This window comes from Zootoca vivipara, chromosome 14 (genome assembly GCF_965207765.1).
Source record: "Zootoca vivipara chromosome 14, rZooViv2.hap1.1, whole genome shotgun sequence".
Taxonomy (NCBI): domain Eukaryota; kingdom Metazoa; phylum Chordata; class Lepidosauria; order Squamata; family Lacertidae; genus Zootoca; species Zootoca vivipara.
In genome coordinates this window covers 45283545-45404722 of record NC_142597.1, presented here as the reverse complement: position 1 = coordinate 45404722, position 121178 = coordinate 45283545, and the positions used below count along the sequence as shown (strand labels likewise).

The following is a 121178-nucleotide window of genomic DNA, read 5'->3' as shown; positions in this document are numbered from 1 at the left end:
GGCCCTCCAGATGTTTTGGCCTATAACTCCCATGATCCCTAGCTAACAGGACCAGTGGTTGGGGAAGATGGGAATTGTAGTCCAAAACATCTGGAGGGCCGAAGTTTGGGGGTGCCTGTGCTAATCAATGCCTCCCCCCCCCCAGCATCTCTAGAAGGAGACACATGTTCCAAGGATCCTACGGAGCTCAAGCTAGGCCAGGCACCCCCAAACTTCGGCCCTCCAGATGTTTTGGACTACAATCCTGACCACTGGGGATCATGGGAGTTGTAGGCCAAAACATCTGAAGGGCTGCAGTTTGGGGACGCCTGAGCTAGGCTTTGCACCAACTCTGCTAAATCTCAAGTACTTGCAGACTCACCTGCAGACTCAGGCCCCCTTGCCAATAGAAAAGCCTGATCTCAAGTTGAAGAGTATTTGCTCTGCTTGCAGAAGGTCCCAGCTTCCATATCCAGACAAGGCTGGCAAAGGGAATTCCCCCCCCCATCTGAAACCCTGCCAGTCAGTGTAGACAGTACTGAGTTTGATAGAGCAATGGTTTAACATGGTATAAGGCAGTGTTCCTATTTAAGTCAGCCCTTTGTTTCAAGCCTAGAAATCTTAATCTAATTTTTAGGGAAACAGCCCTAGGAACCTCAGTGTTGGGACACCTGCTTTGCATGCGGAAGGTGTCAGATTTGAAACCCTGGAATCGCAAGGATGCAAAGACACCCAGCTCCTTAAAAATGGGAAACCCTGGAAGGCTGTCAGAGGCGGATTTAGGGAAGTACAACCAGTTTGGCCACACTGGACGCTGAGCTGAGAGGACACCATGGGGGAGCCACAACAATGACAAACAACAGAAGGCAAGGGAGGGGGAGGGAGCAGCAAATTTTGGTGTTGCACATAGAATTTTTAAAGCGCAAAGTCCGCCACTGAGGCTACTGCCAGTCAGTATAGACCAGGGTTCCCCAAGCTTGGGTCTCCAGCTGTTTTTTGGACTACAACTTCCATCAGGAATGCTTTGATGGTGTTTCCTGCTTGGCAGGGGATTGGACTGGGTGGCCCTTGTGGTCTCTTCCAACTCTATGATTCCTAACCAGCAGGACCAGTGGTCAGGGTTGATAGCAATTGTAGCTGGAAACCTAAGTCTGGGAAACCCTGTTGTTGACAGTGGTGAGCTAGATAAGACCGAGGATCTGACTTTGCTGCAGCAGCAGTAGTAACAACAACATCATCATCAGCAGTAGTAACAACAACAACATGCAAGGCACCAGGAAGCTCCTTAGGCCAGCCACTGCCAAGAATTCATAGGAAACCAAACACCAGGGGTATTCCGTAGGAACTCAGGTGGAAGCCTTGCATTAAACCAGGTGTGGAGAAGTTGGCCCTTCAGATGCTGCTGAGCTACATAGCTTGTCAGCCCAACATTGCAAGCATGGCCAACGGCCAGAGGTGATGGGAGTTGTAGTTCAGCACCATCTGAAGGGCCAAAGGTTCCCTGCACCTGGTTTAAGCGAAGGCCCTGGGACCCTGACGTTGCACCGGATGGCTTCCCAACTCCCATCATGCCTGGCTCTTGGGCATCCCTGACTCTAAGGCTCATGGGAGTTGGAGGCACCAGTCCCTGAAATCATTCTCCAGGGTCAAACAGAAATTGAAGTTGTTCTGAAATCCTCGTTATTCTGCCCTCCTCCTCTCCCCTCCTTTGTTTCTTGTTGCCAACATTTAGATCAAGTTCTTGAGGACAGAAACATTTTTTTCGCAAAAGAAAACTTGTTTGCAAAGTACACCATGCATATGTTGAGAAATTTTAAGTTAACTTGCTTTTCCCACCTTAGATTTTATCAGTATTTTTTAAAAGAAACATTGTGCGATCCAACTTGATTAGAAGTTATGAACGATCAAAGCAGTATTATAAATGCAGTTAAATATACAGTAATAGTGATTGAGGCTGGCTGCGGCAATCTAGACACCCCTTAGATAAGCAGAGGATCTCAATTCGACAGGGAATGCTGGAATGAAGATGTTATCGGTGAGGGTGGAGGGAGGAAAGTTATTTAACTGATTTCCGCTGAAGAATGAACAGGCGTCTGGCCAACAGGGGAAGTTCAGCTGGCCAACAAATGCAGGAACCTTCTGTAGAATTTGACCTCTTGTTCTCATCTGGTGGGCTTAAGAGGCAGCGATTTTCCGGGGCAGGGTGCAGACTGTGGTCTCCCCATGTTGCTGGATTAGACAAATTCATGGAGGAGGAGAGGGCTATCGATGGCTACTATCCGTAATGACGATGTTCTTCCTCCATGGCTGGCAGGCAGCGCTGCTTCTGAAGCCAGTTGCTGGAAAACGTAGGGAGAGGGCTCTTGTGCTCAGGGCCAGATTCCGGGCCCTCAATGGTAACTCAATGGGAAACTCAATGGTAGAGCCGATTCGTTCCATTTCTCCTGAGTTCTACAAGGGGCAAGATCAAGACTTAGGAGGGGGAAGAACCACCCACCCCACTGGCTGGTTCAAAGGAAGGTGGCAGGCAGGTGGGGCAGGCTGAGGGAGGGGGGCCAGTGCCCCACAAGTCCTAATGCATTGCTGGGGGTTGGGTGATCCTCTGGATCACTTCCAACTTTTCTTGTTCTAGTGGGAGGAGGGAGACTGGCTTCCCAGGGAAGGAGCCCAGCTCCATCTAGAAAGGGAACGTGGGCGATGATGACAAGAAGGAGAGCAAAAGAATTCTTTAAAAAGAATTGGCACGGCTTGGCACAGCCCCATGATTTTTAAATAGTAGTATGTGAGTTTATTAATACAGACTTAATGCCATTGGAACAGTCATGAAATCTTTCAGTTTTATACAAAAAAAAAAGGTTAAGAATTTTTCCAGATCCAAAACCCCCCCAAGCATTAAAAACATTTTAAAGAACTCAGCAGATCTCACCTCCAGGATGGAGTTGAGTCGAGGCCAACCGGCGGGAATAATCTTCTCCCCCCCATGCCCCCCCAATATAGCCTCTGGGTGCCAGAGGTGCTGTTCTTGTTCCACAATGCCCTACAAGTATATACCCTGTTGTGGGGGGCGGGGGGAGGAGGGAAGGGGCACCCTAGATTGGCACCCTGTGCACAACCAGTCCTCAGATCCCACTTTTGGCTGAATCTTCACACAGTGAAGGAGAAGCGGCTGGCTTCCGTCTGACAGCGCAGGTGCAAAAGGAGGCCCCACCTTGTGACCTGGGGGTGGGGTGGGGGAAGGAAGGAAACCCCCACAGGGGCATTTGCCTACAGGAACCCCCAAAAAGCCGACAGAACTTTTCTTGCTGATGGCAGGGAATTTCCAGAGACAGCCAGACATCGACGAGTGCCATAGTTTTTGTTTTATATACAGAATACAGGAGAGAGGGAAAAAAAGTTTCCGTAAAGCCTAAAACATAGCAATTTACTTCTGTACATCAGAACTTAGCTGCGGGGTGGGGGTGGGGGGGAAGTTTCTGGAACAAAAGGGAGGAAAAAGGAGGCTTACGACAAAGAAACGCTTTGCTACAATTAAGACAACTGGAGGAAAAACGTCATAACCCACACATACACAGCTTAAAAAACACAGTGGGGTGGGGGGTGGGGGGGTAAGAGAAAAACGCTGTCAGTGGATGTATTTACACAGAACCCCAAATACTTCTCCATCATCTAAAAGGGGGGCGGGAACGGAACAGGGTGGGCAGCAGGAAATTGGAACTCGCTTCCTGCCACACACACAATACGCAGAATTGCAACTGCAGCAGGAAGGGGGAGAGAAGGGGGGGGCACAGGAGGTAGGAAAGGGGGGGGGGAGAAAATAAATCTGGCAGGATAGCGCATCTTTACATTAAATAAAACAATGATAATTGAATAGATTTTTGCTGTATGAAAACTGTATTTCTCTTTTTCTCTTTAATATAAAAACTATTGTCACTGGCACAAAATAGAACAGGTTTTTTTTGGGATTATTTTACAACTGCAAAGGGGAGCAGGCTTGCCTGGGTGGCCATGTCAACGACCCCCCCTCCCCTCCCGGCCCCCTCTTGCCGGCTCTGCCCCAGCACGGCTTCCCAACACGCTGCAGTTTTCCTTTACTTCTCTTTTTAAATGAAATGTATAGTACAAATATATGTGCAAATGCCCCTAAAAACTTGAGCAAACAATAATAATAATAATAATAATTAATAATAAAAATTAAAAGTTCTTCATCTCATGCAAAGGGCGTCAACAGTCTGTGGCCCACGTTGAAGGTTGGGAATCCGGACAAGACATGGTTCGTGGACATCCAAGGGGTGTTGTGTGTCTGTGCGAGAGTCTCTTGATCTTGGGAGGGAGGGTTAATTTTTCCTTGTCCAACCCCCCCCCCCCCAGTCGTTGCCTCGCCCTAGGGCACTGAATTTGAGCGCAGCACAGGGACCTGCTGGGCCTTTGGGGACAGCTTCTCCTCCAAGTCCCTCTCTTGTGCTAAGGCCGCGGCGGCATCTCCACCCCTGGGCTGTTTGGTCGCAAACTCCGTGATGCTGAAGACGAACTGCAGGCAGCCCAGCTTGATGTAACTGCCGTGGTGCAGGAGGGCCGTCCCCTCCCAGCCAGCCCCGCTGCCCCCAATGAGGCTGGAGCTGCTGGCTTTGCAGTTGCAGGGCTTGGGGGAGGGGCCCTGGGCCTGGGACCGCATGGCCGCCGCCTCTTCGCTTGGCGGCTGCTCCTCTTCGGGAGGTGGTGGCTGTTGCTGCTGCTTCCGGCTCTTGTGTCGCTCTGGAATACAGGGAGAGAGAGAGAGGCACAGTGGGCAAAGGTGGAAAGGGGTGTGCGAGAGATTGAAAATAAAGCTGCCGGCACCATAAAGCCATTGCGCAAATACGTGGCGTGATCGCCTTGGGAATCCTGTGCACAATCCTCGCTTCAAAAAGGGGCTGAACCTCCCACCCACCCCCTCTCACTCCTCGATATCTTATTTAACCATCCCTCTGGCTTCTGATTTTTAAGCAGAGCAATGTCCACACATTCACACCTGTGCAGCTGTCTTAAGGACTAGAACAGGCTTCCTCAACCTCGGCCTTCCAGATGTTTTTGGAGTACAACTCCCATGATCCCTGGCTAGTAGGACCAGTGGTCAGTGATGATGAGAATTGTAGTCTTGAAACATCTGGAGGGCCGAGGATGAGGAAGCCTGGACTAGAAGGAATGCTTGTGCAAAACAGACAGAGAAACGCTTGCAGAGTGGGGATTTCCTGCCTATCCAAGTTGCCCTTGGGTAGGATTCTGGCGTTGCTTTGTCTCCGGTGCTCAGGGGAGGCTGCAAACTTACTGATCACACTCTGTACTTTGGCAACCATGCTGCTGGCCGGGACGAGCGCCGTCTTCTCGGAGAAGTCGCATGAATACAGGACATTGTCCACCGTTGTGCCGTGCTCGCTGTAGTTGAGCAGCTCGTAGTGCTTGGTGTTCTGGGGCAGAGGGAAAGGGAGACAGAGTCACACCCTGGACGGGAGGTGTTGGTGGCAAGGATGCCCAGAAGGCTGCTTCCTCTCTTTCTCTCTCTGCTCTCTCAGAAGCAGATCTTCCTGCCTCCAAATCAAGCCACTCTCCCGGGTTGCAGCACTGCACGACTCACCTCGTCGTAGAAGATGCAGGCGTGCTTGCCTGAGACGTAGTTGCAGTGACCGTAGTTTGTAAGGCACACATCCATGTCAGCTCCTGCGCAAAGGAAGGAGGGAGACAGAAACTCTGTTGAGCATAGGCGGCTCGGATGCAGCCAGACCTCCACCAAAAGCCACAGGAAGCAGGAAAGGACCACGGCAGAAGTTGAGATGAAAGCACACCCATTCCCAGAAGGCTCAGGGTTCCCCCCCCACCCCAGTTACTAGCTTCCGGCGAGAGCAGCTGCAGCAACTTGCAAGCGGACCCCGCTTCCCCAGCCAATTGGGCAGCCAGGAGGCTGCTGAGCACACACACACACGTAGCTTCTCCCCCTCCCTTGGTGGGAGGCCAGCTAGTCCCCCAGTGAGTTAGCCCTTGCCTGTCCCAATGTAGAGGGTCCTGTAGCACATGTTCACCGCACTGCCCATCCCCAGCAGAGGGTAGAAGACGGCTCGGGCCTGCACCTCCTTCCTCTGCCCTGGAAGACAGAAAGACGGAATTCATCGAATTGTAGAGTTGGAAGGGATCCCCCAAGGTTGCCGTCTAGCCCAGCCCCTCCTCAGTGCAGGATTCACAGCTAAAGAATCCCTGGCATGTGGTCTCAAGAACCAAGCGCTGCCAAGAGGAGAGAAGCCCCCTGGATTTGAACACACCCATGCACCCTCCCCCCCCCAAAAAAAACCACCAGCCGTGTTCTTGCCATTTTTCATTTTGCCTTGAGGAGGAGGAGGAGGAGGAGGAGAGGAGGCAGGGTGAAGGGTGTCATTTGCCTTCTCACTCCCCATCCCACCAAGGCACATCTTTTGGCCAACACTTCTTGAACAAAGCATCGCAGGGCCTGGGTCAGCACCTGAGCAGGTGTGTCACCGAAAGCGAGGCAGCGAGAAGGCATCTGTACTCCCGGTGCCAGTGGGAAGGAGGTCCCAGGTTCAAACCCTGGGCAAAGGGCAGCAGGGGGCACCCCAGAGACCTTGGAGAGCTGCTGCCAGGCAGAGTGGGCAACACAGGGCTAGACTACCTCCCCTTGGCTGAGAGGCAGGGTGGGCAAAGGGCTTTTCATCATACCGATCTGCCCCATTGTTCCAGATGTTTTCTATTTGGGGTGAGGGCTGCAGCTCAGTGGTTGGGCACCTGCTCAGGGTTCAACCCCTGACAACATCTCCAGGAAGGACCGGCAACGTCCGGTCAGAAACTCTGGAGAGCCACTGCTGTCAGTGCGGACAATACTGAACTAGATGGGCCAGCGACCTGATTTGGTACAAGGCAGCTTCCTGCGTTCCTATTTCAAACCTTTATTCAGAATCACGGGGACTAGAATCTTACTTTATTTTTAGGCTGTAGAAGGTCCCAGGGTTGTTCTGGGGCAGTTCATTGCCGAAACCCTGAGAACTGCTGCCAGTGAATGCAAACGATACTGAGCGAGATGGACCAGCCATCTAACTTGCCAATGATGCTTTTGTGCTCTGCCTATGCCTAGAGAAAACTTTCTTCTCTGGTGCAGGCCCTTCCCAAGGAGCCTGCCTCTCCTACTGCTGGCGCCGTCACTTGTTTGCCCCCCTCTCTTTTTCTGCATTTCAACTCTTGGGGAGTGTGTAGCAGAAAGGCGACTTACAATTTTAAGATGCTTGTACTACCCCCAAGAGCAGCGGAGGAGGAGAAGAGGAAGAGGAGGAGAGTGTGCCCGAGTGAACATGGGCATGGGCCTACCTTCCGCAGGATTGCCCCCAGGACTGGGCTGGTGGGGACCAGCGTTGCCTGCAAAGGGCTGGACCCTGGAAGCAAACAGCTGATGTATCCTTTGCAAGGCCAGGAACTTGATCAGTTTCTCATCCAGCATGTTTATCTCAATCTCTGCTGACATAAAAGAAGAAGAGATGGTGCTGTTAAGGTGAGGTGCCTGGGGGGAATCAATGAATTAAACCTTGTGGAATTGTCAGGAGCAAGGCACCCTTTTCTAACGGTGCCTTCCTGATAGGCCTAGGGCCACGGAGACACAATACGAGCAGACCTAGCATTTGCCATGGGTCCAGCTGGGTCACGATCCTGCCTTCCAAGCCTGGGGGTGGAGGCAAGAGGCAATCTAAATGCACCTCTGGCATCACCAGCGGGTGCAGATGTTGCCTTCATCAAGAGGGTGGCAAGCAGCAGGCTGGCCCACCCACAGCCTGCGCAAAGGGTGTGTGTGTGACGACACAGCAGCTTGGTCAGAGAGAATCGAAAGGGAACACTGCTGAATTAGGAGGCCCCCTGGGGATGTCTGAACCCCTGGGGATGTCGTCACCCTAAGACCAACAAGAGGAGCTCCCTGCCCCCTTCCTGGCAGAGCAAGATACCTTTGTGCAACCACTCACCTCCGCTGCTGTCCATTAATGCTTTCAGGGAACTTGCGAGGTCCAGCGTGGCTGAAGAGTTGGGAGGGAGCAACGAGGGGGTGGCTAAGATACTTCCTATGGATAAGGTGCTCGGGCTGACCTTACCGTCTAGAGGGAGGAGCAAAAAGAACTGTTGGGTCAGGATTCACAGGTGGCACCCCCCCCAATATCTAATCTATTTATCTATATCGCGCAGTCAAAACACATTGGCTTCAATGGTGGGTCGGATTTGTCAGAAAGCTGGTGGAAGTTTTGCTTTTAGTCTATTATTTTAGCTTTTTGGAAGTTTTAAATTATTGCTGTTAAATTTTCTTATAATTCCAGCTTTTTATATTTCTGCAAACCGCAGTGAAGATTTTTAACCATCAGGCGGTGTATTAATTTTACGAATAAAAATAAATGAAAGTGGCAGCGTCCCCCAGGACTCAAGTCATTCCCGCTGCCCCTTTTAAGGCAGGGCTCCCAGAGACCCCCGGTTGCCCTGAAGCCCCCCCACTCTCACCTGGAGGCGGTGCTGGTGAGCAAAAGCCATGCGCAGCTCCGATGGCAGAGACCCCGCCACCCACCGCTGCCGCTTGGGGAGGGGTGAGCGCCCGGGTGGCAGTGAGGGGAGAGTCCATCGCCCCCAGGTCCGAGGCCAGCAGAGGCCCAACCTGCGTCTGCGCGTTTTTCCTCTGCAGAGTGCTGGCAGCTTCCAGGCTGGCGCAAGAGCTGGGGATGGAGGCCGGCATGCCTGCTGTTGGCACGGAGCCCCTGTGCGTGCACGAGATTGGCCCCACCGCATTCTCCGTCTTCACGACAGCCCCCGCCACCATGTGATTGAGGAGCCCGCAGGCTACCGGTGGGGTGGCAGGCCGGGGCCATGGCTGCTGCCGCTGGGACAACCCTGGTAGGGCGCCGCTGCCCTGGCCACCAAGCCTTGGGGAGTCAGTCAAGTTGGCGGAAGCAGCGTCGCCGTATAAATGCGGCCCGTTGATCTTCACCTCCGCGGGGGCGTTGGGGCCGTTGGACGTCCCGCTGCAGGGAGATGCTTTCTTGGGCCTGTCCGTACACGAGGGGTAGTGGGTGTCCTCCTGCAGGGAAGACCCCAAGGAGTTCTGGGGGGCAATGCCAGGCGGGCAGGGCGCCGAATAGAGGGGAGGGAGGCTGGCTTTGTCCGCCACTTGGTAAGGGCCGGCCAGGGAGCCGTCGGCCACGATCACCGGCTTGACGTCCGCCTTTTCCACCTGCTCAGAGTCCCAGAGCGAGGGCATCTGCGTGGCAGATAAGTGTCTCAATATACTGCATTGCAGGGCGACGACGCTGCACAGCCACTGGAAGGAGAAAGGAATACAGAGTGAGGCACTTAGGAGAGGAAGTCTGCAAGGAGCGCAACACGAGATCCTGAAAAAGGACACCCGAATGGCCCTGCTGATATGGCTAGTGTCCCAGCCTAGTCCAACCTGATGCCCCAAGGGAAACCCACAAGCAGGACCCAAGCACGAGAGCAGCCCTGTCCCTTCCTGCAACTTCCAGCACCCGCTGTTCAGAAGCATTGTTGCCTCCGACTCTCTCTGGCTGGGAGCAATGGATAGCCTTCTCCTCCAGAAGAACATCAGGATGGCCCTGCCAGGTCAGACCAATGGCCCCTCTGAGTCAAGACCCTGTTCTCACAGCGGCTGGCAAGATGCCTGTAGCAAACGCACAAGCCCAAGGTCTAAGGCAGGCAAGGAAGATGAGCCAACAAAAGCTTACAGCAGGGAACAGCAACCCCATGGGGAATCCTGGAACTGTCCTGCGTATTCCAAGCAGGCTGCTCGCATCCAGCAAAGTCCCTCCAGGCTCCTCTGTCTACTGGAAGGATGGCCAACCCACAGCTCCAGAGGGAAACAAAAGAGCTTTGCCATGGGAAAAAGACTGAATCCGCAACAGAACTTTTAGCTGCAGAGCATGGATGCAAGGCTAGTTTCCCAAAGAGGTTATCTGCTCCGCTTCCAGCCCAGACGCCAGCTTGGAGACATCTAAACATGCAAGGGAGGAGGAAGAAGGCCTAACAGACCACCACAAGGGGCCTGATGGAGAGGTGCTCAGGGCTGCTCGCCCTGCGGCTTGAGGGGCTGCTCTCAGCAGGGCCAGGGCCAAGCGCAGCTGTGCTGAGAGTCTGCTGGTGTCGAAAGGCAGCATCCCTCTAATTTGAAGCTGGGGACAGGATGGGACCCTCCTTTGGCAGAGAGGCACCTGCTCCAGCCCTTTACCTCTTGCTGTTCTGACTGGGTGGCTAAGTGCTCCGGGCTGCAAAGGTGCTTCGGCGAGGGCTCCTCAGGGACCCCGTTGCAGATGAGCTCCCCGTCTCTGATCGCCGCAGGGGCCAGCAGCGAGGGTGGGATCCGATACTGGGACTTGATGGCATCAGGAACCTGAGGGGGGCATCGGAGAGAGAGAGAGGGGGGGGCAGTTCAATCTTCCCAGCCTTGCCTCTCGGCCAAGCCTGGTTAAAGAGCAAGGCAAGGCCTGCAAGCTTCAAGAGGAAAAGCTGTCCTCTCCGCAGGCAAGGCTGCCACCTCCTGGTGGACTCATGCAAGGCAGCTTCACCAAGGAAAGAGTCTGGCGCCTGGAAGTCCGGAGGAAGCTCAGAGGCCAGCCCACCCTCCCTTCAAGCCCTCTCCCAGCACAACCCCTTCCCCACTGACCTTCAGCCCCTTCCTCTTCATGGACTGCACCACGCGGCGGTTGGGGGGGTGCTTCTTGTGGACCCGGTTGAGGAAGTCCACCTTGACCACGTGCTGGGAGATGGTGTCCTGGAAGCGGTCAAACACTCGGCACCGGTTGCTCAGGGTCATGTTCTTCTGGTTCAGCTGGAAGAGAGGGGGGGGCACTCATTACAACGCCCCCAGGTCACAGCAGCAGCAACATGGGAGCAAGGCGGGAGGGGAGAGACTCTGCAGGCCCCGGAGGAGAAGGCCAACTTACCACCACGTGCTCAATGTGGTTTGGACACATCCACCTGCCCAGCGGCATGGCTGTGAGAGGAGGCTCCAGGCAGTCCATGTGGAAGAGCAGCGGGCAGTAGTCGCACTGGATGAGCGGGGCCACGCGGCAACTCCTGGAAGGGGGAGGGGAAAGCGCCATCATTACACAGAGCAGGGAAGAGAAAGGGAACTTGCGGGCTACAACTTCCACCTGCCCCAGCATCGTGTGGCTGTGCTGGCTGGGGGCTGATGGGGGTTGTAGTCTAAAACGCCATGGCGGCTCGAGGTGAGGGAAGGCTGATTTACTCTGACTGGGGTCAGCAGGTCGCCAAGGTCTTGGGTAGGAAGAGGTTATCTCCCGTTGCCCTTTAAACTGAAGATGAAAGGGGGGGCTGAGCCTGGGGCCTTCTGCATGCAAAGCAGGTGCCTGGCCCCCTGAGAAGCACTTCCCCTGAAAAGGATGTGCCCATGATCCAAAACCATGACCTCCAAACGCCTTAAGTGGGAATCCTGCTGCACTCTGCCCGCAGCTGGGGAAACAGTCGGTACTCCATGTGAGGCCTTGGGCATAGCTGGGCCAAGAGGGAGTGCCAGGAAGTCCCACAGGCCTCCCACGGTGCTGCCTAAGCCCAGGCCCTGTGGGAACATGGCCAGCTCTGACTCCCACCCTTGGCCAAGAAAGCTGGCACAGAATGCCATTACAGCCCCCTGCCCAGCCCTGCTCGCCACACCCATACCTGCTGCAGGTGAAGCAGACTTTGACCGGCAGGGGGACCAACCCGTTGTGGTCCAGCTCATGCTGTGCTTTCTTGACGTTCTTCCCAGTCGTCTCCTCCTTCCTCCTCCTCTTACTAGTACCTGGGTGGGCAGGTGGGCGGGAAGACAGATGGAAACGGCCTTGTTATTCCTCAAACGGCTACGCCAGTGGTTTCCAAACATTTGTTGCATCCCTGCCCCCTTGGTTCCATAAACTGATTCCCATTGCCCCACGCTACCCTACTAAAAATAATTACTCAGAACAGCCACCCAACTAAGGAAGATTAACAACTGACTGCACTTTTAATCAAAGTCCAATCAAAACTATTTAGGTTTTTTTTTTAAAAAAAACCTGATGAACTTGATCCAGTGATACTAGCTTTTCAACATCTCAAGAGTCATTTACACCTCCATCAACCCCCTATGGCTCCCTTTCCTAGTAAAGTCCCCCTGCGCAATCCCACCGCCTCTGGGAAAGACCTGCCCACTTTGGGAACCACTGAGCCAAACTCCCAGCCATGGAGGGACATGAGAGTCTTGATAGGGGAGATGGGCCCCAACCTGTGCTGGGCTACCCATGCAACCAGGCATGGAGTCGCAAGGCCACCCCCTTTGCAATGGCAATGCCCACAAGCTAAGCTAAGCCAAACAGCTTGCCCAGCCTCTTCTGGAGCCCCCGGCTCCAGCTTCTCCCTCTACTGGTGTTTGTGAATGGGGGGGGGGGGTCTGCCGCTCACCTGGAAGTGCGGTGGTGCAGGTCAGCTCATTGGGCAGCTGGAACTGGGTGGGGTTCCTCTCCATGGCGGCGGCGATGAGCAGCTCAAAGGGCCGCTTCAGATGGGGCTGCCCGCCGTCTGCCTCTGCTGTGGTGGCAGAGTCATCGTCCACGTCGATGATGTCCTCGTCCATGTCGTTCTGCTCCGAGTTGGGGGTCTCGGTGCTGGCGCTGGAGGTGGGCGTGCTGGGCCGGCTGGCCCTTCGCTCTAGGAGCCGGGTGTGGGAGAGGGTCCGGAGAACACCGCCGCTCGCCCGGTCCAAGAAGTCCGCTGTGTCGCTGGTGGGGGACGTGGTCCTCTTCCCGGACTTCTCCACCAAGCCATTGACGTGGCCCAGCTCCTTCTTCTGCTCCCGCTTCTGCAAGGCACAAAGCAGGCAGGCAGCCTTAACACAGCAGCTCCAGAGCAGCCAGAGGGAGGGGAAGCATCACCTTCACTGGACAGTCCAAATCAGGGGTCAGTGGCCACACAACGCCCCCCCCCCCCGCCGGGGGACTCTCTTATCTGGTCCCTGCAACTTGTTTGGGGCCACACCCCAAGCGCCTGCCTGGAGATGTGTCACTGAACTCTGATCATGCCTCTTGCTTGCTTGGATGGGGGACAGAGAGGGGGACTGGACAAAGGTAGAATTTATATTTGACCTTCCGCTTGCTTTTGCCCTTGGTCTTGCCCAGGACTGGAATCTGGTGCCGAGAAGGTTGTCTGGAAGGGAATGGGACCCCTCAGGCTGAAGAATGACATGTCTTTTATCGGCTTACAGTGGGGCAGTATCCAAAGTTAGGCCTACTCAGACTCGGGTCCATTGAAATTAACAGATGTGACTAACTTGGACCTATTCTTCTCAGTGGGTCTCTCAGGAGCAGAACTTAGCTGAATGCAACCCATTATTTCTGCTTGTGTCCAACTGAATGGAGTGCAGAGTGGGGAGAAGCCTTGCAGGAATAAAACTGCTTTGACTGCTTGAGATTTATTTTATTGGCTGCATTTATATGCCACTTTCCCTCCCTCCAAGGAGCTCAAGGCAACGCACACAGTTCTCCTCCTCCTCATTTAACCCTGTGAGATAGGTTAGGCTGAGAGTCAGTGACTGACTTCCAAGGCCGCCTTGCTGCCTTGTCCTGACCAAAGGATTCAAGTCATTTAAAGGGGAAAAGGGTCCGTGCGATTCTTGCCTCAACTGAATTGGCCCTGCCGTTTGGTGAGTTGCAAGCTTGGCCATTCTTAGCTGCCTGCTGAGCTCAGCAGCCGACCAAGTGGGCCGAGGAATGAAAGGACGGCCGGCAGGGGAGGCAGGTCAAAAGGACCCTCCTAAGGGTACTAAATACAGGAAAGCAATGGGTGCCCTGAGGAACGCACAGCAAAAGATCAAGCCTAAGAACCATCCATCCTCTCAGGTCAGGCTCTTTGCCCATCTAGCCTGGCGTGGTTTCCTTTGACTGGCAGCAGCTCTCCTGGGCCTCAGGCAGAGGTCAGCGACTCCTACTTTGGGGGTGGCGATTATGGGGCTGCCCACACATTGCAGCCCCCAGCTCCCTCCACCGCCAGCCACTGTGGCCAATGGACAGGGAAGATGGGAGTTGGGAGTCCCACCTTTGAAGGGCCACGCCGATCCCTGCGTTGCCTGATCCTTTTCATGGGAGAGGCCAGCGCTTCTGCCATAGGCCCTTCTGCCATGCATAAGAACAGAAGAAGAGCTCCTTGCTGGATCAGGCCCATGGCCAACCTAGTCCAGCACCGTGTTCTCGCAGTGGCCCTCTAGATGCCTGTGGGGAAACCGCAGGCGGGACTCGAGTGCAAGAGACTCTCCTTTCCCGTGGTTTCCAGCAAGTGGGATTCAGAAGCATTGCTGTCTCCAACTGTGAAGGCAGAGCACAGCCATCATGGCTAGTAGCCATCGGTAGCCCTCTCCTTCAAAAATCTGTGCAGTCCTCTTTTAAAGTCAACTAGGTTGGTACATCCCAGTAGTGATGTATGGAAGTGAGAGCTGGACCATAAAGAAGGCTGATCGCCGAAGAATGGATGCTTTTGAATTATGGTGCTGGAGGAGACTCTTGAGAGTCCCAGGGACTGCAAGAAGATCAAACCTATCCATTCTGAAGGAAATCAGCCCTGAGTGCTCCCTGGAAGGACAGATCCTGAAGCTGAGGCTCCAATACTTTGGCCACCTCATGAGAAGAGAAGAATCCTTGGAAAAGACCCTGATGTTGGGAAAGATGGGGGGCACAAGGAGAAGGGGACGACAGAGGACGAGATGGCTGGACAGTGTTCTCGAAGCTACCAACATGAGTCTGACCAAACTGCGGGAGGCAGTGCAAGACAGGAGTGCCTGGCGTGTTATGGTCCATGGGGTCACGAAGAGTCGGACACAACTAAACAACAACAAGGTTGGTGGCCATTTCTGCTTCCTTTTACCACACTGGTTATTTTTTTCTTTTTTTCTTTTTAAGAACAGAAAAGGGCAGAAGCTGGAAATCCTACACTTGGGCAGGGGGGGGGGAATTGCTGGACACCCGAGAAGCCAGAAAATCCCTGGACTCTGAAATCTCTCTCTCTCTCTCGCCCTGCCATCAGCCCTTTCCCTCTCCAAGCACACTCTGAAGGCTGGCAGCCCCAGGAGTCAATATTTGCATTCAGCTGGGCCGCCCTGCTAGCTGCAGGAAAGGGCAGGCATCTCTGATGACAAGTTGGAGCCTGGCCCAATAATCGCCTCCCTAGCTTTGGCGGTGTGTGTGTGTGTGGGGGGGGGCAGTGTAACTCATCACTGCCCCCCCCGCTGCTATGGAAACAACAGGAGGTCATTCCATTCTCTCCTCTCCCAAGCTAGCCGGAAGGAACTGGGGAGGCTTGGCAATGGGAGCAGCTGGCCTGAAAGAGGGAGAGGCCTGTGCCGTCACAGCCAGCTTCCCCCCTCCACTACCCCCTGCAAGCAAGCAAGCAAGCAAGCACACACACACGCACACAACCTGCAATTGGCTTAGCAAGGCAGGGAATGTGGCTCCACCAAATTAGCCTGTCATAGCTATGCTGATCAAGCCAGCGACTTGCACATTTGGCCACATTCTGGAGAAGCAGGTAAAGAAAGGAACAGCTTTCTCATCACCTTCCCTACCAGGCTCAAAGCATGAATTAATTCATCTACGGCAGCTTTTCCTGAAGATTTGTGAAGCATTCCCCCCAGCCCCTCTTGAGAAAGACAGGTGTTCATAATGTGTTGGGAATTATAAAAGCTATTTTTTTTTTGGTCTGTGGTGGCAGCTGTATGTCCTCACACCCGCCCCTCCTGAAGAAATCTTTCCCCACAGCTGTTTGCAACCCTTTTGTTCTTTCCAGAGAAGGAAGTGGAGGAGAAGAGATTACATCCGAATGCCCAGAAGGTCCGTTCATTCATGGGCGGAGGCGTCTTTACCTTCCGGCGCACGGTACAGCGATGGCACATCCACTCCCCAGGAGGCAACATCTCCTCGCTCAGCGGAGGATTACTGGGAGGAGAGAGGGAAGAAAAGGAGGCCGTTACATTTCCAAATGGCAAGGACATGCAAGCCACACCTTCCTTCTATTTAGGCCTAGGGCCCTACAGATGTTGCTGGACTGCAGTGACCAGGAGCCAGCCATGGCTAAGGGCCAAGCAGGAGGAGGGGAGTTGGGAGTCCAGCAGCACCAGCATGTTCCTCAGCCACCAGTTCCTTTCACTTATTAATTAGTAAAAATTATATACTGCTTGTTTGTTAAGGAAAACAACACACCTCTAAGTGGTTTACAAAAATATGAAATTAAACATTAAGATGCTTGATTAAAAACAGGTATTTTAAAGCATTCGAAAGATGATTTGAAATCAACAGGAGTTAAAAAGAGATTACATGCAGTTTTGACGTATCTGGGTAGGCTTTGCTAAGCAAAAATGTTTTGAACAGGTACCAAAGAGTACAGTGAATGTCAATAGGCAGGGAGTTCCAAAGGACTGGCACTGCCACACAAAAATATTGGTGGGTTTTTCTTTTCTGTTTTTTAAAAAACACAATAGTGCCAATTGTGCAGATGAAAGCAGCCGAGTGGGTATTTTGAGGTTTGGCAATCCCACAAGCAAAGTAACCCCAGCTTGAACTTGGTTTGGTAGCAAATGAGCAGCTAGTGCAGATCTCTTCTACATAGCTGCCAAGTTATCCCTTTTTTTAAGGGAAATTCCATTATGCTGAATAGGCTTCCTCGCGAGAAAAGGGAAAACTTGGCAGCTATGCTCTTCTATATGCTGACTGGGTCTCACTCCTGTCAGCAACTGTGCTGCAGCATTCTGCACCAGCTGACCCACCACACTGGCCCCTTTCCCCAGTTACTGCTAGAGCAAAGGGCGTTTTGTTGTCCGTGACAGCCTTAAAACACTGTGCCACATAGCTGACCAATGCAAAAGTGCACCCCAGGATGAGGAAGGCAGCCAGACATTGACAAGTTGCACCAAGGATGCATTTTCAGCATCGTGCTTGGAAAGGAAGGTCAGCCTTTGCAAATGCACCCAGGTGCTGCCTATTAGCAATGTGGCACCTCCTTCTTTGTTTGAGGTCTATTTGCACGTGCAGCATGGACACACAGCAATGACAGGTTGTGATCAGGCCGCACATGGGTGGTCCCAGTGGTGCTGGCCCGCATTTGGGGGTGGTGGGGAGTCATGCATGAAGGGGGGGTAGGGAGAGAGAGAAATGAAGAAGTTCAGTGCAGGAGGAGATACAACAGTAAAAAGGCAGAAGTGGAGGGGGGGGACAAAGATAATAAGGAAAGACTTTCAAGTGGGCCTCATGGGGAGGCATAAAGGTGGTTCCTCTCTGCTTCAGGGCTGAAGTGCTGCTCCATGAAGAGCTGGCTGGCAGCCACCCACCATCCTGACATACATCTAGGTTTCAAACTCACCAAAAGAAGTGAATTTCAAATACCACGTTCTGAAATTCTCTGCCACCATCAGTGACTTTAGTTAGGGCCTTTGCAAAGCTGTGCTTGCCTTTCACCACCCAAAACAGGCAGCCTCGCAAACACTGCCACCACCTTAAAAGAAGAGCAGAGCACACACCACAAACTCACACACACCGCAATGCATTCTATAGGTCGCAACAGAATGCTCCTTCCAAGCCTAATTTTGGCAGGGTGAGACAACGCTGTGGGCACCAGAGAAGGCCTCTGTGGGCACGACTGTGCTCAAGGGCACCACGCTGGTGACTCCTGCTGTAATCACACATTGTTTCTGTTCTCAATCGTTGCGATTTGATCACAATAATGTTTGAGCACCCTACAAGTGCACAGCGCCCTTTGACAACAGCTCTTGGCTCCCGATAAAAGGTTGCCAAACTGCCTCAACACAGGCAAAGGAAGATGCTAGGCAGGGACCTTGGCTTACCCCAAGACAAAGAAAGAAAGAAAGAAAGAAAGAAAGAAAGAAAGAAAGAAAGAAAGAAAGAAAGAAGCCACCAGGGTTGTTGCAACAGCAAAAGGCGAAGGAGCAGCTGAGCTTCCTGAGTCCCCAACTTCAAAGATCACCACAGCCACAGATCGTAATGCTGGCCTCCTTTACAGGGCTGCTGTTCTAAAACGACAGAACACAAGTGAAGCTCTCTGAAATGCAATGAAGTGCTCTGCAAATGCTGAGAATTAGGGCTGCTCCATTTGTTATTGGCCGGAAATATCATCTAAGGGTCTCCAAGGAGGCACATGCAGCCGGCTCTCATTTCACTATCTTCCTTTTGAACCCTTTCCTACCAGGGAAACCTGTCCAACAAACTACAGTTCCAGGCTGGGGCCTCATTTGAGCCACATGCCCAAGTCCTTTCTCCACCAGCGGCCGTCTCTTTCCCCTCTGCAATGGATCCAAGCGGGGGTGGTGGTTCACTCCTGGTAGGCACACCACTTAGGCTGGGCTGGTATTTGTGGTTCTGCTGCCAGTTGCAAAGGAAGATGAGAGACGGGACTGAGAGGACACTGAGCAGGAAGAAGTAAAGCCGGTCTGTGGAGCGTTTGCCTTCTGTACCAAGGCTGTACCGGAAAGCTTTATAGTCTTAAAAACTCACAGATATGCTTCTCTGGAAACTGGTCTATGGATATAGAGACACCTACGACAGGAACCTGGACCCTGCGTACCTCCTGCCTGCACCAGATCTCCCAGAAACCTCCTGCTCAGAAATCAAGACACATGAATGAGGCAGGCAGCCATTTTGAGAGCACAGCTCAGGAATCAGGGAGGCGGCAAGTGGACTCTGGGTGTGTGATTGAGGCAGTCGCAAGAGCACAGTGGAAAATCCACACATCAAACAATTTCTTGAAAGAAAGAAAAACCCCAAACCCACACACCACAGCCTGAAGGCTGGAAGCCGTCACAGGTGTCCATGCCTGGCTACCTAACCTCCCATGTTCGAGTTTCAAGAAAAGATGCAACAAAACCCCTCACCCCAAACCACAATAAGCCTGGTAGGGAGGGCGCTGGGAACATAATAGTAGAGAGTGTGAACTGCTTTTAAAAAATAAGTTTCAAAGGGCAGCTGTAGTAGTACCAGTGAGCAGCCCCCCCCCCGGAGGCTTGAAGGGCTTGCCAGTTTATCTGTGGGCCTCAGGCAGATTTGGGTGGTGGGGGGAGGGGGCAGCGAGCCATGATCAGAGAATGAAGGTTGCCAACTGCGCTGAAGTTGTTGCATCCACCCGCTTGGAGGTATGACATTGACATTCCAGAGCACGGGGGAATAAAATGCAGCCAGGTAAGAACAGGATCCAGCTTGCAGAAATTAGGGAAAACATCATGCGCCAACACACCTGACCTCAGCGGCTGCAGACACGCACCCCCCCCCCAATGCACAGAATAAAAAGAGGCCTGCTGGGAGAGAACAGCCAACGCAGTCCCACAAACTCAGCACCTCCGGTATTCAGTCCACGAAGGCAGTCCAGCTGCAGGGCTACCAGCAGAAAATAATCCCATACTCCCAAGGGCCAACGGTCAGGCACCACCACCCCACAAAGACCCATACGGAGATTTTCAAGTTGTCTGCATAGGTGAACTTTATTATAGCAAGCACCTGAGCTACCCCAACATCTCTGCTGTTCGGGGACGGGAGAATGGGAAACGGCTCAACGGTTCTGTTTCAAGATTTAGGAAGCTGTGGTGCATTTTGCAGGTCTGCCACCAATAACATCAGGGGAGAAGTGGAAAGGCTCGTTCAGACCTCTCATATCTAAGCCAGGCTACAGCACAAGAGGCCTCAGGGGCATTCCTGGCTGTGAGCGAGTAGCAAACTCAGCGTCTTGCAACTGAGACCCGCCGAGAAACACGCAGATATTGGCAAAGTTTCCGTTCTGCAAAACAGCTGTGTGGCACCCGAACCTCTCTTTGCAGCTGCTCCTCGGAGCCTTCTGGGGGTGAAAACACCTGCAGGCAAACCATTAATGGAGGTAGCAAATGAGATTTTAGGGGGGGGCAAAGCACCAGAGACTTGGAAAGAAGCTTTTATCTCTCTGATACCAAAACCGGATGTGGATAAGACTCAGGTTAAAAATTACAGACCAATCTCCTTACTAAATGTGGATTATAAGATATTTGCTAGTATTTTGGCATCAAGATTGAAAAGGGTGTTGAAAGACTTAATTCATAAAGACCAGGCAGGATTCCTGCCTGGTAGACATATGAAAGACAATGTGAGAATTATAATAGATATTCTTGAGAGATTGGAAGTGAAAATAAACACCAAAGCAATGTTAATTTTTGTAGATGCCGAAAAAGCTTTTGATAATATCTCTTGGAATTTTATGAAAAGAAATTTTGTAAAAATGGAGGTTGGCCAAAACTTTGTTAATGGGATTAATGGTATTTACTCTGAGCAAAGAGCTAAGATTATTGTAAATAATGTGGTCTCAGAAGAGATAAGAATTGAGAAAGGAACAAGACAAGGGTGCCCACTCTCCCCCCTGCTATTCATTTCCGTTCTGGAGGTTTTGTTGAACATGATAAGGAACGATGATGGTGTTAAAGGAATTACAGTGGGTACAAAACAATATAAGTTAAAAGCCTTTGCAGACGATTTAGTACTGACCTTGCAGAACCCTGAACAGAGTGCAGTGAGAGTACTGCAGATAATTCAAGAGTTTGGCAGTGTGGCAGGCTTTAAGTTAAATAAAGGGAAAACTAAAGTACTAGAAAAGAACTTGACATTGCAAGAGAGACAGAATATAGAGGATTGCACAGGACTGAAGTGTGTAAAAAAGGTGAAATACCTAGGAGTTAATATGACGTCAAAAAATTTGAACTTGTATAAAGACAATTATGAGAAACTTTGGAAAGAAATCCAAAGAGATTTGGAAGTATGGTCAAGGTTGAAATTGTCCTTAATGGGAAGAATTGCAACTGTTAAAATGAATGTATTGCCGAGAATGTTGTTTTTATTTCAGGCCCTACCGATAGTTGACAAAATGAAATGTTTTCAAGAGTGGCAGAAGACACTGTCTAAATTTGTCTGGCAGGGGAAGAAACCCAGGATTAAATACAAACTTTTGACTGATGTAAAAGAAAGAGGAGGATTCTCCTTGCCAGACTTAAAGATTTATTTTGAAGCCGCAGCTTTTTGTTGGTTGAAGGAATGGTTTTTGTTAGACAATGATGACTTGTTGGATTTAGAGGGCCATGATAATGCGTTTGGTTGGCATGCATATTTATGGTATGATAAAGTAAAATTACACAAAGGTTTTAAAAGCCATATAATTAGGAAATCATTGTTTAATGTTTGGATTAGATACAAAGATCTATTGGAAAGAAAAACTCCTAGGTGGATCTCACCACTTGAGGCAAAGAAACCTAAAAGGACAAATATGGATGAGAATAGGTTGAAATACAAAGATATCCTGATGGAGGTGGGAAACCACTTTAAGTTAAGGCCATATGAACAACTGAAAGATAGGTTGAGTGACTGGTTTCAGTATGTGCAGATAAATGAAGCATTCAAGCTAGATAAAAAAATAGGATTCCAGACAGAAAAGTCGAAATTAGAAACGGAGTTATTAGAGACAGACTACAAGAATTTGTCTAGAATGTATAATTTGTTGCTAGAATGGCATTTGAAAGATGAGCAAACAAAATCAGTGATGATTGAATGGGCCAAGGACTTGGGTCATAATGTGATGATGTCGGAGTGGGAAAAATTGTGGAAGAAGGGTATGAAATTTACGGCTTGTACTGTGTTGAAGGAAAATTTGATGAAAATGATGTATAGATGGTATTTGACGCCGGTCAAGCTGGCTAAAATGTATCACAAAAGCGACAATAAATGTTGGAAATGTAAGCAGGATGTTGGCTCATTCTACCATATGTGGTGGACATGCCCTAAGATAAAAGGCTTCTGGGAAATGATTTATAATGAGTTGAAAAAGATGTTTAAAAACACATTTTTGAAAAAACCGGAAGCCTTTTTGCTTGGAATAATTGGGGAAGAAATCCCCAAGGACGATGTTAATTTGTTTATGTATGCCACCACAGCCGCTAGGATCTTAATAGCACAATATTGGAAAAAAGAGGAACTGCCTTCGAGGCAGGAATGGCAAATGAAAATGATGGATTATATGGAATTGGCAGAATTGACAGGAAGACTCCGGGACCAAACAAATGACAAAGTTTTAAAAGATTGGAAGAAATTTAAAATATACATAGGGTATGAATTTGAAAACTAGATTTTGAACATCCAGGAAAATAAAGAAGTTAAGGCAATAGGGAAATAATAGAAGATTGAAAGGGAGAAAATATGATAAATGATATAAAGATGAAATTTTTGAAGTGTTAAAGAGACTATATGATGGGTAAGAAGGATGATTTAGAAACTGCTACAGAAGTTTATAAAAAAGAAAATCAGATAGTAGGGAATTGGGGAAGCCAGAGGACAATGAATATTAAAATGGATTAGAGATGATATATTTTTTTTGTTGTATTTTTGTATTTTTGTATTTCTGTATTTTGATGTTTACTTTTTGTATTTGTGTTCTGTATGTGTGTTGATAAAATGTTTAATAAAAAATATAATTAAAAAAAAAAAAAAAGAAAACACCTGCAGGCAAGCTAAACTGTCCACAATCGATCCCTACCGCGAAGCAGCCACCATCAAAACACAGCCACTCCGCCAGTTCCGCTGGCAGACATTTTTCCAAGCTGCAGTTCCCTGCTGCTGCTGGCTGTGACCAGAGAAATGGAGAAGGCACATCTTTTTCCGAGAAGCAGATTAATGATCAGGAAACGGCTCCCTTCCCTCCACACAGTGGTGCTCTTTGTCAGGATCCTGCCGGCACAGGGGGGTGGGGAGCCAAGGGAGGAGGAAGCAGCAGTTGTGAGACCTACTGCCTCTCCTCTTTGGTCCCTGAAAAATCCACCTGCCCTTTTAAGAACAATGCCACAATTATGGTGTGCTGGAGTCAGGGCTTGCAAAAGCTTCAAAGTGGTCCCTGGAGCAAAAGAAAGAAGAAAGAAAGAAAGAAAGAAAGAAAGAAAGAAAGAAAGAAAGAAAGAAAGAAAGAAAGAAAGGGGGACACCACTGGAAATCAAATGCAGCTGACAAGACGTTCTTGCAAGGAGGCCAAGCAGTTCGGTCTTCTCAAAGTTCAGCTCTTCAAGAAGGCCTCCATGCAGAAAACAACCTTATCCCTCTGCCTCATCTCAGGGGAATCCCAGTGCTGGTAATTAGCAGCAGCTTGACTTAACCTGGCCTGCCCGCACACCTTTGCCCCTCTGGCCTAACTGGCCGAGGCATTCCTGAAAGCTAGCAAGGGTGGCTGTGTTTCACCTCCTCTGATAATATGGCCACCCTCCAAAGACTAAATATAGGCTGCAAACCGATACTCTGGAAGGGGGGGGGGGAAGGAAAGGCAATATTTAAATGAAATGCAATATGCCATTGCTGCCTGTGCGGACTAAAAAACCACAAACCTTTCAGAAGCACACTGAAAACAAGAAGGCCGGTACATCAGATACCTTCCCACAACAAACCACTACCTAACAACCAAGCATGCTACCAGCTACCCTGGGTTTCATGCTGCCAGTACCCTGGCATTTACTAACGATGTGCCCCCCCCCCTCTCTCTTGCCTCCGGCCTGCTTTCAAGTAAGGCACAGAATCCCCCAGGGCGATCCAACCAAGCTGGGTGGTTCTTCGTACTGCTAGGCCGCCTTTTTCACTTCCCAGGAAGCAAGCCTTTCCTCTTCCTGGCTGGACACAAAAGAGTTCCTGAAAGAGCTGCCCAATACTACCGGTAAGCGCCTGCTTTGCAACCAGAGCACAGCAGGATGTCACCTGCCAGGCAATCCAGGAAGTACTGTTGTGCTTTTGTAGGGAGGGAGGGGGCTGCAGGCTTCACACACATACCCCTACCCCAGCAATTTCCAGTTCACTCTCAACAGGTGGGAAAGGGGCAGTGCAGGATACCTGACTTCCAATCTGCAGCTGGAAGATTTGCATTCTTTTTTAAAAATGGCATGATTAATGTGTGCTGGATGCTTCCTGGGAAGTCCAATGTTTCCTCTCCTGGCACCTCCTTTGGCAAACCTTTTACCAACAAGAACTATTTGCACAGCACAGCAAGCAAACACACACACACAGAGTATCATACACCCCGCCCCAAACATCCATCCATAGTTGCTCCAGCCCAAGCCCTACAAGCCATAGGTTCCAAGCAGGCCGTCCCATTCTGCCCTCGGATCTGCGACAGGCCTGTTTGCCACAGAGGAATCGGCCCATGGGCAGCACAGAGGATCTTCGGCAGGAAGCAAAAGTGGCTGTGCTGTGCTGGCCGTGCCAAGTTACCAAGTCAAGAGCAGAGATTCCAGAGCCTCCACTCCAGAGAAATCCACACAGCCAAGCCAAGAGCTCAACGTGGCAAAACTCTGCTGCTGCTCAAGGGAGGCTTCCACCCTGGGACCCAGCATCCTCAGGCCCAGAACAAAAAAGTGTTGTTATATGCTCTGAATTAATTGAACCTTTTGCCAAGCCCAGTTTGGTCTTTGTGGTCGGGGAGCCTGCCAACCTCAGTTTGTGTCCTCCTTTTTTTTGCCATCGTTAAATTCTCACAAAAATCTTCTTGGGGGCTATTGCTGTCTCTTCCCTGAAGGCTTCCGTTATTCTACACTGGGCGGGTTATAACAGAGGACCACGGCGTAAATGGAGCAGTCTGCATTCTGAATGGTGTCCATCACAGCCATGATGCTCACCAGCCCAGCTCCTATGGGCTAAGGGACTATATTAAACTTGGAGAAGTGCCATAGCTCAGCAGCGCAGTATTTGCTTTGTGTGCAGAAGCAGTGTTCGAAACTCTCATTGTTCTAGGCGCATTTTGTGACAGGGAATTTCATTAGTGCAAGCAGTTTCTGAGCTCTGGGTGCAGTACTGCGCCTAGGATTTCAGATTAAAACTGCAGAGTGGAATATTAGGGGTGGGCGGACAGGGGAAGGACTAGACCACGTGAAAAATGAACATAGTATTTTAGCTGCAGTTCATTCATTTTCAGCTTTGTAGTCTTGTTATAAAAAGTGCTCCTAGACATTCCTGCGCCCATAGGTTTAAGGTGCCATTTAGCTCCTAGCTTTCGTATCTCTGTTTCAATCCCCGACAGCTCTCCAGGTAGTGCTGGTGAAAGTTCCCGTGCTTGAAACCCTGGAGAGATGCTCCCAGACTGAAGACAATTCTGAGCTAGATGGGCCATGGGTCTGATTCAGCGTAAGGCAGCTTCCTAGGTTCCCAACACCAAATGAGACAGACAACTCACCTAACACAATATGGGGTGCCCTGCACAGAAGCAGCTCTTTGGGGGCTTCCACGCTGAGATCTTTGTCAGCTGAGATCCTTTAACTGCGGGTATAGGGAGCTCAGCCTATTACCGGTAGCAATATTGGAGAACCTGTGGCTCTTCCAGGGGCTACTAGCCTCCATCTCCCCGTAGCCAGCACGGCCAATGGCCAGGAATGATTGTGGAGTTGTAGTCCAGTAACATGTGCAGGGAGGGGCCCACACACCCTCCACCTCTGCTCAATAGGCAGATCATGTGCTTTACCGCTGGACGCCAGCCGCGCCTCAGAGACTGTTCCCTGACATGTGCCTGTACATGCTTTGGACTAATTTTGGGGGGAGCTTGTGAGGAAAAGGGGGCTCTTGAGAGCTGCAAGAGGACGTCCAACAAAGCACCAGGCACGGTGGACTCCTCTGCCCCCGCCCCCCAAAGAAGGCGGCCGAGGGCAAAGAAAACCCGGTTCAAGTTACAATGAGCCTGGATTCTTAATTGCAACCACTCGCTTCCAGAGGCCCAAGATGCAATGCCGGCGCCAACAGACCGACCTGGTTGCTTATCCAATTGCCCAGCCTCAGACAGGGCCCTTTTGTGCTAAGTTCCGCTTCTATACAAGGCTTCTGAAGTTACACGTTTTGCTTTTAGCTGCAGCTAAATGATGCAGCTCTCAGTCTGTTTGATTCCTTTCCCCCACAGCCCATAAACAAGGGTCAAAACTCACCCTTACTTATTCTTTTTTAAACCAGAGTTTATGACTTCTGGAAGCTCCAGAATTCTTGGTCTTTCACCTGCCTTGGACTGATTTAATCAGTTAGACCTCCAAGGACTTCAAGTATGATAGGATCCACTCCAACTATGGGAACAGAACCCACAAAATGAAGTAAACAAAGGCAGTTTTCAAACATGGCTCTTCTCCTTTCCCACAGCAAACTTCAGAGAAGGGAGCTTGCTTCTGTAACATTCACGTAGAATAACTTCGCTCAGTTTGCCCACGAAAGCACTTCACTTTTGCACACACTGTCTGCAATCAATAAATGGCCCACACATCTCTTGATCAATGACCAGCTGAATATGTCAACTTGCTTCACTGAAAACCATCACGGGAAGGAGAAACGGAAGGCGTCACTCAATAGTCATGGCGATGACCATCACCAGCCGAGTCTGTTCATGGCCAAGTAAATTTCCAGGCTTCATTACTGTAGCACACTCTTTACCTGGGCTGCCCTTGAAGAGTCTGCAAACATTCAGCTGGTGCAAAATGCAGGCACCAGATACTGGCTGCGATTGGATGTTCAGGAGCACATGACTCTAGAAATGATGTGAGCTGCACTGGTTGTTGCTTTGTTACCAGACTCAATTCCAAGTGCTGCTCCTTGCTTATAAAGACCTAAACGGCTTGGGGCCTAGCTGCTGGGAAAAACACTCTGCCCTGCAACACAGTCCTGACATTTAACAAAGAGGGGCTGCTCTAGGTGCCCTCGTCTGCTGATTTCTGGCATGAATTTACCAGGAGCAGGGTCTTTTCAGAGGTGACACTAGCTCTGTGGAATGCCCCCCCCAAAGGGAGACTTGCCTAGCTCCAATACTATATTGCCTTCAGGTGTGAATCCTGGCATTTTCCAATACGTTTTGAAATTGGCAAAGCTTGAGATTGTTATTACAGTAATTTCTTTCTGTGTTGCCCGTACTGCTTCTTCTTTTCTGATTATCTATTTTGTTTTATATTGCTTCTGGCTGTGTTGTTAATTGATGTGCAGAGCTCATTTATGAAGAAAGGGTGGAGTATTCTTTTTATAACTTACATTGATGATATAACAGAGTATGTGAAAGGGAAAAAGCTGCATTTGAAAAAGATACTTGATGAAACTCTCTCTAAGGTGATATAACAGCAGACGTTACTGTGAACCCAGAAGGTTATCCTTGTTCAAAACTGTTCCCTTTAATGCTGTGTGTGTACAGTATAACTAATAGCTGGCTCTTTGCAGTAATGATTCTGAATGAAGGCTTGATCACCGTAGGAGAAAATGCAACATCACTGATAGGAATGATATAGAGACTGTGAAACCAGAGACTTGGTTCATTACATGAAATCAATGTGCATTTCCTGCCACCCATAACTCCTATGCACAACGTCTCCTTTCCAAAGGCTCCCCTATTACCATCACCAGAAGCCAATCACAGAAGCCTTCCCAGATCTTTCTACTTCCTTCAGCCTCCCCTCTGCCCCCTTTGTTTCTCTATGGGCCCTCCAGCCAGGCTTGCCCTTTTCCTGGGATTCTAACAGCTCACTCACTCAGCGCCTGCCAAGGAATCTGACTGGCTTGGCCAGGGACCCTCCTGCCTGCCACAACAAGCTGTGACATTAGGCAGCCCAGCCAACCGCTTCCAGCTTCAAAGACACAACCCCCCCCTCCCAGTGCACTTGCCATATATATTACTGGTGTTAACAAAGAGGGAAATTGAAGATGCAAAGCTTCTACCTACCACAGGTCCATTCAGTCCAGAACTGTCTATTCTGACGGGCTCCTGCTCTCCAGGGTCTCTGGCAGAGAACCTTCCCAACACCTGCTGTCACAATCCAGGAGCCGAATATTTGCTCCACAACCAAGTATACAGCCCCTCCTAGCAAGCTGAAAACCATAAGGAGCCATTAGCTGACAGCCGCTGATTTTAAAGGAATCTGCACGCTGAAGAGCCTCAAGCAGGCACCAGAAAACCATTTGGGAAATGCTTTTCCCTATACACACCTGGAGCAATGCCCTGTGTGTCACACTACACATTTGAAACACTGAGAGGAGAAGGAGGAGGAGGAGGAGGAGGGTGGCAATAATATTCAGGCAAGTCCGCTGGATCAGGCCAATGCATCCTATGCTCACAAACAGTTGCCAGCCAGATGCCCCAATGGGAAGCCCACAAGCACAACTGGAGCACAACAACACTCGCCTCTCCTGCTGTTTCCAGCAACTGGTATTCAGAACCATTGCTGCCTCCAACCAAGGCGGCAGAGCAGAGCCATCGTGCCTGTTAGGCATCATAGCCCTCTCCTCCATGCATTTCTCTAATCTTCTTTGGTATTAGGTAGGGCTGGGAAATCAGAAGACAGGCACTGCCGGTCAGTGCACACTAGGGGTGGGAAACCTTTCTGGCCTGATAGGCCAGATCCTTATCTTCCCCTGCAGGGCAACCCACCTATCAATCACCTGACATCGTAATGGCATCAGGTGACTGACACTTGTCAAAGTCCCCTGGGCAGCACTTCCCAGATGCCTGATAACCAGACGATATGATGTCAGGTGTAAGGCAAGCAACTGTGGCTTGCTTGAAATGGCTTGATGGGCCAAGTGCAGAGGCCTGGCGAGCAGGATTAGGCCTGTGGGATGGAGGCTCCCCGCCCCTGGTGTAGACAATGATGAGCTAGATAGATGGACCAATGGCTCAGCATAAGGCAGCTTTCTATGTTCCTAGGGCCAAATGACAGGTTAAAAAACAAAAACAAATCAGAATCATAAAGTATTAATAAACCTGTCAAGACTGCTTCTATGTGACGACAGGAGGAAGCGAATTCCTTCTTCCATGTTTCTATAAAGAATGGAATGGAGACAGGCAGAGTGAACAGTAAAGAGAGAGGCAATGAACTCACATGAAGGCAATGAACACCCAAAGGCTACCCTAGGGAGGCAAGGAGTCCGTGTGAGGCAAGGAAATAAGTTATGCTATTTCAAACCACTGCAGATGGCACAAAAATAAATAAATAAGAGCAGGCTGGACTCTGCAGTTGCTTTGCCAGGTCTTCATTTTAAGAGAAGCTCACTCTAGCTCTTTAAAAACGACAGCCCTATATTGAGGCGCTGAGTCAAAAAACCAGGCTGAGGAGGCTGATCCAGTGCCCTCAAAGCAGTAACCTGAGAAGATAGCAAGCAGTCCCCAGAAAGGAGACAGAATCACAGAAATAATCTGGAATGGAGGCACATTTAAGTTGGTGGGGGAGGAACCTGGGCACGACCATTTAAATTATCTTACACAATATTCACTTTCACCATACGCCTTGCATTGCTATAGCGATCCTTACTTGAGAGCCAAACAGGAAGCTATAAATGGGATTTGACCCAGATGGATAGCATGGCTCACTAAGTTCGGAGGAGGCTTTTACATCCTGGAGAAAAGCCAGCTCACCTGCCCCGCATTCTGCAACTGCCACTGATTTATTTGTTTGCTAGTTACCTGTTTTACACAGAAAACCACCTTCACTTCACCGACATTCTTGTAATTCCTCAGCGGTGGTCATGAGGGGGAGGTGGCCTTTGGTGAGCTGAGCTCCACCGCAGGATTATAAATTCACTTGGGAGCACAGGGAGGGAAAGGAGGTGTGTGTGTGTGAGTGTGTGTGTGTGTGTGTGTGTGTGTGTGAGAGAGAGAGAGAGAGAGAGAGAGAGAGATGATTTAAGTGGGAAAAAGGAGACTAGATGTGTATAAGCAAAGGTTTGAGTGGGGGGAACAAAATAAAGTTCCAGATAAACAGCTCCTACTAGGTATTTTTTATATATGCTACTTGTACCTCCAGATGCAGTTCACCTGAGAAGGCCACAAAAGCATGCATGTACTGCACCGTTTACTAGGCCCCACTAGCTACGTATTTGCAAGCAGGCTGGCCCAGGCATGCACAAAAAGCTTAAGATTAAACAACAGCAGCAGCAGCAGCAGAATGCTCTCAATATATAAGAGAGTATTTTAACCTGCTTGAGCTAAGAGTGGAGTGAATGCAAAGCAGATGGGATGGAGATGTGGGAAAGTCTTTGCTTCAGATTTCCAAGAACCACAAAACAAACTGGGTTCCCTCTCTTTTTCATCCTGGTCTACCTCACAGGGTTATTGTGAAGATAAAAAAGGCAAAACATTCAGTGCACTAAGCAGCTCACTGCAGTCTCCTGACATTTTTGCATAGAAAGTTTTGAGTACCTAACACAAGCAGAACAGTCTGAGCCGAAGGGAAAACTATCGGCGTCAGAGCTCATTCCCAACTGTAACCCTTCTGGTACAAATTACACCACAGAGGACAAGCCAGACCCCACAGCCCATCTGAGTGAAATCACAATGGGAGAGCAGCTCAACTCCAGCTGGAAAGAGCAAAGAATGACAGACAGCCCCCATCTCTCTCCCACGGGCACTCCTAATGCTTAGAGCTGCCTTTGACAACCTGGTGCCCTCCAGATGTTTTGGACTACAGCTCCCATCAGCCACAGTCATCCTGGCGATGCCAGAAGGCACCAGCTTGGCAAAGGTTGTGTTCAAATGCCATATATTTTGCGTAAGGGGCAAGACAGACTCTGAGACAAAGCAAAACACTTATGCCCTCATTTTCCAGATGGTACGGCTATCCCCTCCCTTCCACCAAGAGTCCACAAGTTTGCTCATCCTGGTCTCTTTCTTCTTTTTCTGGAAATCAGCCACAGACATCATCCTGAGCTTGGAACTGGAGAGGGGAATTACCCCGTCCTCCCAGGCTACAGAAACACTCAAAGCCCCTCCCAGTCTCACCATGATGTCTAGTTCCCCCTTAAAATTATTTATTTTTGAAGGAGTGGGTGAGGGTAGAATTAAAATGACCTCAAATTTTGGCTAGTTAGAGAGAACATACTTTCCCCAAACCCATTACTGCACTTCTCTCTCTCTCCTGCCCCTTCCAAATTTGGGTAAGGTTCTGAAGTCCAGCTGCCCACTGCTCTTTGCTACAAGAGGATACCCAAAATGAACTGTGGGATTCAATGGCAATGGCTCAGTTATTTCCAGTGCTTTAAATGCACAAATGTTCGCTTGAACTTGAAAGCCAGGAAATGCAACAAATCCATTTGCATCTGAGCACGGAGGGAAACAGGCTCAATACCCATGAATGCAGGGAGTTTAACGCCACAGAAAGGAGTATCAAAGTAAAACATATACCAGACAAACTGCATAAAATCCAGCGCATATGGAAGTGTATAAAATCGGGGGGGGGAGGGGAATAAACAAAAGCAAATGATAAAGATGGCCGTACCCACCCCCAATTCAGTGTAAGAGCCACACACTTTCAGCAGGGGAAGCTCACAGCAGTCTTTAACCATCCCTAGTGAAGTGACCATGATGGAGACAGACATAGATGCAAAGCCTCAAGCATCTTGCTTGCCAGGAGGCAAAATGGCTGATGCACACGCAAAAGCACAGGGCAAACCAGTCTCAGTTCACCAACAGGAAGGCCGCCTCTGCTCTGTTGACGGGGTGTGTGTGTGTGTGTGTGTGTGTGAGAGAGAGAGAGAGAGAGAGAATATTCCAATGAAGAACCACATCGCTGCTATTACCGTAATTGTAGAACTGTCTTCCTCAATCAAAGTAGCCTATCAGCAGAATAAACAGGAGAATTTGTCCCAAGATGCCTTTCTCCCTTCCCTCCCAGTTGAAGGGTGGGGATACCAGGGCAACAAACTCAGACGCTCCCCCAGAAACCTCCAGTCTGGATAAGGGCATGGCTTCCCCCTATTTTAGGAGCTCAGTAACTTTTGCCACATTCGCTTATGAACCTCACAGCTTTCTCCCCCTCCTTGATCACCAAGTCAAGATTGTGTATATAGACAGGAGCCCCCCACAATACAGAACCAGGCAACTAATTCAGTTCTAGCAACGAACCATTAAAACAAACGAAAAAAGCAAAACGCAGCAAGAGTTAAGGATTCCCCTTTGCCAGCCTCTGTGTTTCCCCAAGCGCCTTCAAGGTTTTGCCAACAACTGAGATCCTGAAGCACGCAGAAGAGTGTGGCCAATAAGACCAGCTTCCTTTTATGGACACCCACTTCCCTTTCCTTATACAAGAGGGGGAGAGAGAATAAAAATAAAGGAGAGCTTGTCTGTGGCAAGCTCCTCAGGGCCTGAACATGCTAGCCCAGAAGTTAACAGCTAACCAATCAGACCACAAACACACCGTATTTCCCTGGGCCTGAATTACCAAGGGCTCAGGCCTAGTTGCGACTGAGAACACGGAGAGGCTCCCCAGGGCTGGAACAATGGGCTCCGGAAACCTGCAAACGAGCTCTCTCCACAAGCATCCCAACAATTTGGCAAATCAACAAAAGATGCGGAGGGAGGGAGGAGCCCGATCCTGAGTGCCCCCCGTGCCAGTTTCCTCGGGAGGAAGCTTGCACGGACCTGCAGCAGGCACGGAGTCCTGCCCTCTCCAGGGTGGCCTTGGTAGCCTGCCCCCCCTCCTCTCTCTGCTGCAAGGCAGCGATCGCCCAAAAGGCCGGGTTGGAGCCAGGCGGAGGGAGCGAGCGAGCGATCGGCCGGGGGAAGGGGGCTCGAGCACCGATCGCGGCATGCAAAGGGGGCGGGGCGGGGGAGGGACGGCGGCGGCACCAGAGGAGACCAGATGGGCAAAATGGCGCTGGGAATAAAATGCAACAATTTCAGGCAGGTCGCCATGTTGTCAGGAGCAAAGCGGGGCCCGGCTGGGAGAAAAAAAGAAAGCCGCCAGCGAGCGAGTCAGCGAGGGCGGAGCGCCGGAGCGCGTCGCCTGTGGCCGGCGGGGAGGGAAAAAAACACTACCACCCAGCAGCAACAACAACAGTAGCCGGTCGGGCCCGACGAGTTTCCGCCCGCGCAAAACACAGAGAGAAACAGCCAGCAGCAGCGCCGCGCGAGAGATTATAACGGGACCTTTCCGCGGGGGCGGGGAGAAAGCGGAGCGCGGAGGACGCGGCAAGCCGGAGCGACCCCGAATTGGCGCAGAGGAGGAGAAAAGGAGGAGACTCCGAAATCGGCAAGAAACAGCAGGGCATGGATACTACGGGAGGTGGAGGGAAGGGAGATTTGGAATGACTCCGGATCGGCAAAAAAAGGAAAGAAAAGTAAGCGGGGTTTGCAGGGAAGATCGCATGCAAACGGATGGCAGGAAGGGCAAGGGATGCGAAGGCGGGGATGGGTGGAAGGAGGACCCGGAGTGACTCCAATTCGGAGGCGCGCGTTTTTCTCCCCTCCTCTCTGTCTCTCACCAGCATTGGAGGTGAAAGGCGGCCGGGCAGTGGTCGCAGCAGAGCAGGTCGCCGCCTTCCTTGCAGCTGTCGCAGCTGTCGTGGTTGGTGGCGCGGCCGCTCCGGCGCTGTTGCTGGCCCGAGTGGTGGTGCTGGTGCGGCGGGTGGTGCTGCTGCTGCTGCTGCCGGTCTCCGCCGTGCGAGGGGTGGTGCTGGTGCTGCTGGTGGTGCGCCGGGTGGTGGTGGCGGTGCGGCGACGCGTGGTGCTGCTGGTGGTGATGGTGCTGCGGGTGGTGATGGTGCTGGTGGTGGTCCCCGCTGCGGTCCGGCCGGCGGCTCCGCTTCTCGCTGCCTCCCGCGCCGGCGCCGTCGTCGCTCCGGGGAGGCGCCAGTAGCGCCTGGATTTGCTGCCATGTCAAGGAAAGAGGAAGAAAGGGGTGAGCGGGATGGAGACCGGAGGAGGGGGAGCAAGAGGGGGCCGAGGAGGAGGAGGAGGGGGCCCTCCCGCCGCCGCCGCCCGCGCGCCCTCCCCCTCCGCTCACCTCCATCAGCCCCCCGGACGTGTCCAGGTCGTAGACCACCGTCTTGGCCTCCATCCTCTCCCACATCCAACAGCGGCGCCGCGCAGGGCCGGCGGCGGCCCCGGCGGAGGGCGGGCGGGAACCGGGGCGGGGGAAGGGAGCGCCGCCGCCGCCCCTGGCGCTGCTCCTCCGGCGCCTCCCGGTCGCTGACAGGCCGCCCTTCGTCCCCTCCGTTGCTGCCGCCTCCTGCTCCTGGCGCCGGGTCTCCGGTATCGCTGCTGCCCTGCTGGGCCTCGTCCCGCGGCCTCCTACCCGACGGGCCTGGCCGCCGCCGCCGCTGCCTCCGCCGCCAGCGCTGCTGCTGCCCGGAGCGGCCCCGGGAAGGCTGAGGGGACGGCTGCCATGACAGGGGGCGGGGCCGGCGCTGCTCCCGCCGCCGCCGTTGCCTCCTCGGGCTCCTCCTCTTGCTCCTCGCCGCCGGCTCCTGAGGGAAAAGGCGAGCAGGATCTGACGGGCGCCGCCGCCGCCTCCTCACTCGCAGGGCCCCGCCGCCGTAGTCGCCGCTGCCGCCGTAGCCACAGCGCTCGTCGCGCAGGCGCACAGCGCCCTCCCCGACGCCCCAGGAGCATGCGCGCGGAGGAGGGTGCTATCTGCGCAGACGCAGGGAATGGTGGTTGGGGGGGTGAACGACACTTTGGATGCCCTTATTTATTTATTTATCTCCCTCTCTTTTCAGGCGTTCGACAGCCCGTCCTTTGCGCACGCGCAGTTTCCCCCTTCTTTTCCTGCACATGCGTAGTTCTCGCTCCCCCTTTTTTTTACCGATAGGCAATCGGTTCTCCATTTCTAAACACGCACTGTCCCCGCTCCCTTTCGTACGCATGCGTAGTCCTCGCTCCATATCCCTCCGGTTTTTTTCTGCGCGTGTGCAACCTTGCTCCGTGTTTCCTTTTTGTACGCATGCCTAGTGCTAAATACGTTTCCTTTCAACGCATGCGCAATCTAGCTCTTGTTTTACCCTTTCTACGCATGCGTACTCAGTCCTGGGTGGTTTTTTTGCACTCTGCTTTCTGCGCACGCTCAATAACCGCTTTCTTCCCTCTGTTTACAGTGTTGAACTTCACGAAATCAAATGAAGCAACCTTTTTCTAACAATTATGAAACAGATCGTACGCAGCGGTTTCTAGAAAAGGAATACAGTACACTAGTTGCTCTTTCAACGCAGCCGCAGTTCCGCCTCTTCCCCCCCCCCCTTGTTTCGACGCAGCGGCGGTCAAGCTCAGACGACCGCTCTCGCGCATACGCACAACATGGACTACCTGACGGGCGCGATCGCCGCCACTTCTAACGCGTGCGCACAAAGGGCCGAAAGCGGCGGGCTGAGATTGCGCGTGCGCGTTGGAAGGAGCGCTCTGCAAGTGGGCGGGGTCCTGCCTCCTTTGCCGAGAGGTGGGTACAGCGAGGCTCAGTTCTTTTGTCCGCAGCCCGGATTTCGCGGTTCTTTTTGAAGCTTTGTTTTTAAGTCCTCTCGCGGGAGTTGCAAAAGATCCTCATTAAGAGATAATAGAAAGTTATGGCTTGATTGACCCGGGAATCCTAGTATATCTGGTAGGCATGTAGGAGGCCGTCCCAGGTGGCGTGCACGTGGTTCTCTACCTCTCCTCATTTAATCCCCACAACAACCCTGCGAGGTAGTTTCGCCTAAGAGGCTCAAGGTCACTCAGTGCGTTTCATGGCCGAGTAGGGATTTGAACCCAGGCCCTAGTCCTCCAGCACGCGAATTCCCCCAACCCCTGCTCCCCTGCCCCTCTCTCGCCTGGCCACCTGCCAAGCACCCAAGGGCGAACGGACAGGAACATGGGAATCTGCCTTATGCTGCCCCTTATGAGGACCTTTCCTACACCTGGAGATGCCCCTGGGGATTGAACTTGAGACCTGCCTGCAAAGGAGATGCTCTTCCCCTGCCCTGAGCTACGGCCCTTCCTCTAAAAATAAAGTTAAGATTCTAGTCCTCATGTTTTTGAATCGAGGGCCAGTCACTGCCCCAGTTTAACCCACCTCACAGAGTTGTTGTGGGGGCTGATTGGAGAGGGAGAGAACTATGTATGCCAGCTTGAGCTCCTCGGAGAAGAAAAGGGGGATATAAATGCCATAGATAAATATCTTACACCACAGTGCTCAGAACTGCAAAGGGTCGCTTCCAGATAGTTACACACACGTTCTCTCACAAACACACCCCTTTCTATGAGTATGCAACCTTCCTAGATTATAGATTATCTCATAGTTGTACAATGTTCTCATAATTAGACAATGTGGTTGTTCAGTCGTTTAGTCTTGTCCGACTCTTCGTGACCCCATGGACCAGAGCAATGCAGCCCTAAGTATTACAATTACCGTATACAATAGTAATAGTAATAATTAGGGCTGCATTGCACCAATCAGTGCAGATCTGATCTTTATCTTGACAGTTGAATAGATTCGAGGCAATCAATTGTGATTATTGTTTTATTCCTTAATTTGTTCGCATAAGCAAAATGGCTTTTATACAAGCCTTTTTTACACCAGGGTAAGTAAACACGCTGTGGGCAATGGTGCTTATTGTAATGAGGCTGTTTGAAAGATGATGGATTGTTCTCGTTTTGATTTTTATGATGTATTTAGTGTTTTTATATTGTGATTTTATGCTGCAAACAGCCGGGAGACCTGTGGGTATAGGGCAGTATACAAATTGAATAAATAATAATAATAATAATAATAATCTGTTGTGTTGCCTTTCAGCTAGATCTGTCATTCTCTGTGCACCTCAGTTGGTTTCCTTGAAGTTCCAGTTCTCTTGAAACCAAAGCACCTTGTGTTTTCCGTGTTCCTAAATGCTTAGGTTTGGTGCATGTGAGAGCCCGCGTGGGGTAGTGGCTTGGGTGTCAGACCAGGGCCTGGGGAAAAGGCCAGGGTTCAAATCATCTGGGAGCACTCAGGGCTGATTTCCTTCAGAATGGATAGGTTTGATCTTCTGGCAGTCCATGGGACTCTCAAGAGTCTCCTCCAGCACCATAATTCAAAAGCATCCATTCTTCGGCGATCAGCCTTCTTTATGGTCCAGCTCTCACTTCCATACATCACTACTGGGAAAACCATAGCTTTAACTATGATCTTGTACCATTTATCTATTTTAGCATTTCGAAACTGAAAACTACTTTGGGTGCCTTGGCAGAAAGGCTGTGTCCAGGCACGCTGAAGCGAGGAGGATGAATAGCAGGACATGGGCTTCCTCCTGGGGCAGGGGCTTCTGCAGGGGTCCATTCTCCAGATTGCTCCTGCCAGTCAGTGTAGGTCTCCTTACAGCTCTCAGCACTCTGAACAGACTACAGCTCCCAGAATTCATTGGGGGAAGTGCTATCATAGTGCTTTAATTGTATTGGGTAGACATGGCTATAGATTCCATGGGGAAGGATCCCGTAGAAAAGCTTTGTTTTTATGGGAAGTACACTGCCTTGGCTCATATGCACCCACTTGGCTGCTTCGATCTGTGGAAACCGTTCCTCATTTTGTACAAGCTCAATTTTGTGAGTGGAACTTTGGAACTCCCTGCCTATTGACACCGAGCAGGTTCCTTCCTTGCACTCTCTTCAGCTCCTGCTAAAAACATTTTTCCTTAGGCAGGCCTACCCAGAGGTTTGGAAAGCGGATGGTTTTTTTTAGTCTTTTCAAAAGTCTCAAATTATTGCGTTTAATATTTCTTACCCCTTCATGGATCAATGCCTTGTCGTGGCGAAGGGGCTTGAATAACTCAGAGAAGCTATGAGCTATCAACAACCTCAGATATGCAGATGACACAACCTTGATGGCAGAAAGCGAGGAGGAATTAAAGAGGAGAGCGCAAAATATGGCCTGAAGCTCAACATCAAAAAAACCCAGATCATGGCCACTGGTCCCATCACCTCCTGGCAAATAGAAGGGGAAGAAATGGAGGCAGTGGGAGATTTTACTTTCTTGGGCTCCTTGATCACTGCAGATGATGACAGCAGTCATGAAATTAAAAGACGCCTGCTTCTTGGGAGAAAAGCAACGACAAACCTAGACAGCATCTTAAAAAGCAGAGACATCACCTTGCCTACAAAGGTCCGTATAGTTAAAGCTATGGTTTTCCCAGTAGTGATGTATGGAAGTGAGAGCTGGACCATAAAGAAGGCTGATTGCCGAAGAATTGATGCTTTTGAATTATGGTGCTGGAGGAGACTCTTGAGAGTCCCATGGACTGCAAGAAGATCAAACCTCTCCATTCTGAAGGATATCAACCCTGAGTGCTCCCTGGAAGGACAGATCCTGAAGCTGAGGCTCCAATACTTTGGCCACCTCATGAGAAGAGAAGAATCTTTGGAAAAGACCTTGATGTTGGGAAAGATGGAGGGCACAAGGAGAAGGGGACGTCAGAGGACGAGATGGTTGGACAGTGTTCTCGAAGCTACGAACATGAGTCTGACCAAACTGCGGGAGGCAGTGCAAGACAGGAGTGCCTGGCGTGCTCTAGTCCATGGGTCACGAAGAGTCGGACACGACTAAACGACTAAACAGCAACAACAATATTTCTTAGTGATAGTTTTGTTTTCTGTAAACCGATTTTGTTTTGTTTTTTGCAATTCAGCGGTGTATAGATTTTATGAAATAAAAAGTAAACCAACTGGGAATTAGAAGATGAAGGTATTTTATCTGGAACCCTCTGCTTAATATGGAACTAGCACTGACACCCCTCACCCCCAAGAAAGGCTCTTCCAAGAACACCAGGGCTGCCCACCCTCAACAACTGCAGATAGCACAACTATTTTTTCAGCTGCCATGGGTGGGGTACGTTTTAGCAGGGGTGTGTGTGTGTGTGAACAGCAACACCTCTGTCCTCTCGTAATCTTCATTTACCCCAACTGCAACGCTAGAGATGGCCGGCTGCTGGCGCCAGGCCTGTAGGACGCAATTCAATCACAGCACATCGGATTCTTCCAAAACACCAGTTTTATTCATTAAACAATCCAAAAGGTCGGTTCTTTCCCCTCAACCCCCCCACCCCTGTTTCCCCTCCCCACCCCCAAAAACAGGCTGAACAACTGAGAATTTTACTCTATTTTACACTCTACAGGTAAAAATCTTCCCGCATGGCTAGGGCGAGGGGAGCGAGACAAGACCCCTCCTCCCCAAACAGATACCTAGTCCACCCTCTCGCCCCCAAGAGCCCACCTGGAGAGGCCGCTTCTCATAGAGAAGGGGTCCAGACCTACCTGGTTGGCTAAGCAGACGAGGGAAGGCGAGGAGGGGCTCTGGGAGGGGGCCTCCCCCCCCAAACCCACCACCTAGGCTCGCCTTGGAGGGTAGTCGCTACAGACAGAAGCCAAGGGGCTGCCCCATATCCCAGAGTACTAATGCTGGCCCAGAACCCAAGGTTGACATAATGTCCCCCCCCTCCCCACCAGTTTCCAGAAGAATTGAGCCAGCTTGGCAGAAAATGCATCAGGGATGTGGGGTGGAGACTGGCAACTCCCTGCTATTACCCCCCCCCCGCTCCCCGCAAGTAAGAGGGTAGGAAGGGAAGGGTGAGCTGGCTGTGCAAACGGAAGGTGCGTTAGCCACATTCAAAACGCTTGTGCCCAGGTAGTTTTCCTTTCCTCATCCTTCCCCGTCCCTCTTTCCTTTTATGCTGCATCTATATATATGTTGCACGTAGACTCATAGAGTTGGGGGGGGGGTCCCAAGGATCATCTAGTTCAACCCCCTGCAATGTAGGTATCACGGCTATAATAAATTAAAATAAATGAAATTCTAATTAAATACATAAAAGCGCCATGCCAGCAGCAGAACTCGACGAGGACTGGTGCCTTGTGCTGTGAAATAAGTGTGCGTGGGCGTGTGCAATATCCAGGTTTCCCATGCAGAAGGGGGAAATAATTGGACTCTGGGCTTATGCGATGCTGTGTTTGGTGGGGAAGCGGAATGAGCACAAACACTCCTGCAGGAAGGAATACCGTGGCAGCCGAGGGATACTTTGTGCTGACTTGCTGGACTTGGCAAGGGGCTAGTAGCCTTCAATAGCCCTCTCCTCCTCCATGAATTTGTCCAATCCTCTCTGAAAGCCATCCAGGTTGGTGGCCATCACTACTTCCAGTGGGAGGGAGTTCCACAGTTTAACCTTGTCCTGAATGTTCCAGCGTATATAATGTGTAATGAAGCTGCGTGTGTGAGCTGTGTGTGGTGGTTCGCTCTGGATGCTTGATAACCCTCCCAGTTTGGCAAGTCTGCAAAAACAAGCCCCCCCCCTTCTCTTCCGTTTGTTGTGATCACATGTGATGCAGGTGTAAGGAAGAGTAGGAGTCGGGGCCTGCGAGACCCTGGGAGCGCTGTAATAGGGGCTTTTGATAGGTGGGTGGGGCAAACCACCTGTCAATCACCTGCACCATAGGACTGACAGGTGGGCTCCTTGCCTGTCAATATTCACCCATTGGGACAGGTAAGGATCTTCCCCCTTGGGCCAAAAAAAAGAGAGGGTATCTTCCTTCCGGATTTATGCAACACAGGAGGAGAACCGTTTCCCAGCCGGAGGGCAACCCTTCTTTCAAAACATCTGCACTGGTTGGCAGTTCATTTCTGGGCCCAATTCACAGTTCTCACGTTGGTCTTTAAAGCCCTAAATGACTCCTGCCCCCGAGTCGCTGAAAGTCTGCCTCCTTAGCCCACAGACCCCCTTGGGTGCTGAGATCTGGGTGGCTCCTTCACCCTCAGAGGCTTGTGGGTGGCGGTGGTGGCTTGGGGCAAGAGGGCCTTCTCTGTGGTGGCCCCTCAGCTGTGCAAGGGACTCCCTCCCCGCAGAAGTGCACCTGGCACCTTCCTTAGGCAGCTGTCGGCGACTGCTAAAGACTCACCTCTTTACCCTAACCCAGTTCTCCACATTTCCACGGCAGCTTGTGGATCCCCCCCTTTAAAGTCCCCGTGAAAATTCATCAGCGTTTCAGCACAGCAGCCTCCGGTAGCCGCATTTGGATATGCCATTTTGCCTCCCGCAAATAGCTCAACAAAGCACCCCTCCCTCAACTCGATACAATGCCCATTTGCACGTTATCTTTCCTCCTATATATGCCCTGGCAGCTAGCATGTGGACTATGCCCATGTGTGTATATCTATATTTCTTGCACCCATTACTCATCTGGCGGAACAGCCTTGCAAAATTCCGAGACGTTTGAATTTTCGAAGGGCTGCTGTTGTGTTTTCGGTTCAAAACGCGTGAGTTGTGTAGGGGCACCCAGAGTCCAATTTCACCTCCATCTAGAATAAACTGACTTTCTCCTTGTGCAGCCAGACCCCTTTGCCACCTACCTAGGCTCTGTTCCAGCCTTCCAGCCCACCCTCCTCCCCAGTGACCCATAACCAGGCTTCTGGGAAACCTTTGCTTCTCCTCCCCAAAGCGCTGCCAAACTATAACTCCCACCTGCAAGCATGGCTAATGGCCAGGGATTAAGGGAATTGTAGTTCAGCAACATATGGGAAGCAAAGCTCCCCACACTTCCTGTAGGGCCTCCTTAGAGGGCAACGTGGGAGGCAGAGTCTATGCCAGGCACCCCCAAACTTCGACCCTCCAGATGTTTTGGACTACAATTCCCATCTTCCCCGACCACTGGCCCTGTTAGCTAGGGATCATGGGAGCTGTAGGCCAAAACATCCGGAGGGCCGCAGTTTGGGGATGCCTGGTCTTTGCCTCACTTGCTCAGTCTCCCCGTCTGCCCCCCAAAAGGGAAGACTCACAAGAAGGGGTTGGTGGGTGTTAAACATCTCCCTCCCTTATTCATGTTACGTTCTTTTTTTTTTTTTAAAAAAAAAGTCCTTGTAAAATTCCTGTGTGATGTTTTGAACCTTGAGTTGCTGGTCCTACTGTTTGGGGGCTTTTCATTTTTCACTTTTGGTAACCTCAGGGCCTGGGGCCAAAAGGGTAGGCTAGGACCAGAGGCAAGAGGTTGGCTCCGCAGTTCCTGCAAGAAAGGGGCAGGAAAATGCCCGCTGAATGGTGCAAACACCAGTCTGTGGAGGTGGAAGGGAAGAGGAGGCGAGAGACGCACCTGAAGCCCAGGCTTGGAATTTTTGGCATCCGAACGAAGTGAGGGCTTCAATGGCCACGTAGCCACCTCCAGTAAACCAAGGATGTGATAGCATCTCCAGTAAACCATGGCTTTTTGGAACCCCCTCCAGTAAACCATGGCTGCGGAGCCGCCTCCAGTAGATTATGGTAGTGAAGCCACCTCCAGTAAACTATGGTAGTGGAGTCACTGCCAGTAAACCGTGGCTGTGGAGCCGCCTCCAGTAAACCAAGGATGTGATAGCATCTCCAGTAAACCATGGCTTTGGAACCCCCTCCAGTAAACCATGGCTGTGGAGCCGCCTCCAGTAGATTATGGTAGTGGAGCCACCTCCAGTAAACTATGGTAGTGGAGTCACTGCCAGTAAACCGTGGCTGTGGAGCCGCCTCCAGTAAACCATGGTTGTAGCTAAGAATGAGGCAGGGAGGTTCGAGAAAGTGGTGTTGAGGAGGGGGTGGCATCCAATGCAGGCTAGTTGGTGGCAGGATGTTTGGGGGTGCAGCACTCTGCAGGGAGCATAGATTTTGCCCCTCTTCCAGCGCTAGGCTCTGAGGGTAGGGAAGCCTGGGAATCAGGGAAGGGGGAAGGACACAGAGAGAAAGTACGCCGTCTGCCAGCTCACACAGGACCCTGATGTTCCTCTCTCTCTCTCTGTAGGTCTGTCTGGAGGGCAGGGCAGGAGGTATTTACAAGTCCTTCTGGGTGTGGGTCAGCCAGCCACGGAGTCGGTCAGTCGTCGAAGGGAGCGCAGCAGATCATCGTAGGGCGGCCACGGTGGTGGTTCCGGGAGCAGGGCCTGCCCCTCCAGCTCCCCCCTCGAGAGTGGCGCCTGCCCTAGATGGAGACTTCATACTCCCGGACCTCCTGGAGAGAAAAAAGCCTGCAAAGGGTTGGGCACTTGGATTGATGGCACCAAGGCAGGCCACCCACCCACCCTGCCCCACACCGTCCCCTCGGCTGAAGCTTAAGGAAGTGGGACCCCTGGTCTGTGGGGAAGGGCTGTGGGGGGCAGAAAATCACAAAAGAGTCCTGCAGGATCAGGCCAACACACTGTTCTCATAGCGGCCACCCAGGTGCCCCAATGGGAAGGCCAGCACAGGATTTGAGCCCCAGAGCCCTTCCTATATCTCCCCTTGCGGCTTGTAGCCCTCCCCTCCTCCTCCATCAATTGGCCTGACCAAGTCGGTGGCCACCCCTGCCTCCTGTGGGAGGGAGTTCCGCAGGTTAACCCTGCCCTGCATGAACGAGGGATTCTGCATTTCTCATTTCTCATAAAAGGGAGGGAGTTGGCACTTACTCCGGTCTCGTAGGTGGGGTTGTCGAAGGCCGAGTCCACTGTGATGTGATCGTAGGGGTGGGAGCCCGAGAGGGGCAGCTGCAGCGACGGCTTCCCTTGGTGTCTGGGGAGGCAGGGAAAGAGAGGCGTTCAGAACCAGGAAGGCGGGTGTCCCGTCCCCCCCGGTGACACAGTGTGTCCACACAGCCACGAGAGCTCACCTGGAGATGTACAGGTAGACCGCGCCGAGGAGGAGTCCCACGGCGGCCACCGGCAGGAAGATGGCAAAAGCCACGTTGCTGCCCTGCAGGGGGTCTCCAGCGGGGGCCACTTTGGCCACGGCTGGGGAGGGAAAGAGAGGCAGGCGGTCAGCGGGAGGGAATGGGGGGCCAGCCGAGACTCTGTTCCCAGAGGGGGAAAGGAGCGTTGGTAGGTAGGGCCCTGTTGGGACAGGTAAGGCAGAGAGCCCAGGGGTAGGCGGAGCCAGAGCCCGTGATGGGTGGAGCTAGTTTTGTCCCCACCCACCTCCTGTTCCTTGCTTAGTTCTACAAGAGGCAACACTGAGACCTGCAGAGGAGGAGGACCAGGAAGCTGTCAGCCCCAGAGACTGGCAGGCAGCAAGAAGCTAGTTAGGTGGGAGCTGCCTAGGGGCGGATATCGGATTGATTAATTCATTCATTTCTTCCTTTGCATTTGCATTGATTAATTCATTCATTTCTTCCTTTGCAAAGGAGCTGCGTAGGACCTGGGTGTAGGGAAGGGGCGCAGGGGGTCAGCAAAGAGGTCTGTGGGTCGCTAAGAATATTGCCCTCGCTCTGGGGTGCAACGGTCTCCCTCCTTTCCCTCTGCCAAAAGAAGGCGACTCACCATCCAAGTTGCGATTGGTATAAAACTCATCGTAGGAGGCTGCAGAAGGAAGGCGGAGAGAGGGAGAGGATGAAGGGCAGAATTAGGGTGCCATGTGCCACCCCCTTTTCAACATCCGTGACTGATTGCTAGACTACTGCAGGGAAGGGCGGCCCCAGCGACCCCCCCCCCAGCTCAGCTGCGCCACCCAGAGGGACTCACCCGCTTTGCAGAGTGGGGGAGAGCCGCTCCATTGGGAAGGGTGGCCGGGCACGCAGCGGAGGCTGGCGTCGCCCAGGAGCACGTAACCCTTGGCACAGGAGAAGCGCAGGCTCGCCCCGGCCTGGTAGAGCCTTTTCTCGGGGTTCTGTGCCCCATGGTCGGGGCTGCCTGGGTTGTGGCAAGGCTCGTAGACCTCCGCTGAAAAGTGCAAAACTCCCGTTTATTGCTTACAATTTATATCTCACCTCCTGTCAGAAGAGCTCAAGCATCTCTTCCCCTCCCCTCATCCTCCCCTCCCCCCGGCCTTCCTGATTTTATCTTCCCAACAACCCTGCAAGGTAGGCCAAGCTGAGAGACTGCGATTGGCCCAAAGCCCACCCAGTGAGCTTTTGTGTGGCTGAGCAGGGATTCGAACCCCGGTCTCCCAGGTCCTAGTGTGACACTGAAACTATTACACCACATAATTGTAGTGTTGGAAGGGAGCCAAAGGGTCATCTAGTCCAACCCCCTACAATGCAGGAATTGCAGCTGAAGAACTGAAACGCCACTGGCTTTCGGTGTGGGGACTTAGGACTTTGTACTGGGCTCCCGATTTTTGAATTAAAACAAAACAAAAACACGAAACTCCAAAACTGGTTACAAGGCGCCTATCCCCCTAGAAGCCAGATTAAAATGACAGAAATTTGCCTATTATTATTTGCATAAATCAGCACGCCCAGTCTATTCTCTTCCTTCCTTTCATTACGCAGGAGAGAAAGAGAAAAGGAAAGCGGAAATGGCACAGTGGAGGGAGATAACACAGGTGCAGCACCAACGCAAAATTATTCACAAAATTATATCCGGCGCTAGATACTCGAGGCTGCATTGTGGGTGAGCCTGTTTTCGCAACCAGATTAAAATGCACCCAGGGATATCTTCTGCGCAGCAGCAGAAAGTTCAGTTAGCAACAGCTGGTCGCAAATCTTAACAAGCCCCTGGGCCACATCCTCACCATGTCTTTAGAGCACTGTAATGCCTCTTTAAACAACCATGGCTTCCCCCAAAGCATCCTGGGAATGGTAGTTTCTTGAGGGTGCTGAGAGTTGTTAGGAGACCCCCATTTCTCTCGCAGAACTACGGTTCCCGGAGTTCCCTGTGAACAGGGATTGGTTGTTTAGCCACTCGGGGAGCTGGAGCTCGGGGAGGAGAATAGGGGTCTCTTAAGAACTCTCAGCACCTTTTGTTACCAGGATTCCCATATCTCATTTTGCCTAAACCATTGAAATTAATGGAGATGATATGCTACTAGCCCGGCAAACCAAGTTGATGGACTGCGCCGAAAGGGCAAAATTAACTGGGAATTAACTCAGAAATCAAGAGGACAACAAGGACTTTAAAAAAGAATGGGGGAAAGTTTATGATCCCTTTACGAGAACCTTGTAAGTAGCTTAGAACATGAGCAGGGTTTGAACCACGCTTGTAAACTAACGGAAAGTACAGTATGGACAATTTGGAAGTATAAAACTTGGACAGTATTGATATGCAGGTGTAAAGGTGACCATTAGGACCCACAGAAGGGATGGGGGGAAGTCGGAAGATTCAGAGTAATCTTGATATTTGGATTTTGTATTTGTTGTTGTTGTAGGTTTACAATTTTTTTAAATCGAATAAAAATTTATATATAGAGAGAGAAATTAATGGAGATGGCTGTTGCCAGCTGTCTTTTCCAAGAGACAATTGAGTGTACCTCCAGGGTCTTTTAAGAGCCTATGAACATCAGTAGATCCTATTGGATCAGGCAAAAGAGGGTCCATTTAGTCCAGCATCCTGTTCTCAAAGGGGCCAACCAGATGATGCATTTTCTGGTAAACCCGCAAGCAGGATCCGAGCGCAAGAGCCCTCTCCCCTCCTGCCGTTTCCAGCAACTGGGATTCAGAATTCACTGCTTCCCCCAACCATGGAGGCAGAGCAGAGATATCCTGACCATTAGCCATCAATAGCCCTCTCCCCCTCCACGAATTTGTCCAGTCCTCACTTAAAGCCATCTCATTGGTGGCTACTGCTGCCTCCTGTGGCAGGGAGTTCCACAGTTTGCACTGCATGAAGGACTTAGAATCATAGAATTGTAGAGTTGGAAGAGGCTGTGAGGGTCCTCTAATGTAGTCCAACCTCCTGCAGGGCAGGAATCTCCCCCCCCCCGTGGTGAAATTAATGGACCTTAAGTGAGTGATGTCTGCGAATTTCAGTGGCTCTAATATTTTGCGGGGAGGGGAACCATGCTGGGCTTACGAATGCACTTGGGGAGACGGTCGCTCCACTTCGGACCCCCGGCCTGCTGGTCGTGGCAGGTGATCTCGCCGCTGCCCGCCAGGGCGTATCCCTTGTCACAGATGAACTGGACGGTGGAGCCCACGGGGAACTTGTTCTCAGAAACCATGCGCCGGCTGTGGTCCACATCTCCTGGGTCCCGGCAGGTGGTCACTGGAGAGGGAGAGAATGGGGCACCGTGGTGGGTGGCGATGGGGCAGGGTAGCGCAGTGGAGAGCTGCTGCTGGTCAGTGTCAGCAATGCTGAGCTCGAAGGACCCTTCTGATATAAGAGAATTCCCAGTGCTTCTGTTTAAATCAGCCTTTGAACCACGAGGACTGGAATCTTGGCAGCATTTTGGGAGGGAGGACCGTAGTTCAGGGCCAGAAGTTCCCAGGTTCGATCTCCAACAGCAGCATCTCAAGGTAGGGCTTGGGGGAAAGGCTCCCGGCCCGAAACCCTCTTGGAGAGCTGTTGCTGCCAGTCAGTGCAGACAGGACTGGGCTTGATGGAGCCACGATCTGACTCTGTATGAGAAAGCTTCCTATGTCAAACATAAGTCAAAGCAAACTGAACCGAAACTATTTTGTTGCAAGGAGTCTTGTCAGCGTCAAGAAATGTCACTGGAAATTCACGAAATTCAGCACCCCTGAAATTCTCTTGCACTTGGAAAGAGTTCCCAGGAGGGAAAGAAGGAATGGGATCTGCCAGGAAGCAGCAGCATCATAAACGCCAGCAGGGGGAGCTCTTGCCTCAGCCAATTGCAAATTCCAATTTGGACACTTAAGAAGTCTTGTGTGCTTGTCCGGAGAATAATTATGAAGAGCTACTTGAGAAATTAAAGCCGTCATGTTGGACACTAGGTGGGAAGGGGCATTCCTTCCAAGGAGAGTGGAAGGATGTAACTGGGATGCTCAGGTAAAGCTACAACTGACCTGATCTTGCATATACGTCTTTCCACTCCCTGACAGGATGAGGCCAATAGGGATACATATTTTCATTTCATTTCATTTCATCTATACCCCACTTGATTGCAGAAAAAAAACCCCAAAACCTCAAAGTGCTTTACAAAACAATAAAACTACCGGTAAGAAAAATTAACAACAGCAATTGTAGTGTTTCAAAAAGTTAGAATATCAATAAAAACACGTTAAAACTTGCATCCGTTTTCTTCACATCTGAAAAATGTGATTTTCCACATTTTTAAATCAGTTGCCGAAAAGAGGACAGCGAAGCATAGCTGCCAAGTTATCCCTTTTTTAAAGGGGTTTTCCCTTATGCTGATTAGGCTTCCTCACGAGAAAAGGGAAAACTTGGCAGCTATGCAGCGAAGGTGCTTGCCTGATATCGAAAGGCAGGAAGTTCCAAAGTTGTAGGTGTCGCCATACTAAAACATTGAGTTCTTGCAAATTTGGAACAGCGGTTATGTGGCACCTAGAACAGAGCCAGTTCCACCGATTGAGGCATGTCGAGTGAGGAAGGCTGGTCCCAAGTTGCTACAGGGTTTATATCCTCATAGCAAGACCTTGAACCTGGCAAATCGGCAGATAGTGTAGATCTCTGAGCAGAGTTGTGGTGTGCTGGCAAGGCCTTCCTCCTGTCAGCAATCATGCTGCAGCATCCTGCACCGACTGCAGCTTCCGCATCAAGCGGAGGGGAAGCCCCACATTGAGCGCATTGCGGTAATCCAGTCTTCCAGGAGCGGCTCCCTCTCCCCCTCACAACATCCCTGTGAGGTAGGGTTAGGCCAGGCATCCCCAAACTGCGGCCCTCCAGATGTTTTGGCCTACAACTCCCATGATCCCTAGCTAACAGGACCAGTGGTCAGGGATTATGGGAATTGTAGTCCAAAACATCTGGAGGGCCGAAGTTTGGGGATGCCTGGGTTAGGCTGAGAGAGACAGCGCCTGGCCGACACCACCCAGCAGTGAGAATGTTCAGGGTGGCAGGAGAGGATATGTTGTTTATTAATATCCTTCCTAACTTGCGCTAGCAAGTTCCTTTACTTAGCAGAGTTTACCTTCCCCTTTACACACCACAGCAGATAGCCGGTTACAGGCTCGTGTGAGCTTCTCACTATTATACAATTCAGCCTGTCTCAGTCTGTTCCTGGTAAGTTCCCCTAAATCCCTCTTAAAAAGAATAAAGACGCCACAATCTTATTTAAAGTCAATAAAAAGATTACTCACATCAGTCCACAGTTGGATCCCTGAAGGCAGACTTAGTTACAAATATGTACATGTGGATCTACCCTAAAGGTAAAGGGACCCCTGACCATTAGGTCCAGTCGTGACCGACTCTGGGGTTGCAGCGCTCATCTCGCATTATTGGCCGAGGGAGCCGGCGTACAGCTTCCAGGTCATGTGGCCAGCATGACAAAGCCGCTTCTGGCAAACCAGAGCAGCACACGGAAACGCCGTTTACCTTCCCGCCAGAGCGGTACCTATTTATCTACTTGCACTTTAACATGCTTTCGAACTGCTAGGTTGGCAGGAGCTGGGACTGAGCAATGGGAGCTCACCCTGTTGCAGGGATTCGAACCGCCGACCTTCTGATCGGCAAGCCCTAGGCTCTGTGGTTTAACCCACAGCGCCACCTGCATCCCTAGGCACCCCCAAACTCAGCCCTCCAGATGATTTGGGACTACAATTCCCATCATCCCTGGCCACTAGCTAGGGATGGTGGGAGTTGTAGTGCCCAAAACATCTGGAGGGCCGAGTTTGGGGATGCCTGATCTAGCCCATATGGGGGAATAATCCCAGTGCCTCCGCTAGCAGAAAGATGCTCCGCTAACAAAGCATTTCTAGCTAAAAAGCTGGTCCGACGAAGAAGGAAGTGAAAAGAGAGAGAGAAAGTGTTGCGTGACTTGTCCTTTTGTTACCTGGACAGGTCAGTTCACGCCCACCTTCTATCGCATGCAAAAGGAAGGATGCTCCAGCCGGGAGGACTAGGAAGTTTTGACTGGCTGGACCAAACATTCCCTTGCATGTCTTCTCTAGGAAAACGAGGAATGTTGTACTTGACTGCTCTCATGCATCACTTTCCCACACCAGCAAGCTTTGTGGCTGAGCAGGGATCTGAACCCTGGCGTCGGGAGTCTCAGGCCAGCCCTCTAAATCTTGCGGGCGCAGGATCTGGCCGCCCGCCTCCTCTGCATCTCACCTTGCTGGCAGGAAGGCAGGTCCCCGCTCCACATCAGGTCCCAGTGGCACATCAGGAGCTCGGTGCCCACCAGCTCGTAGCCGGGGTAGCAGTGGTAAGTGACCACGGTGCCGTGGACCAGCTCCGGGTGGGACATGGTCTTCCAGCCGTTGGGGATCTCGGGGAGCTCAGGGCAGGTGTCGTTCCGGGGAACCTCTGCGGGGGAAAGAGGCCGGGAGCAGTGGTCAGGGGAGGGAAGACCCCGGAGAGGTGGGCACTCTCCAGCCCTCTCAGACCAGCGACAAGTGCAATGGCATCTTCAGAGGGAGATGCAGGTATACATTTGCAGCCATTGTTTGTGTCCCTGTTGACCATAAAACATTTCCTTAACAAAAATGGAAATTTAGGTAGGCTACTTACAGATTTTAATTCTTTTTTTATTTAGTTTTTGATCTGAGGTGCGTAATTTTGGTTTTGAGATTATTGAAGAAAAAACACCTGCCATTTATTTCTAGATACTTCCTGCACCAGCTAATTTAATTGCATTTGATACTCTTTTAGCCAGAGATGTCTTAGTTACAGAAGATTGTATGCTATACTCTCTGACGTTTAGAAGACATCTGAAGGCAGCCCTGTTTAGGGAAGTTTTTAAGGACTGATATTTTAATGTATTTTTCATCTTTTGTTGGAAGCCGCCCAGAGTGGCTGGGCAGGCTCAGCCAGATGGGAGGGGTATAAATAATAATAATAATAATAATAATAATAATAATAATAATTGTTATTATGTGAACTACATGCACCTCAACACATTCAAATTTAATATTATTAATATTATTTTATATTTATTTATATCATTAAGAAACAATTAAATAGAATAACATCAAACTATCATCTATGTATCTATCTATTAAAAACATATTAGGAAGAACTTTCTGACAGTAGGAGCTATTTGACAGCGGGCCAAACTCCCTTGGGAGGTTGTGGAGGTTTTTAAGCAGAGGTTGGACGGCCATCTGCCGGGGATGTTTTAGCTGTGATTCCTGCGTTGCAGGGGGGTTGGGCTAGATGACCCTTGAAGGTCCCTTCCAACTCTACAAATCTACGATTCTGTGAGACCAAAGGCCTATCTCATGGGGGTGGCAGGGAGGAAGAACTTTGTCCGCCTTGCCTCGTGTTCCACCTTCCGGGGAAAGGTGGGCGGGGCGAACACATGGTGGGCGGGGCCCAGATGTAAAAGTGGGTGGAGCAACTGACAGGACTCCTCCCTTTAGAATCACAGAATTGGGAGTTGGAGGGGACACCGGGGGTCATCTAGTCCAACCCCCTGCAATGCAGGAACCACAACTAAGGTCCATTTGATATAGCTAAATTTCCTGGGAAGACTCTTCAACTTAGACAAGGTCTTGCAGCCTCCCTCATGACTTAAGCTTTTGTTATTTAATGTGCACCTTGGTATATGCCAAGTTTTTATCCTTCTGTATGATTCTGGTGCACATTTCATGCTGATATGATTCTGCATTTGGTTGCCTTGTTAGAATCATAGAGTTGGAAGAGACCCCAAGGGCCATCCAGTCCAACCCCCTGCCGAGCAGGAAACACCATCAAAGCATTCTTGACATATGCCTGTCAAGCCTCTGCTTAAAGCCCTCCAAAGAAGGAGACTCCACCACACTCCTTGGTAGCAAATTCCACTGCCGAACAGCTCTTACTGTCAGGAAGTTCTTCCTAATGTTTAGGTGGAATCTTCTTTCTTGAAGTTTTAATCCATTGCTCCGGGTCCGCTTCTCTGGAGCAACAGAAAACAATCTTACTCCCTCCTCCATATGACATCCTTTCATATATTTGAACATGGCTATCATATCACCCCTTAACCTTCTCTTCTCCAGGCTAAACATACCCAGCTCCCTAAGCCGTTCCTCATAAGGCATCGTTTCCAGGCCTTTGACCATTTTGGTTGCCCTCTTCTGGACACGTTCCAGCTTGTCAGTATCCTTCTTGAACTGTGGTGACCAGAACTGGACACAGTACTCCAGGTGAGGTCTGACCAGAGCAGAATACAGTGGTCCTATTACTTCCCTAGATCTAGATACTATACTCCTATTGATGCAGCCCAGAATTGCATTGGCTTTTTTAGCTGCTGCATCACACTGCTGACTCATGTCAAGTCTGTGGTCTACTAGGTAGACCACAGACTTGACATGAGTCAGCAGTGTGATGATAAATTTGAATTTTTTAAATTGAGCGGCACACACAAGCCGAAGCAAATTGTATTTCCTCAATTTCTGAGGGTTATATCCAGAACAGACCAACTGGAATGAAGGAACCTGGGAAACTCAGGTCCATTAATTTCAGTGGGTCTACTCCGAGTACCCCAAAATTTCAGGGGCTTCCGCACTTACCTGCAAAATGGATGATGAAGCCATTCTGATAGCCCAAGGCGCTGCTCCCTGGGTCCGACTGAAACTGGATGGTGACGTCAGCCATAGAGGTGTACAGCTTGAACCGCCGGTGGGGGCCGGAATATTGGCCCAGGATCCGGGCCGTCAAGTCATCCCCGTCGTAGAAAGTCAGCGCGTCTCCTTTGCCAAGGCGCAATCTGAAAAGAATCGTACAGTCGTAGGTTTGGAAGGGACCCTACGGGTCATCTAGTCCAACCCCCTACGATGCAGGATTTGCAAGATGGCGGGGGCAGCGGAGGGAGGTGCCGATTAAGAAAAGCATGGTGACTGCTCATGGACGGCGCAATCAGAATGCCTGATCTGATGGAATGGGATCCAGTGGGCCTTATTTATTTATTTATTTACATAAAAATTATATACTGCTTGATTGTGGGAAACCTCAACAATGATCAAAACACACATGCGTGTTACGTAGCGGGGTATCGCTGCCCCCCGCGACTCCAAAGCGCCTCCAGCTCCAGGTAGAAAGCCCGCTTGGCGTGGCGCCCCCACTCCTGTGACTCCCAAGCCGACTTTTTACCAGGAGGCTGGAGGCTCGGCTTGGGAGTCGCAGGGGTGGGGGCGCCAAGTGGCACCCCCCCCAGAGTGGAACCCGGGGCGGACCGCCCCCATCGCCCCCCATTGCTACGCCCCTGCATGCACCACTTTGGCAAGACAGTTTGCGGGCAGGTAGGGTCTCAGCCTACATACCAGGTGGAGCTGATAAACAGCTGCCCTGGACACAGAATTGACCTGCACCTCCATGGACAAGTCCAAAATGACTTTGAAAGTCCAAAATGACTCCCAGGCTGCGCACCTGGTCCTTCAGGGGCACAGTTGCCTCATTCGGGACCAGGGTAATTTAACCATTAAAGGTAAAGGGACCCCTGACCATTAGGTCCAGTCGTGACCGACTCTGGGGTTGTGGCACTCATCTCGCTTTACTGGCTGAGGGAGCCGGCGTACAGCTTCCAGGTCATGTGGCCAGCATGACAAAGCCACTTCTGGCAAACCAGAGCAGCACACGGAAACGCCATTTACCTTCCCGCTGTAGCGGTTCCTATTTATCTACTTGCACTTTGACGTGCTTTCGAACTCCTAGGTTGGCAGGAGCTGGGACCGAGCAACGGGAGCTCACCCCGTCACAGGGATTCGAACCGCTGACCTTCTGATTAGCAAGCCCTAGGCTCAGTGGTTTAACCCACAGCGCCACCTGGGTCCCCTAATTTAACCATTAGGCAGGGGCAAAACTAGGCTTTATTTTACCCGGGTCAAAGACCAAGCTTGACAAACAGTGAGCCTCAAGGATGCCCTTCTGGAGGCTTCACCCTGAGCAAAAAACTCAGCTAGCCCCCACCTCCCCGTAGCTACAGCTCTGCATTAGGGTAAGTAGCTAGGGCAAGCCTCCTCTTCCTCCTTGAATCTGTCCCATCCTTTAAAGCCATCCAAGTTGGTGGGCATCCCTGTGTCCTGTGGCAGGGAGTTCCGCAGCTGAACAATGCTATCTCAATTTGAAGCCAATTCCCGCGGCTGAAACTTGTACAGTTAAACAGATTCTTTCATGGGGCTGTAGCTGTGTAGCTTACTACAAAAGCATGCAAGCCGTTTTGAGTTTCTGCTGCAGTAGGAGAGCCTGGTGCGAATCCTGAATTTCAGGGGGGTTTGGACTTTGGCTCCTCTGGGCTCCCTTGCAGCTCGACGGTTCTAGGATTCTGTGAAATAACAATCCTTACAGAGGCACAACTCACACTTGGATGTCCAGCATGATCCGCTTGTCCTCTTCCACGTGGAGACCCCAGATGCAGTCCTGGCCCTTCCCATAGGGCTCCGGCCAGTTGGGGGACAAAACCACCCCAGCGGCGTCCGTGATCTCCCCGCTGCACACGGCTGCAGGAGAGGTATGGAAAGAGATCAGGGGGCTGCGCCGTGGATGGCAAAACACGGGGGACGTCACAACTGCGGCCTTTGCAGGCTGGGGAGCTTCCTCTTGCCACGGATCAGAACAGGGCTTGCTATCGATGCTGGACAGCAAGCCCTGCTTGCAAACGAACCACTAGAGTTTCACTTTAAGCTAGGGTTGCCATAATTCAAAAAGCAAAATTTTTGCTTTTCCCCCCTGTGCAAAATTTCAAAGAAAACTGAAGTTTTTGAGCTACTTTTAAGGAAATTCAACAAAATATAGACATGAGTTGAAAAATCGCAAAGAAGAGAGAGGTTTGTGAGCTATTTTTAAGGAAAGTTGGCAAAACAACACTGTGTGGCAACTCTACTTTAAGCTCTTGGTTGTTCCTAAGCCTTTGTAGGTTTCCAGTATGCCAGAGTAGGACAGAACGACCTCCCGGAAATTTGGGGGCATTGGTTGTATTTTACTGTTCTTTTGATTGATAAACTACTTAATTGCAACTGGCTGCTAAGCGGTGTGACCTTAACCTCAGCAATACAATAAAGGTCAAATATCAGTTTAGAATGATAAAGATCAGAAACGACATCAATATTTGTGAACGCATTTTGTTCCATTGCGTGTTTTGGAGCAAGGGTAGGAAAGCTTTCTAAGCTGGGGGCCGCATTCTCTTCCTAGCAACTTCCCCAGGGCCGTGTGTCTGTGGTGGGAGGGGCCTGAGGCAAAAGTGGGTGGAGCAAGAGAGGAAATACAGTCGTGCCTTGGATCCCGAATGCCTTGGTACTCGGACGTTCTGGCTCTCATATGCAACAAACCCGGAAGTGGTTGTTCCTGTTTGCAAACGTTCTCTGGAACTCGAATGTCCAACGGGGCTTCCACGGCTTCCGATTGGCTGCAGGGACTTCCTGCAGCCAATCGGAAGCCACGCTTTGGTTTCCGAACATTTTGGAAGTTGAACGGACTTCCGGAACAGATTCTGTCCAACTTCCAAGGTACGCCTGTATTTACTTTTGTATGGTAGGCTAGTTTCCATGCTATTTATCCTCCATCCTCTGGGTCCACCCACGAATGGCCTGTGGCCCCCAGAAGCCGGCCAATGCGGCCCTCGGAAGCCAGCCAAAGCTTTCCAACGAGGCACCCACCTCGGCAGGCCGGCTCTGTCTCGTTCCACTGGGGGTTGGTGGGATCCACGCACTCGATGATGACGGAGCCTTGCTCCAGGGTGTATCCTGCCTCGCAGGCAAACTCCACAGTGGTGCCCACGGCGTACGTCACGTCGCTGGTGGTGAAGTTCCCGTACTTGACGAATGGCTCATAGCAGTGACCGGGTTCAAAGGCTGGCAAGGGGCAGAGCGGGAGGGAGAGCATCAGTCGGAGAGCTGGTGGCACGGTCAAGAGAAGGCATGGCCAAACTCGGCCCTCCAGATGTTTTGGGACTACAATTCCCATCATCCCCGACCACTGGTCCTGTTAGCTAGGGATGATGGGAGTTGTAGTCCCAAAACATCTGGAGGGCTAAGTTTGGCCATGCCTGGTCAAGAGTGTTCCGGGGTCTCTTAAGGCAGGGCTCACTAGCTTGATGACCGCAGCCAAATGGGCACCCTTGAGGTCTTCTGCAGGGTCCCACAAATCCTCCGAGCGTCCCCTCCCACTCGCTGCCCCTTTCGCCACGAGGCGCTGAGAGGGGTTGCCTTTCCCCTCCCCTGAAAAGCATATAGAGCTGAAGGAGGAAGTGGGAAAGAGCGGCTCTTTTTGGCCACTTCCCCTTTTAGCCCTTCTAGGCTACGATTAATTCTACCACAACTGATTTCTACCCAAATCCCTTGGGGAAGCGAAGGGGCTGCGTGCCCTCTCTTGCTTTCTGCCTCTTGTGGGCAGGGAGAAAAGGGGACCGGCTGGAAATGTCGGTGCCCATGGCATTCACCCCCCAAAAGTATGGCAACCGAAAGCGGTGTTCCCAAAGTGGGTGGTAGCGCCCCCTGGGGGCAGTAGGATTCCCTTACAGGGGCACTAAGAGGCAAGGGGGCAGTAAGGGGGGGCACTGGAGGTGCAAAGAACCACCACCTGATATCATGGGCTCAAGTTAATTAAACTAAATAGCTTTAACTGGATTTGAAATAATGGTGCAATTAATTGCTACTGTTTTGAATAGTTACAGGTAGGTAGCCGTGTTGGTCTGACGTAGTCGAAACAAAATAAAAAAATTCATTCCAGCAGCACCTTAAAGACCAACTAAGTTTTTATTTTGGTATGAGCTTTCGTGTGCATGCACACTTCTTCAATTTTTTTAATACTGTTTTGAATTTACTCTATTATCTTCCTTAGCGAGATGCAAATCACTATTCTGAATAATGCATTTTTTTAATAGGGTGGGGGCACTGGGGTGAGTTTATGGAACCCAGGGGCTCCCTAAAAGTTTGGGAGTAGCTGTCCTAAAGGAACAAGCCCAGCGCATTGCCCCGGGTGCCCTCTGCCCACTCACCCTCGTAGCGCAGGGCCATGCCGGCTGCCACCCCGCTGCTGTCGGTGGTCAGCTCAATGAAGAAGCCCCTCGCGCTGCTGACCAGACCCTCGATGGGCAGGTATTCCACTTCGTACGAGTCGTACACGGGCGGAGCCTCAATGTCGTTCCCGTTCCGGATTATTAGCCTGGGAGGGGGGACGGAAGTGGCTTAATCCCAGCACACTTTTTTTTTTTTAAAAAAAAAGGTAAGAATGGCAAAGTTTAATGAGCAAAGACTGACTAAACCAGGCATCCCCAAACTCGGCCCTCCAGCTGTTTTGGGACTACAACTCCCATCATCCCTAGCTAACAGGACCAGTGGTTAGGGATGATGGGAATTGTAGTCCCAAAACATCTGGAGGGCCAAGTTTGGGGGTGCCTGGACTAAACCTTTGGAAGAACCGTCTGATGGGAAGAACCGTCTGAGGGGACTAGATGACCCTTGAGGCAAGGGCAGACTTCGGACTTTCAAAATTCAGGCCAAAATTCAATTTGTCCCGTTCCCCCCCCTCTCACATTTCGTTCTGCTCAACTGCGGCTGTCCTGCTGCCCAAAATCCACTTATTTGTGGCACCCTTGTCCATTCTACAGTTCTATTTTTCATTTGAGGTTTTTAAACAGAGATAAGATGGTCCCCTACCAGCGATTCTTTAGGTGTGATTCCTGAATTCGCAGGAGGTTGGGCTAGATCAGTGGTTCCCAACCTTTTTTTTTTTGGCCATGCCCCACCTAAGCATCTCTAAAATCCTGATCCCCCCCCGACATATACTTCTTATTATTCAAAAAGTGAACTCCTATTCATGTGGAGGAAGCCTACAAAGCCATTCACTGTTAATAACTCGTTCTCAAATTGCCCCCCTTAAAAATCAAATTGCCCCCCCCCTGTGGGGCGTGTGCCCCATGTTGGGAACCACGGGGCTATATGATCCTTGGGGGCCTTTTTCTATTCTACAATTTATGATTCTATAATCCCACCCAGGGGCAGGAACGGGGAGTCAGCATGAGATCAACCTGGAAGTCTTAGGAACATAGAATCATAGAGTTGGAAGAGACCACAAGGGCCATCCAGTCCAACCCCCTGCCAAGCAGGAAACACCATCAAAGCATTCCTGACATATGCCTGTCAAGCCTCTGCTTAAAGACGTCCAAAGAAGGAGACGCCACCACACTTCTTGGCAGCAAATTCCACTGCCGAACAGCTCTTACTGTCAGGAAGTTCTTCCTAATGTTTAGGTGGAATCTTCTTTCTTGTGGTTTGGATCCATTGCTCCCTGTCCGCTTCTCTGGAGCAGCAGAAAACAACCTTTCTCCCTCCTCTATATGACATCCTTTTATATATTTGAACATGGCTATCATATCACCCCTTAACCTTCTCTTCTCCAGGCTAAACATACCCAGCTCCCTAAGCCGTTCCTCATAAGGCATTGTATCCAGGCCTTTGACCATTTTGGTTGCCCTCTTCTGGACACGTTCCAGCTTGTCAGTATCCTTCTTGAACTGTGGTGCCCAGAACTGGACACAGTATTCCAGGTGAGGTCTGACCATAGCAGAATACAGTGGTACTACCGTATTACTTCCCTTGATCTAGATGCTATAATCCTATTGATGCAGCCCAGAATTGCATTGGCTTTTTTAGCTGCTACATCACACTGTTGACTCATGTCAAGTTTGTGGTCTACCAAGACTCCTAGATCCTTTTCACATGTACTGCTCTCAAGCCAGGTGTCTCCCATCCTGTATTTGTGCCTTTCATTTTTATTTGCCCAAGTGTAGTACTTTACATTTCTCCTTGTTAAAATTCATCTTGTTTGCTTTGGCCCAGTTGTCTAATCTGTTAAGGTCATTCTGAAGTGTGATCCTGTCCTCTGGGGTATTAGCCACCCCTCCCCATTTGGTGTCATCGGCAAACTTGTTCAGGATGCCCTCAAGCCCATCATCCAAGTCATTGATCCAACTGCCCCATGACCCCGTCGCCCCGAAAACTCAAGGTCTCTCTCTTGCCAACCTGTCGTCATCCTCGGCCAAGGAGACCTTCTCAAAATGGAGGTGCAGCCGCTGTCCTTGGGGAGCCTCCAGCAGCCAATGGCAGGTCAGGTTGTTGCTGTAGTTGGCAGGGTAGCCCGGCGAGACGATGCGCCCGGTCGTGGCGTTCCGGATCACCCCGCCGCAAGATGCTGCGGCGAGAAGCGACGTGTCAGTGGGGTGACAAGAAGGGCTCCCCCCCCCCCGCCCTCTTCAACAACATCAATTTATTTATTCACCGCCATCAACATTCCTTACCCGTCCTACACTGCAGGGTCGCAGGACAAGTATGTCAAAACTGCAATATTGAAATTAACCAGCGGAGGCAGCCCTGAGCTAGAGGGACTTGAAGGGTTCTGAGTCGCCTGCGGCGGCTGCCTCCATTTACCCAATGGTAGGGAGAGGTCGGCCGGAGAAGCCTGCTGGGGTCAAATGCCCTGCACGTTCCCAAACCCTCAAACTGCTCCCCCCCTTCCTTGCTCACCGACGCAGGTGGGCTCCCGGGCGCTCCAGAAGGGGTGGGTGGCGTTGAGGCAGGTGAGGCATTGCTGGCCCTGGAGCTGGTAGCCGGTGGCGCAGGAGAAGCAGGCGTGGCCACCCGGGTGGACGCTGGTGACAGAGACCTCCCCGTAGGGTGGGCGTGTGGGGAACGCACAGCTGAGCAGGTAGGCTGGGGAAGGAAAAAGAGACGGGGAGAGTTGGGCCCTGTACATTTAAAACCCATTTAACACACACACACACATTCCCCAAAGGATCCTGGGAACTAGAGTTTGCTAAGGGAGCTAGGAAATGTAGCGCTGCGAGAAGGGAAACTACAGTTCCCAGGATTCCTGGGCTCTGATTTAAATGTATGGCGGGTACGGCGTCACAGGGAGCAGATTGCGGTGAATTTGCTACAAATTCCCCACTGAAAGAGAATCAGATTTGACAAGGGGTGGGTCCGCACGCAGGGGGGGAAACACGCTATAAATAAGTCAGAAATTAGATTATAACAAACCGGGGGGGGGGAGGCACTATGTAAAATTGTGGTTAAATATTTCCTGCTCTCTGGCGCCCTCTGGTGTTGCATGTTTGTAGCACATTCAAATTGTTCCTTGCTGAGTTCAAGGTGTGATGTCGTTTATTTATTAACTCACCTTGTATTTGTTATTATTAATAATAATTTATTACATTTATATACCACCTTCCCCAAGGAACCTGAGGTGGTTCTCCCCTCCCCAGTTCATCCCCTTAACAACCCTGCAAGGAAGGTTCAGATGCGAGTTCAATGGCTGGGCCCCAGAGTCACACCCAGGGAGCTTCCTGGCTGAGTGGGGATTTGAACCCTGGCCTCCTCCAGGTCCCCAGTTCTAACCACTATGCAACGCTATTCATATAAATATTGTGTGCCTAAAATAGCTCTCACGCACACCACCTCGGGAGGTGGCAGACTCTCCTTTCTTGGAGGTTTTTAAGCAGAGGTGGGACAGCTACCTGGCAGGAATCCTTTAGTTGGATTTCCTGCATTGCAGGGGGTTGGACTGGATGGCCTTTGGGGGTACCTCCCAACTCTGTGATTCTATGATTGGGGTGAACAAATGCAAAATCAATACGTCATGACAATAACTCTCAAAATACTAGACCGTTTCAAAACATAAAATGAAATTATGTTGTGTGCGCGGGGAAATCCTTAAAGTGAAATTGAAATTAAGAGGTAGAAGTCAGGGGAAAAGAGATCAATTGTAAAAAGACCCAGTTTTTCACTGCTAGCCAAATGGAGCCAAAGTTTAATCTGGAATTAGTCTGACACCTTTTTTATGCCCAGAGAATAAACAATAAATATATATATATAATACTGGGTGGTCTCTCAACTAAGTCCTCCTCACAACAGGCCCATTGAGATTCATAGATCCAAACTACTAGCGTCCATTCACTTCAATGGGTCTTCTCTGAGTAAGGGTGGCATTGCACGTGACCCATTCCATTCATACAGCTATTTAGAAAAGCATTTTTAGATGTTTATTTCTTTATCTACTTAAAAGCGATTTGCTACAGATTGGCGCACGGGATTAAAGGAACAGAATTCTATTATATATATATATATATATATATATATATATATATATATATAGATAGATAGATTTTGGGGGTAAAGGCTTTAAATATTTAACTACTTAAAGTAATTTGCTGCTACAGATTTAAATATAAATCTATGTGTATTGGGAGGGGGGGTTGTTAAAGGAACGTCCTATTATATTTATACGTCTTTTTTTTAAGGCTTTAAATATTTATTTCTAAATTCAAAGTGATTTAATAGAGATTTAAATGCAAAGCTATGTGTAATAGCACAAAGGAAATAAACGCATGAACACGGCCCTATCTGGGATTGATTTTGTTTCTGAACATGACGAATGGGGTTCTAGGCTGCGTGCTGGTTGTAGTTATTTATTTCACTTATTTATTACACCGATATCCCATCTTTCATCTAAGGAGCACACTGTCCTCATCTATTCCCCCCCCCTTTTATCTTCACAACCACCCTGTGAGGTAGGGTTGGCAGAGAGAAGGGAACAGGCCCAAGGTATTAGAAGGTGCAAATAATAATAATAATAATAATAATAATAATAATAATAATAATAATAAAATTTTATTTATACCCCGCCCTCCCCAGTCAAAACTGGGCTCAGGGCGGCTAACACCAATAAAATTACAATAAAACATAAAAAGCAATTAATTAAAATACAATATTAAATTTTAAAATGCAGCCTCGTTTTAAGTAGTCCATCAATCCAAGCCATGAGGGAGGAAAACACAGGGGTCAGACTAAGTCCAGCCTAAAGGCCAGGCAGAACAGCTCTGTCTTGCTGGCCCTGCGGAAAGATGACAAATCCCGCAGGGCCCTGGTCTCCTGTGAAAGAGCGTTCCACCAAGTTGGGGCCAATACTGAAAAGGCCCTGGCCCTAGTAGAGGCCAATCTAGCCACCTTATGGCTCGGGATCTCCAGAATATTGTTGTTTGTGGACCTTAAGGTCCTCCGCGGGGCATACCAAATACTCCTAACAGATTCCACTGGCCACATGTTCCGGAAGAAAGGGCACAGGCAGGGATCGATAGCAGTGGGGGCGGGCCGTGGGGTCTCAAATGTCAAATTTCACCCCTGGGGGACATCAAAATACGGCTGCCGGCCACCAATCCCCTTCTGTCCGACATCACAGTGACATCACCCCGAGGCTCTGCACCTATTGCAGCTGAACCGGTCGCTCTCCCCGAACTCCGCCTCTGATGCCAGTTGCGAGAAAGGGGGTTGTGTGTTTGCTGGGGGCTTTGGCGGTTGTGACAGGGTGTGTCAACATTGGCGGGACTGGGAAACAGGTAGATATATCTTTCTCTCAATGCCAGCCCCCCTCCCCCCCCCGGTGCTCCGCGCAAATTACGTTAATTGCTGGGACCAATTATCTCCCCATTAAGCGAGTCTTTGGTGGGTGCCCGCTGTAACCTGCCAGCATCGGCGATTAGCTCCGACAGCGATTAGTGTGCTCCCAATTAGCTAATTGCGCTGCAGCTGTGGGGGGGGGGAGGGGATCCTGGCGCTGCCACGGGCTGGTGGCGTGGGCGGGCTGGTGGAACAGCCTGCAGATACACCGCAGGCATCGGGTGGGAGCAGAAGGCTCCCCGAATTTCTTCGCCTGCATCTGCCAACAAAGGGGGGGGGTGGCAGCAAGAAAGAGCACTCCAAGAATCCTGATGCATATATTTTTGGGCTGCACATAAAAACAACACCCTTTCCTGCTTCTCGTTCCCAGCATTTGCTGCTCAGGGAGGTAGACTGCCTCTCGGAATGGAGGCTCCATTGAAATTTATTTATTACCTTTGTGCGCCACCTTTTCTTCCAAGGAGCTCAGGGTGGCACATGTGGCTCACCTCCTCTCGATTTCATCCCCACAACAACCCTGCGAGGTAGGTTAGTGACTGGCCTGCCGTCGAGCTTCATGGCCGAGTCGGGACTTGAACCCTGCCCTCCCAGGTCCTAGTCCAACACTTTAACCACACAAGGCCGGGGAAAGTTTTCCCCGCATTCATTTCTGGGGAAACCTTCCGGAGAGGGTGGGGGCACATGTCAGGGGTGGCCGGGGGGCCAGAGGGGAAAGTGAGAGGGACAATGCGTACAAAAAATTATGGGAACCACTGGTTAAGAAAAAAGCAGCTGCATGTCCCCCCCTAGTGGTAGGTGGGGGACCTGCGCTCTCACCTTCGAACCGGAAATGAAAGCTCCCTGGGTTGGCGGGAGATGGGCTCTGGAAGCGCACCACGACCTGATTGGTCGGGCCGCGGATCACCTGCCCGCGCATCAGGAACGACTCGTTGGCCAGGGCAACGGGCTCTACGCCCCCCAGCGTCTCCACGGTGACGGTCTCTCCTTCTGCAAGGCTGATGTTCTGGACCTGCAGAGAGGGAGGAAGAGGGACTCACCCAGCTGCGTTCACCGGGACGTGAGATGGGGATGGTCTACCACAGGCTAAGCCACCTTTAAGGCCATCACAGAATCACAGAGTTGGAAGGGCTCCCGTGGGTCATCTAGTCCAACCCGCAGGGATTGCAGACAACCTCTGCTTGAAAACCTCCAAGGATGGAGAATCCACCACCTTCCACTGTCGATCGGCTCTTTCTACAGGAGTCCCACCAGTGGTACAGTCAAATCTCGGTTTTTGCGCATCTCTCGGCCGCCGAATATTTCGGAAGCCGAATGATGGAAACCCGGAAGTGAATGCTTCCGTTTTCGAACGTGCCTCGGAAATCGAAGGGCTTCCAAGGCGCGTTTCTCAATTTCCCCCATTGAACCTGTTGACAGCCCTTTGATCCTCGGTTTTCAAACATTTCAGAAGTCGAGCGAACTTCCGGAATGGATTACATTCGGAAACCGAAGTTCCACTGCACAAAAAACAGGTGAACAAAGCCAAAACTGGGAACTTGAATATCCACTGAGCAGTAAATGCGTCTGAATAGCAGTTGCTGGGAATCACAAGTGGACATGAGTTCCACATCTGCTTGTGGACATGAGTTCCACAGTTTAACTACAGGCTGTTCTCTTCTTGTGTCCTGAATCCTTCCCACCCAACCTGGATAAGCCATGAGAGATTGATCCTGGGACCTTCTGCATGCAAAGCACTGAACTTTCTTCTCATGAAAAGAAAGAGCCTAGTCCTCATGATTTTTTTTTTAAAAAGAAATGTTTTAACTAGCAATATAGGAAGCTGCCTTCTACTGACTGAGACCCATGGTCCATCTAACACTCGATACTCCCTACACTGACTGGCAGCAGCTCCCCAGGATTTCAGACGGGTAATATTTCCGAGATGGGGCCAGAGTTGAACCCAAGGCCTTTTGCACGCAAAGCATATTGTTCCCGGTTGCTGCCACGTCCTCCGGTGGCGACGGCTGCATAACTTATCTTGATAAACGAGTCACTCTTGCCATCTCTCATTAAAGTGGTGATTGTATATTAATTACAGTAATTAAACGGAGCTGCTCGGTGATAAACGGCCAAAGTCAGGAGCCTCCTTGCACTAATTACACCAAAGGTGCCCAAGATGGATCGGCAGAAGAGCAAGTGTGCCGAGACGGAGAACGGGGAAGCAGATTGTAAGTGCCGGCTTGGCTGCGGCGGGACGGGAATCTCCCTCTCCGTGAGGTTTAGCAGGATGCGGAGTGATTTATGGGAGGAGAGAAACAGGAACACGAGGAGAAAGGCCCTGGTGAGGCACAGCTTGGATGTGGAGAGGGCAGTCGGTCACACACAAAGGAAAGAAGTGTAGAATCAGGAGGAACCTAGAGGTCCTCTAGCCCACCCCGGCTGAATGCAGGATCTGTGAGGCAGATTGAGCAAAAAGGAATTTGGAGTGGTGAAGTGAGGTGATTAGAGCCCTGGACTACTTCTTCTTCTTCTTCTTCTTCTTCTTCTTCTTCTTCTTCTTCTTCTTCTTCTTCTTCTTCTTCTTCTTCTTCTTCTTCTTCTTCTTCTTCTTCTTCTTCCTCCTCCTCCTCCTCCTCCTCCTCTTCTTCTTTGCTTTTGTATCTCACCTTTTCCTCGAAGGAGCTCTCCCTCTCCTCGCAACAATGCTGTGAGGTAGGTTAGGCTGAGAGGCAGCAATGGGCCTAAAGGAAGCTTCATGGCTGAGTGGGAGGGTCTGAGTTCTGGTCTCCCAGGAGAAATTAACACCAAAATGACGATTAATTTCAAAAACCTTTTTTCGAAAAAAGTTCGCAAACTGATGGGAAGATGTGGAGAACCGAATATATATATTCAGTTTCCCAAGAAACTGAAATTGACCAATTCGCCTGTCCCTGGATAGCACTGCTTTTTAAGCAACCCACCACAAGGGTCCCCCTCCCTCACCAGGCCCAGGTCCTGGGTGCAGATTTCGCTGCCTACACGGCAAGACAGTTCCGTTCCCCAGAATGGCTCAAGGGGTGTGTGTGTAAGGGCAGCGTTTCATAGGAGTTGATAATTTAGCTGCCAGGGAAGAAAAAGAGAAAAAAAATGAAATCTCCCAGAGTCCCAATTTCACAGATAGCTCTCCCCCCCCCCTGGGAATTTCAGGAGTCTTTTTTACATCTTGCTGAAGATGCTCACGACACCCCCCTGCCTTCCCCACCAGCTAATGCTACACTGGGGAGAGCCCCCCAGTCCGGGCCGGAGGCAGTATCATGGCCGCAGGGCCCCCCGCCGGCACGTCTGCCCGCAAAACCTCCTTCCGCGTGGGCCTAATGAAGCCCCAGGGGACGAGACGCGGAGGGAGAAAGGAGGTATTGTCGAAATGTCGGCCAAATGCCACGTCTATCGATTTGACATTTGCTGCTGTTGCCTTTCGGGGTCTGGCACGGCTGGCTGAATCCCTGAGACAAGATGTCTGTATTTGTAGCGTGGCATTAAAATGCAGACTGGGTCCCGTGTCGTGTCGCCGTCCCCCCATCCGTGTCCCTCCCCTCGCTTAACCCTGCAGGCGAGCAGAGGAGCCCCTCTGTCTGCCTGCCTCCTACGTCTTTACTTCCCCCACCCCAGAAAAGGGGCCGAGGCTCTCTTATGGATGATAAAAATGTGGGGCTCAAGGAATCATAGGCTGGTAGAGCTGCAAGGGAACCCACGGGTATTCTGGTCCACCCCCTGCTATACCCGCCTCTTTGCTTGCCCGGATAGAGGCTGGTTTGTATAGAAGCATTCTTGGCATATGCCTGTCAAGCCTCAGCTTAAAGACCTCCAAAGAAGGAGACTCCACCACACTCCTTGGTAGCAAATTCCACTGCCGAACAGCTCTTACTGTCAGGAAGTTCTTCCTAATGTTTAGGTGGAATCTTCTTTCTTGTAGTTTGAATCCATTGCTCCGTGTCCGCTTCTCTGGAGCAGCAGAAAACAACCTTTCTCCCTCCTCCATATGACATCCTTTTATATATTTGAACATGGCTATCATATCACCCCTTAACCTTCTCTTCTCCGGGCTAAACATACCCGGCTCCCTAAGCCGTTCCTCATAAGGCATCGTTTCCAGGCCTTTGACCATTTTGGTTGCCCTCTTCTGGACACGTTCCAGCTTGTCCGTATCCTTCTTGAACTGTGGTGAACAGAACTGGACACAGTACTCCAGGTGAGGTCTGACCAGAGCAGAATACAGTGGTACTATTATTTCCCTTGTGTAGAGGCAAAATTTACATTCGCTGCTCCTATTCCCACCTGCGGTGGGCATGTGGCCCCCTAGAAGGGAATGCGGCCCCCTGGATACAAAATGTCCCCCATCCTTGCTGGAGAATCTAAAAGTATTCAAACACACCCTCCAAATCCATCCAAAATTTTGTCCTGGGTCTTGAGGACCAGTTTCTCCTAAAGGGTTCTTTGCAGACCAAAGTTTCAGCCAGGAGCGGGTGTAATTCACACGGCATCACTGAAGTTGACTCTTCATTCAAAGAAACAAGCATGACAACTCATCCCAGTAAATCTTGTCCGGATGAGGCAGTTTTGGGGTCTGAAGGCCCCCTTCTTCCCACAGTTCCTGAAGTCTTTCGCTCCACCGGGTCCTTCCCAAGCAGTCTGAGACTATGCCTACATGCTCCTCCCTCTTCACACCTCTTCTGGTCCTGGGAGACCAGCGAAGAGGGAAGCTTGTCACTGTAGGAGGGGGAGACCCCTAGTTTCTTCATCACCCAGCCTCCACTCTGCCTCTTGGCTCCCCTCCCCTCCAGCCTCCGCTTCTGCCTCTGATTCTGCACTGCTCTCTGCCCCAGCTCTTCCTGCTCACCAAACCCTGTTGCCTCTTTAGCTTTCAACACCTCCTCTTCGCAGTCCACTCCCTCTTCTCCCTCTGACCACTCATCGTCATCCCGCCACCCCTCCTCTGGCCCTGAGCCTTCTCCCCTTGGGGGTTCCCCGGCTGCTGCCTCTCACCATTCCTCTGCATCCAGCCAGGCCATGACAGCTACCAGGCTGGGTTCAACTACTCACCCGGATCTCGACGCCATAACCAGGGTACACAGAGATGGTGTAGGTGCAGTCGAGGGTCCCCCCTTCGTACGGGATGCCAGAGGGGAGGGGAGAGGCCAGCGAACCTTTGGGGCCAGTGAGGTTCCAGCTGCAAGGACCTATGGACAAAGAGGACAAAATATTAATTAGATGAAGGAGGGAGCACTTCTAAGCTCCACTTTCCTCTGATCACAGCCAACCTCAAAAGCCTTCTCCTGCCCTGGATGGGGGCATAAGACCTTCAGAAGAGCCTGCTGGATCCAGCCAGTGCCAACCAGCTGCCCTCAAGCAGGACCTGGGTGCAAGAGAAACTCTCCCCTCCTGTGGTTTCTAGCAAATGGGTATTCAGAAGGATCGCTGCCTCCGATTGTGGAGCCAGAGCTTAGCCATCCTGGCTAGTAGCCCTTCATAGCCCTTCCCTCCTCCTCCTCCAGAAACTCGTCTCATCCTCTTTTGAAGCTATCTAGGTTGGCGACCAACACTGCCTCCTGTGGCAGGGAGTTCCACAGTCCAACTCTGTGCTACATTAAGGAGTCAATCTTCCAGAGCTTGGTTTTATCGTTGGTCCATAAAATGTTGCAAGCTTTTTTTTCATACGGCAGTTGCTCCACCCCCTGGATCATCTGAGGTGGGGGCAAAATGGTGCCCCCCTCCTCAACATAAACAGGCACCTGCTTCAGTCCCACTGGTCCATTGAGCTCAGCATTGCCCACACCGACTGGCAGCAGCTCTCCAGGGTCTCAGGAAGACTCTTTCCCATCCCTTGTGACCTGATCGTTTTAACTGGAGATGCTAATCTAGGGTGTTGCATAATCTGCCTTAATACTGAGTCAGACCACTGGCCCACCGAGATCAGTATTGTCCACACTGACCGGCAGCAGCTATCTCCAGCGTTTCAAGGCAGAGGGGTCTTATCCCAGCCCTGCGTGGAGACTGAATCTGGGACCTTCTGCATGTGAAGCAGCCGCTCTACCAATCCGCTCCAGCTCCTCCCTCCAAAGGTAAAAACAAGATTCCAGTCCTCAGGCTTCTGAATTAAGGGCTGCACACAAGGAGCACAGGAAGCTGCCATAAACTAGATCAAACCATTGTTTCATCTGGCTCAGTTGTCTACACTGACTGGCAGCAGTGGTTCTCCAGGGTTTCAGGCAGGAGACCCGGGATGATCTTTTGCAAGATAGATGCTCTAACCACTGAGCAGCATTCCGTCCTGATTTTCCAGTTGTGGATGATAACTTTTCTGTAATAAGTTTTGTGTGTGTGTGTGTGTGTGTGTTTCGGGTCTGAGCTTGGCAGAGGGTTGGACTGGATGGCCCTCGTGGTCTCTTCCAACTCTATGATTCTATGATTCTATGAGTGCAGAATCCGGAAACCTTCCTGGCCCAGCTCCAAGCAGGGCAGGCCCCTTTTAACGTCCATCTCTCCCTGCTCCTTTCATTACAGAAAGAAAAAACGAGAAACCCAAGCCCTGCCTTCCGGCTATTTCCTACACTCCAATCCATAATTAATTCCATTGTTGTTCCCTAAACGGTTTCCCTGACAAAACAGCCTTCTTCCGGAGACCTGGGGTGGCTGGGTCAAAGCCAAGCACTTTTAAGATTTAGGTAGCTCAGCTCCCGACGGCTCAGATCTAACGCCTGCCAACATCGTAGATCTGAGCGACCCGGCCTCTCCGACTGCATCCATCCGCTGGGGATATCTCAGGTCAAGGATGGGGGAACATTTGCAGCCCCATCACCTCTCCCCATTGGCCACGCTGCTTCCTGGGAGTTGGGGTGTGTGTGTCTGGCAACATCTAGACCAGGTAGACCAGAGTTTGGATCTCTGCTTGGCCATGAAGCTCAGTGGGTGTCCTTGGGTCAGCCTCTCCCTCCCTCCCTCATTTTCTTCTGCCCCAACCTACTTATTTGTGACACTTATTGTTAGGAGCGAGTCAGCAATAAATCACACGGAGTAAGTGAAATTAACCCTTTATGAGAAGAAACAGGATCTGCTCAAGAGTGCAAGCCTAATGAGCACAGAGATGGGGTCTGCGTGAAGCCAAACCCTTCTACCCCCCTTTTCATGCCTCTTCTGGTTCTGCGAGGCCAAAGGGGAGAGGATCTTGTCACAGCAGGAGGGGGAGACACCTGTGCCTCTTCACAAGCCTGACCCATCTCTGCCCCTTGGCCTTCCTCCTGCTTCAACTTCTGCCTCTGATTCTGGACTTATCTCTGCCACCGGCTCTCCTAGTTGTCATGGCCTGGCTGGATGCAAGAGGGGTGGTGGAAGTCACCAGCCGGGGAACCCCCAGGGGAAGAACGGCCCTAAACGGCCTTGGTCCAGTATACCTGAAGGAGCATCTCCACCCCCATCGTTCTGTCCAGACACTGAGGTCCAGTTCCAAGGGCCTTCTGGGGTTCCTTCAATGCGAGAAGCCAAGTTACAGGGAACCAGGCAGAGGGCCTTCTCGGTGGTGGCGCCCGCCCTGTGGAACGCCCTCCCCATCAGATGTCAAGGAAATAAAGAACTCTATGACATTTAGAAGACATCTGAAGGCAGCCCTGTTTGGGGAAGTTTTCAATGACTGATGCTTTAATGTATTTTTAATCTTTTGATGGAAGATGGAAGGGGTAAAAATAATAAATGATGATGATGATGATGATGATGATGATGATGATGATGATGGCTCAGAGCCAGGGGAACGGTGGTGGGATGACAACGAGTGGTCAGAGGGAGAAGACTGGGAGCAGGAAATGTCAGCAGCAGGAGAGGTGACAGGGTTTGGTGAGCAGGAAGAGGCTGTGGCAGAGAGCAGTTCAGAATCAGAGGCTGGAGAGGAGGTTGGTCAAGAGGCAGAGGGGAGGCTGGCTGCTGAAAAATCCAGGGAGTCTCTGCCTCCTGCTACAACCAGCTCCCTCCCTGGTCTCCGAGAACTTGCAGAGAAATGAAATGGACAGAGCAGAGGGTGCTTGTGTGCAGACTACGTGGGAAAGACCCTGGAGAGGAGGCATCCTCATGGGCCAGCAGGGCCTTCCGTCCTCGCAACTACGTCATTTTGGCGAGACCTCCCAGAAAGAGTTGCTGAGACCACTAGGCCTGAGCTGTGGCTTGCTTCCTCGAATAAAGAATTAACTGGCCTTGGGTGAGTTATTGTTTAGTTGCTGCCTATGGCTGACTCCAAGCCTGGCACCAGCTCACAGAGTCCTGTTCCCTCTTCAGCAGGGGTCAGCAAACTTTTTCAGCAGGGGGCCGGTCCACTGTCCCTCAGACCTTGTGGGGGGCCGGACTATATTTTGGGGAAAAAAATAACAAATTCCTATGCCCCACAAATAACCCAGAGATGCATTTTAAATAAAAGGACACATTCTACTCATGTAAAAACATGCTGATTTCTGGACCGTCCGCGGGCCGGATTTAGAAGGTGATTGGGCCGCATCCGGCCCCCGGCCCCTAGTTTGGGGACCCTGCTCTTCAGCTTCCAACATCTTCTCCCGCAGACCACTCATTATTGTCGCACCACCATTCCCTGGGCTCTGAACTCCTGGAGGTTCTCTTGCACACCCTCCAACATTTTCCTAATGTAAATAGGGACGTCCCCTTTCATAATGATAATTTTACTATTTATACCCCCAACATCTGACTGGGTTTCCCCAGCCACTATGAGCAGCTTCCAACATATATATACACCGTATATATAAAACATTAAACATTAAAAAACCTTCCCTATACAATCAAACCTCGGTTGTCAAATGTAATCCGTTCCAGAAGCCCGTTCGGCTTCCGAAACATTCGACAACCAAATCGCGGCTTCCGGTTGGTTGCAAGAGCTTCTTGCACTCAGCGGAAGCCGCATTGGATGTTCAACTTCCAAAAAAACCTTTGAAAACTGGAGCATTTACATTTTTGGCATCCGGGAGGTGAATCGTTCAAAAACGGAGCCATTCAGGAGCTGAGGTTTGACTGTACAGGATTGCTTTCAGACAGCTCAGGAGTCGAATAACTACAACATTTCTCCAATGAAAATAGGGACGTCCTAAGGAAAAGCAGGGACCCAGGTGGCGCTGTGGTTAAACCACTGAGCCTAGGGCTTGCTGATCAGAAGGTCGGTGGTTCGAATCCCTGTGACGGGGTGAGCTCCCGTTGCTCGGTCCCAGCTCCTGCCAACCTAGCAGTTTGAAAGCACGTCAAAACGCAAGTAGATAAATAGAAACCGCTACAGCGGGAAGGTAAACGGCGTTTCCATGTGCTGCTCTGGTTTGCCAGAAGCGGCTTTGTCATGCTGGCCACATGACCTGGAAGCTATACGCCGGCTCCCTCGGCCAATAATGCGAGATGAGCGCGCAACCCCAGAGTCGGTCACGACTGGACCTTAATGGTCAGGGGTCCCTTTACCTTTAAGGAAAAGCAGGACATTCCAGGATCAAATCAGAAACCGGGATGGCTTTTCTAAATCAGGGATGTCCCTGAAAAGTAGGGTCGCTCGGAGGGTCTTCCCTTGGGGTTTCCCAGCTATTACGGTACCTCCCGCCATTCCTCTGCGACCAACCAGTCCGTGACCCTTGCCCTCTTTGATTCCTCTCCTCCACTGCTTCACCCCACCTGCGTCACCCACCTGCACCCAGGATGGACGTGAAGACGGTGGTGGTCTTGATGGTGCTGGTGGCTGTCTCCTCCTCCTTGCCGGACACCCTCCTGGGCGTGGTCGCTTCTGGTTGTGCGGTGGGGGCAGCTGCCGTGCCCGGGGTGCCACCGGAAAACGCGTCGGTGGTGGCTGGGCCCGAGGCACCGAGATCGGTCTGGAAACCCAGCACAGGGGTGACCGGCGGCTGCGTGCGGTCGCTGGGCGGGCCAGATTTGGCCCACGGCACCAGCCGCCCCATGGCTGTGGTCAGGAGGTCTGTGGTGAAGGCTGGCTTGGCCATCTCGGGGGTCCTCTCCACGTCCTTCCCTTCGGCCTTCCCGCCCGCCAGGGTCGTGGGGGACGCCGTGGTCATGGGTGGCGCGGTGGCGGCGTGGGAGAGAGCGGGGCGGCCGTCTTGGTCAGCCAGGTTGCTTGTGGGGGCCGGGCCGAGGTCGGCGTCCGGGAGGACGGGCCCAGGACCCACGAGGCCGGCAGCCAGGAAGGGAATCTGCTGGAGGTAATCTTTCTTGAGGAGGGGCTCGTGGAGAAAGTCGTCCAGGAGAGGGTGATGGTTGAGGAGCTTCAGGGTGGGCGCCGTGGTGACAAAGTGGGCCTCACGCTCTGGCTCATCAGGGGTGGGGGGCACCGTGGGCTCCCCATCAGCCTCAGAGACCCCCGGCCTGCCGGGCTCCACAGCGGAGAATCCTGGGTGCGAGAGAGAGATAGAGGAAGATCGCCGATGAAAGTTACCTGCTGCAATTGGTGCAAAAGCTACAGCCATTGCTGACCTGGGAAAGCATGGCCATTATTGTTATTGTTATTGTTTCTGTTTATTTATATCCTGCCTTTCCCCCAAACAGGTAAGATACAAAACTATAAAGGAGAATAGTTAAAATGTGTAATAAAATTAAAACAAAATGAAACTCAAATCAATTGAAACACAGCCCGTTCCCAAAGACCAGTCGGAATAAAGCCGATTTCACCTGCTAGCAGAAGCCTGGCTTCTCTAGGCAGGGAGTTCCAAAGTTGCCTGGGAGCACCACCACCGAGACGTCTCTTGGTTACTTCATCAAGACTGGATTACTGCAATGGGATCTATGGGGATCTTTCCTTGCACCTGATTGGAACTCCCTGCCCAGAGGTTCTTCTTTTACGGTATCTATAAGCAAATTCAGTGCTTTTTTTCTGGGGGGGGGGGAAGCAGGGGAACACATACCCCTAAACATTTTTGTGAATCTAAGTTTGGCCTCATTGGGGGGCAGTATTTCAATATGAGTAGAAAAATGAGAGCACCCCTAAACCTTTTTTTTCTTCAAAAAGCACTGAGCAAATTTATACCCCTGCCCCTTCCCCGCCCCCCCCCAAAAACAGAGGCTGCAAAGAGGCAAAAAAATGGGGGAGGGACACCACCCAGTAACCATCCAATTATTTTTTTGTGATCAGCAGAGCAGCAATTAAAAAACCGCATTGATTTTTAAAGCTGGGCCCGAACAAAAAAAAAACCTGACAGCAGAATCTTTCTTTCTGAAAAGCAGCAGGAACGATCAGCAAAAGTTTGCTGGGAAAAGTCGTAAGGGTAGTTTTTTATGCTGCCCCTTCAATCATCTTTCTTCCCAGGGAATATGAATAGCGGAGGAGGAGGAAGTCATTAAAAATGACAGCAGGGACCCCGATAGAGAGAGGGGGCAGCTCAAACACCCCGCAGAAGAGAAATCCACAGCTGGGGGCCACTGCAGCAACTGGCGGGGTGCGGGGTGGGGAGAACCTGAGCCCCAAGACCTAGTTGCAGCCCCCCCAGGACTCTCTCTCTCTGGTCTTGGGGACCCTCCCGAGGCCACAGCCCTCACAAGGACCCTCTCCACCACCTCTTTGTGTTTGTGCCGGGATAGAGGACAGAGAGAAGGAAGGGGGGACGTGCAAGAATCGGCTGCAGGTTTGGAAAGTAAACTGTTGTTCTGGCCATTTTTCATAGAATCATAAAATCTTAGAATCATAGAATCATAGAGTTGGAAGAGACCACAAGGGCCATCCAGTCCAACCCCCTGCCAAGCAGGAAACACCATCAAAGCATTCTTGACATATGCCGGTCAAGCCTCTGCTTAAAGACCTCCAAAGAGGGAGACTCCACCACACTCCTTGGTAGCAAATTCCACTGCTGAACAGCTCTTACTGTCAGGAAGTTCTTCCTAATGTTTAGGTGGAATCTTCTTTCTTGCCCCTGGTTCTCCCCAACCCTGGCGTGTGGTCCCCAAAAGGTCATTCAGAAGGAAATGGGGCCCTTGGATGAAAATGCCCCCCGCCCCAGCAGTGTAAAGAAAACCCTCGCTGACCACCTTTTGCAAGGCAGCAGTGGCGGGGGGGGGGGGGAATGGAGCAGCTCCACCTGGCAATCTTTCTGGGCGGGCCAACTCATATTCCGAAAATGACGTTCATATGTGGGTTGGTTTCTGAGGGGACGCAGGGGGAAGAAGTCCTGATTGTACAATGATGGAGTTGTGTTGGGTCCTCTAGTCTAGAGCCATCTAGTCTGACAATGCAGGAACCACAGAGAACAGAGACAAGAGGCATTTGCTCTCTGCACATGCCCCCGGGCACACTTCTTCCAAGTCAAACTTATTATTACAGTATTATTGTTTAGGGTTTTTTTTTTCTAAAGAAGAGAAGGGTGGGGGGCAGAAGCCACCAACCAAGAATGTTATCTGCACGCTGCAGGCGTCAACCGGTTTAAGCAGGCAGGTCCCCCCGTGGGGCTCTTTGCCTCAGCTCCCGCACATTATCTCCCCGCTAAGCCGTGCACGCGGCGGCATTTAGGAGCTGTTAGGCTTATTGCTAGGCTGCTTTCATTAGCCCGTAATGAGCCATCAAAAATGCCTCCCTGGTGGACTGGCCTCGTTCGGATGAATGGGGCAGGCGCCCGGGGAGAGCCACGTGGCACCGTCCCTCCAGACCCGGAAGCCCCCCCCCTTCTGCTGCAGATGGCGCGTCGAGAAAGTTGGAGGGTACCCCAGGGTCATCTAGTCCAACCCTCTGGAATCTCAGCACACGGTCTCTCCTCCAAGTTGAAACCACAACAGACCCTGCTTAGCTTCACCAATGTGCCAGCAGTTTTATTGCTGCACCATCAGCCTGTTCTCACAGTGGCTGACCGGACATGGTTTCCAGCAGCTGGCCTTCGGAAGGATTGCTGCCTCCGACGGGACAGGGTGGTCTAGTGGTTAGAGTGTCAGGCTAGGACCTGGGAGAGACCAGGGTTCAAATCCCTCACTTGGCCATTAATCACATTGCGTGTAGTCATTCTCTCGCTCTAGGTCTAACCTACCTCACAGGGTTGATGTGGGGATTAAAGGATGTGGGGAATTAAAACCATTTTAAAGGGGGTTTGTTTGTTTTTTAAACCTGGCCTACCCCATAATGGCCCAGGGCAGGTTATGACAATGGAATCTACCATGATTAATCAAAACAAAAAAAATATATTTATAAAACACCCACACCCCAAAACCCTCCTTCGAAATGGAACACATTCTGCCAAGGTTGTGGTTCCCACAAAACAAAATACCGTAGTTTCGCCATCAAAGGCTGGGGGAGATAATGGCGTCTCCAGCAGATGCCGAAAGCTGTACAATGAAGGTGATCAATGCCCCTCCATTATGGAGAACATGCATAGTGAAGGCGCCTTAAACATTATTATTAGTGCTGCTATTAACAACAACAATAATTACAATACAATTTTAGGGGTCGTCTCTGTCACTCACCCGCTGCAAAATGGATCTCCTAAGTCTTGAGTTGTCGAATGACCGGGGGGGGGGGGGAAAGCACCCAGCCTGCTCTTGTGCTTTTAAGAGTACCAGGATGGGCCTGAAGAATAATGGGATCACAGAACTGTAGAATTGGAAGGGACCTCCGAGGGTCATCTAGTCCAACCCTCTGCAATGCCAGGAACCGCTTAGGGCCTCATCAAACCTAAATCCAGTCCCGCTTCCAGGTTTGTAGTGTTTGAGTACCAAGGCGTTTGAGAACCAAGGTACCACTGTACAGTATCTGGAATCTGGAATATTGGATTTTATTTTTCTGTTGGAAGCCACCCAGAGCGGCTGGGGAAACCCAGCCAGATGGGCGGGGGATAAATAATATATTATTATTATTATTATTATTATTATTATTATTATTATTATTATCCATTGGTTCAGGTCCTTGCCTCAGGAGCAGGAGAAAACAAGTTTGCTCCGCCATCAATGTGACACCCCTTCAGATATTTGAAGATGGCTTCCATATCTCCTTCTGCGCACCCAAGATTTGTCCCAGTATTCTGAGTTAGGGATGGAATTGAAACTTGGGTTTCAATTTGCATTGGAAGGCAAACCTACTTAATTAGCAACTTCTGAAGCGATACAGGAATCGGAACTTCCCTCGCAATTAAGTTAGGCAGGCAAAGAAATCTGAGAAATTGCCGGTCCTCTAACAAAGATGTGCAACTTGTCCCTCACATCAGCCCTCCACCCCCTACCCGAGGACTAGAAAGTAGCAAACCAATTTTAAAAAAAAGAGATCTGGGGGGATCCAGGGAATTACAGACCGATTAGCTTAACGTCTGTTCCGGGAAACTGATGGAAAGCCTTGTTGAGGATAAAAGAATCAGGCAAATGGAAGAATAAGCCTTGCTAAAGAAAGAAAAGTAAAGATAAAAAGAATTATCTATCTTTCTGAGATGTTAAATTCTTGAGATTTTAAATTTTGGAGGCTTAATTCATATTTTAAAATTGTATACTTAGAATCATAGAAGTGTAGGCTGGGAAGGAAACCAGGGGTCATCTAGTCCAACCCCCTGCAATGCATTTCGATTCTTGGGAGCCGCTTTGAGATCCACAGGGCAAAAAAATGGGACACACACACACACACACGCACACTATAATATAAATATTTCAAAATTTGCACTTCTCCCGATTTTGAAATGCAGTTCTACACCTGAGCAGGGTGCAGAAATGCACATTCTACGGTTAAGGGTTCATATAAATTCCGATATTAGTGAAAAAATGGCATTAAATTTGGGGAAATGTAAATATGGGGGGAGAATACGCTTTGCAGATGTGGGTAGATCAGGCAAAACTAGCTACAAAAATGTGTCTTACTGGGAGAAATTTGCACCTAAATGTTGACGAATTTTCACGAGGACTTAAAAAAACCCAACCGTATCACAAACTGAGCAGAGAGCCGAAAACAAGTGGGCAAGTTCGCCTATCTCTACTCAGAGTAGACCGGTTGCAATTCATGGGCTTGGCAGACTTCGCTCCATCCATTTGAAGGGGCATTGGCTCCGAGCAAAACGTAGCTGCCTCCCGTCCAGCGTTCCTACCTGACAACCCCGTTTCCAAGAGAGACCCCCCCCACAGCCCCCGCAAGATAGAGCCTCGTAAACCGCAGCCAGCCAAGAAGAGGCTTAATTGCCTCTTCAAAGGGGTAGCCGCAGCCGTAATTAATCCGCCTCGCGTTAACTCTCGCATTACATTCTAATTGGCAGCGCAATGTGCCACCCGGATCGGTGCCTGGATCCCTCACACCTGGGGAGGGACGAGGAGGGACACGACTAGTCTTGGGCAAGGAGGACAAAGGCACAAACCAAAAGGGACCCCCAGAGGCCATGGAGAGTCGGCCTGGCAAGAGTCCTGGTCTCCTTTGCGTCCAGCAGGCCTTTGAAGAGCATCTCATTCAGGGGTGTGGCCCTCTGGGGGTCTCTGCCAGGCCCTCGGCACTCTCTCCAGGCCACACCTCCTGCCTAGCCACCCCCCCTCTCCTTACGTGTTGCTTGCCCAGCTGGCACCAGGGGACCAACTGGTCCACCGGGTATAAAGCAGCTTCCTACGTTCCAATATTTCACAGCGGAACAGCCTGCCACAAGATGGCAGGAAGGCAGTTCAGTCATATCAAACCTTTATGGACCCTGAAACTCAGCGGCTACCACCAGCCAAGCGATTTGCCTTTCCTTCCTTGGAGGTTTATAAACTGAGGTCAGGTGGTCTCCTGCCAGCTGTGATTCCTCCATTGCTGGGGGTTGGACTGGATGACCCTTGGGGGTCCCCTTCTGATTCCACAATTCTATGATTTCCCTCCTCCCTCCAGTCGGGGGAAGCTCCCCCGCTGCTAAATTTACGGGCGCCAGATTGCAGCTAAAGGAGCGACAGCAGGGTGGTTTAAAGCCGAAAAATTAAAGGGTGGGCGGAAAGCGGCAACTTAGATTAGTGCCAGCCGCGCTGTGGCACTGCCTTCGCCCATATTGGTGCCAGCCTTTGGCACGTGACACCGGGTTGGGAGGGGGCCCCTCCGCCGCCGCTTAAAGAGGTTAACTTGCCCCCAGCATGGAGGGAATTATGTTTTAATAGAATCCATTTATTACACCATAAAAGTTAATGAGTTTATATGGAGAGGCACCAGGATCCGTTTTAAGGTTTTAATAGGGGATTAGCACAGCGTCCCAGACTCCAATGCTGCGTCGTTCGGCTCGTTAACCGTACAATCCCCACCCCATTTTGATTTGTCAGCTCCAAAATACTCGTTTATTTCCTCCGGGCACAGCACCCCACCAGCGCCTCTGCCCACCCGCCGGGGAAACTGAGGCACATGGCACAGGGTCAAAAAGGCTGCCCTCCAGATGTGGCTGGACTCCTCATGGCCAGGGATGGTGATCATAGAATCATAGAGTTGGAAGAGACCACAAGGGCCATCCAGTCCAACCCCCTGCCAAGCAGGAAACACCATCAAAGCATTCTTGACATATGCCTGTCAAGCCTCCGCTTAAAGACCTCCAAAGAAGGAGACTCTACCACACTTCTTGGCAGCAAATTCCACTGTCGAACAGCTCTTACTGTCAGGAAGTTCTTCCTACCGGTAATGTTTAGGTGGAATCTTCTTTCTTGTGATGGACCAGCCCTGCCTCATCCCTGGTCTAAAGGCTTTCTGGGGAAAGCGGCAGCTTCTTGGTGAAAAGTCTGTCCCTCTCTGGTTAGAATCCTGGAATCGTAGAGTTGGAAGGGATCCCCAAAGGTCATCTAGCCCAACCCCCTGCGATGCGGGAATCAAACCTAAGGTACACACAAGAGCGTACGTGTCAAATTCTGCACACCCCTCCCTTTAGAGACCTTCTCCGTTTCGTTGCCGAGGCGGACTACGTCGGCCTGATTTCCTAACTATCCAGTCTGTGCAGTGGAGGCTGAGGCACTCTGCACATGCTCCTAAAGCAGGCACTTTGCAGGGAGGAGAAGGGAAGCTTTTCCAGACCACCATTCCCTCCTGGTGGTGGGTGGGGCCAGAGGCAAAAGTAAACTTCGCCTTTCTGCAGGTGGCTAGTTTATCCAGCCCCAATCCGCCCTTCACCTAGGCAAGCAAAGAGTCAGAATTTAAGGCACACTCCCAGCCAGGCAAGAACACTTAAGCAGGGTGAAAATTAGGGTCAAGTTAAGGGGGTGTGGCCTGAGAGAGGGGTGTGTGGCCTGGGGAAGAGTCCCGAGGGCCAGATGGAGAGACCCCAAGAGCCACATTTGGCACGCGGGTCTAAGGCTCTCCACTCCTTGGAATTCAAAAGCCTTCCTGGTTCAGACTCAGCTCTGGTTGTGGGCTTTGGGGGCTCACAGACCTGCTCCCCCCCCCCAGCTTTGCAAAAGGCTGATCAGAAGTGTGGGCATCGCTAAGCCCACGGGCAGGTGTCTGCTTCAGGGTTGCCAACCTTTCAAACCAGCCCATGTGCCCATGCCTAAAACTAGAACTCGTGGGCTTCCATGTAGGAAGATTCGGGACAGATAACAGAAAGTTCTCCATGCAGTGCTGAGTTAAACTGTGGAACTCCCTCCCACTGGGGCAGTGATGGCGACCAACTGGGATGGCTTTGAAAGAGGACTGGACCAATTCATGGAGGAGGAGGAGAAGGCTTTTCAGGTCTGCCAGCCACTGTGGCTCTGCTCTGCCCACACAGTTGGAGACAGCCATGCTTCTGAATGTCAGTTTCTGGAAAGCCACAGGAGGGGAGGGGGCCTGCTTGCGGGTCTCCCCTGTGAGAACAGGATGCCAGACTAGACGGCCTAATCCAGCAGCCTGTTCTTACGCCTTCACGGCAGCTCGAATTTGCAGGCACAGATTGGCATCCGCGTTTGACATCCGTGGCGCTGAAAGCTCAATTTCCGCAGGCTGAATCCAGGGCGCCAAAGGGTCTTCTGTTCCCTTGGCCAGCCTGCTTTAATCTCACATGCTGGATCCGGCCCTTCCCTGCAAGCTCTCCCACTCTGCAAACTCCCCGGCCCAGCCCTGCCATCTCTTTCCCCCCTCTTTCTCGGATATAACTCTTTTCCTGCTGCTCTCTTGATGGCGCCGATAATGAGATGGAACTACCGAATGGGTACTTGCGTGCCGGCAAAACGGGTAAATAAATTGAAATACTAATAACGGCCCCATCAGGAGAGCGCAGCGCCGTGACCCAGATGAGTGTGGCAGAGGCGGCTGCGGAGGCTTCAAGGCCGCAGCGGGAATAAACACACACACACATATAGATGCCAAACTCATGGCTTGCGAGACACGCAATGCAGAAGGAGGAACAAGACCAGGCTCGCTAGATCAAAGCAATATAAGAGAGGGAGAGAAAGAGGGGTTCGTTTGCCCCAGTCTCCTGCTTCCAACAGAGGACAGCCGGAACTCCTCCCTGCGTTCCCATTTGAGGAGGTCACAACATTTAGATACACTGCCTCTGAACATGGAGGCTTCGCTTATTTAGCCTCTGAGGTACATAGGGTGAGGGAAGGGCTCAGATCCACCAGCTGTTCAGCCTGTAGGGGGCGCTTCATTGGGTTACTATGGTTAGGCCTGGCAAGACAGGAGAAGGACCCGTGAGTTGCCACTGTAATCACTGTTTTCCCCAACTGGCTTAATACTGTCAGCTCTGACTGGCAGCTGCTCTCCAGGGTTTCGGGAGGAGAGTGGGAAGAGAGGGAGAACCTTTTAATGGAAAAGATGCCAGGAACTGAACCCGGGACCCTCTGCAATGTAAAGCGTTTGCTGTATCACGGAACCAGAGCTCAAAAATAAAGTAAGATTCCAGTCCTCATGGTCCCGAATTAAGGGCTGGCTTAAACAGGATCAAAGAATCATAGAATGATAGAGTGGGGAGGGAGCATGCAGGTCAACCGCCTGCCGTAGGAACATAGGAATCTGCCTTATACTACACTTGGGCAAAAAAAATGAAAGGCACAAATACAGGATGGGTGACACTTGGCTTGAGAGCAGTACATGTGAAAAGGATCTAGGAGTCTTGGTAGACCACAAACTTGACATGAGTCAACAGTGTGATGCAGCAGCTAAAAAAGCCAATGCAATTCTGGGCTGCATCAATAGGAGTATAGAGTCTAGATCAAGGGAAGTAATAGTACCACTGTATTCTGCTCTGGTCAGACCTCACCTGGAGTACTGTGTCCAGTTCTGGGCACCACAGTTCAAGAAGGATACTGACAAGCTGGAATGTGTCCAGAGGAGGGCAACCAAAATGGTCAAAGGCCTGGAAACGATGCCTTATGAGGAACAGCTTAGGGAGCTGGGTATGTTTAGCCTGGAGAAGAGAAGGTTAAGGGGGTATATGATAGCCATGTTCAAATATATAAAAGGATGTCATATAGAGGAGGGTGAAAGGTTGTTTTCTGCTGCTCCAGAGAAGCGGACACGGAGCAATGGATTCAAACTTCAAGAAAGAAGATTCCACCTAAACATTAGGAAGAACTTCCTGACAGTAAGAGCTGTTCGGCAGTGGAATTTGCTACCAAGGAGTGTGGTGGAGTCTCCTTCTTTGGAGGTCTTTAAGCAGAGGCTTGACAGCCATATGTCAAGAATGCTTTGATGGTGTTTCCTGCTTGGCAGGGGGTTGGACTGGATGGACCTTGTGGTCTCTTCCAACTCTAGGATTATATGATTCTATACTGAGTCAAACCATTGGGGTCCATCTAGCTCAGTACTGTCTGCACTGACTGGCAGTGGCTGTCCAGGCAGGGAGCCTTTCCCAGCCCTGCCTGGGAGATGCCAGTAGGGGTTGAACCCAGGACCTTCTGCATTCGAAACAGGGGCTTCACCAATGGTCTGTGGCCCTTCCCTCCTGTGGTTGCAGAAATTGGTACTCAGAGGCATCTCTGCCTCCAACCGTGGTGGCTAGCCTCCATCGATAGCTCTCTCTTCCCCCGTGAATTTGTCCGATCCTGAAGAGCGCAGGATGGTTCTGTGTTGGGCTCTGCAGATTCCCCCATCAAGGTGTCCATTAAGAAAGCAAACACGAGCTTCAGCAAGCCGGAATAATCCCCCAAGTGCATTGTCTGTGGCTGGGTGTGTGTGTGTGGAGAGAGAGAGAAGGGAGCCCTTCCGTGCAAAAAGAATCGATTTTGGCCAGAGGGATGAAGAAAGGAATGAATTAAAGAAACAGGCACGAGGAATCGATAGTGCAATGTGAACAAGAGGGAAAGGGCGGAGGTGGGCTGGGGAGGGGGGAAGCGGAGTTATTACCCCACAGTCCTTGCGCCAAATTGGAACCACAAAATGCAAAATCCACACGCTAAATTGCCGGTGACTTATCGCGGGGAGTTATGAGAACAAGCAGATGTAAAAACAGAGGCAGCTGAATTTAAGATGTGCGAAATGTCGCTCTTTGGTCGAGATCCAAAGCTTAATGGCACCGGCACTCTCAGGGACTGCTTGGTGGTGGCTCCTCCTCTGACAGTTCCAAGGGTTCTTCATCAGGTATCCACCCGGGGGGCCCTCCGTGCCAGATTTGGGGGTGCCCCGGCTGCCCCTTGGGGGTATCCAACCTGCAGAATGTGTGTTTCGTCCTCTGTGGGCCAGGTAAGGACTTGGCTTGGCAGCTCCCCACCCCCCACCCGCTGCTCTGCGCCCCTGGAGAGAGCCAGCACCGCAGGGAGGGTAAATGAAAAGAGACATCTTCTCCGACAGGGTCATTAGTCATGTCAGGAGGCCCGGCTCAGCCTTAGCAAAACAGTATTAGGTTTTAAATTGTGACACTAACAAACACCAGCTCAGGAGACACCGTTGCTCCAGGAGGGCTGGAATCTGCTGCGAGGAGGAGACCGCTGTTTCTCCTTTAACCATGAGCAGAGGAAGCTGCCCCTAGTTGGGTCAAACTCTTTGTCCGTCCAGCCTAGTTGTGTCTGTTCTGAGTGGCAGCAGCTCTCTGGGGTCGCTGGCAGGGAAGGGTCTTTCCCAAGCATTGGAGAAGGGTCTTCTCATCCGAGTGCAACCACCTGATCCTTTTAAACTGGAGATACTGGCAGGAATTGAACCCAGGACCTTATGGAGGTGAAGCAGTTGCTCTAATTGCTTCGGCCCTTTGCCCTGGTAAATAAAGATTCTAGCCCTCATGGTTCTGGAAAAAAGCGATTGGTTTAAATAGAAATATTGGAAGTTGCCTTATAAGGAGTCAAACCACCGGTCCATCTAGCTCAATATTGTCCACACTGACTGGCAGCAGCTCTCCAGGGGCTCAGGCAGGGGACAATTCCCAGCCCACAATAGAGATGCTAGGGATTGAACCTGGTCTTCTGCATGCAAGGCAGATAGATGCTCTGCCACTGAGCTACAGCCCTTCCCCTAAAAATCAGCTAAGATTCCAGTCCTCATGGTTCTGAATACAGAGTCAGACCATTGGCTCATCTAGCTCAGTATTGTCTACATTGGCTCTGAGCTTTTTTTACATAAGGGCATAAGAAGAGGCTGCTTGGTCAGGCCCATGGCCCATCTAGTCCAGCATCCTGTTCTCACAGAATCATGATGACTAGGAACTTGTTTCTTAGAAAACAAAAGCAAGGTTCTCCGAAAGCTGAATTCTGTAAAGGTAAAGGTAAAGGGACTCCTGACCATTAGGTCCAGTCGCGGACGACTGGGGTTGCGGCACTCATCTCGCTCTATTGGCCGAGGGAACTGGCGTACAGCTTCCAGGTCATGTGGCCAGCATGACTAAACCACTTCTGGCAAACCAGAGCAGCTCACGGAAACGCCGTTTACCTTCCCGCTGGAGCGGTACCTATTTATCTACTTGCACTTTGATGTGCTTTCGAACTGCTAGGTTGGCAGGAGCTGGGATCAAGCAATGGGAGTTCACCCCCGTGGGGATTCAAACTGCCGACCTTCTGATCAGCAAGCCCTAGGCTCTGTGGTTTAACCCACAGCGCCACCCGCGTTGGCGAACCAGAGCAGCGCACGGAAACGCTGTTTACCTTCTCGCTGGAATTCTGTAGCTAGTGCCAAAGATAAGAGTCTAAGAGGCGGCTGCTGGATCAGGCCAAAGGGGGCCTATCTAGTTCAGCACCCTCTTCTCACAGCAACTGGCCAGATGTCTATATTGGGAAACCCACAAGCTTGAATTTTGAATTGTTGATTTTGAATTGTTGATTTTGAATTGTGAATTGCTGTAAGCCACCTTGGGACCTGCTGGCAAAGAGCAGACACTAATAATAGTAATAACCAATAATAAAAATACCAGGTGGCAAATAATACCCGTGAGATGCCCGTGAGTTGCTGCCAGTCAGTGTAGGCAATATTGGGGAGTTTTCATTGCTCAAGTACACCCCCAAGGCTACCCTCCCTAGATGGGTGGGTGTTTGCTGGGTCAGGATCCCAGCTGTGCCCACTCCCCAAATCAAGACGCCCCCCCCCCAGCCCAGCTCCCTCTCTCTCCTTCCTCACTGTCATTCTATAAGCCCCTCACTTATGGGGAAGGAATTACAGCCCAGCGCCTCCATGCTGGCATTTACGTGGCGCCTTTACACCCTGGAATTATGGCGGTTGTTGGCAGCTCCCGCGTACCCAAATGTGTGTGTGTGGGGGGGAGAGAGGCAGCTTGTATATTTTTTTTATGACTTCGCACTCTGCTCAGCCAGCGCAGGAGATTAAATGTTACTTCAGCAGGCAAACCACGCCGGTGCGGGTGAGGAACAGCGAGCTGTGCCAAGCGGGGATGTGGGCAAGCATGCCGAATCCATGCGCCAAAGGTCCTGAGCAGAGACGGGAAGCTGCAGAGAGGGTGGCTGAGCAGCTGAGATTGTCCCCCGCCCCACCTCCAGCCCCATCAGTGTGGGCAGCAGTTAACTCTTGGCATTGGTCAGGAAGGTCAGGCAAAGAAAAATAAATAAATCACAATCTCAGAATTGTGCTTGGTGCCGATTGGCAGCAGTAGGGCAGGAGGCAGGGAGCCCAACACTAGGGGCCGCCAGAGCCAATGACAAGCAGAGCCAACACAGTCTAGCTTGGCTTGCTGGTTTGCTTGTTTGATATCCCACATAAGAAGAGGCTGCTGAATCGAGCCAATGCTCCATTTAGTCCAGAACCTGCCAGGCTTTTGGCTAATTAAACAAGCTATGGCCTTTTCAACTGGGAGGGGGCCGGTGGTGTTTTTGTTTCCTACTATGCTATATATTGTGTATGTAGTGATGTATGGAAGTGAGAGCTGGACCATAAAGAAGGCTGATCACCAAAGAATTGATGCTTTTGAATTATGGTGCTGGAGGAGACTCTTGAGAGTCCCATGGACTGCAAGAAGATCAAACCTCTCCATTCTGAAGGAAATCAGCCCTGAGTGCTCACTGGAAGGGCAGATCCTGAAGCTGAGGCTCCAAGACTTTGGCCACTTCATGAGAAGAGAAGACTCCCTGGAAAAGACCCTGATGTTGGGAAAGATGGAGGGCACAAGGAGAAGGGGACGACAGAGGACGAGATGGTTGGACAGTGTTCTTGAAGCTACCAACATGAGTTTGACCAAACTGCGGGAGGCAGTGGAAGACAGGAGTGCCTGGTGTGTGCTGGTCCATGGGGTCACGAAGAGTCGGACACGACTAAACGACTAAACAACAACAACAACATGCTATATGTTTTTTGTGTTTCTATATTGTGAACCGTCCTGTGATCCTGGGATGAAGTCTAGCATACAAATTTAATTAACCATCGTCACCCCCACCATCCTTTTCTCACAGTGGCTGACTCTGCTGGTAAACCAGCAAGAATCACTGTGGAGGCAGAGCGTAGCCCTCATGGCTAGTAGCCATCACAAGCCCTCTCCTCCTCCCCCATAAATTTGTCCTATCCTCTTTTAAAGTCATCCAGGTTGGCCCCCATCGCTGCCTCCTGCGGCAGGGAGTTCCACAGTTCCCCCCTTATATCCGTCCTGAATCGTTCAAGGTTCAGCAGCCTAGTTGTGTCTCCTTGCTCTGGGATGCCAAGGTGAGTCAGGAAGCCTCTCCGACACATGGGCACCTTTGCCTGACGACCTCCCTCACCCACTCACCCATTTTTGCCTCGATTAATCCCAGCTTTGGCACTTTCATTTGGTGGGGGGATTAAAAAAACAAACAAACACCCACATTTCACGTTCCAGTGCAGGGGCATGTCAGGCGCCCGATTACGTGCCAACTTTGTTGAGGGGGCCTTTGTTAGTAACCCCCCACCCCACCCCTGGCACCAGCAACCTTCCTTGTGCCTACTCATCGCTGGCCAAACAAGGTGGGAGGGCAAGGGGGGGCGTTGAGGGAGAGAGAGAGAGAGAGAGAGAGAGAGAGAGAGAGAGAGAGAGAGAGAGAGAGAGAGAGCTTAATGGATTCTCAGCACCTGCCAACTCTATCAGTCTGAAGCCTGGCTCTCCCTGGATAGGCAGGCGGAGAAGGGGGATCGTTTGCATAAAGTTTAATTAGGGATTAGCGGGGGAGGGGTGGCTTTTATGCTCTTTGACTTTCTTTCTTTTTAAAGATTAACACCTTGCCTTGGCATTAGGAGAGAGGATGGAGGGGCTGGCAAGAGGTGGATGTGGAGTGCACCCCCAACTCCCCCCTCCCGAAAAATAATAATGCTACAGGGAGAGCAGAGGACCAGCCAGCAAGGAGATGGGTGCTGATGACAACGTAGTCTGCGCACGCTCAGAGGATGACCTCCAAACCATCCTAAATATCTTTGCAGAAGCTTACGAAAAGCTTGGCCTGTCGCTCAGCATCCCAAAAACCAAAGTGCTGCACCAACAAGTACACAATAACCCCTCTGCAGCGCCACAAATCCAACTCGGTGGTGTAATGTTGGAAAATGTCGATCACTTCTCCTACCTAGGCAGGTCCCACAAGGGTCAACATTGATGCCGAAATCCAGCATCGCCTGAACTCTGCGAGTGCGGCTTTCTCCCGATTGAAGTGCAGAGTGTTTGAGGACCGGGACATTCGCAGGGAAACCAAAGTGCTTGTTTACAAAGCTATTGTACTACCAACCTTACTATATGCTTGTGAAACATGGACCACTTACAAACACCATCTCCAACTTCTCAAAAGATTCCATCAACAGGGTCTCCAAAAAGTCTTACATATCACTTGAGAAGACAGGCGAACTAGTGTACTGGAAGAAGCAAAGATCACCAGTGTTGAAGCAATGATTCTTCAACCATAGCTGCCAAGTTTTCCCTTTTCTCGCGAGGAAGCCTATTCAGCATAAGGGAAAATCCCTTAAAAAAAGGGATAACTTGGCAGCTATGTTCTTCAACACCAACTTTGTTGGACTGGTCATGTTGTGCGGATGGCCTGATGATCGTCTTCCAAAGCAACTACTCTATTCCGAACTTTAAAATGGAAAGCGTAATGCTGGTGGTCAACAAAAGAGGTTTAAAGACTGTCTCAAGGCAAATCTTTAAAAATGTAGTATGAACACCGACAACTGGGAAACACTGGCCTGCGAGCGCTCCAGTTGGAGAACAGCCTTTACCAAAGGTGCCATGGGCTTTGAAGACACTCGAACTCAGGACGCAAGGGAGAAACGTGCTAAGAGGAAGGCATGCTTGGCAAATCCACACACTGAGATCAACTCCCGCCTGGGAACCAATGTCCCCACTGTGGAAGGACGTGTGGATCCAGAATTAGCCTCCACAGTCATTTACGGACTCATTGTTAAAACTGTGTTTATGGAGGACAATCTTACTCGGCTAAGAGTGATTGCCAAAGAAGAAGAAGAAGAGTCTCCAATGGATCCCTTCAACGACACGCATAGCTGCCAAGTACCCCGTTTTCCCCGGGAAACCCCCCGTTTTTACTTACCTTTTCCTGGTGGTCCCCCGTATCACTACGTCCCTGATCCAGGAAGGTGTCTGCAGGGCTTAAGGACGCCAGAAGAGCACTGCAGCAGCTGGATCAGGCCAAAGACCCCATCTAATCCAGCAACATGTTTTCACTGTGGCCAAATGCCCCAAAGAACCTAGGAATGGAGGTAGACTGCCTCTGGGCCAGGAGGTTCCATCAAAACATAATAAGACTCCTGCAGCTAGATCTGGAAGCTGGGCTCATTTAGCCCAGCCTTCTGTTCTCACAGTGGCCAACCCTGCTTTAAATGTATGGTGCCAGGGGGCCTTGCAGCATTGCCCCTTGTAGAACTCGGCAGGGAGGAAGAGAGGGCCTGTACAGAAAGCTTCCTGCCCAGTGGAGCCTGGTGGCCTAGGGAGAATGGGGGCACTGCCCTTCCAAGCTTAGTCCGTCCTCAGCCAGCCCCACACTTAACAACCTCTTTGCTGCCTGCCGGTTGCTAGGGCTGTCAGCTTCTTCCTCAATTTCAATATCGCGCCCTGTAGAAGCCAGCAAGGAGGAGGATAGGGCCTGTACGGAAAGCTTCCTGCCCAGTGGAGGCTGGTACCCTAGGGAGAATGGGGGCACTGTCCTTCCAACCTTAGTCCGCCCTCAGCCAGCCCCCCACTTAACAGCCTCTTTGCTGCCTGCCGATTGCTAGGGCTGTCAGCTTCTTCCTCAATTTCAAGTCAGCAAGGAGGAGGATAGGGCCTGTACGGAAAGCTTCCTTCCAGGTGGTGTGTTCAGTGGAGGCTGATTGTCTAGGGCAAATGGGGCACTGCCCTCCCAATCTCACTCCTCTCTCAGCCAGCCCCACACCTAACTGCATTCTTGCTGCCTGCCGGTCTCTGGGGCTGCCAGCTTCCTCCTCAATCTCAGTGTTGTCCCTTGTAGAACTCAGCAGGGAGAAGGAGGAGGAGGATGGGGACAAAACTGGAATGGGTTGGCCCTGCTTGTCGTTGCTTCTGGCGCCACCTGCTGTTGGGATCCCTGTCTTCTGCCAATTGCAGCAGGCACCAGCCACCACTGGATCCGTCCCAGTGTCACACTGTCTGCCGTGCAGGGGTGCCAACTTGAAAAAAATATTGGGGGAGGCTCAGGTAAGCCCTGCCCCACAGAATCGATCAGAAGGTGCAAGACATGCTCACCATTTGAATGGCAATGCCCATCCTTTGGGGGTGATGGCCCCCTCAAATATTTTAAGGCCCCCCCCCTAGGAGTTGGCTCCTATGCTGCCTTGCGGATGACAACACGAGCTTCGTTGCTCCCATTACAAAGTGCCAGGGTTAGAGTGTTAGATGCGGGAGGGACTCGAGTTCAAATCCCCCACTCAGCCATGAAGCTCCCCGAGTGTGATCTCTGGGTGGGGGTTGCTGGCCAACACAAGAGAAGTGACGAGTGCGACTCTCGCCTACCTGCAGTGGGATGGCTCTAAGCCACTTGCAGTTCAGGTCCTCCAACTCACAGCCCCCCAGGAGGGTGCGGAACAGGGCAGGCGAGGGGCCGTGGCTGGAGGAGAGGGGGCGTGGCCTGGGGAGAGTCCCGAGGGCCAGATGGAGAGGTTCGAAGGGCCACTGCCATCGCCTGGGCCCGAGAGGCCGCCCACTTCCTGCCTCAGCTGAAAGGGAATGCTACCTTTGTCATTCATATCACACTAGGAAGCGGGTTTATGAGTTAAGCCTGCGATTCCAAGGCAGGCGAAGCTGACAGCGTTCTGCCCCCGTTCCTTCAATCAACCAGGGTTTTTCAACCATGAATTCGAACACGCCGGCTTGTTAGCATCGGCAGAGTCAAAAGATGTACCTAGATAAAACAATCTTTCAAGGGAACGGGCAGATCAAACAGGGATGGTTTTATCAGAGGGGTGGGGGAACCTGCAATCCGTTTCCCCAGATGATGCTGGACAGATGGGATGTTGGGGGTCCAGCGTGGCTTGGAGGGCTACAGCCCCCCCACTCTCCTGCAGTATGATAAGCCTCCATGTTCAGAAGCAGTCTGCTTGCCGTCTGCAAGCAGGGGTCCGCCTCTCGACTTTACCAGCTCGCAAGGCCGGCCGGTCCTATTATGTAGGGCGAGGGGCAGGGATTCTATGAATTTTTCAAAAATGGATACACTAAGGTTAAGTGTCCATAGAAATGTGTGTATTTGTGGGGGGGGGGAGGACTTTTTTTTTTTTAAAAAAAGAATGAATATATTTGCAAGCTGAATTTAAGATTGGGGAAAACGGGAAAATCACAATTGACAGGTTTGACCATCCTTACATGCTGCCTGCATGGGACGCAGGTGGCACTGTGGGTTAAACCACTGAGCCTAGGGCTTGCTGATCAGAAGGCCGGCGGTTCGAATCCCTGCGACGGGGTGAGCTCCCGTTGCTCGGTCCCAGCTCCTGCCAACCTAGCAGTTTGAAAGCACGTCAAAATGCAAGTAGATAAATAGGAACCGCTACAGCGGGAAGGTAAACAGTGTTTCCGTGTGCTGCTCTGGTTCGCCAGAAGTGGCTTTGTCATGCTGGCCACATGACCTGGAAGTTGTACGCTGGCTCCCTCGGCCAATAACGCGAGATGAGCGCCGCAACCCCAAAGTCGGTCACGACTGGACCTAATGGTCAGGGGTCCCTTTACGCTTTACATGCTGCCTGCAGTTATCTTTAAAAAAGAAAGAGGAAGAGGAAGAGGAAGAGGAGGAGGGAGAGGGAGGGATGGATGGATAGATAGATAGATAGATAGATAGAAGAGAGGGAGAAGGGAGAAGGGAGAAGGGAGAAGGGAGAAGGGAGAGGGAGGGAGGGAGGGAGGGAGGGAGGGAGGGAGAGAGAGAGAGAGAGAGAGAGAGAGAGAGAGAGAGAGAGAGAGAGAGAGAGAGAAGCACCTACACTGAGGTTTCAGCAATGTGCAAATGTCCTCAAGTCCAGCTGGCTTACCATCTGCCTCTTTACTGACAAACCAATGGGCTAAGAATTTTTAAATCTGTGGGCAGCTGCTTCTAAAAATATACCCAGGAGCGTGGAAAGCTTCTTGGCCCGGGGGGGGGGGGCTGTGACCCGCCTGCTGCTCCTGTTGGACTACAACTCCCATCAGGGGTCCCCCCCCCACAACCCTGCTCTCTCTGCCTGCTCTGCAGCAGCTCTCTGGGATTTCAGGGACTGAGAGGGATAATGTCTTCCCCATCACCTGCCTAGTGCTTTCAATTGGATATCACTGAATTGTAGAGTTGGAGGGGAACTCCAAGGGTCATCTAGTCCAACCCCCTGCAATGCAGGAATCCTGCCCACAGCCACCCCAGGGTGGGCTCAAACCACCAACCTTCTGGTTCGCAGCTAAATGCCAGAGAGCAGACTTGGGGGCTCCTACTGCAGGCAAAGCAAAGCTGGCACTCTGCCGCTGAGCTAGGAAACGTCCCGATGAAAATAAAGTAAGGAGCTAGTCCTCATGATCCTGGGTAAAAGGCAGGTTTGCTAAAGAAGCTGCCTTCGACGGTGACTCTCAGGGTTTTGGACTGGAGTTTTTCCTCCCACCTTGGAAATGCTGTTAGGGACTGAACCTGGGACCTTCTGCATGCAAAGCAGGTGTCCGAAGGCATTGCTGAATTTTAATTTTTTTAAAAGGCTGCAAATTCTGAATACAGAACCATAGAATTGTTGAGTTGTGGAAGGGAGCTGAAGTGTCATCTATAGAATCAGTAACTGGGCCACAGCAGACAAGGCCACACAATTTCTGCTCCCCCACCTGGCTCTGACCACAGCGTCAGTGAGGCCTTCTCCATTTCCCCCATCTCTTGCTTATGTGAGCATTCCTCTTTTCGTGCGACAGCAAACTCTCAGTTTAACAAGACAAATGCTGACCGGCTCAATGACTGCTCTTGTGCCCAGGTTTAAAACTTAGGTCTGCTCAGCCTGCCAAATCCAATATCTGCCAGCCGATTTGCATAATATATTCCACCATTTATTAGCGTCCCATATAATCTGTTTTGGCTTTGTTAATCAGCACCCCTGACAGGAGCAGGGAATCAAATCCAACTACCTGCCAGAGATCTTTCACAGAACATTAAGGGCTAGAAATTTGATTATTATTATTATTATTTTTTAAGGTTGAGACCCTCAGGACAATTAACTCCAGCATGCAGTTCCACAGTTCCGAGTAAAGGACAGATTCTGCGCTGCTTCAGAATTATAGCACCTGACTGTCACTGTCATCAAGTTTATATCCCTCACCAACTTTGCTTGACACCCTCCTTGAATGATTGCCTTGGCAAAAAATCCTAGAATCCTAGAATTGTAGAGTTGGAAGGGACTTTGAGGGTCATCTAGTCCAACCCCCTGCAATGCAGGAATCTTGCCCACAGCCGTCCCTCGGTGGGCTTGAACCACCAACCTTCTGGTTAACACACTGACCCACTGCACCTTCCATAGCCCTCTCCTCCTACACGAATTTGCCCGATCCTCTTTTAAAGCCATCCAAGTTGGTGGCCGTCACTGTGGGAGAGAGTTCCACAGTTTAACTATGCGCTGTAAAATTTGCACCCGCTCCTTTGCCCATTTTTACCCTTGGCATGTGGCTCTTGGGAGGCTCCCTGAGCTGTCGTGTGGCCCACAGTCTGGAAAAGGACAGAGGAACCGAGACAGTCTCCCTCTCTTCTCGGCTCTCCCCCCCCTCCCCCCCTCCGGCGCGGCTCTCTCCCGGATTAATATTCATGTGGCGCCTCTCTGGGATGCGTTTGACCTTGTATGTTGCGTGACTCTCCTTGAATTGAACACTCGCTTACCCGCTGACACTTGTCACCAGCCGTCTCCATGCGCTCCCCGGAGCATCAGAGAGGAGAGGCATAAATGACACATGACGGATGGCAGATCAAACGCGGTGTTTTGAAATTACAGCCGTGTTGCCGTAATGGAGGCGTCTGTCGGCGGAGGGGACGGTGCGCTGGGGGTGGGGAGATGGGGGCCCAGAGAGGGGCGATGAGTCTTTTTGCCAGTGGTGGGGGGAAAGCACACTCAGGGAGCGTTGAAAGAGGGTCCCGCGTCACACGCCGCAAAAAGGAAGGCAATGTCAAGGCGGCCGAGGCTCTCAGGTGGGAGATGGCGCCTGAACTACAACTCCCATCGTGACCCCTGACTGCCGGCCACACTGGGAGTGGAGTCAAACATCTGCAGATGTTCTCCAAAGGCATCCCTGCCTTCTCAGAGGGAAATGATGCTTCCTAAATAGTGGCATCCTTCCATTGCCATTCCTTTGGGTTCCCCCCCAAAAACTCTCCAATTCCGTGATTCTTTCCCTTGCACGATGCACAGAATACTGCTTCTTAGGACGCGGGTGGTGCTGTGGTCTAAACCACTGAGCCTCTTGGGCTTGCCGATCAGAAGGTTGGCGGTTTGAATCTGCGCAACAGAGTGAGCTCCCATTGCTCTGTCCTGCCTACCTAGCAGTTCGAAAGCATGCCAGTGCAAGTAGATAACTAGGTACCACTCTGGCGGGAAGGTAAAAGGCGTTTCCATGCGCTCTGGTTTCCGCCATTGTACCAGAAGCGGTTGAGTCCTGCTGGCCACATGACCTGGAAAGCTGTCTGCGGACAAAGGCCGGCTCCCTCGGCCTGAAAGCAAGATGAGCGCCGCAACCCCATAGTCGCCTTTAACTGGACTTAACTGTCCAGGGGTCCTTTACCTTTTTGCTTTTCTTAGAGCAGGGCTAGGGAACAGCTGGGGTGCTCCAGATGTTTCAGGATTTCAGCACCCATAAACCCTACAGATGTTCCTCTACCCTTTTCCGTAGCAACCCTTATCATACGTGAGCTATTGGACCCAGCTCATCATATTGTGCCTCATAGACACGGTTGCACAAGCAAGTCCCCCCAATACAATGCCAGAATCTGGTTAAGAACATCAGGACAATCCTGCTGGATCAGGCCAAAGGGGGCCCCTCGAGTCTAGGATCCTGTTCTCACAGTGACTGGCCAGGTACCTGTGAGGAAGCACAAGAGCATTCAAAAATAATTTCAAAAATTGACCTCAGGGGACAGATAACTTGTGCATCTATCCACAATGGGCCTCTGGTTCCCAGAAATCGGGGAAGCCTCAATTGGGGGGGGGGGGAGAGGGGCAAACAGTACTTCTGCTGGCATGGACATGAAGCATCCCCAATTCTATGAATCCCCACAACAACCCTGCTAGGTAGGTTAGGCTGAGAGAGAGGCAGTGACTGGCCCAAAGTCACAGCCAGGGAGCTTCCTAGATGAGTGCCGATTCGAACCTGCGTCTCCCAGGCCCTAGTCTAGGACTCTAACCACTACACCACACTGCCTTCCAAAGCTTGGGGGGAAATATCGGATCTGTACACAACCCACTCCGGTGTGCGCACAGCTGCTGTATTTGAGGGTCCCTTTGCACCGGGTGTCCAGACCCATGTCCCTCCTGCTCCCCCCCCCCCCAGGTTAGCCCTCACCCACCCACCCACAAGGCGACCTGTCAGGGAGGCCAAAGCTTCCCGTTCCCTCCAGCTGTCCATAATTCCAGCCAGGTGGCCGTGCCGTCGCTTGCGCATTAATTAAATGTTGTTGTTTTTTACAACCCATTGAACCTTGTTTATGGCCTTGGTGGGAATTCGACACATTAGCACGGTTAACAACCGGCAAACGGATCCAGCCCTGCCTTCGCCCGGCCTGCTCTTCCCTTGCTCGTCCTCCTACCTTCGCCCTCCTCTCCTGACATTAACACACACACACCCCCTCCAGGAAATTTAGTAGCAGGAGGAAAAGTTCTCCCTGTGAGGGGAAGCAAACATTTGTTCTCTGCTCAATTTCAGGTCTGTTGGGCTCTGAGCATCCTGGGCCGTGTTCAGAAAGTGGTGGTGGGGGATGAGTGTTCAGATCCCTGGGCTCTCACTTGTGGGGTGCCTCAGGGCTCTGTCCTCTCCCCCATGCTTTTTAACATCTATATGCAGCCGCTGGGAGAGATCATCAAGGGGTTTGGGCTGGGTGTCCATCAGTATGCGGATGATACCCAGTTCTACCTCTCTTTTAAATCAGAACCAGTGAAGGCGGTGAAGGTCCTGTGTGAGTGTCTGGAGGCGGTTGGAGGATGGATGGCGGCTAACAGATTGAGATTGAATCCTGACAAGACAGAAGTACTGTTTGTGGGGGACAGGAGGCGGGCGGGTGTGGGGGACTCCCTGGTCCTGAATGGGGTAACTGTGCCCCTGAAGGACCAGATGCGCAGCCTGGGAGTCATTTTGGACTCACAGCTGTCCATGGAGGCGCAGGTCAATTCTGTGTCCAGGGCAGCTGTCTATCAGCTCCATCTGGTACCCTACCTGCCTGCAGACTGTCTCGCCAGAGTGGTGCATGCTCTAGTTATCTCTTGCTTGGACTACTGCAATGTGCTCTACGTGGGGCTACCTTTGAAGGTGACCCGGAAACTACAACTAACCCAGAATGCGGCAGCTAGACTGGTGACTGGGAGCGGCTGCCGAGACCATATAACACCGGTCCTGAAAGACCTACATTGGCTCCCAGTACGTTTCCGAGCACAATTCAAAGTGTTGGTGCTGACCTTTAAAGCCCTAAACGGCCTCGGCCCAGGATACCTGAAGGAGCATCTCCACCCCCATCATTCAGCCTGGACACTGAGGTCCAGCACCGAGGGCTTTCTGGCGGTTCCCTCACTGCAAGAAGTGAGGTTACAGGGAACCAGGCAGAGGGCCTTCTCGGTAGTGGCACCCACCCTGTGGAATGCCCTCCCACCAGAGGTCAAAGAGAACAACAATTACCAGACCTTTAGAAGGCATCTCAAGGCAGCCCTGTTTAGGGAAGCTTTTAATGTTTGATGGATTTCTGTATTTTAGTGTTTTGTTGGAAGCCGCCCAGAGTGGCTGGGGGAACCCGGCCAGATGGGTGGGGTATAAATAATAAATTATTATTATTATTATGAGCTCTTTTACATAAGGAGAGCCTGCCAGATCAGGCCAAACGGGGCCCATCTAGTTCAGAATCCTGTTCTCACAGTGGCCCAACCAGATGCCTATTATGGAAAACCTGCAAGCAGGACTCGCACACAGGACCCCTCTCCCCTTCCGTGGTTTCCAGCGACTGCTATTCAAAAGCCTCTAACCGTGGAGGCCGAGCAGAGCCCTCTGCCCCTCCATGAATTTGTCCGATCCTCTTTTAGCACGGCCAGACCCTCCAAGTGTCCCCTATTTCCCAGGGACAGTCCCGGATTTACAGAAGCCGTCCCGGTTTCTGATTTGATCCCGGAATGTCCCGCTTTTCCTTAGGATGCCCCTATTTTCGTCGGAGAAATGTCGGAGGGTATGCAGCACCGGAGGTTTAGAATAAATTTTTCCAGAAGGGAATCAATCGCCTGGCTTTTGAACTGCAGACTGATTGGGGAGAGTAAAATCAGGAAGTATAAATTGCCTGGCTGGATCTGACCGAAGGAACAGCATACATCACACACACACACACACACACACACACACACACACACACAATCTCCCCAGAGGATGTCTTATTGCTGCATCCCAGTTGACTTTTTCAAGACATAGGGGGCCTTGAAAGCAAAACAGCAAGAAATCCCATCGTTTTGGGGTTAATCTCGCTTTGTTTCAGTCTCCTTGTTCCCCAAACACCCATTATTCAGCCAGAGAATAATGCTAGTATTATGAACATCCCACCTCAAAGTAGCTTAAACAAATCCAAACGACAGAAACCAAAAAACCCGAAAACATATATATAGATAATTACTAAAAAGTAATTAGACTCTAATCACATTAAAACAATATTAAAAGACAAATCTGTTGGAACTTCACTCAGTCACAGTCACGGCTACAGTTATGGCTTTGTCTTTGATTTGTACACTCGGCTGACTCTCTGGAGTCGCATTCTCAAAAATTAATAAAAACATATATTTTTAAAAGCCACAGATAATAAAAAAACAGCACAGCACTATTAAAAGTCATTTCCTTTTTTGTAAAAAAACAAAACAAACCCAACAGGGCGAATATCAAAGGAAGGCTGAGTTTCGGATCCCGCATCATTCTGAAAAGTGCAAATTTGGGAGGTTTTTGTCTTCAAATGCAAGCGGAATCCCATTTATATCCCTCTCCAACTCCCCTCCTCCTGACAATCCAGTGTTGTGGTGGCACAGGGCACTCGATTTTGCAAAGCTACACCGTGGCACTTTGCCAGTCGCTGGCCAGAGCCGTTGTATACGATGCGCGCTATGCAAATAATAATAATTCAAAATAAAAAACCCAGTACGAGCCAGACTGCAGCATGAGATGGGAAAGTCTCCAGGCCTGTGCATAAATCATGCAAATGCGCTCGCATTTTCCTTAATTGATTCTGTTTCTGTTAATCACCAGGAGGAGTGACGATGGCCAAAGCGGCCTGATGAAAAGTGCACAGAGCCAAGTGGGGTGGGGGGCTGTGGCCCTCCAGGCGCTGCTGAACTAGAACTCCCAGGCACCCTGGTTGATGGTGAGAGAGGAGGGGAGCTGTAGCCCAGCAATTTCTCAAGGGCCCGCACTGTAGAGGTTTCAGCAGGCAATGCTGAACAACTTGCGACTCTCTCTGCCTCCATAAGGACTAGGAACTTGAAATCCAGCACAGGTGAGTGAATTCAACCTTAAGATGCCGAGTTCCACGCCCCAGGCCAAAATCCTGTACTGTTTGTTGTGGTCCCAGCAACCCAAATCCTGCCAATTTGCTTATATTATGCAAATTGAATTAATGTGCATACTTTATTCATGCCTAATTTGTTCTAGGTTTGGACAGTTAGGGAATGGGCAGGGATGAAATAGCTGGTTTGGACACCTTTTTGGTGCTGTTGCAACTGGTGTCGCTCCCTTGCTTTCATTGCAACGCTTGGCGGTCATGAGGACTAGAAGATTTAGTTGCTGTCACCAACTGGAGAAAATCCCATCCCAGGTGTAGAAATCCTACAGATGGCAGAGGAAACTGCCTCACACAGAATCCAACCATTGGTTCCCCCCAGCTCAGCGCTGGCAGTGACTCTCCAGGAATTGAGACGGGTTTCTCCCCAACCCTCTCTCATGATGCCAGTCAGCTGACCTGCTTTCCATATGCAGAGCACATGCTCACCAGCTGAGCTATGGCCCCTCCCTGCAATGCAAAGCCTCTCTTTGCATCGCTGAGGACTAGAAACTTGCCCTCTCCATTTTGCTTCCAGAACGCAAAGCTGAATTCTGCACTCACACCTCGGGATGAGGGAGAAATTTAATTCTGTTTGCATTTGTACGAGAAACTGCACAATTCACACTCCTCACACCAAAGCACAAACCGAAAGACAGTGATCCTTAGAAATTTGCACAGCTCTGAGTTTTGCAATGCAATCTTCAACTGGTCTGTAAAAAATAAATAAATGCGTTTTGCAATGCAATCTTCAACTGGTCTGTAAAAAATAAATAAATGCATCATTTTAGTGGAAACCGGTTTGCAGAAATCTCAATATTGGTTAAAAACTGCATGCAAAAATGTGGATATCGGGGCGGATTTGCATGCTGATAAATGTTCCTGAGGATTTAATGGTTCAGGTATCAGGTGAAGCCCTTGAAGAGACCAGGGTGCGAATCCTCACTTGGCATTGAAGCTGTTACTGGGTGAGAGCTTGGGGGCCAGTTACTGCCTTTCTCAACCTAACCTACCTCACAAGGTCGTTGTAGGGAATAAAATGGGGAGGGGCAGCGCCATGTACGCCACCTCAAGCTCCTTCTAAGACAAATACATGTACAGGTGTTACATCTTGTATGCCATCATCCATACAGCTTTAAAACAAATGTGTAGCGTAGCTGAAATTCCTGCATAGCAGGGGCTGGTCTGGATGACCTTTGGGGATACCACCCAACTCTGCAATTCTGATTCTGAGCTGACAGAAACCAGAGTGAACGGATTCTTCCATCCCTAACTCGGGGCCCCATTCTGCCCTTTGCCCTCCTTCAAAACGGCGGCCTTATTTAAGACGTGGGGGGTGGGGCGGCCTTCCCCCAGGTGCCAAGGGCAGGTGGCAGAACCTCGGCTCAGCAAATCCGTCCGATGCGCCTGCTGCAACCTTGATGCCTCTCCCCTCCCCGGCCACCCCGCCACCCGCGAAATTCCAATTCAGCGGCCCTCCCTGCGGAGCTAATGCATTTGTACAGCAATTTCCATGAGCAGCGCAGATGAGAGATTCCGTGTCGGCAGGTTCCCCTCCTGGCTCCTACTACCTCCCCGCCTCCTCGCTGCTTAGATAGTCTGGCGTGGGTGGAGGGGCGGCGTGGAATTGGAAAGGGGGGGCCTCACACAACACTAGCAGCACCAGCAAACTCTTCTCTCGGGCCCCAGCATCTGAGCAGAATTGGCACTGCGGGGCCTCGTTTGAGAGGACGCCAGGAGGGAAAAAGCAGAGCGCCACTAGGGGAAATTGTAAGCGGCAGAATTGCAAAAGAGCTAGGCCCGGCTGATGCCAAATCAGGGGCCCAGTGGCGGTTAGAGTCTGGCTACGAGCAAATTTTGCAAGCTTCCGGCAAGCTAAGCTGTTTGTTCATCTAGCCCAGCATCTCAAGCTCTGACCGGCAGCAGCTGCCCAGGGTCTTCAACAACAGGTGTCTCTCGGCTCTGACGGGTAGCGTAGTCACTTATGCATCGCTCCCAAAAAGAAAAAGAAAACAGAGAGGACACAGATTTGCACAAAAGAACATCACAGCCTGCTGGATCAGAGTGACTGGAGAAACCTAGCCAGATAGGCGGGGGTATAAAATAAAATAATAATAATAATAATAATAATAATAATAATACTAGAATCATAGAGTTGGAAGAGACCACAAGGGCCATCCAGTCCAACCCCCTGCCAAGCAGGAAACACCATCAAAGCATTCCTGACATTAGCTGTCAAGCCTCTGCTTAAAGACCTCCAAAGGAGGAGACTCCACCACACTCCTTGGTAGCAAATTCCACTGCCAAACAGCTCTTACTGTCAAGAAGTTCTTCCTAATGTTTAGGTGGAATCTTCTTTCTTGTAGTTTGAATCCATTGCTCCGTGTCCGCTTCTCTGGAGCAGCAGAAAACAATCTTTCTCCCTCCTCCATATGACATCCTTTCATAATAATTCCCCTCAACATTTCTCCGATGAAAATAGGGACATCCTATTCAACAACAGCAACCATTTCATTTTTTATACCCCACCCATCTGACCGGGTTGCCCCAGCCTCTCTGGGCAGCTTCCAACATACATAAAAACACAATGAAAAATTTAAAAACTTCCCTATACGTTGCTGCCTTCAGATGTCTTCTAAAAGTTGTATAGTTACTTATCTCCTGGGCGCAGGGATTGCATAACTCCGTACCCATCAACATTTCTCCGATGAAAACAGGGACATCCTAAGGAAAAGTGGGACATTCCGGGATCAAATCAGAAACCAGGGTGGCTTCTGTGAATCTGTCCCTGGAAGAAAGGGACAGTTGGAGAGTCTGGCCAGCCAGTGGCTCAGAGGCCAACTAGAGGAAGGTTACCAGATGCCCTCGTTTCCCGGGGACAGTCCCCGGATTTACAAATCAGTCTCCTTGACAAAATCCTATCATTCCTACTGAAGTTGAAAAGTGTCCCCAGATTCACTGAAAAAAAATCTGGTAACCTTAAACTAGATGCCCATTGTGGGGAACCCACAAGCAGGATCCGATCACAACAGCCCTCTCCCCTCCTGGGGTTTCCATCCTGGTTAGGAGCCATCGACAGCCCTCTCCTCCACGAATTATAAGAACATATAATTCAGGCATCCCCAAACTTCGGCCCTCCAGATGTTTTGGACTACAATTCCCATCATCCCTGACCACTGGTCCTGTTAGCTAGGGATCATGGGAGTTGTAGGCCAAAAAATCTGGAGGGCCACAGTTTGGGGATGCCTGATATAATTCATGTGAGGACATATGCAAAGATGCGCCCATTTAAGGCACACAGATTCCACAAAGGATTCTGGGACCTGTAGTTTAAGGGTGCTGGCTAGGGGTTGCGCTCCTGTGAGGAGTAAATTACAGTTCCCAGGATTCTTGGGGGGCCGGAGTCGTGCGTTTTAAAGTCCTGCGCTTTAAATGCAGGGTGAGGATTTGAGAGTGGGCAACAGTCTGGTGTAATAAAAACACACTTAGATGGCCACACACACCCCTGCCTATTACAAAGCAGATGGCTTCCCCCAAAGAATTCTGGGAGCTGTAGTTCAGGGGTGCTGTATTCTAGCAACCTGGGGGGGGGGGGGCAAAGGTTCTGCCCCTTTGTTCCATCCAGGGAACTAGGCAGAGGGCCTTCTTTGTAGTGGCGCCCGCCCTGGGGAACGCCCTCCCATCAGATGTCAAGGCAATAAGCAACTATCTTACTTTAAAAAAACAACAACATCTGAAGGCAGCCCTGTTTAGGGAAGTTTTTAATGTTTAATGCTGTATTATGTTTTTAATATTCGGTTGGGAGCCGCCCAGAGTGGCTGGGGTAGAAATAATAAATTATTATTATGATAATAAAATTCCTTCAGTAGCACCTTAAAGACCAACTAAGTTTTTATTTTGGTATGGGCTTTCGTGTGCATGCACACTTCTTCAGATACACTTGAAACAGAAGTGTCAGACCCTTATGTATATACAGAGGGTGGTGGGGGTGGGTGGGAATGGGTGATGGGCTGATGGGAGTGGTAAACCTGTAGATGGCTGTTAACGACTGCTGATGACTGCAATTGGTCCTGCGGGGGGAAAACAAGGGCTGAGGCGCTAAAGAAAGCTTGATCATGCATAATGAGATAAGAATCCAATGTCTTTGTTCATCCCATGTGGCTCCATGGTTTTAAGCTTGGTAATGAGTTCCAATTCAGCAAATTCTCTTTCCAGTCTGTTCCTGAAATTTTTCTGTAATAAAACAGCTGCTTTGAGATCTTGTATAGAATGTCCTGGGAGATTGAAGTGTTCTCCTACTGGTTTCTCTGTCTTGTGGTTCCTGCAACCACTCCCATCAGCCCATCACCCATTCCCACCCACCCCCACCCTCTGTATATACATAAGGGTCTGACTTCTGTTTCAAGTGTATCTGAAGAAGTGTGCATGCACACGAAAGCCCATACCAAAATAAAAACTTAGTTGGTCTTTAAGGTGCTACTGAAGGAATTTTTATTTTTATTTTGCTTCGACTCAGACCAACACGGCTACCTACCTGTAACTATTATTATTATGATATCTCATTTATTTCACAAAATGCATATTCTGCTGGTTTGCAATTAATAATCCTCAAAGCAGTTCCTATCGAAAGCAGCCCTCCATGAGGACTAGAAGCTGGAGGAAACAGTCTTGGTAAATTGTACACTGCAGCAGATTGGTATTCAATCTCTCTCTCTCTCTCTCTCTCTCTCTCTCTCTCTCTCTCTCTCTCTCTCTCTCTCTCTCTCTCCTGCCCTTCCTTACCCCTATTTGCAAATCTCTCCCCCCTCCTGCCCCCCAGGAGAGGAAACTTTCCTTCTCCAGGCCCTTCATCTGTGAGCTGGGGCCTAGCCAGCCCCCCTCCCAGGAGAGCAGCTAATAGCTGGGTCTAAGCCGGCCTGCGCAGCAGAAATATCGACGACAAGATCTCCCGGACGGATATAAATCTGGCTACTTGCACGATTCAGCCCTAAGCCAGGGATCACTTCTTAATTGTCCAAATGCCACCTAAGGACACTGGCTTCAAATCTCTCTAGTCCGCAGCATCTCAGAGCGCAGGGAAGCTGAAATGCTCGATGGGGAGAGAGAGATGGTCTCAGATAATGAAATGGCTTGGGGGGGGATTTACGGTGAGTTGTGGGGAGATGCAAAGACAGGAGGGAAGAGGAGAAAGTCAGCCCTCCATTGCGCGCAAAAAAAAGCTGCCTTGTACTGAGTCAGGCTCCAGCGAGAAGCGAGGTTGCAGGGAACCAGGCAGAGGGCCTTCTCGGTGGTGGCACCCACCCTGTGGAACACCCTCCCATCAGATGTCAAGGAAATAAACAACTATCTGACTTTTAGAAGACATCTGAAGGCAGCCATGTTCAGGGAAGTTTTTAATGTTTGATGTTTTATTGTGTTTTTAATATTCTGTTGGGAGCCGCCCAGAGTGGCTGGGGTAGAAATAATAAATTTTTATTATGATATCTCATTTATTTCACAAAATGCATATTCTGCTGGTTTGCAATTAATAATCCTCAAAGCAGTTCCTATCGAAAGCAGCCCTCCATGAGGACTAGAAGCTTGAGGAAACAGTCTTGGTAAATTTTACACTGCAGCAGATTGGTATTCTCTCTCTCTCTCTCTCTCTCTCTCTCTCTCTCTCTCTCTCTCTCTCTCTCCTGCCCTTCCTTACCCCTATTTGCAAATCTCTCCCTCCTCCTGCCCCCCAAGAGAGGAAACTTTCCTTCTCCAGGCCCTTCATCTGTGAGCTGGGGCCTAGCCAGCCCCCCTCCCAGGAGAGCAGCTAATAGCTGGGTCTAAGCCGGCCTGCGCAGCAGAAATATCGACGACAAGATCTCCCGGACGGATATAAATCTGGCTACTTGCACGATTCAGCCCTTTTTAATATTCTGTTGGGAGCCGCCCAGAGTGGCTGGGGAAACCCAGCCAGATGGGCAGGGTCCATAATAATAATAATAATAATAATAATAATAATAATATGTTGTTTGTTGTTGTTGATGTTGTTGTTAAATTAATTAAATAATAAATATTTAATAATAATAAATTATTAATAATAAAACAGGGCAGTTTGCAATATAAAAACACAAAAATACATGACATTGTTAGCATCCGTCGGTCTCAAGAGACAACAACATATTAGAATCATAGAATCATAGAGTTGGAAGAGACCACAAGGGCCATCCAGTCCAACCCCCTGCCAAGCAGGAAACACCATCAAAGCATTCCTGACAGATGGCTATCAAGCGTCTGCTTATAGATCTCCAAAGAAGGAGACTCCACTCCACCACACTCATTGGCAGCAAATTCTACTGTCAAACAGCTCTTACTGTCAGGAAGTTCTTCCTAATGTTTCGGTGGAATCTTCTTTCTTGTAGCTTGAAGCCACTGCTCCGTGTCCGCTTCTCTGGAGCAGCAGAAAACATTATTTAGACCCCACCCATCTGGCTGGGTTTCCCCAGCCAATCTGGGCGGCTCCCAACAGAATATTAAAAGCATGATGAAACATCAGTCATTAAACACTCCCCTAAACAGGGCTGCCTTCAGATGTCTTCTAAAAGTCAGATAGTTGTTGTTTATTTCTTTGACATCTGATGGGAGGGCGTTCCACAGAACGCAATTTTAAGAATAGAATACATTTTGTTACATCTCCTTCATGGGAAGTTTCTCAACAGAGGCTGGACGGCCCTCTGCGAGGCATTCTTGAGCTGCGAGTCCTGCGTTGCGGGGGTTGGACTAGATGACCCTTGGGCCCCCTTCCAACCCTACGATTCTCTGATTCATTGGAGAGAAACCCTCCCAAAGCCACCTTGAAACCGATGCCTCTCCTTGGCCAGCTTGGCACTCTTAAATAAATAAATAAAAACCCTTTGTGTGCAGGCGCCAGAGAGAGAGGGAGCGAGGAAGAAAGCCAGCGAGAAAGAGATAAGGGAAAAATAATTACAGCTCGCTCCTGAAACTACAGGATCCTTTTGAAGCAAAATTACTCAGGAGTCTAAATTCCCCAGCCGGCTTGAAAGGGTCTTGTTCAAACAGCACAAGAGAGAGGGAGGCGGCCCCCCCCCCAAAAGCAGCCTCCGTGCCAAGCAGACAACCAGAAAGCACCCACGGGGGGTGGGGGTGCTTTGGAACGACGAAGGCGAATCCTGGCTCAGCGCAGGCCTTTGCAATCGCTCATGGCGACAAACCCTCAAGCGCCCCCGTCTTGAAGGCACCCATGTCCTTTCTGACATGGAAGACACATTGTTAAACTGGGGAACTCGCTGCTGCAGGAGGCAGGGACGCTCAACAACTTGGTTCCAAAAGAGCATTGGAGGAGAGGGCTATTGATGGGTGGCGCTGTGGTCCAAACCACAGAGCCTAGGGCTTGCCGATCGGAAGGTCGGCAGTTCGAATCCCCGCAACGGGGTGAGCTCCCGTTGCTCCTAGCAGTTTGAAAGCACGTCAAAGTGCAAGTAGATAAATAGGTACCGCTCTGGCGGGAAGGTAAATGGCATTTCCGTGTGCTGCTCTGGTGCGCCAGAAGCGGCTTAGTCATGCTGGCCACATGACCTGGAAGCTGTATGCCGGCTCCCTCGGCCAATAACACGAGATGAGCGCCGCAACCCCAGAGAGCCGTCTGCGACTGGACCTAATGGTCAGGGGTCCCTTTACCTTTTACCTTTACCTTTAGATGAAGGGAGCGGTGATGATGATGATGGTGATGATGATGATGATGAATAGCCTTCATGATGGCTTCTGAATACCAGTTGCTAGAAACCTAAGGGAGGGAGAGTGTTCTTGAACTCAGGTCCTGCTAGCTGGGCATCTATTCAGCCCCAGTGAGAACAGGATGCTGGACAAGATGGGCCATTGGCCTGATCCAGCTTCCGATATTCATCTATTATGTTCTTAAGAGTTTCCCAACCAGGAAAAGTGTGGCATTGGTTGCTGAAGCAGAGCTGTTCCATCTTAGCCCTGAGATGATGTCGGACTCCAACTCCCATCGTCCACAACCAGCTCAGGCAATAGTCAGGCATGATGGGAGATGTAGTCAAGCTGGACACCCAAAGGCCAAGCGGACTGGGTTCGAGGCCTGGACTCTGACCAAGGAAAATGGACCCAAATTTCTTCTCAGCCATCTCACTGGGTGATCTTTGACCAGTCACTTGTCATTTCACAGCCCAGCCCACCTAATAATAATAATAATAATAATAATAATAATAATAATAATATTCTATCTCACCCATCTGACTGGGTTGCTCCAGCCACTCTGGGCGGCTTCTAACAAAATAGAAAGGGACAAAACGAAACGTCAGACATTAAAAGCTTCTCAAAACAGGGCTGCCTTCCAAATGTCGACGAAAAGTCATAGAATTGTTTAACTCTTTGATGAGTGCAACTACAGATAAGGTCCTCTGCAATAGGAGGGTTATTGTGAGGATAAAAAAAGAGGGTGGATTAGAGAGTACCACTGTATTCTGCTCTGGTCAGACCTCACCTGGAGTACTGTGTCCAGTTCTGGGCACCACAGTTCAAGAAGGATACTGACAAGCTTGAACGTGTCCAGAAGAGGGCAACCAAAATGGTCAAAGGCCTGGAAACGATGCCTTATGAGGAACGGCTTAGGGAGCTGGGTATGTTTAGCCTGGAGAAGAGAAGGTTAAGGGGTGATATGATAGCCATGTTCAAATATATGAAAGGATGTCATATGGAGGAGGGAGAAAGGTTGTTTTCTGCTGCTCCAGAGAAGCGGACACGGAGCAATGGATTCAAGCTACAAGAAAGAAGATTCCACCTCAACATTAGGAAGAACTTCCTGACAGTAAGAGCTGTTCGGCAGTGGAATTTGCTACCAAGGAGTGTGGTGGAGTCTCCTTCCTTTGAGGTCTTTAAGCAGAGGCTTGACAGCCATATGTCAAGAATGCTTTGATGGTGTTTCCTGCTCGGCAGGGGGTTGGACTGGATGGCCCTTGTGGTCTCTTCCAACTCTAGGATTCTATGAGATAGGCTTGCAGATACTGCCCTGAGGGCAAGTGGAGCAACAAATGCAGTGATATACGGATGTAGCTCAGTATTGCCAACTCTGACTGGCAGAGGCTCTTTGGGATTTCAGACAGGAAATCTTTCCCAGCCCTGGCTGGAGATGCTTTTTGAAGATTTGATCCTGGGATTTTCTGCATGCAAAGCTGGAGCTCTGCCACTGAGCTTAGGTCTCTTCCCTTGACCCTGCATTCCGAGAAGAAATGGTCAAGAAACAGGATACAGGTTTGCCAGCTATATAAACTCAGGATAATGGCACAGGCCCTCTCTTTCAACCTCTGCTTTCAAAGGCCAGCATGGCGCAGTGGTAGATGATCAGACTCCAGGGACCAGGGTTCAAATCTACACTTGGCCCGGGCGTTCCTGGGCTAGCCACTATCCCTGCTCAGCCTTGCCTACCTCACCGGGTTGTTGTGTGAGGGTCAAAAGGTGCGGATTGTCGGGGAGGAGAATCAGGCTTTGCTTCCTGATTAGGGAGCTGGGTATGTTTAGCCTGGAGAAGAGAAGGTTAAGGGGTGATATGATAGCCATGTTCAAATATATCAAAGAATGTCATATAGAGAAGGGAGAAAGGTTGTTTTCTGCTGCTCCAGAGAAGCGGACACGGAGCAATGGATTCAAACTACAAGAAAGAAGATTCCACCTAAACATTAGGAAGAACTTCCTGACAGTAAGAGCAGTTTGGCAGTGGAATTTGCTGCCAAGGAGTGTGGTGGAGTCTCCTTCTTTGGAGGTCTTTAAGCAGAGGCTTGACAGGCATATGCGAAGAATGCTTTGATGGTGTTTCCTGCTTGGCAGGGGGTTGGACTGGATGGCCCTTGTGGTCTCTTCCAACTCTACGATTCTATGATTCTATGATTCCTTGAGCTCCTTGGAGGGGAGGCAGTCAGGAAAAGCAAATTAAATAGGCCCTGAAGGTGAAAGTGTTTCTCTTCATGACGGTTCCTGCGAAAATGTTTCATTCTTACAGCTGTTTGTATCGTAGCCTGCTTTGAAAACAGTCCCTTGAAAGGACGCCTGGGCTTGTGCCAAATCAACAAGCAAACGAGCAAATAAATAAATGCATAACAAAACCTTGCCTGCTTCCCCTTGCCTTGAAAGATGGCATGGCAAACGTCTATTTCTCACCTCTCCCCCCTGCAAAAATACAATGACCAATGCTTGGCTATTATTATTATTATTATTATTATTATTATTATTATTATTATTATTATTATTATTACTATTTAAGCCTCTCTTGTCTAGGCGAGACTCTCACTCTCCTAGGGACCAGGAAAGCTTGCAAGTTTATTAATTGCATTTATAGCCTCATCTGTTTCTGCAAGGAGCTCAAGGTGCCGTGCTTCTCCCCTTCCTCGTTTAATCCCCGCAACAACCCTGTGAGGTGGGTTAGGATGAGCGGGGCAGGGACTTGGCCCCCAAGGGCACACCCAGGGGGCTTCATGGCCGAGCAGGGGATTCGAACCCTGGTCTTAGTCTGACACCAACCACTAAGTGAGGTTGCAGAAGTGGGGTTTTGCAAGGGTTGAAACAGAGTTAGGGACCCCCAAATTCCAGGACTGCCCCTGCATCTTTAACCTCTAGAACTGACCTCTCTGTATCTTTGATGTCAGACTGATATTCTCAGGTTGCATCCTGCTGCCCTATTCCCCCTCCCTCCTCCTCCTCCCCCCACCAGGACGGGCTCCTCCTTCTCTAGATGGGCTAGTTAGAGGAGCATGAGAAACTTTTCTGTCAAAGTTCAACCCCATGGCATCTCCAGCTATGGCTCAACAGACCTGCTGCTTAAAAGCCTGAAGAGCTGCTGCCAGTCAGTGTTGACACTACTGGGGTAGATGGACCAGTGGCTTGACTCCGTATGAGGCAGCTTCCTATGCTGGGGGGGGGGGAATCAGTATTTGAAATGAAGAGAAAGGAGAAAGGGGGAGCAGAGGTGAAAAACGTCCTTGTTTAAAACCAGTTGTTTATTCAGAACCATGAGGACTAGACTCTTGATTTATTTTTAACACCAGAGCCCAGCTCCCTCTGACCTTTGCAAACACGGCACAAAATCATTACCCTCTCCCTACCCTGCAAAACTACTGAGCCGTGCCTGGCTTTCTCCTCTCTACTATATGCAACACACTTCCTTCCCACATACAATCTGCTTTTTTCAAAAGCGAAGGCAGAGAAGAGGTGGATATGGGCTTCTTTTTCCATGAGGCCAAAGAACGAGAAAGTTTTCTCCCCCCACCCCCACCTCTGCTCCACTTGGCTGGAGGATGCAATGCCTGTGAGGTTAGCCGGGGAGTGATATGGAGGGGGGGCGGGGAGGCGCAATGGCTTTTGCTCCTGGCATCAGAGGCTGCGTTCTGCCAGCTCTCCGGCAACAAATGTCCCTGTGCGCTTATGTGTGCTTGAGATAAGCAAGCCATTCAGGGCAGAGGGGGCGGGGAGGGGAGAAAGGAGAAAAAGCAATACAGTTTTGACCTTGTAAGCTAAAAGCGCGGACACGTGGTGGGCTGGAGAGAAGGAAGGGGAGCACGCAAAGCTTCTCAGCGACTTCCGCCTTACCCGCAGCGGATGTGTTGTCATCCTCACCGAAAAGGAGCTGGAATCAAAATTCTGCGTTCTGAATTCTGCATCGGCAAAAAAACAGATTCTGCAGTGTTTTGAGATCAAACCCAAATTTCCTACCTCTTCACTAGTTTTGTGATGAACAAGGATTCGAAGCCAACCATGCTTGCTGCCTGGCCTCACCAGCCCCCAGCAGAGGAGACTCACCAAAGACACAGAGAGATCCACAGCGCTGCGGAGCCACCGTGGAGAAGGCCCTGCCATCAAAGCCATGGACAGAGGGCAATACTGATCTACCTTCTGGCTGCAGGCGCCAGGGCCGCACCCCAGCATAGGGAAACCTTCCAGGGGCCGCATGCTGGAGAGGGGTGTGGCCAAATTCTGAAGTAGGCGGGGCAACGGAGGCAGCTCTTACTTTTGTACATGAAGCTACCTGCTAGCCATGCAAAAACAGACAAACACTTGTCGTGGTCCAGCAGGTGCAATCTGTGGGGAAGCCCCCCAAGTGAGAAGACCCCAGAGGCCAAACAATAGTAGGATGAGGAAAGAAGAGTATGCACAGAAACAAGACTCCTGTAGAAAGGCAAAAAAATAAAAATACATTTTCTGCCTTCTCTACTAAGAACATAAGGGATGCGGGTCGTGATGGGGTGAGCTCGGACCCTGCTCCTGCCAACCTAGCAGTTTGAAAGCACGTCAAAGTGCAAGTAGATAAATAGGTACCACTCCAGCGGGAAGGTAAACGGCGTTTCCGTGTGCTGCTCTGGTTCGCCAGAAGTGGCTTTGTCATGCTGGCCACATGGCCTGGAAGCTGTACGCCGGCTCCCTCGGTCAATAATGTGAGATGAGCGCCGCAACCCCAGAGTGGGTCACGACTGGACCTAATGGCCAGGGGTCCCTTTACCTTGACCTTTTACTAAGAACATAAGGAGAGCCTGCGGGAGCAGGCCAATGGCTTATCTAGTCCAGCCTCCTGTTCTCACAGTGGCCAAACAGAGATGCCCATTATGGGAAACCTTCAAGCAGGATTCGAGCACAAGAGCAACTCTCCTCTCTTGCTTGTCCCCTTGGTGAGCATGTTGGAAGGTTCAGGGCAAAGAAAAGAAACTCTGTCAGTCTCTAAAGGACTGTCACACAGAAGACAGAGGCTGACAAGACCACAAGCAGGACTCCATCAGATGGTATTCAGAAAGATTCCTGACCCTGAGCATGGAGCCACCTTGACTAGTAGCCATCGATAGCCCTCCTCTCCTCCATGTATTTGCCCAATCCTCTTTTATTTTTTTATTTTTTAAAATAATTTTTGTTAGATTTTCCAATTAAACAACATCAAATCACATTGAAATTATTCCCAATTACACTTTATATTACAAATCCAAATTAATTATACAATTCCAATTAAAGGAAACATTCCAATTATGCCCAATTATACTGAATTTTTCAGACTCCCCATGCCTCAGGTTCCAGAGCTTCCTACTAATCACTACTGCCACTTGCTTTTAATAGTTTCTCCCTTATTATTCAGCCTCTGATGTAAACCTTGCCCAATCCTCTTTTAAACCACTTGAGTTGGTGGCCATTGCTGAATCCTGGGGAAGGGAGTTCCACAGTTTAACTCTGCGCAGCGCGAGCAAGTCCTTTTATCTGTACTAAAACCTCCGATGCTGCAGTAAATAAAAGAATGATTTTTTTCAGTTAATGTGTTACGTTTCCCTCCTCTGCCGGTCTACTCTCTTCCCATGTTGGTGTTTGGGTCCCCCCCCCCCATTTCTGGTCTGCCAGACGTGGGGTATGTGGAGAAGCAGCCCCCTCCCCACGAACGGAAAAGCCCCCCCCACCTCGATGCCAGCCACCTCTCCCATCGCACGCCGGCTTGGCAAGCCTCCACCCTGGCAGCTGGGCCGTCTGTCAGCTGCACAGACGGGCAAGGCATGCCAGCTGCCAGGATCTGCCACATTCTCTTGGTGCAAGTAACAATTCTGTGTTTCAGAAATAAAAAAGGAAGGGATTTCTCAACGGCATCCTGTGGCCATTTAAAAACCCAAAGCACAAATGTGAAGAACCCAATTTAACATGCTGAGTGCAGAGAAGGAGGCTACTCAGTTTGGGCAAAATCCTAGTACCCTGTTGTTGTTTAGTCATTTAGTCGTGTCCGACTCTTCGTGACCCCATGGACCATAGCACGCCAGGCACTCCTGTCTTCCACTGCCTCCTGCAGTTTGGTCAAACTCATGTTTGTAGCTTCGAGAACACTGTCCAACCATCTCGTCCTCTGTCGTCCCCTTCTCCTAGTGCCCTCAATCTTTCCCAACATCAGGGTCTTTTCCAAGGATTATTCTCTTCTCATGAGGTGGCCAAAGTATTGGAGCCTCAGCGGACTACCTATTTATTTATTGCACTTTTATCCCACCTTTCCCCAAGGAGTTCAAGTTCTTCTGCTCCCCATTTGATCCCCACAACAACCCTGCGAGGTAGGCTAGGATGAGAGTCAGTTATTGGCCCCCCACGGTCGCACCCAGTGAACTTCATGGCTGAATGGGGTTTTGAACCCTGGTCTCCTGGGTTCTAGTCCATCACTCTAACTACTATGCCACACAGGCTCTCCCTGCACTGGTGCTCCAATACTGAATAAGTACAAGTGCACCCACTTTTTAGGGTGAATGGGGCCCTACCAACCTCCACCCAGCCGCCTTCTTGCTGCCTGCCGGTCTCTGGGGCTGCCAGCTTCCTCCTCCTCCTCAGCCTCAATGTTGCCACTTGGAGAACTCACCAGGGAGGAGGAGGACGGGGACAAAGCGAGGGTAAGTTGGCTGTGGCGCCACCTGCTGTTGGGCTCCCTGCCTTCTGCCCTACCCATCCCAAAGGGCACCGGTTGCCACTGCAGAAGTGTCATCAAAACAGGAATCTTGAACTTGGATGCCCGCTGGTCAATACCCTCCCACCTTCCTGCTGTTTCAGCTTAAGAAGAGGTTTGCTGGATCAGGCCAGTGGCCCATCTCGTTCAGCATCCTGCTCTCACAGGGGCCAACCAGAAGTCATGTGGCAATGGGTAGAGGGAGGGAAATGTTCTATCCCAGCTGGTGCTTTACTAAGGCCAGGGTCCCAGCCACAGGAGGTGTGAGCCTCTTACCAACTCAGGCAGGGTCCCTGACGCAGCGCAGTGCAAACAAACCAAGGTGAAACCACAGGGAATCAGGACGGCTCTGAACACAACCCAGAAGCAAGGTCAACTTTGCAGAAGGAGCAACAGAGCAAGGAGGTGGGACCCCTTCCAGCTCTACAATTCTAACCGGCAGACTCAAGAGGAAGCCTTTATGCACTTTGGTTTCCTGCAACACCCTGACCATTTCCAGGGCTTGCTTACTCACGAGTAAGCCCCTTACTTGCATGCAGCCCGATTGTTTTGGGTTCATGGGTGCCTACTATGACGTCACTCTTCAACCTTTGGGTGTCTTGGGGGAGTGTGGGGTGATTTGACTTCCTCCTCTGACAGCTCCAGGGGGTCCTCAGTACTGATTTTAGGGGAGCCTGCCTCCCAATAAAGGTCATCACACCGTGGGGTGTCTGCGTACCACAGTTCAAGAAGGATACTGACAAGCTGGAACGTGTCCAGAAGAGGGCAACCAAAATGGTCAAAGGCCTGGAAACGATGCCTTATGAGGAACGGCTTAGGGAGCTGGGTATGTTTAGCCTGGAGAAGAGACGGTTAAGGGGTGATATGATAGCCATGTTCAAATATATGAAAGGATGTCATATGGAGGAGGGAGAAAAGTTGTTTTCTGCTGCTCCAGAGAAGCGGACACGGAGCAATAGATTCAAACTTCAAGAAAGAAGATTCCACCTAAACATTAGGAATAACTTCCTGACAGTAAGAGCTGTTCGGCAGTGGAATTTGCTGCCAAGGAGTGTGGTGGAGTCTCCTTCTTTGGAGGTCTTTAAGCAGAGGCTTGACAGGCATATGTCAAGAATGCTTTGATGGTATTTCCTGCTTGGCAGGGGGTTGGACTGGATGGCCCTTGTGGTCTCTTCCAACTCTATGATTCTATGATTCATCCTTGGGGCTGGTACCAGGTCAGGGTTAGGGATGAGAGGCTGCTGGTGGGAGAGGGTGGAGGTTCGGGAGGAAGAGCCAGGGCTGGCAGTGGGAGCCTCTGCAACCTGAAGCGGTCGTCCCTCTCTGTCTAATGGCAGGGCTGGGGAGAACAGTTTTGCAGCAGTTGCAGCGGGCCCACTCCCTCCATTTAAAAACAACAGCAAATCTTCTAAAACATGATGTGTCTGTTAAATAAAATGGGGCAAACTGTTCCAAATCATTAGGACCGAAAAAAAGCTCTGGATTATTAACTCGGCGGCTCCTCTGATGGAAAAGTAATGAAAGAGGCATTTATCATTTTGCAAACACACACGGATAAAATTGTCGGCGTGCTACGACCCCCACTGCCAATGCATTTAGACGAGTAAAAAGCCTAGTAATGAAATATATTTTGCTGGATGCCTTTCGGCTAGACTAGAGGGTCTTTCCGGTGGTGGCAACTTGGAAATGTCCGTGAAATGAGCTCTGAAGGAGCCGGTCTTCTGTTGCCAAATCCAAGCAGCGCCATTAAGGGAAACTGCCCTCTCCCATGAACCCATATCTAACTGCCCTGAGTGGGCGAGAAATTCAGCCGAGATTGAATCAGGTTTTTTTCCTTTTTCTTTTTGCAATCTGGGTTTACTAAGCAGAATGCTAATTTGCTGGAAGAAATTAATATAATTACTTGGGGGCAAATAGGGTTGCCAGACTCAATAGAGGACAGGACTTCTGTGCCTTAATTGCCCTGCTCTCTTTTGAGCCTGGAAACCTTAAAGAGAAACCAGCAGACCCTTTGTTTAATTTCCAAGCAAAGGGCCTGCTGGTTTCTCTTTAAGGTTTCCAGACTCAAAAGAGAGCAGGGCCATTAAAGGCACAGAAGTCCTGTCCTCTATTGAGTCTGGCAACCCTAGGGGCAAAGGAATTTGGGGTGTGGCAGGGGGAGTCCTGGCCTGGGATCTGGGAGATCCAGGTTTGAATCCTCTGCTCAGCCAGGAAGCTCACTGAGTAACTGCCTGGTCTACCTCACAGGGGTGTTGTGAGGGGGGAAACTATGGATGCTCTTTGGAGGAATAATTGCATATAAACGTCCTAACAACAACAATAATAATGACAGTGCAAGTACTACCTGCCTGCAGACTGTCTCTCGCCAGAGTGGTGCATGCTCTAGTTATCTCCCGCTTGGACTACTGCAATGCGCTCTATGTGGGGCTACCCTTGAAGGTGACTCGGAAACTACAACTAATCCAGAATGCGGCAGCTAGACTGGTGACTGGGAGCGGCCGCCGAGACCACATAACACCGGTCTTGAAAGACCTACATTGGCTCCCAGTACATTTCTGAGCACAATTCAAAGTGTTGGTGCTGACCTTGAAAGCCCTAAATGGCCTCGGTCCAGTATACCTGAAGGAGCATCTCCACCTCCATCATTCTGCCCGGACACTGAGGTCCAGCACCGAGGGCCTTCTGGCGGTTCCTTCGTTGCGAGATGCCAAGTTGCAGGGAACTAGGCAGAGGGCCTTCTCAGTGGTGGCGCCTGCCCTGTGGAACGCCCTCCCACCAGATGTCAAAGAGAAAAACAGCTACCAGACTTTTAGAAGACATCTGAAGGCAGCCCTGTTCAGGGAGGATTTTAATGTTTAATAGATTATTGCATTTTATTTTTCTGTTGGAAGAGTGGCTGGGGAAACCCAGCCAGATGGGCGGGGTATAAATTATATTATTATTATTATTATTATTATTATTATTATTATTATTATTATTATTATAAAAAATAGTCTGCATCCAATGTTAGCCATACACAGAGTAAACCCATTGAAATGAATGGCCATCAATAACCTAGGTCAACTAATCTCAGTGGATTTTCTCTATTTAAATCTTAGTTAGATATAACCCAACGATTAAATAATTTAGAGGTGGAATTACTTGCCTTCTGCAACATTTCAAATCCCAAATCTGCACCTATGCGGATAAAAGAACACGTGCGAATCATAGCTGCCAAGTTTTCCCTTTTCTCGCGAGGAAGCCTATTCAGCATAAGGGAAAATCCCTTTAAAAAAGGGATAACTTGGCAGCTATGGTGCGAATGTGTCTCAGGGCCATGATCCGGGGTGGGGATGGAATGCATGTAGTTACACCCCCCTCCACCCCATAATAATATTGGAGACATATTCTGCCAAAGGAACACCGTCCGTCGCACAATTCCCCCCTCCTCCAGGAGCAAGTCGCCGCCTCGACTCAGGCCGGGCGCCGTTTCCCCGAACGCGTCTCTGCATTTGCTATTTATTGTTCAGCCTGCAAAAACATAGGCGCACAACATTGCTTGCTTGGAAGGAAATCTTCATTATGAAGCACGTCGCCAAATGCACATTTCCTCGAAGGGAATTACCCCCCCCCCAAATGCCATTGTTGTGTGTCCTCTCTCCCGCTCGACGCCTCGCCCATATTTCACCCCCTCCTTAAGCTTCTCCGCAAGACAGGCGCGTCGCAACATGTCCAGCAATACTACTATCCTGATTATTTTCGGGTATAATAAACACGTCGGCGGGGGGAGGCGCGCGCCCCTTTCCCCCGCTCGCTCGTGTTTGCAAAAGAACAATCGACGCGCGTTCCATGTTGCCTCTCCGTCCGCGGAGCGCCGAGTTAATAACCCAAAGCTGCTCCTCTATTAATGGTACGGAGAGGCATGGTTATTTAATAAACATTGCACAATTTAAAGCTTCTTTAAATATATATATACAGATAAGGCTTTGAATCAACCTGTCCTTTATCATTTTCCTGACCTAAGTCTTGAATACAGCACATATCATTATTATTATTATTTGCGCGCGCGGGGAGGGGGGGGAGGTTAGAGTTTATTTCCCCCAAAGCAGGCATACATAAATTTTATTTGTTTGTTGCATATTTGTAGCGCGATCGGTGTCTTGCGCGAGGTTTATAGTCCAGGGAGAGCGCGTATATGCAAAAACGCGTATATTCAACCACTCCCATTCTTACCTTCAAAGCAAGGCCTTTGAGCTCTCAGACTTACTCCCTGGGCTCTGGGATGCTCTGTGAGATTTCGCGGAGGCATCCGAGTTGTAGCGAGATCTTGTGAGAGCATCCCAGAACCCGGAAAGCAAGGTGAGGAGGAGCTTAAAAGCCCCTTTCCACGCCAGGAAAACCAGGCGCAAAAAGGAGCTTTTAAGCGCTCTGCCTTATGTGCAATTGATTTGTGCCGATTCAATCTACTGTCTCACACCTTCTTCTCCAAGGAGTTCAAGGTGGCATGTACATGGTTCCAGTCCTCATTTAATCCTCACAACAACCCTGCGAGATAGGTAAGGCTGAGAGGCAGTGACTTGGCCCCCAAGGTCACTCAGGGAGCATCATGAGAAGCTGAGTTTTGCATACAGAGATATTGCCAGGTCTAGCCCTAGCAGGAATCTGCATAGGACTTCAAAGTTCCCTTGCCCATGGAAATCTGACCAAGACGGGCAGTGGTGGTGCAGTGGTTAGAGTGCTGGACTAGGACCTGGGAGACCAGGGTTCAAATCCCTACCCGGCCAGGAAGCTTTCATCAGGGTACCTTGGCGTCAGCCAGTCACCATCTTTATCAGCCTAGCCTACTTCATAGGGTTGTTGTGAGGATAAAAGGGAAGCAGGGGGAGTGGGAGGGGGGAGGGGAAAATCCTTCCCAGCACTTCAGAATCTTTGGAGGAAAGGTGGGAAAAGAATATCATGAACAAGTAAGTAAATTGCTACCGGTAGTCCTACGAGGCCACATAACGATGTGTTTGGGGCCGTAAGTATTTTTGCAGAGTAAAAGAAATGGATGTAATATTTATGAATTTTATACAGGTTTTTTTAAAAAAATGTTTTATTGATGCAGCTCACTCAGGGATCCCTTGTTTGATAAAGAGCAGAATGAGAATGAAATGAAGCAAAATAAATCAACAGCAACAAAAAGGATTTATGGGGTGGGGTGTGCAATACAAATTTGCCTGTGCAAATAGACTGACAGATTGCCTTTTCTCCAACTGGAGGTGAAGTTCTTCACCCTCCTCAATTAATCCCCCCAACAACCCTGCAAGGTAGGCTGAGAAAAGACTGACCCAAGGTCCCCCAGTGAACTTCATAGCCAAGTGTGGGTTTGAACCCTAGTCTCTCCCAGGGTCTAACCACTGGGCCACTCTGGCTCTCAGGCAGGCATGGGGAGAGACTCCTGGCTGAAATCCTGGAGAGCAGCTGCCAGTCAGTGCAGACAATAATGACCTGACTCAGGATGAGGCAGCTTTCTGTGTTCCTATTTCCAACGTTTATTTAGAACCATGCGGACTAGAACCTTACTTTCTTTTTCAGGGAAGGGGGGTTAGGCTGAGAGGCCCTGGTCTCCCAGATCTTCATCTGATACTCTAGCCACTACACTACACTGCCTGCAGGAGGGTGTCAGCAGTGACTCTCGGTGCTCCCAGGCTTTGCAGCACACCCAGTGACCAGGAAGATCTGCCCTCCTCCTGTTGTAGAATTATCAGAAAGGTTCCGGCCCAGAGCAGCAAATCAGGCAGGGAAGCAACGGGCAGCCTCCTCTGTCAACAAGCACGATGGGCTCCTGGGAGCTCTTTTCCCTTATTGTATTCTCCCCAACCCCCTGGAAAGCCAGCAGGGTGGTGGAGTACGGCTTAGGAATAATTCGCCTTCTCGTGCGCACAAGGGTGAGAGATCATTTGCGGCCAGGCTGAGCCGCAGCTGTTGATCAAAACTCCTCATTTCTTCAAGGAGACTCTTCCCCACTTTCCCCACCTGGAAAAGCCCAGCGCAAAGTCAGGCGAGGAACCGGACGGCGGCGGCAGGTGGGGAGGGCAAAGTGTGGCTTCGATCGCCCAAGCATCAGCCGGCCTTGAATTTTCAAGCACCTTGTTCCATTCCCCCCCCACCTCTCCCTTTGGGTCAGAGCGCCGTTCTCGGAGCTGATTAATATTTTAACCCTCCGGCACATCTTGTTACTGGATTTGAATTATAGATGCTGTGGCAGCCGCCAAGATTCGGAGCACGGGAAGCTGTTCCGTTATGGCTTTTCAGCGCATTCAGGAAGATTCAATGCGGCCGCTCATCACATAACAAGCGAAAGATGTTTTCTGCAGCGGCAAGAGGCCACGGGCATGGCAGGGGACCTGGGCACCAGCATGTCCTCAGCAACAAGGCGTCCTTGCTCTACGGCCCTGAGCCACGCAAGGGCATGTGTCTGTCTGCACGGCACAGTAACTATTCTATCATTTGCTGGCGCATGATTTGCATGGAGGAATATTGATGCAGATAAACACACGGAACACATAAATCCACCGTGCGCTTTTGTTGTCTCCACCTAGCTGTGTTGAACAGAGACAGTATGTGCCTTGGCAGCCCCCTTGCTCTCGAGTGCATGGTATAAGAACATGACACTTTGAGCAGGGAACCGGGCATGGAAACCCCCTCAAACCAGATTCTGAATTATCTGCAAATGTTGAGTGGCATCAGGTACAGGTCAAAGGTCTGTGCAGCCTGGTGCCTTGCTCCCAACAGAGGTCAGCCATTTTTATTTATAGCCTCACCAGGCTCCCAAGGCGACTTACGTAGCGTTATCATCTCCCACCCACTCCCTCTGTAAAGGTTTTCCATTGAGGAACCGGCACAAAATGGTTTGTTAAATAAAACAGAGACAAATGTAATGGAACAGAATGAAACAACTTAAAATCAGATATTAAAAATTAGGCAGTCTTCCCCTGGTGCTCAGAAAGGTAGATTGCACTTGACTCAGGAGGTTCCATTTAGCTGTGATAGGCCTGAAATTAAGGGGAGGGGGTTATAGCAGGCCTGGCCAATCCACAAAGGGGAGCCTGCTGTGACACAATTGCAGGAACCGGTCCTTCACACACTCCTTATTCGCTTTTTTGCTTGAAGAGAGCACTGAAGCAGACCATGCAATAGCCAAGAGGCCTGAGCTGAACCCCAGAGTCCCTCCCTGAGACATCAAGGAGTATTGGAACTTTCACCCTGCGCATGCTCAAATGTACCTCCTCACTCTTTCATGAGCCCAGATACAAACTCTTGGGGCTAAAATCAGACACCGGGACCAAGTGCCCCCCCCAACCCAGTCTTACTTTCTGGGTGACCCCTTGCCCCAGCACCATCTTGATCCACCTAGTATCCTCACCCCCAAATCACCCCCAGCGTGCCACTGCCACCTCCTTTTACCCAGGCCCCGCTTCTTTTGGCCTGGCAATTCTGAAATCTTTGGAAGACGATGGCTCAGGGGAGAGAGAAAAATGCAAAATATTTGTGCAGGTGAGAGGTCTATCAGCAGGCAGATGAACCCCCCAACTGCATTACCAATGTGGGAGGTGGATTTGAGACCATTCCTGGAGAATAGTTAAAGGTATGGTTTTCCCAGTAGTGATGTATGGAAGTGAGAGCTGGACCATAAAGAAGGCTGATCGCCGAAGAATGGATGCTTTTGAATTATGGTGCTGGAGGAGACTCTTGAGAGTCCCATGGACTGCAAGAAGATCAAACCTCTCCATTCTGAAGGAAATCAGCCCTGAGTGCTCCCTGGAAGGACAGATCGTGAAGCTGAGGCTCCAATACTTTGGCCACCTCATGAAAAGAGAAGAATCCTTGGAAAAGACCCTGACATTGGGAAAGATGGAGGGCACTAGGAGAAGGGGACGACAGAGGACAAGATGGTTGGACAGTGTTCTCGAAGCCACCAACATGAGTCTGACCAAACTGCGGGAGGCAGTGGAAGACAGGAGTGCCTGGCGTGCTATGGTCCATGGGGTCACGAAGAGTCGGACACGACTAAACGACTAAACAACAACAACTTGGAGAATGGACGCACAAGAAACTGCTTCCCTCTCTCTGTCTTTGCCTCTTTTTTACGCCCCCTTCTATTCCCCCTCCATTCCGCAAACGGAGGACCGCCAGGGAGCCCTGCCATGTAGGTTTATTCCTCCTGCTGCTTATTTCCAGAGCTGAACCCATTACTGCGCTGTTTATGGGCAGCGTTTCAAAAGGCAATCTTTCAATCGGGCGTGTTTAAAGAATTGATTGGAGGCCAAATTACCCTCTCCCGGAGTGTGCGGAGAAACAGCACATTATCTTCAGTGTTTAAGGGCCTCTCCCTCTCTCTCCCTCCCTCTCTCCAGCAGCTGGAGGGGCAGCCCCTATTCTCCTGGGGGCTCCCAGTTTCCTTGAGGGGTGTTATTAGGCAGGTCCAGGGTCCAGCCTCTTTTACAGATGAGTTCCACCAGATTTGAGGCTTGGAGTGCTCCCAGCTGAGCATCCGGAAGGCCAGCACTTTGAACTGGAGCAGTGTTGTCCAGTGGTTAGAGCAGGAGCACCCAGCACGCCACCCTCTTGATGGAACTGATTTTTATTGTACTTAAAGCCCACCTTCCCAAACACATAGAGTGAACTAGTGCACAGTTCAGACTCCACATATAGAGTGAGCTATCCTTGGTGCTGATAATCTGCGGCTCCTCCTGAACTTCTCTTGTGTCTGGGCTAGAGCGTCAAACGGGGACCTGGGAGAGGCCAGGGTTCAAATCACCACACTCAGCCATGAGGCCAGCTACTGCTTCTTAGCCTAGCCTACCCAACAGGGTTGTTGTGGAGATTAAATGAGGAGAGGGGAGAACCGTGCATGACACCTTGGGCTCCTTGAAGAAATAGGTGGACTATAAATGCAATAGACAGATAGATAGATTAACAATATAGACAGATGGATATGTAACAGACAGACAGATAGACAGACAGACAGACAGCCTGGCTTGAAAAGCAGTGAGGAGGTGGAAGGGTGAGATAACCCCAGGACAGAGAGCTGCGGGGTGTGTGTGTGTGTCATTCTCTGGGCACACAAACCCTTCCTCTCCCAGAATCCTCAAGGCATGATTGTCTATCAACAGCCAATAAATTTCCTACAGATTGAAAGCTGTCGAAGTCCCTTGGGAGACTTTATCCCCCCCCTCCTTTCTCTTTCTCTCATTTCAGGGAATTAAATGCACTTAACACCAGCTCTTTAAAATAAAACAGCTTAGCATTTTCCACATCCTTGCTAATGGCTGGAGGAGACGGAGGCAGCAGCGGGCGGTTGAGAGGGGGAGGCGGAGAGAGGAGGGGACCCAACATTTCTCCTGCTGCAGCAGCCTCCTTGGAGGACTTT

The 121178-nt window shown here is 50.6% G+C and overlaps 2 protein-coding genes across 7 annotated transcripts; both read right to left on the bottom strand.

Annotated features, from left to right (window-relative positions):
• Positions 1-2741: 2741 nt before the first annotated feature.
• On the bottom strand, positions 2742-33989 carry PHF12 (PHD finger protein 12). 5 transcript variants are annotated; one of them, XM_088658254.1, is made up of 17 exons: positions 33779-33989; positions 33517-33643; positions 33411-33484; positions 33258-33370; positions 15875-15947; positions 12430-12826; positions 11674-11794; positions 10938-11070; positions 10658-10822; positions 10223-10384; positions 8491-9301; positions 7968-8096; positions 7324-7470; positions 5996-6094; positions 5591-5673; positions 5285-5423; positions 2742-4731 (listed from the first exon to the last, which is right to left on the bottom strand). In XM_088658254.1, exons 1-17 carry the CDS (start codon positions 33842-33844, stop codon positions 4361-4363), a joined length of 3210 nt encoding a protein of 1069 aa, XP_088514380.1. In that variant the 5' UTR covers positions 33845-33989; the 3' UTR covers positions 2742-4360. The 5 variants fall into 5 exon arrangements, with proteins under 5 accessions (XP_088514380.1, XP_060124429.2, XP_060124430.2 ...); XM_060268446.2 differs by having other exon boundaries at positions 33258-33643; XM_060268447.2 differs by having other exon boundaries at positions 7324-7467; positions 33258-33643.
• Positions 33990-41605: 7616 nt separating this feature from the next.
• Positions 41606-103785, bottom strand: SEZ6 (seizure related 6 homolog). 2 transcript variants are annotated; one of them, XM_060268451.2, is made up of 17 exons: positions 103683-103785; positions 71582-72295; positions 66970-67106; positions 62728-62920; positions 58984-59169; positions 58483-58651; positions 56457-56623; positions 55117-55311; positions 53823-53961; positions 52036-52232; positions 49658-49852; positions 46478-46669; positions 44210-44407; positions 44009-44047; positions 43363-43483; positions 43163-43265; positions 41606-42745 (listed from the first exon to the last, which is right to left on the bottom strand). In XM_060268451.2, exons 2-17 carry the CDS (start codon positions 71961-71963, stop codon positions 42713-42715), a joined length of 2646 nt encoding a protein of 881 aa, XP_060124434.2. In that variant the 5' UTR covers positions 71964-72295; positions 103683-103785; the 3' UTR covers positions 41606-42712. The 2 variants fall into 2 exon arrangements, with proteins under 2 accessions (XP_060124434.2, XP_088514381.1); XM_088658255.1 differs by having other exon boundaries at positions 41606-42729.
• Between the last annotated feature and the right edge of the window lie 17393 nt (positions 103786-121178).

What these genes read in the sequence shown, in the direction of transcription:
- SEZ6 (XM_060268451.2), bottom strand. Translation starts at nt 71,963, where the DNA reads ATGACCACGGCGTCCCCCACGACCCTGGCGGGCGGGAAGGCCGAAGGG. An exon ending in CACGTCCATCCTGGGTGCAG is followed by an intron (nt 67,107 to 71,581) that starts GTGGGTGACGCA and finishes CTTTGTCCATAG; the next exon opens with GTCCTTGCAGCTGGAACCTC. An exon ending in ATCATGCTGGACATCCAAGT is followed by an intron (nt 52,233 to 53,822) that starts GTGAGTTGTGCC and finishes GATTCTTTTCAG; the next exon opens with ATTGCGCCTTGGCAAAGGAG.
- PHF12 (XM_060268446.2), bottom strand. Translation starts at nt 33,844, where the DNA reads ATGTGGGAGAGGATGGAGGCCAAGACGGTGGTCTACGACCTGGACACG. An exon ending in TGAAGAGGAAGGGGCTGAAG is followed by an intron (nt 10,385 to 10,657) that starts GTCAGTGGGGAA and finishes TGCCCCCCTCAG; the next exon opens with GTTCCTGATGCCATCAAGTC. An exon ending in TGGGGGCAATCCTGCGGAAG is followed by an intron (nt 6,095 to 7,323) that starts GTAGGCCCATGC and finishes TCTGTCTTCCAG; the next exon opens with GGCAGAGGAAGGAGGTGCAG.